At 43.2% G+C, this 144,179-nt stretch overlaps 1 protein-coding gene across 1 annotated transcript; it reads left to right on the forward strand.

The window, feature by feature from the left end:
* The first annotated feature begins 134,831 nt into the window (after positions 1-134,831).
* Positions 134,832-135,660, forward strand: LOC139389526 (sericin-1-like). The gene is made up of 2 exons (XM_071136346.1): positions 134,832-135,155; positions 135,634-135,660. The coding sequence occupies exons 1-2, from the start codon at positions 134,832-134,834 to the stop codon at positions 135,658-135,660; spliced, it is 351 nt and encodes a 116-aa protein (XP_070992447.1).
* Positions 135,661-144,179: the final 8,519 nt, after the last annotated feature.

Here is a 144,179-nt window from a genome sequence, read left to right on the forward strand (position 1 = left end):
TTTACAAAAACACATTTACTTAAAGAAAAGTGCAGATGCAAAGCCTGGAAACAGAACGATGGAAACAGAACGATGGAAACAGAACGATGGAAACAGAATGATGGCACAAACAGAAGAAAAAAAAGATTATCTTTCCAAACTTTGCATTTGCACTGTTCTTTAAGTAAATGTGTTTTTGTAAAAATGTTCAGTTCCGATTGTTAGTCCTTGTATTCTTTTGACTTTGCAATCATTGGTTTTTGTTGAGTGTTGTAAAATGTTCAGTTGAAAATGTTAAAAGTAACCCTTGTGCATAGAGTTGTGTGCTTTGTTTAACTTTGCAAACATTGTTCACTCAAACTAAAACCAATCTGAGTCTCAGCATCACTGTATAACTGTGGAAATGCCTCCATGCTAAATCACACTCCTATACCCCACACCATCCCATTAAATGAACTACTACTGTTAGCAGGCACTGACACGAGAGGCAACATTCCACACAATACACTTTATGGAACTGTACAGTACATATCAAATCTCTCTGGGATATTCCATCAAACACAATCACATGGCCCATGATCCTCTCCTCCTGCTGCTGATCAGTGGAGATGAAATGTGATGAAATATGAGCTCATACACACACTAGGGGGGGGGGGAGCTTCTGGCTAATACATATACTGTAGATCAGGGCTGTAGGTTTAAACTCCAACCCTGTTCCTGGAGAGATCCATTCTGCAGGTTTAAACTCCGACCCTGTTCCTAGAGATCTACAGTACTGTCCGGTAGGTTTAAACTCCAACCCTGTTCCTGGAAAGCTACAGTACTGTCCAGTAGGTTTAAACTCCAACACTGTTCCTGGAGAGCTACAGTACTGTCCGGTAGGTTTAAACTCCAACCCTGTTCCGGGAGAGCTACAGTAATGTCCTGTCGCTTTAAATTCCAACCCTGTTCCTGGAGAGCTACTGTCCTATAGGTTTAATCTCCAACCCTGTTCCTGGAGAGAGCCATCCTGTAGGTTTAATCTCCAACCCTAATCTAGCGCTCCAGCCCTAATCTGATTATAATAATTAGCTGGTTGATAAGCTGAATCAGGTTAGTTACAACTGGGTTTGTAGTGAAAACCTAAAGTAGTTCTCCAGGAAGAGGGTTGGAGAGCTGTGCTATAGATAAAGTAGTGGGGTTTTCAAAACAGACACAACTACATCCTATTGTATATTGGGAGTTAACAAACACAACATATATTTTTTATTTAACCTTTATTTAACCAGGAAAAGCCCATTGAGACTCAGTCTCTTTTTCAGGTGAGACCTGGCCAAGGCAGCAGCAACAATCAATACAATGCATAATTAAAACATACAACAACAATACAATTGGGGCAGCAGGTAGCCTAGAGGCTAGAGCTTTGGACTTGTAACTGAAAGGTTGCAAAATCGAATCCATGAGTTGACAAGGTAAAAATCAGTTGTTCAGCCCCTGAACAAGGCAGTTATCCCACTGTTCCTTGGCCGTCATTGAAAATAAGAATTTGTTCTTAACTGACTTGCCTAGTTAAATAAAGACTTTAAAAAATACAACAACATCATCCAGCCTAAAAAAAGCATTTACACTCCTCTGTAACAGAGTCTCCCTTCAATATTTGAAATGCATTCAGTGGCACTAACATATCTAGATATAGCATGGATTGTAGATTATTCCATGCCTCTGGTGCACAATAAGAGAAGGCAGTCTTGCCTGATACTGTGAATGACCTGGGGACTTTAAGTGTCAAGCACCTAGCAGACCGGGTATGCTGGTGGTGAAGGAGACCAGACTACAGAGGTAAAGAGGGATTTTACCCAAAAGGGCTTTGTAGATGAACACATACAAATGTATCTTTCTGTGCATATAAAGTGAGGTCCAACCTATCATTTGGTACAATGTGCAATCGTGGGTGAGTGACTTGGCATTTGTAATAAAGTGCAAGGATGCATGATAAACAGAGTCCAGTCTCTATAAGATGGAGGAGGATGCATGATAAACAGAGTCCAGTCTCTATAAGATGGAGGAGGATGCAGGATAAACAGAGTCCAGTCTCTATAAGATGGAGGAGGCTGCATGCATATACACCAATAATAATCAATTACAGAGCGGGAAGCAAGCCTTATTACGAAAATAAAAACCCAATTTCAATTTGAGCTTTGTCACAAGATTATCCAGATTAACTTTTTAAAGGACAACTTGTCATCCAACCAAATACCTAGGTATTTGTAGGATAACACTTTTTCAATAGATAAGCGACCAAATGTGACAATATCTAGGTATATCTGCATTCAAAGAATGAATTATCATGAGGAAGCAACATTTAGCATCATACTGCAAACAGATGTCTTCTATTGAACTACGCTCACGCAAAATTTGGCTAAACCCTTGCACTGTTTTTGTTCTCGCAAAAGACCACTGTATATCAGCGCATCATCACAAAAAAACTGCCACCAACGCACACACTGACAACAACAACAGATGACTCAGAATTTGAAACACATAACGCTGAATCACTTTACTGCAATTACGAGCAGCACTCAACTGGCACAGATCCTGCTTCTCTCTCTCAGTGACTAACTCCCAGAAGGTCTACCACACACAGTAGAGATGGCATAATGGTATTTTATTTGAATCCCCATTAGCTGTTGCAAAAGCAGCAGCTACCCTTCCTGGGGTCCACACAAAACATGAAACATGACATAATACAGAACATTAATAAGCAAGAACAGCTCAAGTACAGAACTACATCTATTTTTTAAAGGCACACACAGCCTACATATGAATACATACAAACTATCTGTCACATTCTGACCTTAGTTCTTTTATTATGTCTTCGTTTTAGTATGGTCAGGGTGTGAGTTGGGTGGCTTGTCTATGTTCCTTTTTCTATGTTTTGGGATTTCTGTGTTTGGCCTGGTATGGTGCTCAATCAGAGGCAGCTGTTTATTGTTGTCCCTGATTGAGAACCATATTTAGGTAGCCTGGTTTCACTTTTGGGTTGTGGGTGATTATTTTCCGTGTTAGTGTTTGTTACCACACGGGGACCGTTTAGTTTGTTTCACTTTGTTATTTAGTATTTTTGTAGTGTTCAGTTTGTCTTAGTAAAATAGACACTTACCACGCTGCAAATTGGTCCGACCTCTCTTACTCCTCATCAGAGGAAGACGACGAACGTTACACTATCTAGGTCAAATAGGGGAGAAACCAGGATTGCTGTTTATTTGTGCAATACGAGGTGGAACGGAGTTCCATGCAATAAAGGCTCTATATTATACTGTGCACTTTCTTGAATTTGTTCTGGGTTTGGGTACTGTGAAAAGACCCCTGGTGGCATGTCTGGTGTGGTAGGTATGTGCGTCAGAGCTGTGTGTAAGTTGATTATTCAAACAATTTGGGATTTTCAACACTTTGTTTCTTATAAAAATAAGTGATACAGTCACTCTCTCCTCAACTCTTAGCCAATAGAGACTGGCATGCATAGTATTTATATCAGCCCTCTGATTACAATGAAGAGCAAGACATGCCACACTGTTCTAGGCCATTTGGAGCTTTACTAGGTCTTTCCTTACAGCACTTTATTGCAGGCAGACCTCTCCCCATCTTTACAACCATTGAATCTATATGTTTTGACCATGACAGTTTACAATCTAAGATAACAACAAGTAATTTAGTCTCCTTTATTTTAATTGTATTGAACCTTTATTTAACTAGGCAAGTCAGATAAGAACAAATTATATTTACAATGACTGCCTACCCCAGCCAAACCCTATCCTGCATAATGCTGGACCAATTGTGTACTGCACTATGGGACTCCCAATCACGGACGGTTGTGACACAACCCGGGATTGAACCAGGGTCTGTAGTGATGCCTCCAGCAGTGCCTTAGACCTCTGTGCCACTCGGGATCAACTTGTTCAACAGCCTCAACATTCATTACCAGATTCAGCCGAGGTCTAGAATTTAGGGAATGATTTGTACCACATACAATGCTCTTAGTTTTAGAGATGCTGATGACCAGTTTATTACTGGCCACCCATTGCATAGACTGCAACTCTTTAAGGTTTTCAGTGACTTCATTAGCTTTGGTTGCTAATAACTATATGGTTGTATCATCAGCGTACATGGACACATATGCTTTGTTTAATGCCAGTGGCAGGTCAAAGGTAGAAATAGAAAAGAGTAGAGGGCCTAGAGAGCTGTCCTGCGGTACACCACACTTGACATGTTTGGCATTAGAGAATCTTCCATAAAATAAACTCTGACTTCTGTTAGATAGATAGCTCTGAATCCTCAATATGGCAGAGGTTGAAAAGCCATAGATGGTGTGATGCAACACTTGGCTGATGGAAGTTAGACGTAGCTAGCCTTGGACATTACAGTGCTTAGTGAAAGTCTAGACACCCATTGCACAGTCTTCCCATTTTCTTTATTTTTACTAATTTCTACATTGTAATCAAAACTATGAAATAACACATATGGAATCATTTAGTAACCCAAAAAGTGTTACAAATCAAAATAAATTTGAAATTCTCAAAGTAGCCAGCCACCCTTTGCTTGATGACCGCTTTTCACACTCTTGGCATTCTCTCAAACAGCTTCATGGAGGTAGTTACCTGGAATGCATTTCAATTAACAGGTGTGGCTTGTTAAAAGTTAATTTATGGAATGTTTTAATGCGTTTGAGCCAATCAGTTGTGTTGTGACAAGGTAGGGTTGGGTATACAGAAGATAGCCCAATTTGGTAAAGTCCATATTATGGCAAGAAAAAACTAAAATAATCAAAGAGAAATGACAGTCCATTACAATAAAGACATGAAGGTCAGTCAATACGGAACATTTCAAGAACTTTGAACGTTTCTTCAAGTGCAGTTGCAAAAACCATCAAGCACTATGATGAAACTGGCTCTCATGAGGACTGCCACAGGAAAGGAAGACCAAGAGTTACCTCTGCTGTAGAGGATTAGTTCATTAGCTTGTTTTACACTTTTTTGGTTACTTCATGATACCATATGTTTTGTTTCATAGTTTTGATGTCTGCAATGGAGAAAATAGTAAAATTATAGAAAAACCCTTGAATCAGTAGGTGTCCAAACGTTTGACTGGTACTGTATATAAATGTCCCTTTTTCAGGACCCTGTTTTTCAAAGATAATTTGTAAAAATCCAAATAACTTCACAAATCATCATTGTAAAAGGTTTAAACACTGTTCCCCATTCCTGTTCAATGAACCAGAAACAATTAATGAACATGCACATGTGGAACGGTCTTTAAGACAGCAATTAGGCAATTAAGGTCTCAGTTATGAAAACTTAGGACACTGAAGAGGCCTTTCTACTGACACTGAAAAACACCAAAAGAAAGATGCCCAGGGTCCCTGCTCATCTGTGTGAATGTGCCTTAGGCATGCTGCAAGGAGGCATGAGGACTGCAGATGTGGTCAGGGCAATAAATTGCAATGTCCGTACTGTGAGACACCTAAGACAGAGCTACAGGGAGACAGGACGGACAGCTGATCGTCCTCGCAGCGGCAAACCACGTGTAACAACACAAGCTTTTCGCTACACTCGCATTAACATCTGCTAACCATGTGTATGTGACCAATACAATTTGATTTGATTTGATTTGAACATCTGCACAGGATCGGTACATACGAACATCACACCTGCAGGACAGGTACAGGATAGCAACAACAACTACCCGAGTTACACCAGGAATGCACAATCCCTCTGTCAGTGCTCAGACTGTCCACAATAGACACAATAGACAATAGACACAATAGACACAATAGAGAGTGGCTGGACTGAGGGCTTGTAGGCCTGTTGAAAGGGACAATGTTGTCGCTGGACCAGACCGATTGGCAAAAGGTGCTCTTCACTGATGAGTCGCGGTTTTGCCTCACCAGGGGTGATGGTCGGATTCACGTTTATCTTCAAAGAAATTAGCGTTACACCGAGGCCTGTACTCTGGAGCGGGATCAATTTGGAGGTGGAGGGTCCATCATGGTCTGGTGCGGTGTGTCACAGCATCATTGGACTGAGCTTGTTGTCATTGCAGGCAATCTCAACGCTGTGCGTTACAGGGAAGACATCTTCCTCCCTCATGTGGTACCCTTCCTGTAGGCTCATCCTCCAGCATGACTATGCCACCAGCCATACTGCTCATTCTGTGCATAATTTCCTACAAGACTGGAATGTCAGTGTTCTGCCATAGCCAGCGAAGATCCCAGATCTCAATCCCATTGCCATTCCCCCCAGAAATGTCCGGGAACTTGCAGGTGCCATGGTGGAAGAGTGGGGTAACATCTCACAGCAAGAACTAGCTAATCTGGCGCAGTCCATGCAGCTGGTGGCCACATCAGATACTGACTGTTACTTTTGATTTTGACCCCCCTTTGTTCAGGGACACATTATTACTATTTATTTATTTTTTATTTATTTTTGAATTTTACCCATTTTTCTCCCCAATTTCGTGGTATCCAATTATTGTAGTAGCTACTATCTTGTCTCATCGCTACAACTCCCGTACGGGCTCGGGAGAGACGAAGGTTGAAAGTCATGCGTCCTCCGATACACAACCCAGCCAGCCGTACTGCTTCTTAACACAGCGCGCATTCAACCCGGAAGCCAGCCGCACCAATGTGTCAGAGGCTACACCGTGCACCTGGCAACCTTGGTTAGCGCGCACTGCGCCCGGCCCGCCACAGGAGTCGCTGGTGCGCGATGAGACAAGGACATCCCTAACGACCAAGCCCTCCCTAACCCGAACGACGCTAGGCCAATTGTGCGTCGCCCCACGGACCTCCCGGTCGCGGCCGGTTACGACAGAGCCTGGGCGCAAACCCAGGGACTCTGATGGCACAGCTGGCGCTGCAGTACAGCGCCCTTAACCACTGCGCCACCCGGGAGGCCAGGGACACATTATTACACATGATCGCTGCAGCTGTACATGGTCTATCGGTAAATAGCCCACCCAATTTACCTACCTCATCCCCATACTGTTTATATTTATTTACTTTTCTGCTCTTTTGCACACCAATATCTCTACCTGTACATGACCATCTGATCATTTATCACTCCAGTGTTAATCTGCTAAATTGTAATTATTCACCTACCTCCTCATGCCTTATGCACACAATGTATATAGACTCTCTTTTTTTTCTTTTTTTTCTACTGTGTTATTGACTTGTTTATTGTTTACTCCATGTGTAACTCTGTGTTGTCTGTTCACACTGCTATGCTTTATATTGGCCAGGACGCAGTTGTAAATGAGAACTTGTTCTCAACTAGCCTACCTGGTTAAATAAAGGAGAAATAAATAAATAAAAAATAAAAATTCCATTTATGTTAGTCACATGTCTTTGGAACTTGTTCAGTTTATGTCTCAGTTGTTGAATCTTGTTATGTTCATACAAATATTCACACATGTTAAGTTTGCTGAAAATAAACGTAGTTGACAGTGAGAGGACGTTTCTTTTTTGGCTGAGTTTATATATATACATATATATATATTTTGTTTTAACAAAGATGTCTTCATTGAGTATGTCTTCACACCCCATAATTAATAATTGGTGGACGTTCCTTTGGCAACCATTGCAGCTGGGAATAATTTTTAATGAGATTCTACCAGCTTTGCTCATCTCTTAGGGCAACACGCATCTATTATTTTTGTCAAAAATGCTCAAGCTCAGTCAATTTGGTTGGGAATCATTGATGGACAGTAATAGTCAACCTTTTCTCTGATTTTCAAGCATATGTAAGTCAGGACTGAGAAAGGAACATTTAGGAACACTCAACACCTATTGAAAAGCCATTCTGTTGTGTCTTTGGCATTAACATTTAAGTAACTGTCTCGCTGGGTGAAAAAACTATATCTGAGGGTTAGATATTCAGAAGACTGAGGCAGGGTTTCCTCTAACCTTTTACCTGGGCTTTGAGCATTTCATATTTATTTGGATCCTGACAGACTCCTATGCCCCTGTCGGTGACAAGCATACCCACAACATGATGCTCCCACCACAAAGTTAACCTCTTGGATCTCTAGGGGCGCTATTTCATTTTTGGATAAAAAACGTTCCCGTTTTAAGCGCAATATTTTGTCACGAAAAGATGCTCGACTATGCATATTATTGACCGTTTTGGAAAGAAAACACTCTGAAGTTTCAGAATCTGCAAAGATATTGTCTGTAAGTGCCCCAGAACTCATTCTACAGGCGAAACCAAGATGATACGTCAACCAGGAAATGAGCAGAATCTCTGAAGCTCTGTTTTCCATTGTCTCCTTATATGGCTGTGATTGCGCAAGGAATGAGCCTACACTTTCTGTCGTTTCCCCAAGGTGTTTGCAGCATTGTGACGTATTTGTAGGCATATCATTGGAAGATTGACCATAAGAGACTACATTTTCCAAGTGTCCGCCTGGTGTCCCTGCGTCGAAATTGGAGCGCAAAGCCAGGTGCAATTATTTTTCCATTTGAGAGCAAGGAGAAACCAGGCTTCCACGAAGGATATATCATCGAAGAGATATGTGGAAAAACACCTTGAGGATTGATTCTAAACCACGTTTGCCATGTTTCGGTCGATATTATGGAGTTAATTTTGAAAAAAGTTAGTGTTTTGAGGGCTGAATTTTCGTTTTTTTTTTTGTGATGTGATGTACAAAACGGAGCTATTTCTAATACACAAAGAATCATTTTGGAAAAACTGAGCATCTGTTATCTAACTGAGAGTCTCCTCATTGAAAACAACAGAAGTTCTTCAAAGGTAAGTTATTTTATTTGAAGGCTTTACTTGTTTTTGTGATAGTTGCCTGCTAAATGCTAACGCTAATGCTAACGCTAAATGCTACGCTAGCTAGCAACTGTTACACAAATGATTGTTTTCCTATGGTTGAAAAGCATATTTTGAAAATCTGAGATGACAGTGTTGTTATCAAAAGGCTAAGCTTGAGAGATAGCATATTTATTTCATTTCATTTGCGATTTTCATGAATAGTTAACGTTGCGTTATGGTAATGAGCTTAGGTCTATAAATAGGATCCCGGATCCGGGTTTGGTCGTCGCAACAGGTTAAGGAAATACAGAGGATCAACAACATTGTAAACCACATTACTGGCCTGTATGACAAAGTGAAAAGAAGGAATCCTGTGATAAAAATCCACTCCAAATCATCCATTCTGTTTAAATCAAGGTCGTTAAGTAATACTGCAAGACAACGCCACAAAATAATTATACAGGGGAGAAGTGATCACAGAGAGAGAGCTTAGTGTAGCCACAGACATGGTGTATTCTAACCCAAGAAATTCATGTACTTTAAAAGCTAGGCAGGAATGATTCTTTACAAGGCCAGTTTTCAGTGTTTATATGAAAGGAAATGGACACATATAGATCTTAATTTGACCAGCCTGTTGTTACAGGACATTTCCTGTGCAGCAGTAAATGCAAACTTGTAGTGTATTCAATGTTTTGGTTGTTGATCATTGTTAAACAACCATTTTCAGGTCTTGCCATAGATTGTCAAGTAGATTTAAGATTATTCCTGCTGAATGGTGAATTGATCTCTGGTGTCTGGTAGAAAGCAAACGGAACCACGTTTTCCTCAAGGATTTTGCCTTTGCTTAGCTCCATTCAGTAGATTTGTTTTCCTGAAAAACTCCCCAGTCCTTAACGATTACAAGCATATCCACAACATGCTGCATCCATGACTATGCTTGAAAATATGGAGAGTGGTACTCAGTAATGTGCTTTATTGGATTTTCCCTATTTCCTCACAGCTACCTCATAGCTTGCAGCTAGCTAGCTCACAGCTTGCACGCACCGTGGCACCAAGTACCGAAGCTATCCCTGAGGCCCACCTCCCGACCTACTCAGCTGTTCACCCGAACCCCACTCATACACGGCTAGAGACCAATACTCCACCGGATCCTTGCTGTGAACTCTGGACCTTGGCACCGGATCACCGCTGCTACCGATTGGCTATAGTGGCGAACGCCACTGCCACGAGGCTTGCACCAGTTAGCCGTGAGCCAGGCACATCTACCGGCTAGCAAACTAAATTCTACAATACCTCTTTTGCCATCTGGCTTGGATTCTCTGTCGACACGGCGCCCCGTCGCACCACCACGACTGGTCTGCTGACGAATACTCCATCCGCTGTGCCTTCAACCGGCCTCCGTCGGAGCAGACGCTCCTACTAGCCCCGGGCTACTAACTTTAAACGCTGTGTCGCTAGCGTAGTGGCGGCTTCCCTGTTCCATCTACTGCTGCCCCCTGGACTCTATGATCACTTGGCTACATAGCTGATGCCTGCTGGACTGTCCATTAATCACGATACTCAATTCTGTTTTTTTATTTTTTTATCTGTCGGCCCCAGCCACGAACTCAGGCTCTGTGTGTAGTTAATCCGACCCTCTCTGCCTAGTCATCACCATCTTACCTGCTGTTGTTGTGTTAGCTGATTAGCTGTTGTTGTCTCACCTGTTGTTTTAGCTAGCTCTCCCAATCAACACCTGCGATTACTTTATGCCTCGCTGCATGTCTCTCTCAAATGTCAATATTCCTTGTATACTGTTGTTCAGGTTAGTTATCATTGTTTTAGTTTACAATGGAGCCCCTAGTTCCACTCTTCATACCTCTGAGACCTCCTTTGTCCCACCTCCCACACATGCGGTGACCTCACCCATTACAACCAGCATGTCCAGAGTTACAACATCTCTTATCATCACCCAGTGCCTGGGCTTACCTCCGCTGTACCCGCACCCCACCATACTCCTGTCTGCGCATTATGCCCTGAATATACTCTACCACGCCCAGAAATCTGCTCCTTTTATTCTTTGTCCCCAACGCTCTAGGCGACCAGTTTTGATAGCCTTTAGCCGCACCCTCATCATACTCCTCCTCTGTTCCGCGGGTAAGAGGTAAACCCAGGCCCTGCATGTCCCCAGGCACCCTTATTTGTTGACTTCTGTTATCGAAAAAGCCTTGGTCTCATGCATGTCAACATCAGAAGCCTCCTCCCTAAGTTTGTTTTACTCACTGCTTTAGCACACTCTGCCAACCCTGATGTCCTTGACGTGTCTGAATCCTGGCTTAGGAAGGCCACCAACAATTCTGAGATTTCCATACCGAACTATAACATTTTCCGTCAAGAGAGAACTGCCAAAGGGGGAGGAGTTGCAGTCTACTGCAGAGATAGCCTGCAAAGTAATGTCATACTTTCCAGGTCCATACCCAAACAGTTCGAACTTCTAATTTTAAAAATCTCTCCAGAAATAAGTCTCTCACTGGTAGCGGACTGCTACCGACCCCCCTCAGCTCCCAGCTGTGCCCTGGACACCATTTGTGAATTGATCGCCCCCCATCTAGCTTCAGAGTTTGTTCTGTTAGGTGACCTAAACTGGGTATTGCTTAACACCCCGGCAGTCCTACAATCTAATCTAGATGCCCTCAATCTCACACAAATCATCAAGGAACCCACCAGGTACAACCCTAAATCTGTAAACAAGGGCACCCTCATAAATGTTATCCTGACCAACTGGCCCTCCAAATACACCTCCGCTGTCTTCAATCAGGATCTCAGCGATCACTGCCTCATTGCCTGTATCCGCTACGGGTCCGCAGTCAAACGACCACCCCTAATCACTGTCAAACGCTCCCTAAAACACTTCTGCGAGCAGACCTTTCTCATCGACCTGGCCCGGATATCCTGGAAGGATATTGACGTCATCCCGTCAGTTGAAGATGGCTGGTCACTCTTTAAAAGTAACTTCCTCACCATCTTAGATAAGCATGCTCCGTTCAAAAAATGCAGAACTAAGAACAGATAAAGCCCTTTGTTCACTCCAGTCCTGACTGACCTCGACCAGCACAAAAATATCCTGTGGCGGCAATAGCATCGAATAGTCTCCGCGATATGCAACTGCTCAGGGAAGTCAGGAACCAATACACGCAGTCAGTCAGGAAAGCAAAGGCCTGCTTTTTCAAGCAGAAATTTGCATCCTGTTGCTCTAACTCCAAAATGTTCTGGGACACTGTAAAGTCCATGGAGAACAAGAGCACCTCCTCCCAGCTGCCCACTGCACTGAGGCTAGGTAACACGGTCACCACCGATAAATCCACGATAATCGAAAACTTCAACAAGCATTTCTCAACGGCTGGCCATGCCTTCCTCCCGGCTACTCCAACCTCGGCCAACAGCTCCACCCCCCCCCCCCCCCCCCCCCCCCCGCAGCTACTCGCCCAAGCCTCCCCAGCTTCTCCTTTACCCAAATCCAGATAGCAGATGTTCTGAAAGAGCTGCAAAACCTGGACCCGTACAAATCAGCTGGGCTGGGCTTTACATAGATTTTTCAATTGTGTTATTGGCTGTACCTTTGTTTATGTGTAACTCTGTGTTGTTGTTTTTGTCGCACTGCTTTGCTCTATCTTGAACAGGTTTCAGTTGTAAATGAGAACTTGTTCTCAACTTGGCAACCTGGTTAAATAAAGGTGAAATAAAAAATGTAAATAAATAAAATGGCTTTCCTCTGAAGAGAATAGTTTCTGAAAGCACTGTACATGCAGGTGTGTTTTCTAGGTATGAAACCATATACATTTTACAAGAAAGCTAAGATGTCTATCCCCATTAAGGATACGGATGGAAACATTGACCATGGCATCCTTCTATAGATACACACTAAAGAGCCTGAATGTGCTACCGTAGCCATAACACATTGTGTTTATCAGACTTTTCCAGGGTGTTGTTTGTTTGTTGTTAGATAGGGGCCTATGGGGCCTTTCTCCTAATGTAGACTAATATCCACTAATAACTGTGTGTGTGTGTGTGTTGTAAAACAAGGGTCCTATGAGATCTTCCATAGACTAATAAAGGCAGTGCTTGGCCCCTTGATGCCAGTTTTCCTGGAAGTGTATGTGAAAGGCCTGCTTTGTCTAGCTCCAGGGCCTGAGCAGGGTTATGGGGATACGTCAGTTCCCCCTGAAGTCCCATAGAGGGTTAATATGGAGGTTCACTATAAGCCAACAGTATAGTGAGGTGTAGTAGTAACTTTGTCCATGGGAGGGTTATGGGGGAGTACCAGAGCAGTGAAGCGGTTAATAGTGAACCCATAGATATCATAATAAGGGTTAATATGGAAACAGTAGTGTACTGCACAAGTAACTGGGCAAGGTTATGGGGCTATATCAGCAGTGACGGAGTTAACTCTGTACTCAAGGACACAATATCAACAACAAGCAGATTGTTATTTGAACAAAGCAACACTTTGCTGTTTGAACAAAGCAACAGCAGCAAGGTCCCTCTATCTGTGCTGCCCAGTAGGATATACGTTGTTTATTTCTGGGCAGAGTTTCTATATAAAACCAACTATTTCAAATCAACATTGTACAGTTTAATCGAGCTGTGGATGAGGACTACAATGACTCAGCACTGAGTGAAAAACTAGAAAAAGAGAGAGACCGAGACAAAGATAGAAATAAAGAGAGAGAGAGAGAAGTAGAAAGAGAGAGAGACAGCGAAAGAGAGAGTGGGAGACAGACAGAGAGAGTGAATTTGCCTCAAAACTAAATGTGTTCCACCACTACACCCTGGACTTGAACAGACTTTACGTCCAGGTCCACCTATACAACAGTGCCCATCTTCGCTCTCACCCTAAAGGATATTGCTCTCAAACTCAGCCACACCACTTCACACAGGAGCAACAGATCAATATACACCCTGCTCAGACCAGCGAGGCACTCTCCCAGACCAGAGGGACCCCCCAGCCTGGACCAATACATATAGGAGTCACGTCAAGAGGACCTACATCCAGACCACAACACCACCAGCCACATCCACACCCCAACCAATCAACCCCCCCCCCCCCGCAAGTCAACCATGCCCACACCCCATTTAGGCACCCTCAGATCAGACGTATGCCCCTCCTGCCCACCCCATGCCCCCCACACCTGCACAGAGGGCCTCAACATGGAAAGTCACATATATGCCCACGGCGTGAGCGGGCAAACAGGCCCAACCCCAACTCTTACACTAACCCAAGTCAATGGCATGTGCCAGATTCTCAGCAGGCTCTTCTCACACTTATTGTCCTGAGGCCAAACCACAAGACCAACAACATTGGACACTTTATGGAACACAAAGCCCTGATGATCTCGTCCTGCAATGTCCAAGGCCTGAGGTCATCTGCCTTTGGCCTAAAGAGCAGGAACCTGGACTTCAAAGAAATCAAAATACAGACATTGTCATCCTACAAGAAACATGGTATAGAGGAGATGGACCCACTGGTTGTCCTCTAGGTTAGAGAGCTGGTAGTCCCATCCACCCCACTACCAGGTGTGAAACAGGGAAGGGACTCAGGGGGTATGCTAATTTGGTAAAGAGCAGACCTAACTCACTCGTAAATTATTGAAAACAGGAACATTTTACATTTGGCTAGAAATTCAAAAGGATATGATCTTAACAGACAAAAATGTAATCCTCTGTGCTACCTTTATCCCCCAACTAGAATCCCAATACTTTAATGAAGACAGCTTCTCCATCCTGGAGGGGGAAATCAATCATTTCCAGGCCCAGGGACATGTACTAGTCTGTGGCGACCCCTTGCCAGAACCTGACAAGAACCTGACACCCTCAGCACACAGGGTGTAACGGCCATTGGTGGAAGAAGGTGAGGACCAAGGTGCTGCGGGGTACATGTTCATGTTATTTATTGACACTGAACACTAAATAACAAAGGGAATAACCGAACCAGTCCTGCAAGGTGAACAAACACTAAACCGAAATCAACTACCCACAAAACCCATGTGGGAAAAAGCTACCTAAGTATGGTTCTCAATCAGAGACAACGATAGACAGTTGTCTATTCCCTCCCATATACCCCCTAGGCACAACTATGACAACATAACAAACAAAAATGGGTCACAACTCCTGCAGCTCTATTGCACCCTGGGTATGTACATAGTCAATGGTAGGCTTTGAGGGGACTCCTATGGTAGGTACACCTATAGCTCATCTCTTGGCAGTAATACTGTAGACTATTTTATCACTGACCTCAACCTAGAGTCTCTCAGAGTGTTCAGTCAGCCCACTGACACCCTTGTCAGATCACAGCAAAATCACAGTCTACTTGAACAGAGCAATACTCAATCATGAGGCATCAAAGCCATAGGAAATTAGTAATATTAAGAAATGCTATAGATGAAAGGAATGTAGTGTGGAAATTAGGCAACAACAAATTAAATATATTTCAAACAACTTCCTGGACAAAACGTCCCAATGTAATAGTGAAGGTGTAAACTTGGCAGTAGAAAATCTTAACAGTATATTTGACCTCTTAGCTTCCCTATCAAATCAAAAAATCTCAAATGGAAAACGAAAAACAATGACAAATGATTTGTCCAGCCAAAAACATAGATACCCAGAAAACCTGAGTCTATACCTTCACTATGGTGAATAACTAAAACAATACAGAAATATACTATGCAAAAAGAAGGAACAGCACATCAGAAATCAGCTCCATGTAATTGAAGAATCCATAGACTCTAACCACTTCTGGAAAAACTGGACAACACTAAACAAACAACAACACAAATAATTATCTATCCAAAATGTAGATGAATGGATAAACCACTTCTCCAATCTTGTTGGCTCTATAACAAAGAACAAACAGCAAAAACATGATCAAATACAAATCTTAGAATCAACAATTAAAAACTGCCAGAACACAGTGGATTATCCAATTACCTTGAATGAACTGCAGGACAAAGTAAAAACACTACAACCCAAAAAGGCCTGTGGTGTTGATGGTATCCTCAATGAAATTATAAAATATACAGACAACAAATTCCAATTGGCTATTCTTAAACTCTTTATTAACATCATCCTTAGCTCTTGCATCTTCCCCAATATTTGGAACCAAGCCCTGATCACCCCAATCCGCAAAATGACCACACTACTGTGGGATATTTGTCAACAGAAACCATGGGAAAATCCTCTGCATTATCATTAACAGCAAACTCGTGCATTTCCTCAGTGAAAACAATGTACTGAGCAAATGTCAAATTGGCTTTTTACCAAATTATCGTACAACAGACCATGTATTCACCCTGCACACCCCAATTGACAAACAAACAAACCAAAACAATGGCAAAGTCTTCTCATGCTTTGTTGATTTCAAAAATGCCTTTGACTCAATTTGGCATGATGGTCTGCTATAGAAATAGATGGAAAGTGGTATTGGTGGAAAAACATACTACATTATAAAATCCATCTATACAAACAACAAGTTTGCTGTTAAAAGTGGCAAAAAAATACAACATTTTCTTTCCACAGGGCTGTGGGTGAGACAGGGATGTAGTTGTAGCACCACCCTCTTCAACATAAATGAATTGGCGAGGGTACTTCACTCGGCCTCGCCCTACTAGAATCTGAAGTCAAATGTTTACTGTTTGCTGATGAGCTGGTGCTTCTGTCACCAACCAAGGAGGCCATACAGCAGCACCTAGATCTTCTGTACAGATTCTTCCAGACCTGGGCCCTAACAGTAAATCTCAGTAAAACCAAAATAATGGTGTTCCAAAAAAGGTCCAGTCGCCAGTACAACAAATACAAATTCCATCTAGACACCTTAACCCTAGAGCACACAAAAAAACTATACATACCTTGGCCTTAACATGAGCACCACAGGTAACTTCCACAAAGCTGTTAACGATCTGAGAGACAAGGCAAGAACAGCCTTCTATGCCATCAAAAGGAACATAAAATTTGACATACCAATTAGGATCTGGCTAAAAATACTTGATTCAGTTATAGAACCCATTGCCCTTTATGTCTGTGAGGTTTGGGGTCTGCTCAACAACCAAGAATTCACAAAATGGAACAAACACAAAATTGAGACTCTGCATGCAGAATTCTGCAAAAATATCCCCTGTGTACAACGTAAAACACCAATGTCACGCCCTGACCTTAGAGAGCTTTTTATGTCTCTATTTTGGTTTGGTCAGGGTGTGATTTGGGTGGGAATTCTACCAAATAATGCATGCAGAACAGAACTAGGCCGATACCTGCTAATTAACAATATCCAGAAAAAAGCTGTTAAATTCTACAACCACCTAAAAGGAACCGATTCCCAAACTTTCCATAAAAAAGCCATCACCTACAGTGAGACGAACCTGGAGAAAAGTTCCCTAAGCAAGACGGTCCTGGGGCTCTGTTCACAAACATAAACAGACCCCACAGAGCCCCAGGACAGCAGCACAATTAGAACCAACCAAATCAAGAGAGAACAAAAAGATAATTACTTGACACATTGGAAAGAATTAACAAAAAAACAGAGCAAACTAGAATGCTATTTGGCCCTAAACAGAGAGTACACAGAGACAGAATACCTGGCCACTGTGACTGACCCAAACGTAAGTAAAGCTTTGACAATGTACAGACTCAGTGAGCATTGCCTTGCTATTGAGAAATGCCGCCGTAGGCAGACTTGGCTCTCAAGAGTAGATAGGCTATTTGTGCACTGCCCACAAAATGAAGTGGAAACTGAGCTGCACTTCCTAACCTCCTGCCAAATGTATGACCATATTAGAGACACATATTTCCCTCAGATTACACAGACCCACAAAGAATTTGAAAACAAATAGAATCTTGATAAACTCTGATATCTATTAGGTGAAACACCACCAGTGTCACGCCCTGACAACCAGCAGAAGAAGCACGGCAGAAACCTAAAAATGTCATCCAACCTGGAGCTAGGTGAGTAACATTCAATCTCAAGCAATGTTTAAAGCCAATAAGTAAATGCCATTACAATAACCTAGATATTATACTTCCAAGCTTGCTAGTACTATCTTCAATTAGCACTGAAGTGTGAAGTGAGAGGTGTGAAAGCCCTTGAACCAACAATGTCAACAGAGAATCACAACCTCAGAGGCCCTCTGCCCTATGGCGTCCTTACCTTCCAGTGCAGAGCCTATCATAGTACAGAACAGACTACAAACAGATGTTCTTCAGGGACAATCCAGAGACACTATTTGCAGACTGTTAAAAGACTGGGAAAATGAGCAACTTAATTTTCCACATGCACAATCCCCTGGGATGGAACAGTGCTATAAGAGCACACTACCCCTCTGTCAAGAGACAGGGTATTGGCCCAGGGTGGAAACTCCGAATACTGGAACACGAGAACACAGACTGAGACAGCCTCAATTTGTTCAAGGTTGGAACAGTGGTCGTGCAGGAAAACTTCAAACACGTCCAAAAATACTTTTACAGAATCAAAAAGATCGCACAGCAGGAGAAGCTCTTCACCCACGCCAAGTGAGTCGGTTCACACCCCCACAGATGAACAACCCCAAGAGGAGAGTCCCCCCCAGCATAGAGCACTACTAACTTATTGAAATGAGGGATGAATTCACCCAGCTGGAGGTAAGGCAGGTGGAACTCAAACAGTATTTTTTAAATTTAACTAGGCAGGTCAGTTAAGAACAAATTCTTATTTACAATGACGGACTACCCTGGCCAAACCCGGACGTCACTGGGCCAATTGTGTGCCGCCCTATTGGACTCCAAATCCCAGCCAGATGTGATACAGCCTGGATTCGAACCAGGGACGTTAGTGACGCATCTTGCACTGAGATGCAGTGCCTCAGACAGCTGCAGTAAGTCAACACACTCCAGTCAGCACAGACACAGACAACAGTCCAGCATAACTACACCCCCTCAACTAGACCCAGAGACCAGGAGGGGGAGAGAGATGTGGACTTTGGTGAGACAAATTCAACAGGACAAAAAGGAAGAAAGGAAGGAGGAAGAGTCAGTGGCAGGAGACGATAAAAAACCCTAGAGGAGGAGAGAAGGTGAGAAAGATGAAGTACGACAGAGAACAGCCCATGAAAGAGCTGGCCACTCCCCCAGAGAAGCCAGCAGAACATCCCACCCCAGACCCTGACCACAGCCTCGACACCCTAGCAGAACAGCCCAGACCCTGACCACAGCCTCGACACCCCAGCGGAACAGCCCAGACCCTGACCACAGCCTCGACACCCCAGCGGAACAGCCCAGACCCTGACCACAGCCTCGACAACCCAGCAGAACAGCCCAGACCCTGACCATAGCCTCGACACACCAGCAGAACAGCCCAGACCTTGACCACAGCCTCGACACCCCTGCAGAACAGCCCAGACCCTGACCATAGCCTCGACACCACAACAGAACAGCCCAGACCCTGACCGCGAAGAGAAGAGTCCTTTCATTTCTCAGAAAGGCTATGACAAAAACACTAAGAAATGTATAGTGTATAGTATGTATAGTCTCACAGGCAATATACATCTCTCTCTATCTGACACACACACACACACACACACACACACACACACACACACACACACACACACACACACACACACACAAACACACACACACAAACACACACACACACACACACACACACACACACATCCGTATCTCAATGCAGTATCAATCTGTCGGGCATATAATTGAGGGCTTACAGTACAGTCCCCTTCTGCTAAGCCCTGCTATCTGCAGGCCACACACGTTCTCTCTTTCTGTCTCTCAAACACACACACACGGCTCTAACATACCGCTCTCGTTGGGGCACATCTGATTAAGTCAGCTCTGTAAATTAGTCTTCACATATGAGGGAGATATTAAAGGAGGAGAGGAGATGAGGAGGGAAGCAACAGGTTACAGCAAGATAATAGGGGGGGGTAGAGGAGTTTGAGATTATCAACAGTGTAGGTAAAGCAGGCCTCGGGCAATCCAAGCCGTCTGTCAAACTAATTACTATCTCTCTATTAAATCAAAGGACCAGTGATCTACAGAGCTGGAGAGCAACCCTGTACTCAAGTTAACACACATTTTCTATTCCATATGATGTCTTGTGTACAAATAGTAGTTGTAATAATGTATTGCATCAACAAAATAACACTGACCTCTTAGACATGCAGAGCATGTGCATGTGCTGCCGACCACCTAGCATGTGCCTGAGCACACATACAAACACACACGCACGCACACTCACACAGGCCATACACACAAAGCATGTTCCAGTTCCCGCAAATATCCAGCAACTTCGCACAGCCATTAAAGAGGAGTGGGACAACATTCCACAGGCCACAATCAACAACCTGATTATCTCTATGCGAAGGAGATGTGTTGTGCTGCATGAGGCACATGATGGCCACACCAGATACTGACCTTTAAGGTATCTGTGACCAACAGATGCATATCTGTATTACCAGTCATATAAAATCCATAGATTAGGGCCTAATTTATTTATTTCAATTGACTGATTTCCATGTATGAACTGTAACTCAGTAAACATTTTTTAAATTAATGCGTTTATATTTTGTTTCGTATATTTCATATCTATATTTTTCACCATCTTCAATATTTAAAGTGCAATTCTAATATAAACATGATAAACATGTTGAGAGGGGGAAAAGAGCGAGGGAGAAACACAACACAAGTAAATTAATGCCAGCCAGCAAATCATTACTACTATAAACCCACCATTACCATGACACTACATTATTTTGTACTTGTAATTTCTGCCCTGCATGTGGACAGGAGAACAGTTCTCATGTGTTCTTGTCATGATTCTATGTAATAGCTTCTAGAACCTCCATGGTGTTCAGAGAGAGAGCAAGATCCACTGCTGGGTGTCCTATTGCACTGTACAGTGCAGTGTACGCACGCACACAAACACAGAGTGTAAGTTCAGTAGGCTGATCTCATTCTATCTGTACAATTGATCAGCTGAAGTATATAATAGGCCTGCACTGTGTTCTACTGTCTGATACTGTATTCTACTGTCTGACACTGTGTTCTACTGTCTGATGCTGTGTTTTACTGTCTGATACTGTGTTCTACTGTGTTCTACTGTCTGATACTGTGTTCTGCTGTCTGACACTGATCTACTGTCTGATACTGTGTTCTACTGTCTGATACTGTGTTCTGCTCTCTGATACTTTGTTCTGCTGTCTGACACTGTGTTCTACTGTCTGACACTGTGCTCTACTGTCTGACAATGTGCTCTACTGTCTGATGCTGTGTTCTACTGTCTGATACTGTGTTCTACTATTTGACACTGTTCTACTGTCTGATACTGTGCTTTACTGTCTGATACTGTGTTCTACTGTCTGACACTGTGTTCTACTGTCTGATACTGTGTTCTACTGTCTGACACTGTGTTCTACTGTCTGATACTGTGTTCTACTGTCTGATACTGTGTTCTACTGTCTGACACTATGTTCTACTGTCTGATACTGTGTTCTACTGTCTGATACTGTGTTCTACTGTCTGACATTGTGTTCTACTGTCTGACACTGTGTTCTACTGTCTGACACTGTGTTCTACTGTCTGATACTGTGTTCTACTGTCTGATACTGTCTGATACTGTGTTCTGCAATTCAGATTTCAAGAGACAGCAAGAGAAAGAAAGAGGAAAAAGAAAGAAAGGGAATGGGGAGGTGAAGAGAGGTGTGTAAATCCATTAGAGAGGTTATTGTTAACTCAGTGTGTTTAGCTCTAAGCTATAGCAGACACTTACAACTGCTCAGGTCCTGCTCAATATCAGTTGTCCTATAGAAGGGATTGGAGTTGTGTCTCATCCCGCACCACATGAAATATCTGTGCAATCTCCTCGCTATCCCAGATTCCTCTGGTCTAACACACACAGACAAACACACGACTCTGTACTCTGTACACACACTGAGTGTGTGTTTATGTGTGTGTCTCAGTTAAATGATCTTGTTTTCTAGGCTCTGTTCAACATTTTATTTTCATTTCTCCCTCCAGGACAAAACACAGCACTTTATGAATGTTTCTCTGTGATATTGCTCTATCATTTTTCCAGGGTCAGGGAAGATGGCTTCTGCGGGTCACGGCTGTTGGCCATGGGCTGAGGGAAGAAAGGTTGTTTTATGGTTAATGTCTTTCAACTCCGAAATCTGAGCAGCTAATACCATCATCAGGCCTCATTGTATTGGTCAAACTAGGCATCAAGCAGTCAACAGCACTCTATAGAACTCCCCAAGGTAAATGAGAGACAGGCTCCAAACACACAAACAGCAAATTATTTAAAAAAAAGGAATTGTCCATATTCATCACCATGGGTGTAATAAGAGTACGCTGGGGCCTCTTCTCTAAATGTGAACCTCATAGCTAGCAATAAAGCAGACCCACACACATTATTGTGTCTTGAGGGTACACTTATTAGAGAGAGAGAGAGACAGAGAGAGAGACCTATATGAGTTCCCACAAATAAGACCTGGGGTATTATTAAAAGTGACGGCCTCAATCTCCAGAACAATCCTCTGCTATCCTCCAAGGGGAGATTTAAGCCAGAAATAGCAGAGGCTTAAGCATCTTTTTCAAAGTTAGGCAAAGTGTGTAATGAAATATTGTCTGAGTAAGTGTGTTGGTGTCTAAGTGTGTGATTTTCTCCTTTCGAAATCAAACAGTGCCTGTAACACAGAGCTCAACACTAGAGAGAGAAGAGGACAATCTATGAAATTCAATTTCATGCACCAAATCTTCAAATACCACCTAATGCATGAAAATGCTTCATTCTATAGCTACACTAGATATCTCCAGGAGTGATGAGTATAATATTTGTCTTTATCTGTTGTTGTCTTTTTGCTAGCTAGGGCCATCTGCTTTAAGTGCTGCCTGTTTTCCCAGTAGCCTACTTGTGTGAACTGCTGACTGCTATTAACCTGCAGATGATTGTTGACACACAAACCAGGATTAAGGGGCAAGTCAACTTGTGACTGTTGTTGTTTTGGTAATCAGTGTCTGTATTGAGGGGGAGTGGTTTCTCCTCTCCTAGGCAATCAGCAATTAGTACCGGGAGCTGTGCTCTTCACCTTTGCAAAGCAACTAGTATTAGTAATTCAGTCTCCTCTGTTTTCTCAGTGGCAGCTGTAAGCCAGTTGTATCCGCAGCGGTCTTGTCGCAAAACTAAGACTGTCATCGAAACAAAGACGGTTCTGCCAAGTTATTCAAGGAAAGAGAGGAAGGCTCCACACCACTCTCTCACTTGAGTATCCTACCTAGTTATTCTCAGATCTTATTTAGCTCTTTTGTAGCTTTGGCAACTACATGTGTGTTTCTATCCCAGTTCACTCCTCTCCTTGTAGGCTTTACAGACGATTCCCACCACTTGGCTGTAAACCTTCTAATTTAGTGTACCCTGCGCGCACAATCCATGTGGAATTCCTGGTCTCTGGCAGCATTTGGAACTGCCGATCTGTGGTCAAGAATGCAGAGTTCATCTCAGCCTATGCTGCCCTTCTGTCCCTTAACATTTTTGGCCCTGACTGAGACATGGATCACCCCAGAGAACACTGCTACTCCAGTGTAGCAGTAACTACATGTTCTCTCATAGTCCAAGAGTATCTGGTCGTCACGGTGGTGGCACAGGGCTACTCATTTCTCCTAAGTAGAGATTTTCTCTTTTTTCCCTCTCTCACCTGTCCATCTCTTCATTTGAATTCTACTTTCACTGTCACTTGTCCACTCAAGCTTAACATTGTTTTCATATATTGCCCACCAGGTGACCTTAGAAAGTTCCTCAATGAGCTTGACACCTTGATACGCTCATTTCCTGACAATTGCTCACTACTCTTCGTACTTGGCAACGTCAACCTCCACAATGTTTGCCTTCAATTAATTTCTTTCCAACCCTCTCTTTCCCCTCCTTGCCTCTTGACCTCATCCTTTCCCAGAACCCTCCCACTCACAAGGCATGCAATACACTTGACCTCATCTTCACTAGAGGCTGTTCGCCAACGAATCTCACTGCATCCCCCCTCCAGGTCTCTGATCACTACTTTGTTTCCTTTTCTCTCCCTCTCCTCCAACCGTAAGCACTCAGCCCCTACCCAGATGGTCATGCAATGTCGCAATCTTAGCTCTCTTTCTCTCTCCCACTTCTCTTCTATCCTATCATCTCTCCCTTTTGCTAAATTATTCTCCCTCATGTCTCTGCCTCTTCAACCCTTACTCTCCTCCCTTTCAGAATCCTATGACTGTCGCCTTTCCTCCCTCCCAGCTCGGCCTTCCCCTCCTGCTCCGTGGCTGAGTGACTCATTGCATGCTTACAGAACAGGGCTGCGGGCAGCTGAGCGAAGAAAAACTAAACTTCAGGAGGACCCTTCATCCTTCCACTCTCTCCTCTCTACCTCACCTCTCTACCTTGTCTAATTCTATATCCACTACTAAAGCCGCTTTCTATCGCTCAAAATGTCAGGCATCTGCCTCTAACACTAGGAAACTCTTTTCCACCTTCTCCTTCCTCCTTAACTTTTTATGGCTGCAGTGGCAGTATTGAGTAGCTTGGATGAAAAGGTGCCCATTGTAAACAGCCAGCTCCTCAGTCTCAGTTGCTAATATATGCATAGTATTATTAGTATTGGATAGAAAACACTCTAAAGTTTTCAAAACTGTCAAAATATTGTCTGTGAGTATAACAGAACTGATATTGCAGGCAAAACCCTGAGGAAAATCAAAACAGGAAGTGGCTTCTATTTTGAAAACTCCATGTTCCATAGCCTCGCTTTGCTGGATTTAAAGGGATACTAACCAGATTCCTTTTCCTATCGCTTCCTCAAGGTGTCAACAGTCTTCAGACATAGTTTCAGGCTTTTATTTGGAAAAATGAGCCAGAACGATAACATCGCGTCAAGTGGTCACCTGAGTTTTGCTCGCGCAACAGAGTTTGGATAGGTATTGCTTTTCCCTCTCCTACAGTGAAAGACATTTGCAGTTGATATGTTATTGATTATATATTTTAAAAACAACCTGAGGATTGATTATAAAGAATGTTTGACATGTTTCTGTGGACATTATGGAAACTATTTGGAATTTTCGTCTGCGTTGTCGTGACCACTCTTTCTTGTGGATTTCTGAACATAACGCGACAAACAAACGGAGGTATTTTGGATATAAAAATCATCTTTATGGAACAAAAGGAACATTTGTTGTGTAACTGGGAGTCTCGTGAGTGAAAACATCCAAAGATCATCAAAAGTAAACTATTAATTTGATTGCTTTTCTGATTTTCGTGACCAAGCTACCTGATGCTAAGTGTACTTAATGTTTTGTTGTGCGATCGATAAACTTACACAAACGCTTGGATTGCTTTTGCCTTAAAGCATAATTTCAAAATCTGACACGACAGGTGGATTAACAAAAGTCTAAGCTTTGTTTTCCTATATTGCACTTGTGATTTCATGAATGTAAATATTTGTAGTAAAATGTATTGAATGTAGCGCTATGCTATTCAGCGGTTGTTGATGACACTTATCCCGATAGGGGGATTGCAGCCATAACAAGTTAACCTCTCTTGGGTAGGTAGCAGTATTTTCACGTCCGGATGAAAAGCGTGCCCAAAGTAAACTGCCTTTTACCCAGGCCCAGAAGCTAGGATATGCATATAATTGGATTTGGATAGAAAACACTCTAAAGTGTGTCAACCAGATTCCTTTCCCTATGGCTTCCACATGGTGTGAACAGTCTTTAGACATAGCTTCAGCCTTTTATTCTGAAAAATTAGCGAGAACGATCACATCGCGTCAGTGGATGGCTGGGTGCCAGCAGAGTTTTGCATGTGCCATCAGTTTGGAGCAGACATTTTCTCTCTCTCTCCTATTGAAAAAGCTACGGTCCGGGTGAAATATTATTTATTATTTATTGTAAAAACAACCTGAGGATTGATTATAAAAAACGTTTGACATGTTTCTACGACCTTTACGGATACTATTTGGAATTTTCGTCTGCACATCGTGACTGCTCGAGCCTGTGGATTACTGATCATAACGCGCCAACCAAATTGAGGTATTTTGGATATAAAAATAATCTTTATGGAACAAAAGGAACATTTATTTTGTAAGTGAGAGTCTCGTGAGTGCAAACATCCGAAGATCATCAAAGGTAAGCGATTCATTTTATTGCTTTTCTGGCTTTCGTGACCAATCTACTTGCTGCTAGCTGTTTGTAATGTTTTGTCTGCTGAGAGAGATGTCCTTACATAAACACTTGGTTTGCTTTTGCCATAAAGCTTTTTTTAAATCTGACACGCCAGGTGGATTAACAACAAGCTAAACTGTGTTTTGCTATATTGCACTTGTGATTTCATGAAAATTTTATATTTTTAGTAATTTAATTTGAATTTGGCGCTCTGCAATTCAGCGGATGTTGACGAAAATTATCCCGCTAACGGGATGGGTGCGCCAAGAAGTTAACAAGAAGTTAATCTTTATTTTGATGTATTACACTTGTGATTTTATGAAAGTTAAATATTTATAATTCTGTAGTTTGAATTTTGCGCTCTGCAATTTCACCGGATGTTGGCCAGGTGGGACGCTACCGTCCCACCTGCCCATAAGAAGCTAATCTTCCACTCCCTCCCTACTCCCTCTCTGTGATTGACTTTTCAACCACTTTGACGACACTTGCATCTCATTCCCTCAGCCTATTGAGTCCACTGGTCCCGTTCACACCAGATCTACACTATGCCTTGACCGTTTTCTCCCCTCTCTCTCCAAATGAAACCCTGCTAATAGGTCAACCCAGTTGCAACACTCACTACCAAGTTCCAAACGGCCTCTGGAAGCAACTTCAGCTCAATAACTATTAAATCGGAAGCTTCATTAAGCGGCAGGGCAGACGCACACAAGCCTAAGATCACCAGGTGGTGTTAAGCTCGCCGCCATTGGACTCTGGAGCAGTGGAAACTCTTTCTCTGGAGTGATGCATCACGCTTCACCATCTGGCAGTCCAATGGATGAATCTCGGGTTGATGCCAGTAGAACACAACCTGGAGGAATAACACAACCAGGAGGAATAATGGTCTGGGGCCGTTTAGTTCCAGCTACGTGAAATCTCAATGTTACAGCATACAATGACATTCTAGATGATTCTGTGCTTCCAACTTTGTGACAACAGTTTGGGGAAGGCCCTTTCCTATTTCAGCATGACAATGCCCCAGTGCAAAAAGCAAGGTCAACCCAATCAAACACCTTTGGGATGAATTGGAATGCCAACCTCGAGCCAGGCCTTATCTCCCAACATCAGTTGCCGACCTCTTGTGGCTGAATGGCAGTAAGTCCCTGCAGCAATGTTCCAACATCTAGTGGAAAGCCTTTCCAGAAGAGTGGAGGCTGTTATAGCAGCAAAGGGGGAACCAACTCCATGTTAATGCCCATGATTTTGGAAAAATATTTTCGATGAGCAGGTTTACACCTACTTTTGGCCTTGTAGGGAATCTTAATATGAATGCACTAACTGTAACGCCTCACTTCTAGTCCTAAGCCGTGTTTTTTTTAAATGTATTATTTCCGTCATTGTTAGTCCAGAAAATCTTAAGAGACATTACATACAGCCGGGAAGAACTATTGGATATCAGAGCGACGTCAACTTACCAACATTACGACCAGGAATACGACTTTCCCGCAGTGGATCTTTGTTCGCACCACCACCCAGGGCATTTGATCTGATCCCACAGAAGAGGTAGACAGAGCGGCCTCCTGGTCAGATTTCAGAGACGTGCACACCACCCACCACTTCCGAGTATATTGCTTGCCAAAGTCCAGTCTCTAGATAACAAGGTATAAGAAATTAGAGCAAGGGTTGCTTTCCAGAGAGACGTAAGGGATTGTAACACACTCTGTTTCACGGGAACATGGTTTTCTCTGGATATGTTGTCGGAGTTGATACAGCCACCGGGATTCTTGATGGGAAGAAGTGTGAGGGTGTATGTTTCATGGTAATGACTCATGGTGTAATTGTAACAACATACAGGAACTCAAGTCCTTTTGTTCCCCTGACCTAGAATTCCTTACAATCATATGTCGACCATATTATCTCCCAAAATAATTATCTTGCCGTTACCATGACGGCCCTCAAGGAACTTTATTAGACTATGCAAACTGGAAACCATATAGCTGGGGATTTGAACAAAGCAAATTTGAGAACAAGGCTTCTTAAATTCTATCAGCATATTGATTGTAGCACTCGTGCGGGCAATACACTGGATCACTGCTACTCTAACTTCCGCGATGCATGCAAAGCCCTCCACTGACCACGACTCCATTTCGCTCCTCCCGTCCCATAGGCAGAATCTCAAACAGGATGTAACCATGACAATAACTATTCAACGCTGGTCTGACCTATCGAAATCCACGCTTCAAGATTGCTTTGATCAAGCAGACTGGGAAATGTTCAGGGCAGCCTAAAAAAAAAAAAATATTGATTTATAGGTTGATTCGGTGACTGAGTTTATAAGAAAGTACATTGGAGATGTTGTACTCACTGTGACTATTAAAACCTACCCTAACCAGAAACCGTGGATAGATGGCGGCATTCGCGCAAAACTGAATGCGCAAACCACCAAATTTAAACATGGAAAGATGACTGGGAATACTGCTGAATACAAACAGTGTAGTTATTCCCTCCGCAAGGCAATGAAACAAGGGGATTGTCGGTATAAGGACAAAGTGAAGTCACAATTCAACGGCTCAGACACGAGACGTATGTGGCAGGGTCTACAGTCAATCACAGACTCCAAAAAGAAAACCAGCCATGTCACGGACACCAAAGTCTTGCTTCCAGACAAACTAAAAACCTTCTTTGCTCGCTTTGAGGATAATACAATGCCACGAGGCCTGCAACCAAGGACTGCGGGGCCTTGTTCTCCGTGGCAGACGTGAGTAAGACATTTAAACGTGTTAACCCTCGCAAGGCTTCCGGCCCAGATGGCATCCCCAGCCGCGTCCTCAGAGCATGCACGGACCAGCTGGCTGGTGTGTTTACGGACACATTCAATCAATCCCTATCCCAGTCTGCAGTCCCCACATGCTTCAAGATGGCCACCATTATTCCTGTACCCAAGAAGGCAAAGGTAACTGAACGACCACTTCTGTCATCATGAAGTGCTATGAGAGACTATCACCTCATATCATATCACCTCCACCTTACCTGCCACCCTAAACCCACTTCAATTTGGTTACTGCCCCAATAGGTCCATAGACGATGCAATCGCCATCACACTGCCCTATTCCATCTGGACAAGAAGAATACCTATGTAAGAATGCTATTCATTGAATACAGCTCAGCATTCAACACCATAGTACCCTCCAAGCTCATCATTAAGCTTGAGGCCCTGGGTCTTAACCCCGCCCTGTGCAATTGGGTCCTGGACTTCCTGACGGGCCACCCCCAAGTGGTGAAGGTAGGAAACATAATCTCCAATTCGCTGATCCTCAACACTGGGATCACTGGGATCACTGGGATGCACAAGGGTGCATGCTCAGCCCTCCCTGTTCACACATGACTGCACTCCTTCAACTCAATCATCATGTTTACAGATGACACAACAGCCGTCCCCCTCTCTCCACTGGGATTCTATTACAGGGGCCGAGTTACTGGCTTACTGGTGCTCTTCCATGCCATCCCTAGGAGGGGTGCGCTACTTGAGTGGGTTGAGTCACTGACGTGATCTTCCTGTCTGGGTTGGCGCCCCGCCTTGAGTTGTGCTGTGATGGAAATCTTTGTGAGCTATATTCGGCCTTGTCTCCGGATGGTAAGTTGGTGGTTGAAGATATCCCTCTAGTGGTGTGGGGGCTGTGCTTTGGCAAAGTGGGTGGGGTTATATCCTTGCTGTTTGGCCCTGTCCGGGGGTATCGTCAGACGGGGCCACAGTGTCTCCCGACACCTCCTGTCTCAGCCTCCAGTATTTATGCTGCAGTAGTTTGTGTCGGGGGGGCTAGAGTCAGTCTGTTATATCTGGATTATTTCTCCTGTCTTATCCAGTGTCCTGTGTGAATTTAAGTATGCTCTCTCTAATTATTTCTTTCTCTCTCTCGGAGAACCTAAGCTTTAGGACCATGCCTCAGGACTACCTGGCATGATGACTCCTTGCTGTCCCCAGTCCCCCTGGCCATGCTGCTGCTCCAGTTCTGCTCCAATGTTCTGCCTGCGGCGATGGTACCCTGACCTGTTCACCGGACGTGCTACCTGTCCCAGACCTTCTGTTTTCAACTCTCTAGAGACAGCAGGAGCGGTAGAGATACTCTGAATGATCGGCTATGAAAATCCAACTGACATTCACTCCTGAGGTGCTGACCTGAGGCACCCTCGACAACCACTGTTATTATTCATATTTGACCCTGCTGGTCATCTATGAACATTTGAACATCTTTGCCATGTCCTGTTATAATCTCCACCCGGCACAGCCAGAAGAGGACTGGCCACCCCTCATAGCCTGGTTCCTCTCTAGGTTTCTTCCTAGGTTTTGGCCTTTCTAGGGAGTTTTTCCTAGCCACCATGCTTCTACACCTACATTGCTTGCTGTTTGGGGTTTTAGGCTGGGTTTCTGTACAGAACTTTGAGATATCAGCTGATGTAAGAAGGGCTTTAGAAATACATTTGATTTGATTTGGTGGTCTTGATTACCAACATCGACGAGACAGCCTACAGGGAGGAGGTGAGGGCCCTCGGAGTATGGTGTCAGGAAAATAACCTCTCACTCAACATCAACAAAACAAAGGAGATGATTGTGAACTTCAGGAAACAGCGGAGTGAGCATCCCCCTATCCACAGACAGGACGGCAGTGGAGAAGGTGGAAAGTTTTATGTTCCTTGGCATACACATCACAGACAACCTGAAATTGTCCTACCACACAGGCAGTGTGTTGAAGAAGGCACAACAGCACCTTTTCAATCTCAGGCGGCTGAGAACATTTGGCTTGTCACCTAAAACCCTCACAAACTTTTACAGATGCACATTTGAGAGCATCCTGTTGGGCAGTACCACCGCCTGGTACGGCAACTGCACCGCAAGGCTCTCCAGGGGGTAATGCAGTCTGCACAACTCATCACCGGGGGCAAACTATCTGCACTCCAGGACACCTACATCGCTCATCCATATATTTACATGTATATATTATTTCATCCCTTTACTTAGATTTGTGTGTATTAGTTGTTGGTGTGGAATTCTTAGATTACTGTTAGATAAAACATATTTTTTGATTTAATACCTCTTGAGACTAGGGGGCAGTATTTTGATGTTTGGATGAAAAACGTTCCCAAATGAAACTGCCTATTTCTCAGGCCCAGAAGCTGGAATATGCATATAATTAGCATATTGGGATAGAAAACACAGTTTCCCAAACTCTCAAAATATTGTGTGTGAGTATAAATTAACTGATATTGCAGGCGAAAACCTGAGGAAAATCCAACCAGGAAATGCTGTTATTTTGAAACCTCTCTGTTCCATTACAAGCCTGTCCTCCATTTAAAGGGATATCGACCAGATTTCTTCCCTATAGCTTTCACAAGGTGTGAACAGTCTCTAGACATAGTTTCAGGCTTTTATTCTGAAAAATGAGCGAGAATGATCACATCTCGTCAGTGGATAGCTGTGTGTCCCCAGAGTTTTGCATGCACGAGCAGCTTGGAGCAGACCTTTTCTCTCTCTCTCCTCTTGAAAAGGCTACTGCCCGGGTTGAAATATTATCGATTATTTATTGTAAAAACAACCTGAGGATTGATTATAAAAAAACATTTGACATTTTGAAGAGGTTTTAAGGACGCTCTCATCCAAGGTTTTAAAATCCTAGTTGATTCTGTGGGATGCCCTTGTAGTTGGTAATGCTCAAATCAATTGTTGCAAAAGAAGAGGAAAAAAATATAGAAAAACTATTTCTGTAAGAGAACTGTCAGAAACATAAAAACCCTATGAACTGTGCTCGGACTGTGTGTGTGTGTGTGTGTGTGTGTTTGAGGAGGATGCGGCAAGGATATGTGTGTGTCTGTGTTGTACAGTATGTGTGTGTCTGTGTTGTACAGTTTCTATAGCTACATACAAATTCCGGCCTTGTATTATAATCTTAGTGTGCATTTCCATTTGAGACATTTAGCAGTCGCTCTTATCCGGAGCGACTTAATAATTAACGACATAGCCATGCTTTTCACCACCAATAGGTTTATTTTGCCCAAAACAAAGGTAGTTGTATTTTACTTTAAGAAACAAAGTCTTCTAACACCCTGGGATGTGTTTTTGTTTGGAGCCTGTCTCCCACGCTGAGGTCTGTTCAACGCTGGTCCGCCCAATCTGATTCCACGCTTCAAGACTGCTTCCATCACGTTGACTGGGATATGTTTCGTATTGCGTCAGACAACAACATTGACGAATACGCTGATTGTTGTTGAAGATGTCGTTCCCATAGCAATGATTCAAACATTCCCAAACCAGAAACCGTGGATTGATGGCAGCATTCGCGTGAAACTGAAAGCGCGAACCACTGCTTCTAATCAGGGCAAGGTGGCCGGAAACATGACCGAATACAAACAGCGTAGCTATTCCCTCCGCAAGGCAATCAAACAAGCTAAGCGTCAGTATAGAGACAAAGTAGAATCGCAATTCAACGGCTCAGACACAAGAGGTATGTGGCAGGGTCTACAGTCAATCAAAGATTACAAAAAGAAAACCAGCCCAGTCACGGACCAGGATGCCTTGCTCCCAGGCAGACTAAATAATTTTTTTGCCCGCTTTGAGGACAATACAGTGCCACTGACACGGCTCACAACCAAAACATGAGGACTCTCCTTCACTGCAGCCGAGGTGAGTAAAACATTTAAACGTGTTAACCCTCGCAAGGCTGCAGGCCCAGACGGCATCCCCAGCCGCGCCCTCAGAGCATGCGCAGACCAGAGGCCTGGTGTGTTTACGGACATATTCAATCGATCCCTATCCCAGTCTGCTGTTCCCACATGCTTCAAGAGGGCCACCATTGTTCTTGTTCCCAAGAAAGCTAAGGTAACTGAGCTAAACAACTACCGCCCTGTAGCACTCACTTCCGTCATCATGAAGTGCTTTGAGAGACTAGTCAAGGACCATATCACCTCCACCCTACCTGACACCTTAGACCCACTCAAATTTGCTTACCGCCCAAATAGGTCCACAGACGATGCAATCTCAACCACACTGCACACTGCCCTAACCCATCTGGACAAGAGGAATACCTACGTGAGAATGCTGTTCATCGACTACAGCTCAGCATTTAACACCATAGTACCCTCCAAACTCATCATCAAGCTCGAGACCATGGGTCTCGACCCCGCCCTGTGCAACTGGGTACTGGACTTCCTGACGGGCCGCCCCCAGGTGGTGAGGGTAGGTAACAACATCTCCACCCCGCTGATCCTCAACACTGAGGCCCCACAAGGGTGCTTTCTGAGCCCTCTTCTGTACTCCCTGTTCACCCACGACTGCGTGGCCACGCACGCCTCCAACTCAATCATCAAGTTTGCGGACGACACGAACAGTGGTAGGCTTGATTACCAACAACGACGAGACGGCCTACAGGGTGGAGGTGAGTGTGGTGTCAGGAGTGTGGTGTCAGGAAAATAACCTCACACTCAACGTCAACAAAACTAAGGAGATGATTCTGGACTTCAGGAAGCAGCAGAGGGAACATCCCCCTATCCACATCGATGGAACAGTAGTGGAGAGGGTAGTAAGTTTTAAGTTCCTCGGCGTACACATCACAGACAAACTGAATTGGTCCAGCCACACAGACAGCATCGTGAAGAAGGCGCAGCAGCGCCTCTTCAACCTCAGGAGGCTGAAGAAATGCGGCTTGTCACCAAAAGCACTCACAAACTTCTACAGCATCATCGCCTGGTACGGCAACTGCTCCGCCCACAACCGTAAGGCTCTCCAGAGGGTAGTGAGGTCTGCACAACGCATCACCGGGGGCAAACTACCTGCCCTCCAGGACACCTACACCACCCGATGTCACAGGAAGGCCATAAAGATCATCAAGGACAACAACCACCCGAGCCACTGCCTGTTCACCCCGCTATCATCCAGAAGGCGAGATCAGTACAGGTGCATCAAAGCTGGGACCGAGAGACTGAAAAACAGCTTCTATCTCAAGGCCATCAGTCTGTTAAACAGCCACCACTAACATTGAGTGGCTGCTGAAAACACACTGACTCAACTCCAGCCACTTTAATAATGGGAATTGATGGGAATTGATGTAAAATATATCACTAGCCACTTTAAACACTGCTACTTAATATAATGTTTACATACCCTACATTACTCATCTCATACGTATATGTATATACTGTACTCTATATCATCTACTGCATCTTTATGTAATACATGTATCACTAGCCACTTTAAACTATGCCACTTTGTTTACATACTCATCTCATATGTATATACTGTACTCTATACCATCTACTGCATCTTGCCTATGCCGCTCTGTACCATCACTCATTCATATATCTTTATGTACATATTCATTATCCCTTTACACTTGTGTGTATAAGGTAGTAGTTTTGGAATTGTTAGCTAGATTACTCGTTGGTTATTACTGCATTGTCGGAACTAGAAGCACAAGCATTTCCCTACACTCGCATTAACATCTGCTAACCATGTGTATGTGACAAATACAACTTGATTTGATTTGATTTACCTTGGGGAGTTCTATAGAGTGCTGTCGACTGCTTGATATCTAGGGTGACAAATACAATGAGACCTGATGATGGTATTAGCAGCTCAGAATCCTGAGTTGAAAGACTTTAACCACAAAACAGCCTTTCTTCCCTCAGCCCACGGCCAATAGCCATGACCCGCAAAACCCATCTTCCCTGACCCTGGAAAAATGATAGAGCAATATCACAGAGAAACATTCATAAAGTGCTGTGTTTTGTCCTGGAGGGAGAAATGAAAATAAAATGTTGAACAGAGCCTAGAAAAAAAGATAATTTAACTGAGACACAAACATAAACACACACTCAGCTGAGTACAGAGTCGTAAAGTGTGTTATTATCTCTCCAAATCAATGGTATATTAATGCCAGGGGGAGAAAACCCTGCAATAAGAGACACACTATAGAGAAATAGCTCTTTATTATGACCACATTGGGTAGGATAGGGAAGGTGTGAGGGGGGTTTCTGTGGATATGGGGAAGAGACAAGCGTGTGTGTGTGTGTGTGTGTGTGTGTGTGTGTGTGTGTGTGTGTGTGTGTGTGTACCATTACCAAGAAGCCTGAAAGAGAGCGGGGAAGCCAAGGCAGAAACACTGAGTCTCCTGAACTGGACTAGACTGGACTAACAGAGCCTAAAATACACCTTTTAAGGTTTGTTAAGAGATGATGGGGTTGAGGAGAGAACACACACTTAAGTTAGATAAAACTGTTGGTATGCATTGGGTTTTGGATCTGGGCAATAACAATATTAGATATGTTCAATAACTTTCAATCATCATGCCAATGTAGGCATTTTAAAAGGTTTCTCCAACTGACAGAAAATATACAGTAGTAGTGGAGTTGAGCATGAGGGGTGATGATGGAAAGGTGTGGAAGGACTGAACCTTCATACACACACACACACACACACACACACACACACACACACACACACACACACACACACACACACACACACAGAGAGAGACAGATTTCACCAGGAGAGCAGCGGCCCACACTATTCCTGTGAGCATACCAGACGGGAGTGGCAGAGAAACAACATCTCTCAACATCTAGGATGCTTAAAGTCTACCCTTCAGACGAAAGAGGGAACAGAGAAAGGGGTGGAGTGGGCGAAAGAGAGAGAGGGATAAGGATGGTATGGAGAGGAGCGGGTGGTAAGGGGAAGCAGGAGGAGAATTCAAACAACGTGAGATAATGATTGAATGAAAGAGAAAGGAGGGAGAAAAAGAGACTGAGAAAGCAAGAGAGGTGCGTTTATGGTATGCATACAGATGAACACACACACACGAGTGAGAGAAGGGCTTCCTGTTTTGATGCACCACAGAGGGCAGTCCTTATCAGCGCCCTCTAAAGAGGACAGATAACATCCATTAGTCCACATCACCACAACAAGATAATGCCAGCCACACACAGAGCAAATCACACAAGCACACACACAGACAGACGCACGTACAGACACACGCATAGACGCTCTCACGCTCTCTTCTCACACTTCCAGATGCACATGATCAGGGAGAAATTACTGAGTAGCCTAGTGGTTAAGAGTGTTGGGCCAGTAATCGAAAGTTTGCTGGTTCGATTCCCAGAGCCGACTAGGTGAAAAATCTGTTGATGTGCCCTTGAGCAATGATCTTAACCTGTTAGTCGCTTTGGATAAGAGCGTCTGCTAAATAACTAAAATGTAAATGGCAGAGAAAGAGGGATACCTAGTCAGTTGTACAACTGAATGCATTCAACTGAAATGTCTTCCTCATTTAACACAACCCCTCTGAATCAGGGAGGTGCGGGGGGCTGCTGTCATTGGCTGTTGGAGGTTAACTGCCTTGCTTAGGTGTAGAATGACAGCTTGTCAGCTTGGGGATTCGATCCAGCAACCTTTCGGTTAATGGCTCACCGCTCCTACCCCCCAGGATACCTGCCAAGGATGTTTACCATAAGTTAGTATAGAGAGAGAGGTCTCAAGGTCTTCTTGCTGGGAAAAAGCAGACAGCAGCATATTATTCCAGAGCAGGTAGAAGAGGGCTGTAGGGTTAAAGTTCAGTTCAGACAAACACTCAAGGGGGTACTGATCTCTCTTGCTAGGGCAGCGGTCACCAGCCCTGGGTTTGGGCTTGCTCTTAATGATAGACTGTGTAATGTTTAAAAGTACTGTGGCAAGAAAAAGTATGTGAACCCTTTGGAATTGTCTGGATTTCTGCATAAATTGGTCATAAAATTAGATCTGATCTTCATCTAAGTCACACCAATAGACAAACACAGTCTGCTTAAATTAATAACACACAAATTATTTTATTTTTCTTGTATATATTAAATACATAATTTAAACATTCACAGTGTAGGTTGGAAAAAGTATGTGAACCCCTAGGTTAATGACTTAAAAAGCTATCAGGAGTCAGCTAACCTGGAGTCCAATCATTAAGACGAGATTGGAGATGTTTGTTAGAGCTGCCCTGCCCTATAAAAAAACACTCTCAAAATGTGAGTTTGCTATTCACAAGAAGCATTGCCTGATGTGAACCTTGCCTCGAACAAAAGAGAACTAAGAAGAACCAAGATTAAGAATTGTTGACTTGCATAAAGGTGGAAAGGGTTACAAAAGTATCTCTAAAAGCCTTGATGTTAATCAGTCCACGGTAAGACAAATTGTCTATAAATGAAGATAGTTCAGCACCGATGCTTCTCTCCCTAGGAGTGGCCATCCTGCAAAGATGACTTCAAGAGCACTGCACAGAATGCTCAATGCGGTTAAGAAGAATCCTAGAGTCTAAGCTAAAGACTTACAGAAATATCTGGAACATGCAAACATCTCTGTTCCACAACGCTATTGGCAAATAATTCTGTGGACAGATGAAACTAAAGTTGAGTTGTTTTGGAATGAACTCACAACACTATGTGTGGATAAAAAAAGGCACAGCACACCAACATCAAAACCCCCTCCCAACTGTAACGTATGGTGAAGGGAGCATCATGGTTTGGAGCTGCTTTGCTGCCTCAGTGCCTGGTCAGCTTGCTATCATCGATGGAAAAATGAATTCCCAAGTTTATCAAGACATTTTGCAACAGAATGATAGCTATCTGTCCACCGATTGAAACTCAACAGAATAATAATAGTGATAATGATAATGATAATGACCAAAAACACAGAAGTAAATCAACTATAGAATGTCTTCAACAGAAGAAAATACGCCTTCTGGAGTGGCCCAGTCAGAGTCCTGACCTCAACCTAATTGAGCTGCTGTGGCATGACCTCAAGAGATCAGTTCATACCAGACACCCTAAGAATATTGCTGAACTGAAACAGTTTTGTAAAGAGCAATGGTCCAAAATTTCTCCGGACCGTTGTGCAGGTCTGATCCGCAAGTACAGCACATGTTTGGTTGAGGTTATTGCTGCCAAAGGAGGGTCAACCAGTTATTAAATCCAAGGGATCACATACTTTTTCAACCCTGCACTGTGACTGTTTACAAGGTGTGTTCAATAAAGACATGACAACGTATAATTATTTGTGTGTTATTAGTTTAAGCAGACTGTTTTTGTGTTGCTGTGACCTAGATGAAGATCAGATAACATTGACACACGGGATTGGGATGGGCAGTGAGAGAGAGCAAGAGAGAGGTCTTACAAGCATTCTCATCAGTGTCATGTTTCCTCAGACCAATGAAGAAACATCACACACACACCATGCATGCATTCACCTACACACACAATACCATTATGGGCTTTTGAGTGAGACATCTGATGGCAAATTTGAGCTGGATATTGATGTGACATGATAGTGGTCAGGTCAGGCATTGAGCTGCAGGTCATAAGTGCAGAGGGTCACTCAGAGAGATGATGAGAGATCCATCCACAGCATGTCACTGGTTCTAAACATCAGTTCCAGAGGACAAGCATGTATCCAGCACTCAATCAACTATGACAGATCAACACAGAGCATGTACCTAGCACTCAATCAACTATGACAGATCAACACAGAGCATGTACCTAGCACTCAATCAACTATGACAGTTCAACACAGAGCATGTACCCAGGACTCAACTATCTTTTTCAGATCAAAACAGAGCATCTACCCAGGACTCAATAAACTATGCCAGTTCAACACAGAACATTTACATAGCACTCAATCAACTATGACAGTTTAACACAGAGCATTTACATAGCACTCAATAAACTATGTCAGTTCAACACAGAGCATTTACCCAGCACTCAATAAACTATGACAGTTCAACACAGAGCATTTACATAGCACTCAATAAACTATGTCAGTTCAACACAGAGCATTTACATAGCACTCAATCAACTATGCCAGTTTAACACAGAGCATTTACCCAGCACTCAATATGCTTTGTCAGTTCAACACAGAGCATGTGCTCTGTATTCAATAAATAACATCAGAACAACACAGAGCATTTACCCAGCAGTCAATTAACTATGTCAGTTCAACACAGAGCTTGTACCCAGCACTCATTAAACTATGACAGTTCAACATAGAACATTTACCCAGTACTCAATAAATTATGGCAGTTCCACACAGAACATTTATCCAGTACTCAATAAACTATGTCAGTTCATCACAGAGCATGTACCCAGGACTCAATAAACTATCTCAGTTTAACACAGAACATTTACCCAGCAGTCAATTAACTATGTCAGTTCAACACAGAGCTTGTACCCAGCACTCATTAAACTATCTCAGTTTAACACAGAGCATTTACCCAGTACTCAATAAACTATGTCAGTTCATCACAGAGCATGTACCCAGGACTCAATAAACTATCTCAGTTTAACACAGAGCATTTACCTAGCACTCAATAAATTATGGCAGTTCCACACAGAACATGTATCCAGTACTCAATAAACTATGTCAGTTCATCACAGAGCATGTACCCAGGACTCAATAAACTATCTCAGTTTAACACAGAACATTTACCCAGCAGTCAATTAACTATGTCAGTTCAACACAGAGCTTGTACCCAGCACTCATTAAACTATCTCAGTTTAACACAGAGCATTTACCCAGTACTCAATAAACTATGTCAGTTCATCACAGAGCATGTACCCAGGACTCAATAAACTATCTCAGTTTAACACAGAGCATTTACCTAGCACTCAATAAAGTATGTCAGTTCCACCCGGAACATTTACCCAGCACTCAATAAAGTATGTCAGTTCATCACAGAGCATTTACCCAGCACTCAATAAACTATGTCAGTTCATCACAGAGCATGTACCCAGCACTCAATAAACTATGTCAGTTCATCACCGAGCATTTACCCAGCACTCAATAAACTATGTCAGTTCATCACAGAGCATGTACCCAGCACTCAATAAAGTATGGCAGTTCCACACAGAACATTTACCCAGCACTCAATATGCTTTGTCAGTTCAACACAGAATATGTACCCAGTCCTCAGTAAACTATGTCAGTTCCACACAGAGCATTTACCCAGCACTAAAGAAACTGTCAGTTCACACAGAGCAGCCACTTTAATAATGGGAATTGATGGAAATTGATGTAAAATATATCACCAGCCACTTTAAACAATGCTACTTAATATAATGTTTACATACCCTACATTACTCATCTCATATGTATATGTATATACTGTACTCTATATCATCTACTGCATCTTTATGTAATACATGTATCACTAGCCACTTTAAACTATGCCACTTTGTTTACATACCCTACATTACTCATCTCATATGTATATACTGTACCCGATACCATCTACTGCATCTTGCCTATGCCGTTCTGTACCATCACTCATTCAAATATCTTTATGTACCTATTCTTTATCCCTTTACACTTGTGTGTATAAGGTAGTAATTTTGGAATTGTTAGGTTAGATTACTCGTTGGTTATTACTGCATTGTCGGAACTAGAAGCACAAGCATTTCGCTACACTCGCATTAACATCTGCTAACCATGTGTATGTGACAAATAAATTAGATTTGATTTGAAATAAACATACGTTTTCTGTTTTTTATTGTTGCTGCATCATCTTTCAAATGACCAAGAACAGCCAAACATACAGATATGATGCTGGGGATGGTTTGAATGAAGACCATTAGATGGCAACAATAGCTGAGCAAAGTTTTAGACAGATATCTTCAAAAATGAGCGAGCTACATGACATTGAGCATGAAGTCACCCAGGTGTCCCACACAAATGTACCCAAGTGGCCGAATTGGTACAGTGATACATTTTGAAGGAAATAACTATATACAAAATACATAAATGCTATTCTAACACACCCCCAAAAATTTATATGAAAAAAAATCATTTAAAAAATAAATAATAATAAAACAAACAAATAACAAGGGTAACTATTTACACATTTTCTATTTACAATATTGTGAAGACCCTCAGTCCTCTACACAATATTGTGCTGCTGGTGCCATGGCCCATAGCAGTCTCTTTCTGCTGTAAAGCAGAGGCTTACTGAACAGGTGGTGCAGGTGATGGGGCATTTCCTGTGACAAAGGGCACAACGACGTCTCCCTACTGTGCTCGTTATGCCCTGTGGCACATTCATGCCTGTAGAGATGAATCTGGGCAGGTGAACACCACTGGTTGGAGCAGAAGGTGCTGCAGTGGACTTGATGTAGCTAGCAAGCTCCTGGATGAGGAGGTCCCTGAAGGCTAGCTGTGAGATGGGGGACTGTCCACAGCTCTTGGCCTTTTCCTTCTGGAGGATGAAGGAATTCACCACAGCAATGTCAATGAAATTATAAAAAAACGTTTTGTACCATTTCATGGTCTTGTGAAGAACATTGTAGTATCCTATCAGTGCATCTGACAGGTCCACACCTCCCATGCTCTTGTTGTAGTCCTTCACAGCAGCTGGAATGGGGACATTGTTTGTGGTCCATGCCCCGGCACCATCCTTCACACGCCTGACGACGTGATCTCCACTGAAGGACTTGTGGATACTGGAGCAAATGACCACCTCTCTGGTATCCATCCACTTCACAAACAGCAGGCCATCTTCACGGATCCATCGCATGGTACCCCGCTCAGCCCGCTTAGGCATGTCGTTCACCTTGGTCTTTGGAAATCCCACTCTGTTGGTACGAATGGTGCCACAAGCCGACACCTCCCGCTTCCTCAGCTCTGTAAACAGGGTAGGGCTTGTGTAGAAGTTGTCCACAAACAGTTTGTAGCCCTTCCCTAGCAGTTGAAAATCCAATAACTCCGTAACGGAATCATTCAGCTCTGTGTTGAATCATCAGTCCTTTACCGGTAGAAAAACTGTTCTTCTCCTCATAAACAAAAAAATTGCAAGTGTAGGCACACACAGAATCAGCCAAAACAAACAGCTTGTAACCCCATTTGGTTGGTTTGTTACGCATGTATTGTTTGAGGCTGATTCTGGCCTTTGAGGCTACCATCCTCTCATCAATGGACTGGGTGGGCTGAAAATAAGTCTTGCAGGCATCAACGATGCTGGGGTAGAGAGGTTTTATTTTACAGAGCCTATCAAACCTTGGTGTGCCTCTCTTCTTGTCATTCTCCCCGTCAACTTCTGGGTCATTGATGTGAAGTGCCTGTGAGATAGCCAGAAACCTTTTACAAGACATAACAGTCATGCGGAAAGGAAGTTGATAGAGACCTGACGTTTTCCAGTAGTCCCTTAGAGTTTTCAACTTCACCAGCCCCATGTAAATGACCATTGAAAAGTAGCAGAAACTGTCTGACATGGAAATGGTCTTCCATGCCTCTTTCTTTCCTGCCTGCTTCTTAGCCCCGTACTTATTGGTGTTCGCCACCAGGGAATCAACAATTGAGCAGGTGAAAAACAGTTGAAAAAATTGAAGGGGGCTGTGCTTTGCAGTCATGTCAAGTTGAGGTCCTGGCTGCCTTTTGGGTCTAAAAACTGTTGGATTTGATTCCACATCTTATTCTAACACAGAGTGCCAACGACCCTCTGGCCCTCTGTCTGCAGGTTTCTCTCTTCCCCACCTCCGCTTCTTTGTCACTGACTTCACATCTCTAGATGGCCGGGTAGGTGTGGAGCCGGAAACAGCGGGGGTCCGGCTGGATGAACCAGCTTCAGAGGGAGATGGACACCTAGACATTGGCGGCTCATAATCAGAATCACTGCCACTGTGAAAGATTTTAAAAATCAGTAACAATACTTTCACGTATGAGCCCTGTATCAACACGTAAAATAAACAGATACAGTGCCTTGCGAAAGTATTCGGCCCCCTTGAACTTTGCGACCTTTTGCCACATTTCAGGCTTCAAACATAAAGATATAAAACTGTATTTTTTTGTGAAGAATCAACAACAAGTGGGACACAATCATGAAGTGGAACGACATTTATTGGATATTTCAAACTTTTTTAACAAATCAAAAACTGAAAAATTGGGCGTGCAAAATTATTCAGCCCCCTTAAGTTAATACTTTGTAGCGACACCTTTTGCTGCGATTACAGCTGTAAGTCGCTTGGGGTATGTCTCTATCAGTTTTGCACATCGAGAGACTGAAATTTTTTCCCATTCCTCCTTGCAAAACAGCTCGAGCTCAGTGAGGTTGGATGGAGAGCATTTGTGAACAGCAGTTTTCAGTTCTTTCCACAGATTCTCGATTGGATTCAGGTCTGGACTTTGACTTGGCCATTCTAACACCTGGATATGTTTATTTTTGAACCATTCCATTGTAGATTTTGCTTTATGTTTTGGATCACTGTCTTGTTGGAAGACAAATCTCCGTCCCAGTCTCAGGTCTTTTGCAGACTCCATCAGGTTTTCTTCCAGAATGGTCCTGTATTTGGCTCCATCCATCGTCCCATCAATTTTAACCATCTTCCCTGTCCCTGCTGAAGAAAAGCAGGCCCAAACCATGATGCTGCCACCACCATGTTTGACAGTGGGGATGGTGTGTTCAGGGTGATGAGCTGTGTTGCTTTTACGCCAAACATAACGTTTTGCATTGTTGCCAAAAAGTTCAATTTTGGTTTCATCTGACCAGAGCACCTTCTTCCACATGTTTGGTGTGTCTCCCAGGTGGCTTGTGGCAAACTTTAAACAACACTTTTTATGGATATCTTTAAGAAATGGCTTTCTTCTTGCCACTCTTCCATAAAGGCCAGATTTGTGCAATATACGACTGATTGTTGTCCTATGGACAGAGTCTCAACCTCAGCTGTAGATCTCTGCAGTTCATCCTGAGTGATCATGGGCCTCTTGGCTGCATCTCTGATCAGTCTTCTCCTTGTATGAGCTGAAAGTGTAGAGGGACGGCCAGGTCTTGGTAGATTTGCAGTGGTCTGATACTCCTTCCATTTCAATATTATCGCTTGCACAGTGCTCCTTGGGATGTTTAAAGCTTGGGAAATCTTTTTGTATCCAAATCCGGCTTTAAACTTCTTCACAACAGTATCTCGGACCTGCCTGGTGTGTTCCTTGTTCTTCATGATGCTCTCTGCGCTTTTAACGGACCTCTGAGACTATCACAGTGCAGGTGCATTTATACAGAGACTTGATTACACACAGGTGGATTGTATTTATCATCATTAGTCATTTAGGTCAACATTGGATCATTCAGAGATCCTCACTGAACTTCTGGAGAGAGTTTGCTGCACTGAAAGTAAAGGGGCTGAATAATTTTGCACGCCCAATTTTTCAGGTTTTGATTTGTTAAAAAAGTTTGAAATATCCAATAAATGTCGTTCCACTTCATGATTGTGTCCCACTTGTTGTTGATTCTTCACAAAAAAATACAGTTTTATATCTTTATGTTTGAAGCCTGAAATGTGGCAAAAGGTCGCAAAGTTCAAGGGGGCCGAATACTTTCGCAAGGCACTGTATACAGTATATAGAGTACAGGGAACATAATCACTGTGTTGAAGTGCTGTTCCATTCCAAGTTTATGTAAAATGAATTAAAAAAAGATATCACACACACACACACAGTATTGCCAATGTGTACTTTACACATTTCATTACAGATTATATTTTTATATAATGCAAATAAAATATATTTTTTATTTTTTTATAATAATAACATTTAATATTAATTTCAAACAATGACATCATTAGAACTTACCGATCCAGCATTTCATCCTCGCCGTGCAGAAACATTACTTCCGCCTGAGAGTCAAAACTAGCAAAACTAGCTTCGCTGAAACATTCATCCTGAAGAAACTCTGTCTCGCTGTCTCGATCAATTTCCTCTATAATTTGGGTTAAATCTGTATACCTAGACTTTGTTTTAGCTTTCCCTGTTTATTCGCCATATTTTAAATATATAAACTTGTTGAAAATGCTGTTGAATATGTACTGCTATGCGTAACACTCGTGGCTCCGTCAAGTAGGATTTGCAATAGTGAATGAACCTCTTTTACGCCAGAGTTTACGACAAGGCTGGTCTTCGAACATATAACCATTACATATTTTGCTGTTTACCTCAGCTCATGTCTATCTTCCAAGCTAGACTTCAATATGATCAGTGGTCACTGGGCCAAAATACAGTCAATCAACGATAGACCGGTCCTACCATTGGTGTGCAATGAGGTCATTGATTGGTGTCTTCAAATCGGTTTGTTTCGGTCAATACGTCCCAGGAAAAGAACCATCATGTATGGTTGTGTTAGTAACAACCAGAGGATTGCAATGAAACCAACCATGACTGGATAAACCTTTGTTTAGTGTGTGTAATTACCACGAACGCTTCGTCCAAAGTTGAATGAGATGGAAATCACGACGCAACCGGTTTACAAATGTTTCTTGTTAGGCTATAAAAATGGATTTTATCAAACAAAACGAACATTCACTGTGTATTTAGGACACTTGGCATTGCCACCAGAGGAAGATCTTCAATGGTAAGCGATTTATTTTATTGTTATTTCTGATGTTCGTGACGCTAATGCTTGGTTGGAAAATGTTAGTAATACTTGTGTGTGTGGGGCGCCGTCCTCTGAAAATCGCATGTTTGCTTTTGCAGTAAACCTTTTTGAAATCTGACACAGCGGCTGGATTAATAAGACGTTCATCTTTTAAATTATGTAAGATACATGTATTTACAAGAATGTTTAATACAATGAATGGTGTATTTAAAATGTTAGCTCTCTGCAGTTTCACCGGATGTTGGCCTGGTGGGACGTGAGCGTCTCCCCTACCCTAGAGAGGTTAATAACCAATGCGCATGCCTTCTGTAAATACAAATAAAATTGTTACATTTACAAGCCTTGTTGGTTAAGCAACAGAAAAAGCAACCTTCCCACTAGCCATGATTGGCTGAGATAATGAGTGGGCTGGACATCCCGAGAGAGGAGTTTTGATTGGTCTGCCATAGAAGCTCGTCAGTCTGTGTTGGTAATCCTGTCGAAAGCGGCTTTTATGTTATGTATTTTGTAGTGGAGCTGCATAAGGGTTCCTCTCCACTTTCTGGAGGATCAAGTATTGAAATCAGTTGAAATAGAGTTTGATAGCTAAAGAAATGGAGAAAACACCTGTCTCCGGATGACATCTTCAATCTAAGGGCAACCGTGGCATGGCATTCTTGACAGGGAGATGCATCCATGCACGATAATGTGTACAGGTAAGATAGTCTAGCGTTAGCTAGCTACATTTTCAGATATTACACATTTTCTAATTTTGACAGAAAGTGGTTTCATTTCAAGCTAAAGTGAGTTGTTAGGTAGCTAGCTAACATTAGTTGGCTGGCTCCCTAGCTGACATTATTAGTTTCCCAGAGCCTTTTGCTGTTCTAGTTAGAACCTAATGTTAGATAGCTAACATTGAACATGGTTGGTTAGCTCTCAGCACTGTGGCATTGTTGCCACTGTTCACTGTTGTTGAACTAGCTAACGCTGGCTGGCTCGTTAGCTAATGTTACATGACGTGTGTACAACACCCGTTAAATAATGCCGGTGTCAGTAAACGTCTGCATAAATGCATAATGAAATTGTTGCCAGCAGAACTGGTTAGGCTGTTTTCAGGTTATCCAGAGGTAAACAAATCATTGTACAGAGCGTCAAGTGTGCGCTGGGAGAGTGAAACGAGATGGGTGGGGCTAAAGCTTAAGATGGTGTGAACGATGCTGAAAGAGCTCTTCACTAGATAGCAAAACATTCAATGGCGATTTTCTCAAAATTGAGTTTACAAGTTGATCGACTTTCAAAGCAGAATAACTTTCCCATTGTTTCCTCAGATGCCGTGTATGATATACCATTTCTAGCTCTGAGTCTCTACTTTTATCTTAAGTAAAAATCACAATTTCAAATTTTGCTACGTAAGACCGAATCCAGGTAGTGCATTAGATTTTTATGGAATGGAACATTTCTGGGATCTGTTATTTCGGCCCATGAAACATGGGATGAACACTTTACATTTTGCGTTTAATGTATATATTTTTTGTTCAGTATACATGTTTAATGTGTAACTAAATCTCCATTACTAAAGCTATTTCTTCCCTTGTTATTGTCTCCCTTTCCACCCCCCCTTCCCATCTTTCTAATAAAAACTAAACACACAGGAAGCGAATGACCAGGGGACATGGAACAATTGATCACAAGCGGCTCGTAGACATCTCAAATGTTCTCCTGGCAGCCATTAATATAGAATCATTATTGTTGGAGATGGGCGGAACAGACTGGCCCAGCATGGCAGATGGAAAGCCTCACGTCTAGGATTCCATGTATCAATGGCTGGAGCAGGAATCATTCTATTAGATCTGGGAGAGAGGAGGGAGGGCATCTCTATCCTGCCACAACAGGAAGGCCTGACAACACACACACACAAAGACATGCATACATACACGCAGACCCCTGAGACCTGAGGTAGTCACTGATGGTCTGAATGGTCATTAATAAACAGAGAAGATCCGGGATCACTAATTCATCTTGTTCAGAGAGAGAGAATGAGAAAAAGAGAGAGAGAGAGAGAGAGAGAACAAGAGAGCGAGAGGTGGTCATTTATCAAGTTGTCGGTGCACGGTTCAGGTCCAGTATGAACACACAGAAACACTCAAGGGGAGTGGTCCAGTGATTGCAGTCACAATGGGTTGGCTAGAGGGGAGTGGTCCAGTGATTACAGTCACAATGGGTTGGCTAGAGGGGAGCGGTTCAGTGATTACAGTCACAATGGTTTGGCTAGAGAGGAAACACATGGCAGTGAAACCCCTGAACGATTTAACACATGAAGACACAGAATTCCCCTGACCACCACAGACTAGGCTGAGATACCATAGGTTCTTACACTGGGGAGAAAAATACTAGACCAACAAATTAGTGAGTAATGTGAGTAACGTCCATGCTACCAAGGGCTTAACATGCAAACACAATTCATGAAACCATTACTGTATTGGGTTGATCGAGAGGAGAGAGAGCTCACTAGGTTCAGATCTGATTATGTGTGTGGATTATAGATGAGGTATTTAAATAATATCAGTAAACTTGAAAGGGGTGTACAGGATCTGAGTCCGGAGTTAGAGAGACACAGTCAGTACTATAGGTTAAACATGACAGCTCCAGGCTCATATCTGTTTACATATATTCACTGTATGCTTCTCCTAACACTTACACTGATCAACAATGAACTTTATCTGCTCTCATTTAAAAAAATATATATTTCACCTTTATTTAACCAGGTAGGCCAGTTGAGAACAAGTGCGACCTGGCAAGGATAAAGCAAAGCAGTGTGACAAAAACAACAACACAGAGTTACACATGGGATAAATAAACGTAGTCAATAACACAATAAACAGTAAACAGTGTGTGCAAATGTAGTAAGGAGGTAAGGCAATAAATAAGTAAGTAATTACAATTTAGCAATTAACACTGGAGTGATAGATGTGCAGATGATGATGTGCAAGTAGAAATACTGGTGTGCAAAATAGCAGAAAAATAAAAACAAATATGGGATGAGGTAGGTAGTTGGTTGGATGGGCTGTTTACAGATGGGCTGTGTACAGCTGCAGCGATCAGTAAGCTGCTCTTCAGCTGTTGCTTAACTTCACTAGGGTAGGGGGCACTATTTTCACCTCCAGATGAAAAGCGTGCCCAAAGTAAACTTCCTGCTACTCAGGCCCAGAAGTGAGGATATGCATATAATTGGTAGATTTGGATAGAAAACACTGTAAAGTTTCCAAAGCTGTTAAAATGGTGTATGTGAGTATAACAGAACTGATTTGGCAGGCAGACGAAAACCTGAGAAAAATCAATCCAGGAATGGGATTTTTTTATGTTTGTAGTTTTCTATTGAATGCCATTACATCCTATGGCTTCCACTATATGTTACCAGTCTTTAGAAATAGTTTCAGGCTTGTTTTCTGAAAAATGAGAGAGTAAGACCACTCTGAATGAGTGGACCCTACAGTGTCCCAGAGAATTTTCATGCGCACACACGAGAGCGGGCCTTTTTTGATTACCTTTTATATGGACGACGTTATTGTCCGGTTGAAATATTATCTATTATTTAGGCTAGGATTGAATATAAACATTGTTTGACATGTTTCTACGAACTTTACGGATACCTGTTGTGACTGCCTGTTGTGACTGCGTTTGAGCCTGTGGATTACGGAACAAAACGCACGAGCAAAACTGAGGTTTTTGGATATAGAGAGGGACTTTATCGAACAAAACAAACATTTATTGAGTAAATGGGAGTCTTGTCAGTGCAACCATATGAAGATCACCAAAGGTAAGTGATTAATTTTATTGCTATTTCTGACTTGGGTAACTCCTCTACTTGGCTGGTAACTGTTTGTAATGATTTGTCTGCGGGGCGCTGTTCTCAGATAATCGCATGGTATGCTTTCGCCATAAAGCCTTTTTGAAATCTGACAACGTGGTTGGATAAAAATGAAGTTAATCTTTAAACCGATGTATATCACTTGTATGTTTAATGAATTTTTATAATGAATATTTCTGTTTTTAAATTTGTCGCTCTGCAATTTCACTGGATGTTGGCCAGGTGGGACACTACCGTCCCACATCCCCTAGTGACGTTCAAACCTGTTACCGCTAGGCGTGCCGCTAGCGGCACACCTCGGAAACATCCGGTGAAATTGCAGGGCACGAAATTCATATTACTACAGAATTAAACATATTTAACTTTCATAAAATCACAAGTTCAGTACATCAAAATAAAGCTTAATTTCTTGTTAATCCAGCCAATGTGTCAGATTTCAAAAAGGCTTTACGGCGAAAGCAAACCATGCGATTATCTGATGACAAATAATTTTCAACCAGGCAGTTGAGTCAGAAATAGCAATATAATATTTGCCTTGTCTTTGAAAATCTTCTTCTGTTGGCACTCCAGAAGGGCCCAGTTACATTACAAATGGTCCTTTTGTTCGATAAAGTCCTTCTTTATATCCATAAAAATTCAGTTTAGCTGGTGCGCTTCAGTCCATAATACACCGTTTTCCCTCCTTCAAAATGCATACAAAATGAATCCCAAACGTTACCAATAAACTTATCCAAACAAGTCAAACAACATTTATAATCAAACCTTAGGTACCCTAATACGCAAATAAACGATAAAATGTAAGAATCGTTATTGTCTTTACCGGAGATAAACAAAAAGAACGCGCTCTCTTGTCCATGCACATGGAAACACTACAGCCAAAATTGGAGCCTCTTAGAAAAACTACAACTTCTCCCTAATTTTTCCAAAAACCAGCCTGAAACTCTTTCTAAAGACTGTTGACATGTAGTGGAAGCGCTATGAACTGCAATTTGGGAGGATTTAGCCTTATAATAAAAGTGCCAGCCATTGAAATCAGTGGTAGGCTGAATTTTCTTTTGGGGGGGGATGGTTTGTCCTCGGTTTTTTGCCTGCCATTTCAGTTATGTTATACTCACAGACATTATTTTAACAGTTGTAGAAACGTTAGAGTGTTTTCTATCCAAATCTACCAATTACATGCATATCCTAGCTTGTGGGCCTGAGTAACAGGCAGTTTACTTTGGGCACGCTTTTCATCCGGAGGTGAAAATACTGCCCCCTAGCCCAAAGAGGTTTTAAAGTTAGTGAGGGAGATATAAGTCTCCAACTTCAATGATTTTTGCAATTCGTTCCAGTCATTGGCAGCATGGAAGGTGGTCAAAGGAGGTGTTGGCACCAATTGTGCTTTTTTTGTGGGGTTTTTTACGTTATTTGTAACTTATTTTGTATCTAATGTTTCTGCAGCTGTGTCTTACGGCAATAAAAGAGCGTTTGGATATCAGGACAGCGATCACTCACCTCGGATTAGACAAAGAGTTTCTGGATATCAGGACAGCGATCACTCACCTCGGATAAGACAAAGATCTTTTTCAACAAGCAGGACTCACAGGACATTCTCCGAACACCCGACAAGGCCAACATCCCAGTAATTTGCAAGAGGAAGAGACGCAGGTACAGAGGACACAGAGCGGGATGCCTCGTGAGGCTCCGCTGAAGGCGAGTGGGAAAGCTACCATTACCGTCAATATTACACGCCAACGTGCAAACATTGGACAATATATTAGACGAGGTTCGATCACGAATATCCAACCAACGGGACATAAAAAACTATAATATCCTAAGTTTCACGGAATCGTGGCTGAATGATGATATGGATATTCAGCTAGAGGGATATACGCTGCACCGGCAAGATAGAACAGCACACTCCGATAAGATGAGGGGGGGGGGGTCTGTGCATATTTGTAAACAACAGCTGGTGCACGAAATCTAAGGAAGTCTCTAGATTTGTCTTGCCTGAAGTAGAGAATATTGTGATAAATTGCAGGTCAAAGTACCTGCCTAGAGAGTTTTCAGCTATACTTTTAGTGACTGTTTATTTACCACCACGGATGTTGGCACTAAGACTGCACTCAGTCAGCTGTATAAGGAACTAAGCAAACAGGAAACCACTCACACAGAGGCGGCGTTCCTAGTGGCCGGAGAATTTAATTCAGGGAAACTTAAATCAGTTCTACCTAATTTCTTTCAAGATGTTAAATGTGCAACCAGAGGGAAGCAAAATTCTAGATTACCTGTACTTTACACACAGAGACGCGTTCAAACCTCTCCCTCGCCCTCCATTTGGTTAATCCGACCACAACTCTATCCTCCTGATTCCTGCTTACAAGCTAAAATTAAAGTAGGAAGCACCAGTGACTCGGTCTACAAAAAAGTGGTGAGATGAAGCAGATGCTAAACTACAGCACTGTTTTGCTATCACAGACTGGAACGTGCTCCGGGATTCTTCCCATGGCACTTCCCCTATCCACATCGATGGAACAGTAGTGGAGAGGGTAGCAAGTTTTAAGTTCCTCGGCATACACATCACAGACAAACTGAATTGGTCCACTCACACAGACAGCATCGTGAAGAAGGCGCAGCAGCGCCTCTTCAACCTCAGGAGGCTGAAGAAATTCGGCTTGTCACCAAAAGCACTCACAAACTTCTACAGATGCACAATCGAGAGCATCCTGGCGGGCTGTATCACCGCCTGGTATGGCAACTGCACCGCCCTCAACCGTAAGGCTCTCCAGAGGGTAGTGAGGTCTGCACAACGCATCACCGGGGGCAAACTACCTGCCCTCCAGGACACCTACACCACCCGATGTCACAGGAAGGCCATAAAGATCATCAAGGACATCAACCACCCGAGCCACTGCCTGTTCACCCCGCTATCATCCAGAAGGCGAGGTCAGTACAGGTGCATCAAAGCTGGGACCGAGAGACTGAAAAACAGCTTCTATCTCAAGGCCATCAGACTGTTAAACAGCCACCACTAACACTGAGTGGCTGCTGCCAACACACTGACACTGACTCAACTCCAGCCACTTTAATAATGGGAATTGATGGGAAATGATGTAAATATATCACTAGCCACTTTAAACAATGCTACCTTATATAAATGTTACTTACCCTACATTATTCATCTCATATGCATACGTATATACTGTACTCTATATCATCGATGGTATCCTTATGTAATACATGTATCACTAGCCACTTTATACTATACTATGCCACTTTGTTTACATACTCATCTCATTTGTACATACTGTACCCGATACCATCTACTGTATCTTGCCTATGCTGCTCTGTACCATCACTCATTCATATATCCTTATGTACATATTCTTTATCCCCTTACACTGTGTACAAGACAGTAGTTTTGGAATTGTTAGTTAGATTACTTGTTATTACTGCATTGTCGGAACTAGAAGCACAAGCATTTCGCTACACTCGCATTAACATCTGCTAACCATGTGTATGTGACAAATAAAATTTGATTTGATTTGATTTGATTTGATTTGAGGAGAACAGCACATCAGTCACTGGCTTTAAACAATAAGTAAATAGAGGACGTCGTCCCCACAGTGACTGTAAGTACAAACCCCAACCAGAAGCCATGGATTACAGGCAACAATCGCACTCAGCTAAACGGTACAGCTGCAGCTTTCAAGGTGCGGAACTCTAACCCGGAAGCTTACTAGAAATCCTGTTTTGCTCTGCGACGAACCATCAAACAGTTAAAGCGTCAATACAGGGCTAAGATTGCATCATACTACACCTGCTCTGATGCTAGTCGGGCGGGTGCGGGCAGTGATTGGTTGATTCATATAAGCACACAGACCAGAGCCTATGCCAACGCAGTGGAGAGTGTATGTGTGACTTAACACTTTAAAGGTGTTCATTGGTGGAATATATGCATTCAGTTCAGTCTCTCTCCCTCAAGACCCGTGTGTGTGTGTGTGTGTGTGTGTGTGTGTGTGTGTGTGTGTGTGTGTGTGTGTGTGTGTGTGTGTGTGTGTGTGTGTGTGTGTGTGTGTGTGTGTGTGTGTGTTTATGTTTGTTGGTACGTGTGTATGCATGCTTGCGTGCGTAGACACTCGACAGGAGGCTGGAGGAAAATCAGAAAAGCTCTTTCAGATGATTCCCTGTAAATGGTCATAATGAGGCGAGGGTTAGCATCAACATTGTTCCAATCAATGTGTTTGACCTATTAACCTTCAGCAAAACCCTCTGATCTTTTTGTCAGGATGATGCTGCATATTTAATATATGAGTTTAGAGTGAAATAGTATGACGTTCCACTGTCTTCTATTTTGCCCTACAAAGGCAAAACGCAGTAACTACAAATTTGGTCAAACATGTGTTTGATCTGTTGTAATGACCAGCTTTATTATCTGATTCATGTGGTATTTAGTTTCCTGACACAAGAACAAGGCAGTTGAGTGCATTATGGAGTATCAGAAATTACTGTCAGTCTAGACCAAAAAAAACTTTGAAGTCAGATTTTGCAGTAAAATATATGACGTTGTTGCTGCATTTTGACTTTGTAGGGCAGGATTTCTGAATGTTGGGCCTTTCAGGTTCTGGGCCTGTATTCATAAAGCATCTCAGAGTCATCTCAGAGTCTTAGAGTACTGATCTAGGATCAGGTCCCTACTGTTCATGTCATCTTATTAATTTGGATCTAAAACACAGAACTGATCTTAGATCCACACAAACTGCCTCATGTCACCGATTCTCTCTGGAGAATTAGGATCACGAGCAGAAAACTATTCCATTGTCCACATTGGTTCCGTCTCAAATGACCAGAGCAAATGTAGTACACAAGGGGAACTCAAATACTATTTGAGAAGGTCCGGTCACACAAATGTCCTAGGTCCGGATGGATATTGTCATTTATCGGCGTAGTAGCAAACTCCCACCTCGCAACCCATGCGACCACAAACTGTTCAAACTCTTCACGCTCATCTTCTTGGCCGAGGCAAAAATGATCAGTTTTTAAGCTAATTTTCTGCAATTCTACACATTAGGCCAAGGTTGGAAAAAAGTTTGTCTTGAATTGTCACGGTTGCCGTAAGAACGGGACCAAGGCGCAGCAGATGTTGAGTTCCACATATTTATTTCAAAAGCAAAAATAATAAATCAATAAATGAACATCAAAACGTAACTATGTGGTGCACAGGCACAAACACAAAATAATATCCCACAAACATAGGTGGGAAAAATAGCTACTTGAATATGATCCCCAATTAGAGACAACGACTACCAGCTGCCTCTAATTGGGAATCATACAAAACACCAACATAGAAAAATGTAACTAGAACACCCCCCACTACACCATAGAGAAACAAGGCCTCTCTATGGTCAGGGAGTGACAGTACCCCCCCCCCCCCAAAGGTGCGGACTCCAGCCGTAAAACCTGAAACCAAATGGGGAGGGTAGGGGGTGATTAGTGTCAGTGGCGGCTCCGGTGTAGGTCGTAGCCCCGGCCCAGACCCCGAATCCTGATATCGCAGTGGGCTGAACGCCATGCCTGGACTGGGCATCGGCACAAAGGAGGACTCCGGCCATGGAGCTGGGTTGGACGCCATGCCTGGACTGGGCACCGGTGCAAAGAAGGACTCCGGCCATGGAGCTGGGTTGGATGCCGTACCTGGACTGGGCACCGGCGCAGAGGAAGGCTCCGGTTTTCGATCTGGAATGGACGCCATGCCTGGACTGAGCATCGGCGCAGAAGAAGGCTCCGGCCAAGGAGCAGAACTGGACACCGTGCCTGATCTGGGTACCGGTGCAGAGGAAGGCCCTGATCTTGGAGCAGGACTGGACACCGTGCCTAGACTGGGCACCGGCACAGAGGGAGGCTCCTGCCAGGGACTGGGACTAGACACCGTGCCTGGACCGGGCCCTGGCGTAGAGGAAGGTTCCTGCCCTGGACGCCGTGCCTGGACTCTCCGAACCGTAGACCCTCACTGGAGGTTCCGGACCGTTGACCGTCGCTGGAGGTTTGGCACTGTGGATCGTCGCAGGAGGTTCCGGACTGTGGACCGTCGCAGGAGGTTCCGGACTGTGGACAGTCGCAGGAGGTTCCGGACTGTGGACATTCGTAGGAGGTTCCGGACTGGGGACGGAAGCTCTGGACTCTGGACCATCTCCGGAAACTCTGGACTGTGAACCGTCTCCGAAAGCTTTGGACTGTGAACTGTCACCGGAAGCTCTGGACTGTGAATGCGCACTGGAGGTCTAGTGCATGGAGCCGGTACAGGTGGCACCGGACTGGTGACACGCACTTCAGGGTGAGTGCAGGAAGCAGGCACAGGACGTACCGGGCTGGGGACACACACTTCAGGGAGAGTGCGAGTGCGAGGAGGAGACACAGGACGTACTGTACTGGGGAGGCGCACTGGAAGCCAGATGCGTGGAGCCAGCCCAGGTTTCACCGGACTGATGACACGCTCCTCCAAACGCCTGCGTTTCCGCATACTCCTAGCCAACTCCATTCTCCGGTATCCCTCCTCACACTGTTCCATCGACTCCCAGGCGGGCTCTGGAACTCTCCTTGGGTCGACCGACCACCTCTCTATCTCCTCCCAGATGTTCTCTGGCTCTTCCCTCTGCTCAGCCGCCAGCTCCATGTCCCTCCCCCCAAAAAATCTTGGGGTTTCTGTGGCCGCGGTCCCCGGCGTCGTGGCCGTCCTTCTTGCGTCCTCTGCGACTCCTACCAAGGAAGGGTCTCCTGTCCTTCCAGGTCCAACTTATTTTTCCCATCGTTGCAAGCTGCTTGGTCCTTGGTTGGTGGGATATTCTGTCACGGTTGTCATAAGAACGGGACCAAGGCACAGCGGATGTTGAGTTCCACATATTTATTTCAAAAGTGAAACTTAAAGCAAAAACAATAAATCAATAAAAGAACAACGAAACGTGACTACATGGTGCACAGGCACAAACAGAAAATAATATACCACAAACACAGGTTGGAAAAATAGCTACTTAAATATGATCCCCAATTAGAGACAACGAATACCAGTTGCCTCTAATTGGAAATCTGTCACGCACTGACCTTAATTCTCTATTTGGTTAGGTCAGTGTGTGACTAGGTTGGGCAATCTATGTTTTCTAATTCTCTTTTGGCCTGGTATGGTTCCCAATCAGAGGCAGCTGTCTATCGTTGTCTCTGATTGGGGATCATATTTAGGCAGCCTTTTTTCCATCTGTTATTTGTGGGATCTTGTTTTTGTGTAGCTGTCTGTGAGCATCCCTGGACATCATGTTTCGTTTTCTTCTGTATTGTTTTTGGTGAGTTGCATATTTATTAAACATGTTGAACTCTAAGTACGCTGCGCCTTGGTCCATTCATTCAGACAATCGTGACAGAACCATACAAAACACCAACATAGAAAAATTAAACTAGAACACCCCCTAATCAAGCCCTGACCTACTACACCATAGAGAAACAAGGGCTCTCTATGTTCAGGGCGTGACATGAATGCCAGTTCGGATTTAAAAAATTCTGCATATACATTTAGCCATTCTTAAGCTAATTTCTTGAAATTCTAAAATAATTCAATGTCTTTAGTCTGTTCATATGATACCAGGAGTTGAATCCCAAGCGAATCCCCTTCCCAAAATGTTTTATAATAATTGTTTATATTATTTGTCAGCAACCGCGGACCGTATTGACCCCGTTCTGGATCCTGATCCGGCCTGTGTTCCGCCTATTGAGTAGGGCTGTAGTACCCTATACAGAGAATAGGGTGCCATTTTGGATGCAGACGTTGTCTTCTGCCCCACACAACATAGAGAAAACCTGAGCGCGTCACTACACCACTACACTGGGAGATAATACAACACATTTTCATCTGAACTGAGACAAATCCCATCCTTTTCGTCTCCATGTGAGATTCTACACTTTTCATTTGATACGATACACTTGCTCTCACATATCAAAAACCGCATGGATAAATATTCTCATATGCTACACCTAGTTTTGTGACACATTGCAATGAAACACTCAAAGGTAAAAGAAAACATGAAAGTCTGTGACAGTAGCATCAAGAATGGGTACAGGGTATATTCTCATATTCCCTTATTAAGGGAATCTGACCCCCAACATGTGTTGGTCCCATTAGCTTTAGTTCACTGGATTGAATCCAAATAGATAACATTATATATTATATATTACATTGTGCCCCCCCCCCTCCCGCTCTCTTTCCATTTCCACTGCAAACGATCTTCCAAATGGAGGGAAAACCTTCCTTGAAATTGACTGTCGTTTAATGTGTCTCAGTGGCGCCCATGAAAAGGCTATTGAGGACCATTGCTAGACCATCAGATAACAATATCCTGCTCTCCACAAAACTAATGCTGTTTCCATCTCTTTCCAAACCCCTCTCCACCACAGATGAGGTGACCTGATACGCAGTCCAGACCGTGAACCATGTACTCTAAAAGTCAGGCGGTCATTGTAAATAGGCCGTTACAGGTTCATTCTAAACTGTAAATGTTTGTCTCTCTACAAGTTGAACTGCAAGCAAGCTCCACTAATTTGGTTTGTCTGCGAAAAGTGGCGCCGTTCTGGTCAAAATGGGGAACTTGAGACACAACACTCTAGCTGTGGTCGTCATAGCAGAGAAAAAGACAAATACCTACTCAGATCTCATCAAACATGAGTAGTAGAACCTGAGACACCAGTCCAATGGGTCAAACTGGGCAGCTGAGGCAGAACCAGTAAGTCCCATGGACCATCCCTGGAGCATCTTAGTGCTACAGCATTAGGGATCATACAGGCTGACAAATGAGCACATTGAGCAGAGATAGAGGTGTAACGGATGGAGGGAGGAGTGTAATGGTTCCTTTGAGAGCTTGTTACTGTGTTCCCAAGTGTCTGGGGTATGGGTGGAGGTAGAGAGGTAGAGAGGTAGAGAGAGTGAGAGATTTTTCATGAAAGTCAATGAACTAAGTAGACCAGACCCAGGTGCTATGGTATTTGTGTCTATGGGAGAGCCTGAGCGAACTCTCTTCATTTATCCACCATCTATAAAGGACATCATGGTGCGTGTCACATTAAAGAATTCCCCCTGATTGAGAGGCAACGATGCACACTGCCTCCCCTTGGTTCCCACATGCCCACACCCCGCTGACATTAATTAGTGATCCACTCTCTTTCAATCATGTAGAGAAGCCATGATAAAAGGCCCTGGCGAAGGGATACAGAGAGATGTTAAAACCTCTTAAAGATATTGGTTCCCAATTGGGACTCAACCCTCCCACGTTCAGCTGAAACGGTGGCGCATGGAACGCAAAAATATTCTTAGAAATATTTAACCTCCACACATTAACAAGTCCAATAGCTCAAATGAAAGATAAACACCTTGTTCATCTAGCCAGCAAGTCAGATTTCTAAAACGTTTTACGGCGAAAACATAGTACATATTTATGTCAAACCACCACCAGACACAGCTCATTTGAATAGCCAAAACATGCTATCAACAAAACGCAGGATTAAAAAATAAATCATTCACTAACCTTTTGAAAATCTTCATCAGATGACAGTAATAGGACATGTTACACAGTACATTTTTTTTTTCAATAATATGCAATTTATATCCATAAATGTCCATTTACATTGAGTTCATGGTCAGAAATTACTCAAAAATGTCCGCAGGAAATCTAGGTAGCGCGGCAAGATAACGTAAATAGACATCATAAACTTTGACTAAATATACATGTTCTACATATAGTTAGAAAGATACACTGCTTCTTTATGCAACCGCTTTGTTACATTTATTTTTAACGTTACAGAAATCGCACACTATTCAATATGCTGAGACGGCGCTCAGATACAAGCTACGTTTCTCCGTAATGTTGGAGTCAACAGAAACACATATTTAAGCATAAATATTCCCTTACCTTCGATGGTCTTCGTTCAGAATGTTGTGGAAGGCTTCATACTTACCCAATACATCGTTTGGTTTCAAGTCTTGCGTCTTTGTATTAGCTACTGCTAATAACATCAGCTGAAATGCACCCAAAATGTCCTCTGGTCCGGAAAAGTTGCGCATCAAAACTTCAAAATTACATATTATATGTCGACTAAACAGGTCAAACTAAGTGCAGAAGCAAGCTTTATGATGTTTTTAACACACAAAACAAATTTCAATTCAATCAGTCATCGTCTGTCCTTCTCTTGAGTGCTGGAACAAAGGAATGGCTGGGACCAATTCGCGCCACAACGCACAACATATTTTCTCATGGCACGCACTAATTTCACTCCAATAGGGCCAATTCTCGCGGGATTTGAACGATTAAGCTCTACTGAATGAGGACATCTAGTGGAAGACATAGAAAGTCTCCCCAGAATCATAACTGGTTGGGAAGGGTGGGGGCTATGACATCAAAGTTGCTCCAACTTTCATGACCACAAAAACTAGTTTGGAAGAATGCCTGCCCTGTGAGTTCTGCTATACTTACAGACATAATTCCAACGGTTTTAGAAGCTTTAGAGTGTTTTCTATCCAATAATAATTATTATATGCATATATTAGCAATTTTTGACAGATTTTTTTTTCAGTTTACTAGGGGTACCCAATCCCTCCAAAGGGGGCATATGTCTGCCATATCTTCACACTCACATGGAGCAGGGGCTTAGTGTGCACAACACCTCTGTTATATGAATGCTATTAATGCTAGTAGTCCTGGTGCTATGAGTAGAGCCCTGTGTTTGGCACAAACATGTCACATGACCTCGATTTTAACCTTTATTTCAAGCTTTTTCAAAAAACTGTCCCCTTTTATTTTTATGTTGGATGGTCCAGCACCATCCTCAGACAATTGTCTACATTTTTTGTGTAATTCTCATTTCTGAAAAAGGCTTAAAATAAAGGTTCAAATCTAGGTCATGTGACGTGATAACTCAAAACACAAGTCCCTCGCTAGAAGCAATGCAGCTGGTGGGGTAAGGTCAATGTAGGCATTACTATGGTTTCACTTAAGACTTGACTTAGAAGTTCAACGTTAAAGTGTGTAGGAATATGTTTCTGAACTGTTATAAGTAGTTGAGTCTTCTCTGCATGTTTCTTCTGTACTGTTGTTCTTGCATCCTGTTTGAGCAGTGATATTTTATTTCCAGTAAGGTCAAATGAAAAGTCTTCATAGGTGTTACTATATCAGGGAACATAGCATGGCTTTGAATGCTCTCTGCCAAGTATTGTCCAGAACCCTGTGTTCGACTACCTGTTAGAACGCTACCCAATACTGCCTCAACCCCCAATAGCCAACAAGGGGACATCAAAGGAGTTACCATGACAACAAAAATACTCCACAGTTGAGTGATTTGTGTGAGTGGCATCGAAAAAAGAGGAGGAAGAGAGAAAAAAGGAAAGAGGGAGACCGAGATACAGAGAAAAGGAAAGAGAGAGAGAGATATCTACACTGCAAAGTACATTAACTAAGTAGTGGAAACAACATAATACACACCAAAAAAAACAAAATGAAACAGAGAGGAATGTGGCTCTGTGTGTAAGAGAAGGAGAGCGAGAAGGAGAGAGAGAAGGAGAGCGAGAAGGAGAGCGAGAAGGAAAGAGAGAAGGAGAGCGAGAAGGAGAGCGAGAAGGAGAGCGAGAAGGAGAGCGAGAAGGAGAGAGAGAAGGAGAGCGAGAAGGAGAGAGAGAAGGAGAGCGAGAAGGAGAGAGAGAAGGAGAGCGAGAAGGAGAGCGAGAAGGAGAGCGAGAAGAAGAGAGAGAAGGAGAGAGAGAAGGAGAGAGAGAAGGAGAGCGAGAAGGAGAGAGAGAAGGAGAGCGAGAAGGAGAGCGAGAAGGAGAGCGAGAAGGTGAGAGAGAAGGAGAGCGAGAAGGAGAGCGAGAAGGAGAGCGAGAAGGAGAGCGAGAAGAAGAGAGAGAAGGAGAGAGAGAAGGAGAGAGAGAAGGAGAGCGAGAAGGAGAGAGAGAAGGAGAGCGAGAAGGAGAGCGAGAAGGAGAGCGAGAAGGAGAGCGAGAAGGAGAGAGAGAAGGAGAGCGAGAAGGAGAGCGAGAAGGAGAGCGAGAAGGAGAGCGAGAAGGAGAGAGAGAAGGAGAGCGAGAAGTAGAGCGAGAAGGAGAGCGAGAAGGAGAGTGAGAAGAAGAGAGAGAAGGAGAGAGAGAAGGAGAGAGAGCGAGGGAGGGGCATGGTAATGTCTCACCCAGGGGTCAGAGTGTATTTTGACTCCCTGTCACCACACTGTCACACTGAGCCAGGTAAGCAATAATAAACCTGTCTCTGCTCACACAGAGAATTAAATAAGCACCATGCAGCACAGACAACACACACACACAGCCACCTGCTGTCGATGGCCATGTGGGGTGAACACTGACCGTCTATAGGATAATAGAATGACTGGTGATGACCTGGGGTCACAGAGAGGGCTCAGGACTTAGGTCAAAAGTGAGGGAGAGTCTTAGAATTATTCCAGGTTCTGTTCAGTTACTGACCAACTGAATGTGATAACATGCATTGAAATGCTTTTCTCTCTTTTCAGAACAGAAGATTACAACAAAAGCGTCTTTCTATCATAACTAGCCCAATGCTCCATATTGAAATTGTCAGTAGCATTCCAATAGAATATGTATCAGAAGGAAAGCAGTCCCAAGAGATCATGAATATGCAAGCTGTATCTAGTCATACATCCAAAACCTTGCTGTCTACAACGTGATGAAAGCATTCGATACACCAGTGATAAGTATAGTTTTAATTCAATTTCACAGGGCATGCTTTTATCCGAGGTGATTGTTCCACCTTTGTACAATATGTCACTGTCTATTCGCCCTACAGACGAATCCCTGCCATTCAGTACAAAGGCTTTCTGAGCCCTTTTCAAAATGGATGCAGAGCAGCTCCAAACAGGCGCTTTGTCAACCCTGGCCAGTGTTTGAAATCACAAAGACAGCAAGCGGAGACGATCACTCGGACTTGGACTGCCTTCAATTTCTAGAGAAAAAAGTGCTTTGTTGGGTGTGTGTGTGTAGAAAGTGCTTTTATCTGTGTAGCAGTACCTGTACCCCCAGAGGAGTTGAGTGTGCTACTCAAAGCCATGTCTGTGCTGTTACACTGCTACCTGATCACAGCTCAGCATTACTACTTTGATTCCTGCTTAGAGAAGAAGACCAATATGCTCTGTTAGATATAAACTCAACTTTAGCTAAAAGGCACCTCGGGGGTTTGTGGTATATGGCCAATATACCATGGCTAAGGGCTGTTTCCAGGCATTCTGCGTTGCATCGCGCGTAAGAACAGCCCTTAGCTGTGGTATATTGGCCATATACCACACTCCCTCGAGCCTTATTGCTTACATAAATTAGCCATACTTAGAAATAGAAATATTTAGTACGTTACTTTGTTTCAGACCCTTGTTCAACATGAACTTTACAGTATTAATCTACAGCACATGAATACAGTGGCTGTACAGATTCCGAGTGGCGCAGCAGTCTAAGGCACTGCATCTCAGTGCAAGAGGCATCAGTACAGACCCTGGTTTGATTCCAGCCTATATCACAACCGGCTGTGATTGGGAATCCTATAGGGCAGCTCACAATTGGCCCAGCATCGTTAGGGTTTGACACGGGTAGGCCATCATTGTAAATAAGAATTTGTTCTTAACTGGCTTGCCTAGTTAAATAAAAGTAAAAAAAATACAATAATTTAAAATAAATAAATAACAAAAAGATTCATTGACATACAAGTCTGTGGCCCATGTGGTTTTAGCCAGTATGCATTAAGCACCATTTTGTATATAGTCGGCCCCACATATGATTCTTATTGATGTAATAGCTTGTAGACGTCCGTCATAAAAAGGAGTCCCCAGTACAACGCTGTCTGTGGAACTACATCAGTGGAACGTGGGGGCCTTCCAAACACACAGGCCTAAGCCCCTAATGGAAACACGTCTACTCAGGACTTTTACTGGGCCTAGACACAGCCTCAACTCTACAACAAGGATTAGCACAGGAGACAGGCAGGGGGAAGCAGGGAAGGAGGGAAAGAGAGTGTGTACGTGCCAAAGAAGTGGAGCTAATCTACTCCTTCACAGTGTGACCAGATAATCCAGACAGGCAGGCTGAGAAATAAAAACAACAATAGTTGTGAGGACAAGCGCTCCCTATTATCACAAAGCCTGCAGACAGACAGTCAGGCAACAGCCATGTGTAGCGCTTCTCTTTAGCAGCAAGCAACAATGGAGGAGGAAGAAAGGAGCGAACCAGTAGAATGGCTCGATGTACTGTACTGTAGACCAACACACACACACACGCAGCAGCGTTTCATCCCCTCTCACACAAAGGTAGCAGGAAAATAGAAATAATGATTTTTGAGGTAGAGAGAATAAAAGAGTTAAGCATGAAATGTATAAAGAAAAGTGGTTCAAGGTCTGGAAAAGGGTGAACTCATAAAAGAAGACTGTGGAGAGACGTTGCTGGTCTGTAGCTGTCTTCAGGCTTAATGAAATGGAAGGGGCGGAGCGCGCTAGGAAAGGAGGAGAGGAGAGGAAAGGAGGAGAGGAGAGGAAGTCAGGATTTTATACTTCTGAGGGAACTGCTTTCTCAGAATTTTTATTGCAGTACATTTTGTTTACATTTACCTTTAAATCCATACCTCTGTCTCAGACTTCTTGCAACATTGAGATGTTAAGACTTTCTTTTCCTTGGACTAATAGAACTGAATGTAAATTATCCAACATACCCCAGGGAGTCTTTCAATTTGTAACCAGTCCTCAACATCGAAGGGAAATCATCTGGAGATGGAATAACACAGGCCAAATGGATGGCCAGTGAAAGGGTAGTGATGCAGTCATTGTTACAGGAAATGCCTGTTCAGAACCATCACAATAACTATAACTATGTTCTCTCTTTAACTTAAGACTGAGAAACAAAGCCAAGACTGAGATGTACTAAAATACTGTTTTCAGCAACAGGTTTGTAGGATTATTGTTTGGCCTTTGGTCTTAGAATGTTGTTCCCTGGAAAAACTACAACATTACAAAGATTTATAAATCTGTTGATATAAATTCTTATTGAAAAGGAGCAGAGTGTTGCCCTTTAAGTGCTTATTAGCAACAATGTAGACTTTTTCGAGGTCAACTATGATTCAAATACACTTTAATAAATCTCTAGTGACTACCCATCCCGCATACGTGAGCGTAATCATCGCCTGACACTAATTAGCATAACACAACGGACATAAATATTCCTAGAAAATATTCCTATTCATGAAAATCACAAATGAAATATATTGAGACACAGCTTAGCCTTTTGTTAATCTTTTTCAAATATGCTTTACAGCCAAAGCTAGACAAGCATTTGTGTAAGTTTATCGATAGCCTAGCATAGCATTTTGTCCAGCTAGCAGCAGGTAATTGGTCACGGAAATCAGAAAAGCAATCAAATTAAATTGTTTACCTTTGATGAGCTTTGGATGTTTTCACTCACGAGACTCCCAGTTAGATAGCAAATGTTCCTTTTTTCCAAAAATATTATTTTTGTAGGCGAAATAGCTACGTTTGTTCTTCACGTTTGGCTGAGAAATCGCCCGGAAATTGCAGTCACGAAAACGCCTAAAAATATTCCAAATTAGCTCCATAATATCGACAGAAACATGGCAAACGTTGTTTATAATCAATCCTCAAGGTGTTTTTCAAATATCTATTCGATAATATATCCGTCGGGACAATTCGTTTTTCAGTAGGACCGATTGGAATAATGGCTACCTCTGTATTTTACGCAAGAGTCACTATGGGAGCCATCAGGTGACCACTTGCGCAATGTAGCCGCTTACGGTTATTCTTCAACATAAATGCTTAAACTACGTCAAAATGCTGTAGACACCTTCGGGAATACAGAGAAAAAGTAATCTGGTTGATAGCCCATTCATTGTTCAATAGGGACGCATTGGAACGCAGCGCTTTCAAAACATGAGGCACTTCCAGATTGGATTTTTCTCAGGCTTTCGCCTGCAACATCATTTCAGTTGTACTCACAGACAATATTTTGACAGTTTTGGAAACTTTAGAGTGTTTTCTATCCTAAGCTGTCAATTAAATGCATATTCTAGCATCTTGTCTTGACAAAATATCCCGTTTATTACGGGAACGTTATTTTTCCAAAAATGAAAATACTGCCCCATAGTCACAAAAGGATTTATTAATAAAGGAACATTTTTGCTTCTACATTTCTTTGTCAATACCCCACACAAACAGTTCCTGTATTGTATATACGCTGTCAGACAGGTAGAATTCACCATCAATACATCCAAACTTTTATTTAACTGTATTTCTGTCCATATATTAAATTAGTCTGTGGATTTTATGGCAGGCTCATACAGAGAGAGAGGGTCTGCTGGAGCATTTAGGACCTGGCTGGAGGCCTTCCATTCCCAGCATGCCTAGCTCCAGCTCTCCCTCTAGCTCCAGTGCTCATCGTTAAAATGAGATTCACATTTCTTTTGTGTTGAGCGGGGTTGTTTATCATGTTGGAATATGGCCGTGGTGATTCCAGACCCTTATCATCCGGCCTGCTCAAAGCTGAGCCCATGGACTCATAACGGAACACATGAATGCCCACCATCGTCTCTGCTTCCAGCAGGCTTTGTGCAATGGGCCCTGGTCAAAAGTAATGAACTACATAAGGGATAGGATGCCATTTAGGATGCATCCTTTGTGTGGGAGACAACTGGCTGGGGTGATGGTAAAGACACACAGTTAGCCAACAGAGCAGAAGAGAGGGGTGAGATCATTTATCATAAATAGCACCTCAAAACCTGTCAGGGGCCTTAAATGTTTGGCTCAGTTTGGACTTTTCATTCATTCATGCATTCATTAATTCATTAACTTTTTTGACCACTGAATTTTCCCTAAACAGAGAACCAATCACACTTCACCAACAAAAAACAATCTGGGTTTCACTATGAAAAATCACATGAACAGAGTGGCCCACTCCAGCATCTCCTGTCTCTTCTTCTCAAAAGTTTACTATTGCAACTCCCCCACCCACCACAACTGTAAACACATACTGTGCTTCTGTGAAGCAACATCATCCACCCACACCCCCTCACATCTCTCTCGCCCATGTCTTAGTGTCTCAAGAAGGGTCGGGCAGTGCCCTGTGGGCAGACACAGATAAGACCTGACAGAATGGTGTGTGTGTTCAGATGTAAGAAGGACAGTGCGATGTTGGTCCATGATAAACAGGCTGTGAAGGGAAGCTACAGAGGTCTTAGTTTCTGTTTCCTTGTTTTTATCTTCTTTAGGACTGGGGAGATGTCATTCGTTCAGTGTAGAAAGGACAAAAAATGTTACCAGCACTTGTACAACATCTGAAAAGACGACAAGTTTCATATTGTCATTAATGGACTGTTTACCTACATAAACTAGAGCTTGGATGGATGGAGAAAGAGATAGGGATGGATGGATAAGGAGAGGGGGATTGATGGAGAAGGAGAGAGGGATGGATGGAGAAGGAGAGAGGGATGGATGGAGAAGGGGAGAGGGATGGATGGAGAAGGGGAGAGGGATGGATGGAGAAGGGGAGAGGGATGGATGGAGAAGGAGAGGGGGATTGATGGAGAAGGGGAGAGGGATGGATGGAGAAGGGGAGCGGGATGGATGGAGAAGGGGAGATGGATGGATGGAGAAGGGGAGAGGGATGGATGCAAAAGGGGAGAGGGATGGATGGAGAAGGGGAAAGGGATGGATGGAGAAGGGGAGAGGGATGGATGGAGAAGGAGAGGGGGATGGATGGAGAAGGGGAGAGGGATGGATGGAGAAGGAGAGGGGGATTGATGGAGAAGGAGAGAGGGATGGATGGAGAAGGAGAGGGGGATTGATGGAGAAGGAGAGAGGGATGGATGGAGAAGGGGAGAGGGATGGATGTAGAAGGGGAGAGGGATGGATGCAGAAGGGGAGAGGGATGGATGGAGAAGGGGAGAGGGATGGATGGAGAAGGGGAGAGGGATGGATGGAGAAGGGAAGAGGGATGGATGGAGAAGGGGAGAGGAATGGATGGAGAAGGGGAGAGGGATGGATGGAAAAGGAGAGGGGGATTGATGGAGAAGGAGAGAGGGATGGATGGAGAAGGAGAGTGGGATTGATGGAGAAGGAGAGAGGGATGGATTGAGAAGGGGAGAGGGATGGATGCAAAAGGGGAGAGGGATGGATGCAGAAGGGGAGAGGGATGGATGGAGAAGGGGAGAGGGATGGATGGAGAAGGGGAGAGGGATGGATGGAGAAGGAGAGGGGGATGGATGGAGAAGGAGAGGGGGATGATGCAGAAGGAGAGAGGGATGGATGGAGAAGGAGAGAGGGATGGATGCAGAAGGAGAGAGGGATGGATGCAGAAGGAGAGAGGGATGGATGGAGAAGGAGAGAGGGATTTGATTTGATTTATTAAGATTCTCATTAGTCGACACCAATGGAGACAGCTAGTCATACTGGCGTCCGACAAATAACAGAAAATACATTACAGAAGAAAATACTTTACAATTTACAGACATTTAAAAACATTAACATGTAGTGTTTGTACCTATCAGTTACATAAGTTTTCAAATCCCTTGACTTTTTCTACATTTTGTTAAGTCACAGCTTTATTCTAAAATGGATTAAATAAAATATTTTCCTCATCAATCTACACAAAATACCCCATAATGATGAATGAAAACAGGTTTTTAGAAATGTTTGCAAATTTAAAAAATGTGCACAAAAGAAAAACTTAAATACCTTATTTAAATAACTATTCAGAGCCTTTGCTAAGAGACTCCAAATTGAACTCAGGTGCGTCCTATTTTTAATTATCATCCTTGAGATGTTTCTACAATTTGATTGGAGTGGACCTGTAGTAAATTCAATTGATTGGACATGGAAAAGTACACACCAGTATATATAAAGTCCCACAGTTGACAGTGCATGTCAGAGCAAAAACCAAGGGATGAGGTTTAAGGAATTGTCCGTAGAGCTCCGAGATAGGATTTTGTCAAGGCACAGATCTGGGGAAGGGTACCAAAACATTTCTGCAGCATTGAATGTCACCAAGAACATAGTGGCCTCCATCATTCTTAAAGAGAGGAAGTTTGGAACCACCAAGATTCTTCCTCGGGGGAATGTCACTCTGACATAATGCCAGAGTTCCTCTGTGAAGATGGGAAAATCTTCCAGAAGGACAACCATCACTGAGGAACTCCACCAATCAGGCCTTTATAGTAGAGTGGCGAGACGGAAGCAACTCCTCGATAAAAGGCACTTGACAGACGGCTTGGAGATTGTAATTTGGCCCCTAAAGGACTCTCAGGCCAAGAGAAACAGACTCTCTGGTCTGATGAAACCAAGATTGAACTTTTTGGCCCTGAATGCCAAGCGTCACATCTGGAGGAAACATGGCACCATCCCTACGGTGAAGCGTGGTGGTGGCGGCATCATGTTGTGAGGATGTTTTTCATTGGCAGGGACTGGGAGTCTAGTCAGATTTGAGGGAAGGATGAACGGAGCTAAGTACAGAGTGATCCTTGATGAAAACCTGCTCCAGAGCGCTCTGGACCTCAGACTGGGGCGAAGGTTTACCTTCCAACAGGAAAACGACCCTAAGCACACAGCCAAGACAATGCACGAGTAGCTTCAAATCTGTGAATGTCCTTGAGGGACCCAGCCAGAGCACGGACTTGAATTCCATCTAACATCTCCAGAGAGACTTCAAAATAGATGTGCAGTGACGATCCCCATCCAACCGGACAGAGCTTGAGAGGATCTGCAGAGAAGAATGGGATAAACTCCCCAAATACAGGTGTGCCAAGCTTGTAGTGTAGTCCTCAACTCTCAGCCAAGAGAGACTGGTATCCATAGTATTAATATTAGCCCTCTGATTACAATGAAGACCAAGACGTGCCACTCTGTTCTGGGCCAGCTGCAGCTTAACTAGGTCTTTCTTTGCAGCACTTGACCATACATTATGACTAGTCAATAATCAAGATAAGACAGAACTAGAGCCTGCGGGACTTGCTTTGTGGAGTGTGGTGTAAAAAAAGCAGAGCATGTCTATATAATGGACAGACCTCTCCCCATCTTTACAACCATTGAATCTATATGTTTTGACCATGACAGTTTACAATCTAAGGAAACGCGAAGTCATTTAGTCTCCTCAACTTATTCAATAGTCACATCATTCATTACCAGATTCAGCTGAGGTATAAAACTTAGGGAATGATTTGCACCAAATACAATGCTCTTAGTTTTAGTGATGTTCAGGACCAGTTTATTACTGGCCACCCATTCCAAAACTGACTGCAACTCTTAAGGGTTTCAGTGACTTCATTAGCTGTGGTTGCTGATGCATATATGATTGAATCATCAGCATACATAGACCCACATTCTTTGTTGCCAGTGGCAGGTCATTGGTAAAAATAGAAAAGTGTAGAGGGCCTAGAGATGGCAAACGAGAGAGGGATGGAGAAGGAGTGTGGATGGGGAAAAAAATACTACAAATTCTAGGGGACGGAGAAACAAGTCATATTCTAGTGTGTAATTTTCTCACTACTATGACGGAGTGCAGATACTTCAATTACACTGTGTGGCTGTAATTACAGGAAGTATGTCTCCGATGTGTGATCACAATCAGAACGAACGTTCCTTCTCCAGGGCGCTGTGTGCTGCGGCTCTGTGAGATGGATACTGGTTCATTAACATCAGTGTTTCTCTATGCAGCGGATGACAACTGGGCTGTAAGAAGTTGATCTATGGGCTGCAGAGTTGGAACTAAGCAGTAAGACTCTAGACCACACATGGCTTCATAATAAGTAACTGCTTTAATACTGCAACAATAGATTACATATTTCCTTACTCTCTTCCTGGAGGTCATCATTGATCCGGTATTGGTGAAAGCAATGCAGTGGATATCACACATTAAAATATAAAATTATATGTATATAACGTACCATCTAAATTCAATAAAGTTAAAGCCATGAAAGTGCATGGATATTGCCACATAAGAAGAGTTCTGTAGGGCTCAGAAAGAAAGGGAGCTGACTCCTGATGTTCCATTAAGTAGAGAGAGAGCGACAGGCACACAATCTGGATGGAGAATAGGAAGGGGTATTGTGGTCTGGCTATACACTTTTGGCTACTCTTATATGGCTGGTCCATAAACTTCTCTCTTTCTGTAGTTCCTTAGCCAGAGAGAGGCGTGGGTTCATGAAACGAGAAGGGTGAGAAAGCAATAGATGAGGAAGTGGGAGCAATGGGGAGAGAGAGTATGGAGATATGGAGAGGGGGGTTAAGAGAGAGAGAGAGACCACCTAAGTAGAAGAACACTCTGTCTCATCGTTTTAAGATGCATTTAGTTTTCTATGAAATCGTACAAGCCAGGCATCACAAACACCACATAGACTCTCTGTCATGTTCCAAAACAGAACATCCAGGAAAAAAAGAGCTCCAAAATAGAGGGGAAAAAAGGACTCATTACGTGATTGAGAGTGAATGAGTGAGCAGTGGATGGGGTGAATTGCATCAACAAAAGTTTAGATGCTTAATAAGTAAAGCTCTATGCCAGGGGTGTCAAACTCATTTTCACCACAGGCCGCATTTGGCTTTCACAGAAGTCCGGAGGGCCGCAATCAGAAATGAACATTTACGTTCATTCCGATGACTGTTAGCAAACCGGACAGAGTGAAGAGACTATAATGACTGATAGCACACTGGACAGAGTGAAGAGACTATAGATGACTGTTAGCACGCTGGACAGAGTGAAGAGACTATAGATGACTGTTAGCACGCTGGACAGAGTGAAGAGACTATAGATGACTGTTAGCACGCTGGACAGAGTGAAGAGACTAGGCGACTGTTAGCACCCTGAACAGAGTTAAGAGACTAGGCGATTGTTAGCACCCTGAACAGAGTGAAGAGACTAGGCGACTGTTAGCACCCTGAACAGAGTGAAGAGACTAGGCGACTGTTAGCACCCTGAACAGAGTGAAGAGACTAGGCGACTGTTAGCACCCTGAAAAGAGTGAAGAGACTAGGCGACTGTTAGCACGCTGGACAGAGTGAAGAGACTAGGCGACTGTTAGCACCCTGAACAGAGTTAAGAGACTAGGCGACTGTTAGCACCCTGAACAGAGTGAAGAGACTAGGCGACTGTTAGCACCCTGAACAGAGTGAAGAGACTAGGTGACTGTTAGCACCCTGAACAGAGTGAAGAGACTAGGCGACTGTTAGCACCCTGAACAGAGTGAAGAGACTAGGCGACTGTTAGCACCCTGAACAGAGTGAAGAGACTAGATGACTGATAGCACACTGGACAGAGTGAATCAAATCAAATCAAATCAAATGTATTTATATAGCCCTTCGTACATCAGCTGATATCTCAAAGTGCTGTACAGAAACCCAGCCTAAAACCCCAAACAGCAAGCAATGCAGGTGTAGAAGCACGGTGGCTAGGAAAAACTCCCTAGAAAGGCCAAAACCTAGGAAGAAACCTAGAGAGGAACCAGGCTATGTGGGGTGGCCAGTCCTCTTCTGGCTGTGCCGGGTGGAGATTATAACAGAACATGGCCAAGATGTTGAATTGTTCATAAATGACCAGCATGGTTGAATAATAATAAGGCAGAACAGTTGAAACTGGAGCAGCAGCACGGTCAGGTGGACTGGGGACAGCAAGGAGTCATCATGTCAGGTAGTCCTGGGGCATGGTCCTAGGGCTCAGGTCCTCCGAGAGAGAGAAAGAAAGAGAGAATTAGAGAGAGCATATGTGGGGTGGCCAGTCCTCTTCTGGCTGTGCCGGGTGGAGATTGTAACAGAACATGGCCAAGATGTTCAAATGTTCATAAATGATCAGCATGGTCGAATAATAATAAGGCAGAACAGTTGAAACTGGAGTGAAGAGACTAGATGACTGTTAGCAAGCTGGACAGAGTGAAGAGACTCGATGACTGTTAGCAAGCTGGACAGAGTGAAGGGACTACAGATGACTGTTAGCAAGCTGGACAGAGTGAAGAGACTCTATATGACTGTTAGCACGCTGGACAGAGTGAAGAGACTAGGCGACTGTTAGCACCCTGAACAGAGTGAAGAGACTAGGTGACTGTTAGCACACTGAACCGAGTGAATAGACCAGAAATGTAGCTCTATTATCAATTACACACCGTTTCAATTTGGTTTTAGTCAAGTCAGTGTCAAAATAAAATAAATACTTTTTACTCAAACAACCCGCTGGCCAGATTGAATGGGCTTGAGTTTGACATGTTCCTATGCAATTGCTAAACATCTTTGAAGCTTTAGAAATCAAAAGTTTTCAGTGGTAAGTTTATCAGTTTTGAATTTTACATGACCTTCACTACTGAGGTCATTCTTTCATGATCTCACTAATGACCCTTCATGACCTCATATTGTCCTCATAATGACCCTTTCTTGTTCAGGATCGTCTGGGGCACTGTCCCCATGGTAATCGGAGAAGCAGAGGTGCAGTTAGTTGATTCTAACAAACCACTCTTCTCATAGACGGGTTAGCTGACGTCACTAAAAGGATGTGCGCTTCAAAAGGTCACAAGGCCGTGTGTCGCTATGGTTCAGGTTGGCCAGATAGCTAGCAACAATGACAAGAACCTGCCATGTGGTAAATGTCTCGGTTCAGCTCATTTGATCTTGTTCTTGATACCATGTCTTGTTTTGATGTGTGTTGACTTATGTCACATGTGCTAATATGGCAAACAATTTGTTAGCTAGCTAGCTAACCAATAATTGTAACAATGTATTTGAGAGACAAGTGCTCATTTTGCAACTTTATTCATGTTTTCAATAAACATTAGAGCCAACCCAGTCTGTTTTGCCCCATACTTGCGCATGCGTCAGTTTTGTTGCTAAACAACCAACCCATCTACAGCTTTACTATAATACAGAATTTCATTTCTGACCTGGTTATATACCATTCAAACTGCTGACATAAGAAAAACAAAACAAACACAGGCGTTACATATAAAACACTCCTCAAAAGAGAATGAGTAAACCACACTAACTAATATCGCAGCAAATATCCCAGTTGTTAATCAAATGTTTCCCCTGTGGGTAGAGAGGAAGAGGTAAAACACTGTAATGGGAACCTTGTGGCTAAATAATAATATGATAGGGAGAGAGAGAGCGAGAAAGAGAGAGCACGAAAGAGCGAGCGAGACAGAGAGAGAAAGATTGACTCTGGTGACACACAGCCATTAGGTATTCACTAAAACAGATGTCAACCAGCTTGAGTGCTTCTCCACAGCCAATGGCCAGAATCCCAAATGAATGTCCCAAGGAACGCCGTTTGATCCCGTGCCAAGAAAGAGCAATGATATTTTATCCCGCAGGAGAGGGGAAAGGAGGATGGAAGGAGGAGAGGAAGGGAGGGGAGGGAGAGAGAGCATGGTTTATCCCATTTCAACGTGCACAGTCTTCTCTCCCCCTTTCCCCTCTTTTTCCCAGTCTTGAAGATGCCATTTTTAGGGGAGCAGATGAAAACAGAATATCATTAGCTTGATGGCCAAGTTAATTTGTTAAAGGAGACTGGAATCGGCACTCCAATTGCTTATCATTGGTTAAGCAGACATGGCTTAGTTTCAGAAGGGGAGAGGGAGAGGTGGGGAAAGAGAAAGAGAGGGGGGGACTATCCTTAATCCCCCCAAAATAACTTCTCAGTTTTTTTAATTTGTGGCACTGAAGGTAATGTCATTAACTTGGTGTATGCACTGTGTCTACAGACTTAGGATCTTAATTTGATCACCCTGTTGCAGGAAAATGTTCCCGCAACGCAGGACATTTAAACCTTGTAGTGTATTTGAGGTTTAAAAAGGTTTCTGAAGTTTGTAATTTCCACTTTAAAATGTCAGACTTGATTTTCGCATTATAAACCGCTACAAAAATGTAAATTCATTATAATCCACATAATAATTCACAATTCCTGTTTCTGCAGAATTAATATTCAGAATGTAGGAAACTGGATTGAATTAAGATCCTACATCTGTATGCGTGTCTGTGTGTCAGTGAGATTAGGGGACAGCATTAGTTAGAGTACCAGTCCTGTTACTTTAGTTGTGTTTCCATTATATCTCTTGTTGTAATACACTAATTATCCTTTCATCATCCTCCTCCTCCCATCACATCCTCTTTCATTTACAGAACTGGACAACAGGCTGGTTGGATAGAGAGAAAGATGGAAGAGAGGGAGGAGAATGACAGAAAAAAATGGATAGGGAAATGAGAGGGAGGAAGAGAGGAGAGAGGAAAAGAGAGTCATGAGAAAAAGAGAAAGAAGAAAAAAGACAGGATTTAATAGACAGTGTTTGGCGATGGTGTCATAATAGCCTTTCATACAGTCCAACCATACGTCATAGATGCTAGATAACGACTGTACTCTCTCTCTTTCTCGTTCCCTTTCTATTTCTCCATGTCTCACTGGTCTACAGCAGATCCCCACATACTTCCTTTTATTATGCTGTTCTCTTCTATAGGACGTCTTCCCCCTCTTCACTCTCTCCTTCCTCCCTCTTTCCTCCCTCTTCACCCTCTCTTTCCTCTCTCTCTTCCCCCTCTATTTGCTCTCCCCCCTCTCTTCATCTTCATCAGACAGTTATCCGCATCCTAGATCTAGGATTCTAACTTTCTACTTGTTGCTCATTCTCAACCTCTCTCCCTCTTGTTTTCCATTTCTCATCCTCTGATGTGGTCCCTCCTCCATCTCCCCATCTCTTTCTCTCAACACTACCTATTTATGTTCTTCCGGCCATCATTTTATGTCTGATTCTCTCTATATACTTCTCTCCCTCCATCCATATCTTTCTGTCTGTTCCACACCCTGTCCCTGACTCTTTGTGTACAGAATGTTCCAGAGAAGACGTGCTGTCCCTGACTCTGCCAAGCACTAATGACAAAAACAATGACCAGCGACAAGAAACAAGCCAAAACGATTCTCTCTACCCAAGACAGTGTTACCACGACAGACACACTACTTAGACAGCCAGATGTGTCATTGCTTCAACCTTACCACAAAAAGACGTTCAGCATTATCTCTCTATTTCACATGATATCCTCATTAATCTTAGTCAAACCGCATTCATTACACACTCAATATGAGCTAGGGCGGAGGTGTGTGTGTGTGTGTGTGTGTGTGTGTGTGTGTGTGTGTGTGTGTGTGTGTGTGTGTGTGTGTGTGTGTGTGTGTGTGTGTGTGTGTGTGTGTGTGTGTGTGTGTGTGTGTGTGTCTGTGTGTGTGTGGAGAAAACCATAACTAATGCTAAGTCTAACCATCAATAAGTAGAAAACCATAACTAATGCTAATTCTAACATCAATATGGAGAAAACCATAACTAATGCTAATTCGAACATCAATATGGAGAAAACCATAACTAATGCTAATTCTAACATCAATACGGAGAAAACCATAACCACGTATAATTCTAACACTCATAAACAACACTGATGAGCATTGGAGGCACGTGTGTGTGTTTGTATGTATGCACATGCGTTTGTGTATGAAGAGCTGCCTTTTATTCCAGTATGTAATATAGTTTATAACAGCAGTATGTATGTTAATGTCATTCCAACAAGCCGAAATGTTCTAACTGATAATGTTCTCCTATAATGGTCTCCATATTTCTCGTCTCTCAATACAATAGAGCGCTCCAGTCCAGACATGTTTCAGCACCTCTCTGTATCAAGCTTACATTCAAGGACACTGAGCATGGTTCCTGCCAAATCTGAAGGGTTGGATTCTGATCTGAACTACATAAGCTCTCAAAGCTGGTCACACAGATGCACACACACACACACACATGCACACACACACACACACACACACACACACACACACACACACACACACACACACACACACACACACACACACACACACACACACACACACACACACACACACACACACACACACACACACACACACGCATTAACTGTAGGGAATTGGAGTCTGTTGGCTCTCAATCTGCCATCTTGGTTTGATGTCTCTACAATCCACTCAGCATGGAACCCTACACCACCTGTGTGTGTGTGTGTGTGTGTGTGTGTGTGTGTGTGTGTGTGTGTGTGTGTGTGTGTGTGTGTGTGTGTGTGTGTGTTCATGCCACATGAGTCAAGGGGAGCATTTTTGGAATGTGGTCCCTGGTGCGCAATCCATTATATGTGTGTGTCCAGTTCTGAAATCTGTATTTCCTACTACTTAGAGTATTTAAACTGCACACTGTGTACTAATCACACTACATAAATTATACCACTTACTGTTTAGTAAAAATGAGTGCTGTAAGCAACAAATATCAGCATACTAGGCTCATCCTATTTCCCTGATACTGTATGGTGGGAATAGGGGTATCACAGATAGTGACTTCACCCACCATGTCAGCCACAGGGTGGGTTTGCATCCTAAATCAAGCCCAATGCCTCCAGCACTCTATCATGAGATACCTCAGTGAAAGTCTGGACCTGCTGAACTCAGAGAGACACACACACACACACACACACACACACACACACACACACACACACACACACACACACACACACACACACACACACACACACACACACACACACACACACGCATACACACACACACACGTTTATCAGGCCTGGTTGAGTCAGGAAAAGTAATTCCACCACTGCCTGGCTATGACATCTCTGGGGACTATTCAGTATGTTACGTTTCAATAGGACCAGGGAAAATTCTCAAACAAACAGAGACTGAAACATACACACACAGGCAGACAAATACACTCCAATTGTGAAAAATGACTTCTCTAGCAGTAAGTAGGTACCCATTGTAGCTGTAGGAGGTATTGACTGAGGATCTGTTGCTAGAACAGTAGGTAACTCCTCAGTCACTTTTCACATTACACTTGCTCAGAATAGACAGACAGCACTACATCACACAGATGATGTCACTGTGGAAACCAGGAAGTACAGATAGGTGCCAACTGGTCCATTTCTACTGAGTTCCATTCACAGTTAGTCTCTTCCATTTGGCTCCCAGAGACCATAGACTTTCCAAATAATCGTATCTGGACATGTACACCATGACTTCACTGTCTGTCTAATCCTTTCCTCAATAGCATTCCGATTTGGGATGGAAGATGACTGCTCATTATGGAAACCTCATTCAGTGTCCATTCTCCACACACACAGAGTAGGCTAGCATTCAACCCACTGACCGAAAGAATGACCAGACCACTAAATGAGGAGGGGGGAGAGGGGTACAAATAGGGCTGGTATTGTATGGTATGGTATGGAATAGTATTTTATTGTACTGTGTGCGAGTCCTCTTCTGGCTCTCTGCTGGAGTCTATAAAATGTATTTAGTGCTAATCAAAGTCCCAGGCTTGCTAAGCATAAGGAGGGCTTTGCACATCAAGACTAACTGAACAAACACACACATACGCTTACTCTTCCAACTCACACACACACACACACACACACACACACACACACACACACACACACACACACACACACACACACACACACACACGTTGGTTGCCCTAGGAACCATTCGTCCCCCCAGCATTGAGACTGGGACTAATTGTTCTCTGGCTCTCTATTTTATTTTCATCACCGTCTTCATCCATAATCCTCAGTTGCACGTTTATATGGTAATTGTGCCAGCCTTAAATTGGAGGTTAGACATGACAATATGAGGAACTCATTAAATGACGTCTTTAGTAAGTCATCCTGCTGTGTAAAAGACATGGTATTATCTTGTAATATGGGCATACTGCTATTTCATTCAATGTAATACAATGGCACTGTCTAAAGGTCAGGCGGAAAGCTGGCCAATAGAGACAGGGATGTTGGAGCTAGTGTGCTTGGCAGAAGCACCCACACACATGCATGCGCACATATAGACAAAACGTCTGTCTGTCTCTCTCTCTCTCTCTCCGTGTTGGGACATCATACACATCTTTCAGTAGCTCAGTGTGTTAGTGTTGCCCAAAGGCAGGAAACACATGACTAAGTATCTCTGTATGGATGGCTTGTCACCTTCAACCACCCCAATGTGTCTCTCAAAACATGGGTAAGTGCCTCTGTATGTGAGGCTTGACACCTTCAACCACCCCAATGTATCTCCCAAAACATGGGTAAGTACTTCTGCTTGTGAGGCCTGTCGCTCGACTAACTATGGCATTTGTCGCTGAATTAACCTCAACCACACACAAGTCGTTGGAACCCCAAAGATTACGGACGGCCTCTCTCTCTCTCTTCCGATCCCTCTCCCTATCCTGTATGAGCAATGATGCTCATACAGACCGACACACACACACACACACACACACACATACTGTTGGCTTTCAAAACAAGGGTATTAATCATAATTACGCACAAACACATACACACTAACGCAAAGACCCAGACACACACACACACACACACACACACACAAACACACACACACACACACACACACACACACACACACACACACACACACACACACACACACACACACACACACACACACACACCATCCCCGTACCTGTTCACTATTCTAACGGCTTCATTGGTGAACATACAAACACACACATTTTAGGCCTTGATATTCAAAGTATTATAACATTATAAAATATGTGAGAATAACGTGGACATTGCCTGACTAAATAGAGATGTTTCTGTAGCCTGTGTCGGTGACGCAGGCACACATAATAAAGCCATGCATTTATCTCATCATCGTTGTTTTTATGGAAAGCCAAGTTGAAGCCAACATTAGATGTTGTTGTCCTCATAATAACCTCACGTGGTTTTACTGCAACAGAGTAGCACAACACCATTCAAATGAAGCAACGGGAAACAAACGAAAGTGGCCATCTCTCACAAAAACTGATACCAAATTAAATCAAGGAAAAATATAAGGGAACAGGAGAACATGTAAATAGACTACAATAATTACAATAACTTTTCCAGCACCAAATTGAGGAAATGTCTGATTTTCCAGGTAGGCCAATTCTAGTACATTCTGAGCTCCAAATTCAAGTTCAAGTAGGCTACATCAAGCCCCTTGTATGGTTAAAAATTGCAGGTGTAACATGGTAACAGGGTATATTTGTCATATTTTTTCATTACCTGATTATATTGTGAAAAAACCCATTAGGCCATGTAATAATGTCATTTGTTGTCATTTGTTGTCATTATATCCAGAATAATTCATTGGAAGAGCACTGGGTGTTGCGCAATAGTCTATCCTACACAATTGCACACAGTAGACTTGGTGTCCAATCTGAGGCACAAAACCATCTGAAAACATGAACTCAGTAGCTTGATGCTTTCTATGTTACAGTTTTTTTCGATTGCTAAACGACAGTGGGCACAACTGGAGTCACATGTGCAAAACTCTAACTACAGTCTGCACTACCAACAGTCACCTGAGCTAAACAGTTCACATCACCTGCAAAACTCATTCCAAGCAACACAACTCTTAACACATGGCTCAAAACACGCTCAGTGCAGCCAAACACTATGCACAACCCTCACTGAGATAACACACACTGTCACTCAGAACACACTGAGAGTAAAAACACTAGCATCAAACACCAATACAGAAAATACAAACTTTTCATCTTTACAGTTTGAACAATTTCAGTGACTTCATACAAAGTAATATTTTCTTCAAAGAAAAGTGACATTCTTTCACATGATTTATTAAAATTTTTAGAACATAATAATTCTTTAAGGTAAATGAAAATTAGCAGTTTGCTTCAATAGTCTGTAGTAATTTACGAAATTACAGTAATGAGAAAAAAAAGGTAGAAACTAAAAGTACATACTGTAATTCAAACAAATAATTGAGGGGCTAATCCTGCCTCTCTCTAGCATCAGGCCACAGGTTTTCTTCAACATCACATCTAATGTTTTCTCTTGCCATGCACCTGAGGAAGAACCTTCTGGAGTGCCTCATCCATCCCTGGCAGTCCTCTGGACTCGTGTCCTCACATCCGGCACGCATGGCTTCCAAAAGAGAAATTTGGTCATGTGGGTGGTGACCAAACACTTTCCACCTCCAGGCAGAGAAAAACTCCTCTATTGGGTTGAGGAAGGGTGAATATGCAGGCAGGTACAAAACCATAAATCTGTGATGTGCTGCAAACCAATCTGTGACAGCTGCAGAGTGGTGAAAAGCAACATTATCGCAAACTATGACAAAAACTTGGGGGTTTCTTACTGGCTCCCCCTGTTCTGCTGGCACTAGCTGAGCATAGAGCTGTTCTAGGAAAGCTATAAGCCTTTCTGTGTTGTATGGGCCAATGAGTGGTGTGTTGAGAAGCAAGCCATCATTGGCCATTGCAGCACACATGGTGATATTTCCCCCCCTTTGGCCTGGAATCTCCACAGTGGCCCTTTGACCTATAACATTCCTTCCTCTGCGCCGTGTTTTGGCAAGGTTAAATCCAGCTTCATCGATAAATACAAATGAATGTGGTCTTTCCAGTGCTTCCACCTCCATTACTCTCTGAAAAACAGTAAGTGCACAGTTTTACTGTAGAAATGCTAGTGTTTTTTTTTACTGTAAATATTTTGTATAGCTGTGTACGTAACCTCAGACGTCTTACCTGGACATATTGGTATCTTTGCTCTTTTACCCGTTCACTGTTTCTCTCGAACGGTACAGTGTATAACTGTTTCATTGTAACTTGGTGTTTCTTTAGGACTCGAGCAATAGTTGTTGTGCTGACAGAATTAACATTTTCAAATATATCATTATCAGCCAGCACTCTATCTTGAATATCCCGCAGTTTTATTGCATTGTTGACAACAACCATGTCAACAATAGCATTTTCCTGCGCATCTGAAAATATTTTTCCTTTGCAGATTGGGTTGCACCCTCAACCCTGCCTCTCTCAATGAGAGACCATGGTTCACGACATGGTCTATAAGTGTAGCCCTTATTTCATCTGAAATAACAGCTCTTTGTCTTCTTTGTCTTCCTCCACGCATCCGCCCTCTCCCTGCCACCCTTCTCCCTCCACGAACCCATCTTCCTTGTTCTTTTTCCAAAATGAGTCTTTCTGAGCTCTACCTATATATACTGTAATATGTGTGTGTGTTCACTAACAAGTCTAAAACAAGACACCTGCTTAGCCTTTCAGCTGAAATTGCAATAAGCAGTGTTTGAAAGGCACAAGGCTGAAATCTATTCCGTTTTGCATGTGTGGTTCACAGTTTTGACAGCAGTGTGTTAGCATTTGAACAAAGTGCTGTAAATCCACAGTGTTGTGCAGGTTGTGGTTAAAGTCATGGGATACGTGTGTAGAGTTTTGAAAACTGTGTTCAAGCAATGAAAAACGAACTAGAGTTTGGTCCACATGAACTGCTGCTGTGCAGACTGTAGTTAGAGTTTTGCACATGTGACTCCAGTTGTGTCCACTGTCGTTTAGCAATCGAAAAAAATTGTAAATCTAACTAGACTCTGCTGTAAATCAAGCAGACAACAACAGAGGGTCAACATCCATTGGCTAGGGATAATAGATCCAACGTGGATCCAGGCACAACTGTCTTCCCCGGCATAGTGAAAGTATTCTGGACATTCCTTTTTTCCAGCACTTGCATTACCTGCTATCACAACAGCTGTTCGTCACTTGGCTGTCATCCTGAAAATTCCTTCTTGGATCAGATGATCCATAATTAAACAGCTCAACACCAAATGCTCATCCAACAAGTAGTATGCATACTTATTGAAGAGCCACATTAATGACAGTATTGATTTAGGTTTTAAGTATCAATGTAAGGTGACTCTATTGGTTAGAAACATTCGATTTTTCAAAAGCAATTATTGTTTATAAGGAGACACAAAATGCTACGTAGTTACACTGCATTTCTGAGATATCTATACACAAAACTGTCCAACAGCTAGATCCAAGATGCTTACAGGGTTCAAGTTCAATGTCTAATTTAACTGATTAATTCAGCAATAAGGCCTGAGGGGGTGTGGTATATTGACCATATACCACAAAGCCCCGAGGTGCCTTATTGCTATTATAAACTGGTTACCAACGTAATAAGAGCAATAAAAATGTATGTTTGTCATATCCTTGGTAAACAGTCTGATATACCACGGCTTTCAGCCAATCAGCATTTACGGCTTGAATCCACCAGTTTGTAATACTTAATATATGATCCTACTTTATATCGTAATGTAATGACATGAAAAAAAATGATCAGTGACTTATCAACAGCTGTAACAAGTTGATCAGTGTAAGAAATCCTCACTGGTACCCTAGTTTATAAAGACCCATATACACAAACACAGAATCTGTCCAAGCCTACAGCAAAATAGGTAAGTGTTCATTTACCCCCTGTAAAAGACCAATGATTTAGGGAGAACACCCACACTTTCCCACACACACACACCCAACCACAGCACAGAGATAAATATTTGTTTATTCTCAGCCTGATTTGTTTTCTTTGGAAAACAAATGTGTGAGACGGCAACAAACACCCCACTACACCTCAATTCCCTCTGATAAAACTCAGTTCCTGCCTCGAAGGGTCCCCTTGGTGTCATCCAACTTATCATCCCCAAATGTGTACAATGTGTCTTTTCTTAAAAAGCCATTTCCCCCTGAAAATGGGTTTTTAAGTCTATTTTGTGCCGCCTTTAAGATTCTAATAAACTAATTCCAGAGTGATGCAGGATAGAGGCTTTTTCAATTTCACCAGGCTTTGTTCAAATTTGTTTTACATTATGAATGCGGCGGGGAGGAAAAGTACGATGTAGCGAGAACAGAGTGAGAGATAGAATTGATGGAGAGAGGAGAGAGAGAGAGAGAGAGAGAGAGATAGAGAGAGAGAGAGAGAGAGAGAGAGAGAGAGAGAGAGAGAGAGAGAGAGGGAGAGAGGGAACAAAATGAGATCAAGGAGTGCTGTGGTTGGCCTGTTGCGTTTCAATGTCTTCTGCCAACAAACAAACAAACAAGCAAACAAACAACCACACACACACACACACACACACACACACACACACACACACACACACACACACACACACACACACACCACATTCAAAAAGGCAAAGCCGCTACCTGTAGCGTAACAGATATGCATTATCTAAAGAGCAGAAAACAACCTGCCTGTAAGACTCTTTATCCACACAACCCACTGTTTACCCAGCACAGTATGGTGCAGTAAATCTAGATAACAACCCACTGTTTACCCTGCACAGTATGGTGCAGTAAATCTAGATAACAACCCACTGTTTACCCAGCACAGTATGGTGCAGTAAATCTAGATAACAACCCACTGTTTACCCAGCACAGTATGGTGCAGTAAATCTAGATAACAACCCACTGTTTACCCAGCACAGTATGGTGCAGTAAATCTAGATAACAACCCACTGCTTACCCAGCACAGTATGGTGCAGTAAATCTAGATAACAACCCACTGTTTACCCAGCACAGTATGGTGCAGTAAATCTAGATAACAACCCACTGTTTACCCAGCACAGTATGGTGCAGTAAATCTAGATAACAACCCACTGTTTACCCAGCACAGTATGGTGCAGTAAATCTAGATGACAACCCACTGTTTACCCAGCACAGTATGGTGCAGCAAATCTAGATAACAACCCACTGTTTACCCAGCACAGTGTGGTGTATTAAATCTAGATAACAACCCACTGTTTACCCAGCACAGTATGGTGTATTAAATCTAGATCACAAACCACTGTTTACCCTGCACATTATGGTGAATTAAATATATTTCACAAACCACTGTTTACCCTGCACATTATGGTGGATTAAATATATATCACAATCCACTGTTTACCCTGCACATTATGGTGTATTAAATCTAGATAACAACCCACTGTTAACCCTGCACAGTATGGTGTATTAAATCTAGATCACAACACCACTGTTTACCCTGCACAGTGTGGTGTATTAAATCTAGATAACAACCCACTGTTTACACTGCACAGTATGGTGTATTAAATCTAGATCACAACACCACTGTTTACCCTGAATATTATGGTGTAGTAAATATATATATAATATTCCCCTGTTTACCCTGCACATTATGGTGAATTAAATATATAATAACCCACTGTTTACCCTGCACAGTATGGTTTATTAAATCAAGATCACAACCCACTGTTTACCTTGCACATTATGGTGTATTAAATCTAGATCAACCTACTGCACACCTTGCACAGTATGGTGTATTAAATCTTGATCATAACCCACTGTTTACCCTGCACATTATGGTGAATTGAATATATGTCACAACCCACTGTTTACCCTGCACATTATAGTGAAGTAAATCTATATCGCATCCCACTGTTTACCCTGCACATTATGGTGAAGTAAATTTATATCACAACCCTCTTTTTACCCTGGGTGTGATGGTGGCGATGGTTTTTGTGATGGTGCTGGTGGTGGTGGTGGAGTACTGGTGACGGTAGTGGTGGGGATGGTGATGGTGGATGGTATTGGTGATGGTGTGTGTAGCTGAACAGTGTCAAACAGAGTCATAACAGTAACAGTCATTACAGACAATAATGCTGATAATAATAACACCTGAATGCTGGCCGGATACTGTATGGACTTGTTCTGTTGATTGCAATCATAGTTAACCTCTTAGTGATAACTTCACCCCCATTCCCGCTCGAATCCCGGTAACGGGATTGATTTGACAACATCCAGTGAAATTCCAGTGCGACAAATTCAAAAACAGAAATACTCATAATAGAAATTCACAAAACATACATGTGTAATACATCAAAATAAAGCTTAACTTCTTGTTAATCCAGCCGCAATGTCAGATGTTAAAAAAGGCTTTATGGCGAAAGCAGACCATGCAATTATCTGAGGACAACGCCCCGCATACCAACACATGAAAATCATATTTCAACCTGGCAGGTGCTACACAAAAGTCAGAAATAACGATATAATTCATGCCTTACCTTTGAAGATGTTCTTCTGTTGGCGCTACAAAATGTCCCAGAAACATCACAAATGGTTCTTTTGTTCGATAAATTCCTTCTTTATATCCCCAAAATGTCCATTTATTTGGCGTGTTGATTCATAAACACACCGGTTCCAACTCGCCCAACCTGCCTACAAAGTATCAAATAAGTTACCTGTAAACTTGGTCCAAACATTTCAAACAACTTTCCTAATCCAACCTAAGGTACCCTAAAACGTAAAGAATCGATAAAATTTAAGGGATAAACTGTGTTCAATACCAGATAAAAACAATGTGAAGCACTCTCCAGGTTGCGCGCACCAAACCAGTAGAGTCCACCTGGAGTGACACATGGAAACAACAAGACTACTTCTTAATTTCTCAACAAAAAAAAACATCAACCTTTTTCTAAAGACTGTTGACATCTAGCGGAAGCCATAGGAACTGCAACCAGGTTCCTCATAAATATAGTTTCCCATGGAAATAGAATGGAAAACACATTGACTTAAAAAATAAATTCCCTGGATGGATTGTGCTCGCGGTTTCGTCCTGCCAAATCAGTTCTGTTATACTCACAGACATCATTCAAACAGTTTTAGAAACTTCAGAGTGTTTTCTATCCACATCCACTAATAATATGCATATCCTAGCTTCTGGGCCTGAGTAGCAGGCAGTTTACTTTGGGCATGCTTTTCATCCGGACGTCAGAATATTGCCCTCTGGCCTTAAAATGAATGAATGTGTTTGACACACACACAGTCAGTAAATCTGATATCAGTGGAGGGCATTGAGGACTATAAAAGCATGGTTTCCTGGAAGCAAGAGAATAAAGTAAGAAGAGTGGTACAGAGTAATATCCATAAAACGTCAACTCTCCAGGACCCCTGGATGGCGGCTTTAAAAAAACCCAGCACAGCTACAGTCTAGCTGCTAGACAGTGATGTATGGTCCATGGAGGCAGAGAGAGAGGTATAGAGAAATGTGGGCCAACAATAAATGAGTCCAAAGACTTTGGAATAAAAATACAACATTATGGCTATTTAGAAAACCCTTTTATAAGAAGTGATACACGGTGCTTTCGGAAAGTATTCAGACCCCTTGACTTCTTACACATTTTGTTACGTTACAGATATATTCTAAAACTGTTTTAATTATTTTTCTCCATTATCAATCTAGACACAGTACACCATAATGACAAAGCGAAAACAGTTTTTAGAAATGTATGCAAATATATTACAAATTAAAAGTATTCAGACCCTTTGCTATGAGACTTGAAATTGAGCTCAGGTGCATCCTGTTTCCATTGATCATCCTTGAGATGTTTCTACAACTAGATTGGAGTCTAACTGTGGTAAATTCAATTGATTGGACATGAAAGGCACACACCTGTCTATACAAGGTCCCACAGTTGACAGTGCATGTCAGAGCAAAAATCAAGCCATGGGGTCAAAGGAATTATCCGCAGAGCTTCGAGACAGGATTGTGTCAAGGCACACATCTGGGGAAGGGAGCCAAAACATTTCTGCAGCATTGAAGGTCCCCAAGAACACAGTGACCTCCGTCATTATTGCCTTATCTTAGGATGCTTTTTAGATTGATGACACGTAGGTACATTTTAGTATTTAATTGAAACTTAGAATAACATTATCGGAATGCACCTGCCGCAAGCTACCTGAGGCTTTCTCAAGCTCGATATATATTGCAAACATTAAAACGGCTACGAATGGCTGAAAACGAACACCGAATTGAGTCAATACTGCCATCCATTGGTAAGCATATTACTTTACATAAATATACCAGGTTACTACAATTCTTAAATGTAAGAAGTTTGGAACCACCAAGACTTCCTAGAGCTGGCTGCTTGGCCAAACTGAGAAATGGGGGGAGAAAGGCCAAGAACCCGATGAGTTCCTCTGTGAAGATGGAAGAATCCTTCAGAAGGACAACCATCTCTGCAGCACTCCACCAATCAGGCCTATATGATAGTGGCCAGATGGAAGCCACTTCTCAGAACTAGGCGCATGACAGCCCACTTGGAGTTGATTATCTGGTCTGATGAAATCAATATTGAATTCTTTGGCCTGAATATCAATCGTCACATCTGGAGGAAACCTGGCACCATCCTTACGGTGAAGCATGGTGGTGGCAGCATCATGCTGTGGGGATGTGTTTCAGCGGCAGGAACTGGGAGACTAGTCAGGATCGGGGCAAAGATGAATGGAACAATGTACAGTGAGATCCTTGATGAAAATCTGCTCCAGAGCGCTCAGGACCTCACTTGGGCAAAAGATCACCTTCCACAGGACAACGGCCCTGAGCACACAGCCAAGACAATGGCTTCAGGGTAATATGCATTGTCTGAATGTCCTTGAGTGGCCCAGCCAGAGCCTGGACTTGAACCCGATCGAACATCTCTGGAGAGACCTGAAAATAATGTTGCAGCGACACTCCCCCTCCAACCTGACAGAGCTTGAGAGGATCTATAGAGAAGAATGGGAGCACATCCCCAAATACAAGTGTGTCAAGCTTGTAGAGTCATACCCAAGAAGACTCGAGGCTGTAATCGTTTTTGCTTTGTCATTATGGGGTATATATATTTTTAAAATCCATTTTAGAAAAAGGCTGTAATGTAACAAAAAGTGGAAAAAGTCAAGGGGTCTGAATACTTTCCGAATGCACTGTATACAGTACCAGTCAAAAGTTTGGACACCTGCAACATCAGGTGTTGCAGGAAGGCCAAGATGATCATCAGGGACAACAGCTACACTCAGCCACGGCCTGTTCTCCCCGCATCCATCTCTCAGACGTGGGCAGTACAGGGGCAACATGGATGAAACTAACAGACTGGCCAATAGCTTTTACGCCAGACCATCCATACCCCTATGGACACTAATATTTATCATTGTCATTGTTGTAAACACATACAGTACCAATCACCTACTATTTAAAGGGTTTTTCTTTATGTTTACTATTTCTACATTCTAAAACTATGAAATAGCACATATGGAATCATGTAGTAACCAAAACAGTGTTAAACAAATCAAAATATATTTTATATTTGAGATTCTTCAAAGTAGCCACCCTTTGCCTTGATGATAGCTTTGTACACTCTTGGCATTCAATTAACAGGTGTGCCTTGTTAAAAGTTAATTTCTCAAATGTCTTTCCTTCTTATTGCGTTGGAGCCAATCAGTTGTGTTGTGACAAGGTAGGGATGCTATACAGAAAATAGACATACAGTATTTGATAAAAGACCAAGTCCATATTATGGAAAGAACAGCTCAAATAAGCAAAGCAAAATGACAGTCCATCATTACTTTATTAAGACATGAAGGTCAGACAATACGGAAAATGTCAAGAACTTTAAAAGTTTCTTCAAGTGCAGTCGCAAAAACCATCAAGCACTATGATGAAACTGGCTCTCAAGAGGACCACCGCAGGAAACGTAGACCCAGAGTTACCTCTGCTGCAGAGGATAAGTTCATTAACCAGCCTCAGAAATTGCAGCCCAAATAAATGCTTCACAGAATTCAAGTAACAGACACATCTCAACATCAACTGTTCAGAGGAGACTGTGTGAATCAGGCCTTTGTGGTCAAATTTCTGCAAAGAAACCATTACCAAAGGACACCAATAATTAAGAAGAGACTTGCTTGGGCCAAGAAACACGAGCAATGGACATTAGACTGGTGGAAATTTGGCCTTCGGTCTGGAGTCCAAATTTGAGATTTTTGGTTCTAACCGCCATGTCTTTGTGAGACGCATAGTAAGTGAACAGATGATCTCCACACTTGTTGGTTCCCACTGTGAAGCATGGAGGAGGAGGTGTGATGGTGTGGGGGTGCTTTGCTGGTGACACTGTCTGTGATTTATTTAGAATTTAACCAGCATGGCTAGCACAGCATTCTGCAGTGATATGCCATCCCATCTGGTTTGCGCTTAGTGGGACGATCATTTGTTTTTCTCATGGACAATGACCAAAAACATACCTCCATGCTGTGTAAGGGCTATTTGACCAAGAAGGAGAGTGATGGAGGGCTGCATCAGATGACTTGGCCTCCACAATCACCCGACCTCAACCCAATTGAGATTGTTTGGGATGTGTTGGAAAGCAGAAGGAAGGAAAAGCAGCCAACAAGTGCTCAGCATATGTTGGAACTCCTTCAAGACTGTCTGAAAACCATTCCTTATGAAGCTGGTGGAGAGAATGCCAAGAGTGTGCAAAGTGTGTGTCATCAAGGCAAAGTGTGGCTACTTTGAAGAATCTAAAATTAATTTTCAATTGTTTAACACTTTTTTGGTTACTACATGATTCCATATGTGTTATTTCATAGTTTTGATATCTTCACTATTATTCTACAATGTAGAAAATAGTAAAAATAAAGACAAACCTTTGAATGAGTAGGTGTGTTTAAACTTTTGACTTGCACTGTATATTATTCATTATCATTACAACATATCGGTAACTACTGCTAACAGGTGAAGAAAGTACAGGACAGAAGAACAAAGCTCTAGAGACTAGGCTATATTTCACTATGTCAAATGCTCCTTTCAAGTCTGTTTAGCAGTACTATTACAAAGGCTTTGACAAGCATTTTACACAAGTCCTGTGTGTGTGTGTGTGCGTGCGTGCGTGTGTGCGTGTGTGTGTGTGTGTGTGTGTGTCCTCTACCAACTACAATGTATTTTTATGTGTTTTACATTACTCCTACTATATCACTTTTCTGGTGTGTTCCAACTCTTTCCCCAAAGTCAAGCCTTTTAATACCATCTATGTTAAAGTTGACTTCTCATTCTCTTGAAGCTGTTATACAACAGGGCCATAATGTTCAAGACAAGGTACTTTCAGGCCTAGCAACAGTAATTAGGCCTAGCAACAGTAACTAGGCCAAGCAACAGTAACTAGGCCCAGATTCTTTACCATACAGATTGTCTTACTGGACTTTACAACAGGGAAGGTCCTGCATGCTGCTAGGCAACTACAAAAACATAGCTGTCCACTCCTACCATAACCATAGAGGAAGAGGCAAAGCGAGAGGGTTATCTCTTGCCTAAATCTGTCCACAGTAAGCCCAATGCTTTTCTATCGGCTTAATATGCAGGCCTGCCTTCCTGCCTTTGGGAGAGCGACTCCCATTGTTAGGGTGGAGACATGAGCATCTCGTCATTAACTACAGATCTCTGCCTTAACTATACTGAGCAAAAATATACATGCAATAATTTCAAAGGTTTTACTGAGTTAAAGTTCATATAAGGAAATCCGTCAATTGAAATAAATGCACAGTGCCCCAATATATGGGTTTCACATGACTGGGAATACAGATATGCATCTGTTGGTCACAGATACCTTAAAAAAAATGGGTCTCACAATGGGCCTCAGGATCTCTTCACGGTATCTCTGTGCATTCAAATGTCCATTGATAAAATGCAATTGTGCTCGTTGTCTGTAGCTTATGCCTGCCCATACCATAACCCAACCTCCACCATGGGGCACTCAGCAAACCGCTTGGCCACATGACGCAATTTATTTATTTGATTTATTTAACCTTTATTTAACTAGGCAAGTCAGTTTAAGAACACATTCTTATTAAGCTTTATGGAGTTTAATGCCCATACATTTATTTATTTTTGTTAAATGTCGGGGGATGCTATTCACAAGGACATACTGTTCTTGTCTCGCGATTCCCGAGCATGAAATGGCACAGGTGATGTTCAGTGTTCTGTATGGCTAAAGGATTGACGAAAAACAGATTCGAGAGATCAACCGGGGGCAAAAGAGCTTAGCCCAGAACTCTGAGATACAGCAGGTAACTTCCATTGTAAACTACATCGCAAAACTATGTGGAGATATGGGATCACAGCATGACAATGCTCTATTTCACACCGAGGCCTGGTGGTTATCGAGGGGGAGTGTTGAAAATATTTTCTAATTGAGAGAGGAATAGTTGTCATTCACAATGGATGTAAAATACAGACTTGGATGATTTCGGTGGAATGAAAAGAAAGTGTGTCTCCTTGCCTATGTAACAGGCATATTTGGGAAACTGAACGAACTGAAGAAAAATAAGTATAATTATACAGATGAGTGACTGAATCAGAGAAATCCGTTTGACTGTGATCCTGGCTCAGTTGACATGCCAGCAAGTGAAATCAAACAGCTGATCGAGCTGTCATGTGACCGAATGCTGCTGACAACACATTCACGGGTCACTAAGGAGGACTTTTGGTTCCTGATTCAAAATAAATACTGTGCCGTCTCCCTCCTATCGTTAAAACTCATAGTAATCTAATTCTGTGCTCTCGTCTGCATTAAAAACAAATATCGATCAGGTTGGATGTGACAGCAGAGATGAGGTGCGCACTTTTGACCATGCCCATTGGCTTTAAGAAGCTCTGATGGTGAGTGGTGGTGAGAGAATATAAATTATGTCAGACTAATTTTCAATTGTCTCTCATAGCCTCACATTAAACAAGTTAACATTGACTGTTCATTACATACATTTTTTTCACATGATTGATGTTGCGAGAGTTTTCAGATATCAAAATGGGGTTGTAGGCCAAAAACGTTTGGGAACCCCTGCTCTGCACAGTAACGTACCCGGTGGGTGGGAAAGAGGTGGTGGTCTTCGCAGTCTCTCTGCCTCGTTGGTTTTCAGTCAGAAAAACAGAGGGAATTGTGGGCGAGTAAAGGGCAGGTGTAACTGATTAGTCAAAGTGCGAGCTCTCCATGCGGCCGACGCTAATGTTTGACACAGCTGACGGATAAATACAGACAATCGCACCCAATCACAGAACAGTGAGGGAGCAGAGGCGTACGGGACAGTAGAACACATTCAGAGGATGGAGAGGGGTTTTTTCAATTTAAAAGGTGTTTTATCTAGTAAGTATGGAGAAAATTATGTCCCCTGGTTTTCTATCTATCCATCCATCCGTCCGTCCATCTGTCTGTCTGTCCATCTACGATGACAAAGAGGATGAGATTGAAATGGAGGAGCCAGAGGAAGTTGTAGCCACCAGGTGATGCTGCTGCCTCTCAGCCAAGCTTTATAACTGGAAGGTAATTGTCAATGATTATTGTTAGGTACTATTAGACCTATACAGAGCATTCAGAAAGCATTCAGACACCTTCACTTTTTCCACATTTTGTTACGTTACAGCCTTATTCTAAAATTGATTAAATCATTTTTTCCCCTCATCAATATACACACATTATCCCATAATGACAAAGCGAAAACATGTTTTTTGAAATTTCTACTCAGTACTTTGTTGAAGCCCTTTTGGCAGCGATTATAGCCTCGAGTCTTCTTGGGTATGACGCTACAAGCCCGGCAAACCTGTATTTGGGGAGTTTCTCTCATTCTTCTTTTCAGATCCTCTCATTCACTGTCAGGTTGAATGGGGAGCGTCGCTGCACAGCTATTTTCAGGTCTCTCCAGAGATGTTCGATCTAGTTTTTTTATACCACAGTTAGACTCCAATCAAGTTGTAGAAACATCTCAAGGATGTTCAATGGAAACAGGATGCACTTGAGCTCAATTTCGAGTCTCATAGCAAAGAGTCTGAATGCTTATGTAAATAAAGTATTTCTGGGTTTTATTTATTAGCAAAAATGTCTAAAAGCCTGTTTTCACTTTGTCATTATGGTGTATTGTGTGTAGATTGATGAGGAAAACAAATAATTTAATCCATTTTAGAATAAGGCTGTATAGTAACAAAAGGTGGAAAAAGTCAAAGGGTCAGAATACAGAATACTCTGAATGCATAGTATAGACATAATATACTATCTGGTAAAAGGTGTTACTATTCTGATTTCAGATGAACAATCCATACAAAATAAATAAGACTCAATAAGCTCTAAGTTATTAGGAAAATGTGTAAATGGCAGTTGTTTTCTTGACTGATTACCATTTGATTGATGTGGTGCTACACCATGTCATATAATCTGAAAGGGCTGTTCCCCGGCTTTGAAAATATGTATCATGTTTTCATACAGTGGGGCAAAAAAGTATTTAGTCAGCCACCAATTGTGCAAGTTCTCCCACTTAAAAAGATGAGAGAGGCCTGTAATTTTCATCATAGGTACACTTCAACTATGACAGACAAAATTAGAAAAAAAATCCAGAAAATCACATTGTAGGATTTTTTATGAATTTATTTGCACATTATGGTGGGAAATAAGTATTTGGTCACCTACAAACAAGCAAGATTTCTGGCTCTCACAGACCTTTAACTTCTTCTTTAAGAGGCTCCTCTGTCCTCCACTCGTTACCTGTATTAATGACACCTGTCCACAACCTCAAACAGTCACACTCCAAACTCCACTATGGCCAAGACCAAAGAGCTGCCAAAGGACACCAGAAACAAAATTGTAGACATACACCAGGCTGGGAAGACTGAATCTGCAATAGGTAAGCAGCTTGGTTTGAAGAAATCAACTGTGGGAGCAATTATTAGGAAATGGAAGACATACAAGACCATTGATAATCTCCCTCGATCTGGGGCTCCACGCAAGACCTCACCCCGTGGGGTCAAAATGACCACAAGAACGGTGAGCAAAAATCCCAGAACCACACCTAGTGAATGACCTGCAGAGAGCTGGGACCAAAGTAACAAAGCCTACCATCAGTAACACACTACGCCGCCAGGGACTCAAATCCTGCAGTGCCAGACGTGTCCCCCTGCTTAAGCCAGTACATGTCCAGGCCTGTCTGAAGTTTGCTAGAGAGCATTTGGATGATCCAGAAGAAGTTGGGAGAATGTCATATGGTCAGATGAAACCAAAATATAACTTTTTGGTAAAAACTCAACTCGTCGTGTTTGGAGGACAAAGAATGCTGAGTTGCATCCAAAGAACACCATACCTACTGTGAAGCATGGGGGTGGAAACATCATGCTTTGGGGCTGTTTTTCTGCAAAGGGACCAGGACGACTGATCCGTGTAAAGGAAAGAATGAATGGGGCCATGTATCCTGAGATTTTGAGTGAAAACCTCCTTCCATCAGCAAGGGCATTGAATATGAAACGTGGCTGGGTCTTTCAGAATTGACAATGATTCCAAACACACCGCCCGGGCAACGAAGGAGTGGCTTCGTAAGAAGCATTTCAAGGTCCTGGAGTGGCCTAGCCAGTCTCCAGATCTCAACCCCATAGAAAATCTTTGGATGGAGTTGCAAGTCCGTGTCGCCCAGCAACAGCCCCAAAACATCACTGCTCTAGAGGAGATCTGCATAGAGGAATGGGCCAAAATACCAGCAACAGTCTGTGAAAATCTTGTGAAGACTTACACAAAATGTTTAACCTCTGTCATTGCCAACAAAGGGTATATAACAAAGTATTGAGATAAACTTTTGTTATCGACCAAATGCTTATTTTCCACCATAATTTACAAATAAATTCATAAAAAATCCTACAATGTGATTTTCTGGATTTTCTTTTTCTCATTTTGTCTGTCATAGTTGAAGTGTACCTATGATGAAAATTACAGGCCTCTCTCATCTTTTTAAGTGGGAGAACTTGCACAATTGGTGGCTGACTAAATAATTTTCTGCCCCACTGTATATGGTTTTACACCAGCAAAGTATGTTCAGAAATGTACACATAGGTCATGGTCTCAGTAAATTCAGGAATTTCAAAACTCTTCTACCGAAGATGCAACAATGCCATTATGGTGATTTACTGTTAGAGTTAATTGGTGTTAAGTAATAGAAGGACCTTGTGCATTTCAGGTAAAATAAAAAAAAACAATGTTTATATCCCAGGACAAATTAGCTAGCAACTCTAAGCTAGCTGGCTAAATGGCCATTAATGTTTCATGTGTTTCGACCTGCCCATGAATTAATATATTTGGTTCAGAGTTCATTTTGATATTTCAACCTGCGTGTCCTGATCACATCTGGTGCAGATAGATTAAAAAAATCAACATGCGCATAATTGTGGATGCAGGCACGTGCCTGGTCTAGTCAGCATGTTTTTTATTTTATTTAACCTTTATTTAATCAGGTAGGCTAGTTGAGAACACCTTTATTTAACCAGGTAGGCTAGTTGAGAACACCTTTATTTAACCAGGTAGGCTAGTTGAGAACACCTTTATTTAACCAGGTAGGCTAGTTGAGAACACCTTTATTTAACCAGGTAGGCTAGTTGAGAACAAGTTCTCATTTACAACTGCGACCTGGCCAAGATAAAGCAAAGCAGTGTGACACAAACAACAACACAGAGTTACACATGGAATAAACAAGCCTACAGTCAATAACACAATAGAAAAAAGAGAGAGTCTATATACAGTGTGTTCAAATGGCGTGAGGAGGTAAGGCAATAAATAGGTCATAGTAGCGAAGTAATTACACTTTATTAAATAAACACTGGAGTCATAGATGTTCAGATGATGATGTGCAAGTAGAAATACTGGTGTGCAAAAGAGCAGAAACATAAATAAAAACAATATGGGGATGAGGTAGGTAGAGTGGATGGGCTATTTACAAATGAGCTATGTATAGCTGCAGCGACCGGTTAGCTGCTCAGATAGCTGATGTTTAAAGTTAGTGAGGGAAATATAATATATATAATATAATATATATAATAATATAATATATAATATAATATATATAATATATCTCCAGCTTCAGCGATTTTTGCGATTTGTTCCATTCATTAGCAGCAGACAACTGGAAGGAGAGGCGGCCAGAGTAGGTGTTGACTTTCGGGATGGCCAGTGAGATATACCTGGTGGACCGCGTGCTAAGGGTAGGTGTTGTTATGGTGACCAGTGAGCTGAGATGAGACAGACCTTTACATAGCAAAGACTTATAGATGACCTGGTCCCAGTGGGTCTGGCGACGAATATGTAGCGAGGGCCAGCCGACGAGAGCATACAGGTCACAGTGGTGGGTGGTATATGGGGCTTTGGTGACAAAATGGATGGCACTGTGATAGACTGCATGCAGTTTGCTGAGTAGAGTGTTGGAGGCTATTTTGTAAATGACATTGCCGAAGTCGAGGATCGGTAGGACAGTCAGTTTTACGAGGGTATGTTTGGCGGCGTGAGTGAAGGAGGCTTTGTTGCGAAATAGGAAGCCGATTCTAGAGTTAATTTTGGATTGGAGATGTTTAATATGAGTCTGGAAGGAGAGTTTACAGTCTAGCCAGACACCTAGTTATTTGTAGTTGTCCACGTATTCTAAGTCAGAACCATCCAGAGTAGTGATGCTAGTCGGTCGAGCGGTTGCTGGCAGCGAACGTTTGAAAAGCATGCATTTAGTTTTACTAGCTTTTTAGAGCAATTGGAGACCACGAAAGGAGTGTTGTATGGCATTGAAGCTCGTTTGGAGGTCCAAAGAAGGGCCAGATGTATACAGAATGGTGTCAGAATGGTGTCGTCTGCGTAGAGCTGGATCAGGGAAACACCCGCAGCAAGAGTGACATTGTTGATATATACAGAGAAAAGAGTCGGCCCGAGAATTGAACCCTGTGGTAGAGACTGCCAGACGTTCGGACAACAGGCCCTCCGATTTGACACACCGAACTCTGTCTGAGAAGTAGTTGGTGAGCCAGGCGAGGCAGTAATTTGAGGAACCAAGGCTGTTGAGTCTGCCGATAAGAATGCGTTGATGGACAGAGTCAAAAGCCTTGGCCAGGTCGATGAAGACGGCTGCACAATATTGTCTTTTATCGATGGCGGTTATGATATCGTTTAGGACCTTGAGCGTGGCTGAGGTGCACCCGTGGTGGGATTCGAAATGGTCAGTGATCTGTTTATTAACTTGGCTTTCAAAGACTTTAGAAAGGCAGGGTAGGATGGATATAGGTCTGTAACAGCTTAGGTCTAGAGTGTCACCCCCTTGAAGAGGGGGATGACCATGGTAGATTTCCAATCTTTAGGAATCTTGGACGATACAAAAGAGAGATTGAACAGACTAGTAATAGGGTTGCAACAATGGCGGCGGATCATTTTAGAAAGCCAGGGTCCAGATTGTCTAGTCCAGCTGATTTGTAGGGGTCCAGGTTTTGCAGCTCTTTCAGAACATATGCTATCTGTATTTGGGTGAAGGAGGAGCTGGGGAGGCTTGGACAAGTAGCTGCGGGGGGTGCAGAGCTGTGGGCCGGGGTTGGGGTAGCCAGGAAGAAAGCATGACCAGCCGTAGAGAAATGCTTTTTGAAATTCTTGATTATCGTGGATTTATCGGCGTAACAGATATATGAGTTTGTTGATGTTTGATTGGTTTTCAAATTCTTTGTGGGTCTGTGTGATCTGTGGAAAATATGAGTCTCTAATGTTATCATACATTTAGCAGGAGGTTAGGAAGTGCAGCTCAGTTACACCTCATTTTGTGGACAGTGGGCACATATCCTGTCTTCTCTTGATAGCCAGGTCTGCCTATGGCAACCTAGACCCTTCCACTAGATTTTGGAACATTGCTGCGGGGACTTGCTTCCGCTACAAGAGCATTAGTGAGGTCAGGCACTGATGTTGGGCCATTAGACCTGGCTCGCAGTCGGCGTTCCAATTCATCCCAAAGGTGTTCACTGGGGTTGAGTTCAGGGCTCTGTGCAGGCCAGTCAAGTTCGATCTTGACAAACAATTTCTGCATGGATCTCGCTTTGTCCACAGGGGCATTGTAATGTTGAAACAGGAAAGGGCCTTCCCCAAACTGTTGCCACAAAGTTGGAAGCACAAAATCGTCTAGAATGTCATTGAACACTGTAGCGCTAAGATTTCCCTTCACCCAAACCAAGGGGCCTATCCAGAACCATGAAAAACAGCCCCAGATCATTATTCCTCCTACACCAAACTTTACAGATGGCACTATGCATTCGGGCAGATGTCGTTCTCCTGAGATACACAAAACCCAGAGAACGTGTTTCCACTGCTCCAGAGTCCAATGGCAAGCTTTACACCACTCTAGCCAAAGCTTGGCATTGCACATGGTGATCTAAGGCTTGTGTGCGGCTGCTCGGCCATGGGAACCCATTTCATGAAGCTCTTGATGAACAGTTATTGTGCTGACGTAGCTTCCAGTGACAGTTTGGAAGTCGGTAATGACTATTGCAGCCGAGGACATACGATTTTTACATGCTTCAGCACTTGGCAGTTCTGTTCTGTGAGCTTGTGTGGCCTACCACTTGTCTGGCCTGCTCCTAGACATTTCCACTTCACAATAACAGAACTCACAGTAGACCGGGGACAGCTCTAGCAGGGCAGACATTTTACGAATTGACTTGTTGGAAAGGTGGCATCCTATGATGTTGCCACGTTGAAAGTCACAGCTCTTCAGTAAGGCCATTCTAGATTGCATGGCTGTGTGCTCGATTTTATACCCCTTTCAGCAACGGGTGTGGCTAAGATAGCCCAATCCATTAATTGGAGGGGTCCACATACCTTTGTATATATAGTGTACATGGCAGACGACTAGAGCCAGATGCAATCTGAGGTGAGCTTTTCTGATCAATAGGGACTGTAACTGCCAGTGCTGTTTTGAGCTGATGCTGATTACTTATCTGATGGAGATGGTGTGTGTGTGTGTGTGTGTGTGCTCTTTGGGGGTATTTAAATCACACACACATTTCATCTTGTCTGTCAAACAGACAGAAATAAGCCTAGGTGAAACTACTTTACTACTACAACAACAACTCAGATTGCTGGTCCAGATATCATATTGATGGTGGAGAGTAGTGTAGTGTAAAAGGCTGGGGATGGATGGATGTGGGGTGTTGTGAAGAAGACAGTGTAAAGCCAGAGCAGACACAGACAGACAGAAAGACAGACAGACAGGGAGCAGAGGACAGAGCTGAATCAAAGGGAATCGAGGAAGATGTTGGTCGGGGTCCTCAACCCCATCATAAACCAATCACACACTCACGCTGGGGCGCTGCTCCCTACCACTCTCTATTTGCTTACCAAGACAAACCAACAGCAAGACCAGATATCGGGTGTGTAGAACTGTGTGTGTAGGATGTGTGACTGTGTGTGTGTGACTGTGTGTGTGCATATGCTCAGGAGTGTGCATGTGTGCGACTGTGTGTGTGTATGTCACGTCTCCTCTCCACCTCCATTCGTCTTCTGCCTGCACATGTTCTCAACCGGAGTTCCTCCCTAGGGAACAGTGATGGGGTATGGAAATATGCTCATCTATGCTGAGCAAGCAAACATACCTGACTTTTTCTTCAATATATATGCACTGGGGAACAAAGGAAAAAGGGGGGAGGGGGGTAATTGTTATCACTCACATGGAAAAAGAAGACATACATTTACACAAACCTAACCAAACCAAGTAAAATCCTGCAAAGAGGAAGACAGACATTTACACAAACCTAACCAAATCAAGTAAAATCCTGCAAAGAGAAAGACAGACATTTACACAAACCTAACCAAATCAAGTAAAGTACTGCAGAGAGGAGGTCAATAATACCAAATTGACAACGTCTATCTATCCACTAACACTATAGATAATTTAGATTCCAACCCATCTTTTTAGTTTGGCCTTAGACCTCACCTGAACTCAAATGTATGTCTAGCTCTAAGGTCAGGGATGCTAGAAACAGATTAACAGTGAGCCTCTCCACTCTGCACTGCGAAAGAGAAGGCTTGGTTTAGTTGTTGCTCTCGACAAAAACAAAATAAAAAAATAAGTTTGTGTGAGACAAGATAATTGCAGGTGTTACAAAGCAGAGTTAAACTCTAGTGAAGAGTTGGGATGAGACGTTAAGTTCCACATTAACACTTGGACAGTGTAGAAGTGCACTAACATTGCCCGAGGATAAAATATCCTCCAACCAACAGACAAGAACTCAGCGATATGAGATGAAACAGGTAAGTAAAGGCTAAAGGGCCACAAGTGTAATGGCTGGCCCTCTCATGGCCTTCCTGTTAGTTCTTCAAGGTTAAAAGGCCCTGAGACTGAAGTTCAAACTGCCTGTATTTCAAAAGCCCCCTCACTCACTCACTCAGTTATTCAGTCAGACAGCCAGACAGTCAATGTAATGTATTGATTTAAACTCTTTAAGAGAAAAGCCCATTGGCTATCTCTAAGGCCTATCTCATACATGAATGGCTGAGCTCTCTTCTGCTTCAGCCAAGGATGAATCTGATTGGCCAGTGCCATCTGGATTTTGACCATTCATCTCATCTCCACATCAGAGACATTTTATCTCCAAGGGTTTTAAAATATGGGGGGGTGAGGGGTTGAGGATGCAGTGAGAGATGGGGGGGATATGGCTGGGTAGTTAAAGGTATGTATTGATTTGAAGGAGATCACATTATCATCTTGCCTATGGAGAGAGAAGAGGGGGCGGTCAGAGAGAGGGGGAGGTCAGAGAGAGGAGAGTGGAAGAAAGCGAGAGGGAACGAGAAAGGAGAGAAAGAATGAGTGATATGTACAAAGAAAGGGCAGAGAGATAGGAAAAGTGGGGAAATGAATAATACAGATCTAAAATCAAATTGATCATAAAAGCATCTGATATTTACTGGTTTATATTGTTGAGCGATTAACCGAAATGGCAGTTATTTTTTGGTTTTTAAACAACTAATTGACCTATGTCAGTTCAATTATTCGAATTCCATTTCATTTTTTTTTCTTCTGTCAGCTCAATGCCCACATTTTGCTGTAGTTTCTCTGAAGATAAATATGATCATGACCAAACTAGGCGATGTAGTAGGGAGTTGTAGTTTCCAACAGGTCAATGCTCTACATAGTTTAGCGCATAAAACTACAATGACCATAATCCATTGCATGGCCAGTTGTTTGATATGTGTTTCTTTTACCCCTGCTACATAAGAGGCAGAAACAAATTGAGATCAAGAGGGGATACATAGAGAGCAGTTCCTTTGTGAGGTATCTCTACCTGAAAGTACTGTACCTGAAAACAAATGATCTAGTTCAGTGTTCCCCAACCGGTCGATCACAAAACATTTTTGTAGAAAGCCAACGATAAAAGCATAAAGGCATGCGCTCCTTTTTTTTGTATTGCGCTGTTGCGGTAGGTGCACTTCATTCAGAAGCCCTGCGCACCGGGTAGGCAAATTGTTCCCATTTTGAACCATTTAATTTGTCTTTAAAGACAAACTCCACCTAACCGGTGGGCCAGGAGATCTGTGACTATATCAGTGTCTACTTCGCTGGCCAAACGGATGGCTCAAATCACCGTGCCTTTCGGCAGCTTCTACCACCACGGCCACAGCAAAATTTGATACTAGCCTGCGTCACTTTTCAAAACTATTTAAAAATAATATGTCAAAGAATACAGCAAAGAGCTGCTGTTTTCATGACTGAGTTCATGTCTATGTTTTATTCAGCACTGTCAATACTGTTTTTATTCAACACTATTGCAAAACATAAAATGTGCTTCTCCCAACTTGCACTGCAGCTGCAATGATTGAGTATCCACGTGTATCGATAGCCCTGTGTTTTTATCATTATTAGCAGCTCGTCGTGTATATTTTAACATCGAGGAGTATTTCACTTTCTCTGGACATAGGAACAACATAAATTTGTGCCTGAGGCAGATGCAACTCAAGTTTCGCCATCAGGTGTAAGATTGTCCCCTCTCTCTGGTCATTCTCACTGGAGGAAAGAAAGGAGAGAGCAGGGACCGTGAAAGGCAGACCCTTTGCTGCTCTCCCTCCGCTGAGACTAAGGTCGTGTTCAAAATCACTGGGAACTCTGAAATCTCCAACTTCAGTGCGTTCAAGACAACTGGGAACTCGGGAAAAAACGAGATCTGACTAGATAAAATTGGTTTGGTCATCCATATCGAAATCTCGAGCTATAGCTCCGACTTTTCAACCTGAAGTTCACTGAGGTCATAATTTGACCTTGTTTTTTTCTGAGTTCCCAGTTGTCTTGAAAGCACCATGGCCATCAGATGCAGGTACCTAACATCAGTCCAGTAAAATAAAAAAGCAAATTATCTGTCATGTGCCTTTTACTGAGGAGTGGCTTCCGTCTGGCCACTCTACCATAATGGCCTGATTGGTGGAGTGCTGCAGAGATGGTTCTCCCAGTTCTGTCAGAGTTCTTGGTCACGTCCTTGACGAAGACCCTTCTCCCCCGATTGCTCAGTTTGGCCGGGCGGCCAGCTCTAGGAAGAGTCTTTGTGGTTCCAAACTTCTTCCATTTAAGAATGATGGAGGTCACTGTGTTCTTGGGGACCTTCAATGCTGTACAAATGTTTTGGTACTCTTCCCCAGACCTGTGCCTCGACACCATCCTGTCTCGGAGCTCTACGAACAATTCCTTCGACCTCATGGCTTGGTTTTTGCACTGTCAACTGTGGGACCTTATATAGACAGGTGTGTGCCTTTCCAAATCATGTCTAATCAATTAAGTTTACCACAGGTGGCCTTCAATCAAGTTGTAGAAGCAACTCAATGATGATTAATGGAAACAGGATGCACCTGATTATGTCATGCTTATGTAAATAAAGTATTTCTGGGTTTTATTTTTATTAATTAGAAAAAAATTCTAAAAACCTGTTTTCACTTTGTCATTATGGGGCATTGTGTGTAAAATCTTGATTATTTAAACAGAAATTACCTTAAAAAGCACTGATGGCTCAACACTACTGATTAAATTGAATTCCCAGCAACTTGAAACTTTAATAAGACAAGTGGGAGAGAGAGCTGGGAGGACACACACACAAACAACACTGAAACTCCCATCTTTCAATGCTAATACATTTTTAACTAGTTTTAATAATCCATTATTTAGAAAGCAGAGCTGCCAGTAACCAAGATCACAGGCCCCATCCCTTACAGGCCCCATCCCTTATAGGTCCCATCCCTTACAGGCCCCATCCCTTACAGGTCCCATCCCGTACAGGCCCCATCCCTTACAGGTCCCATCCCTTACAGGTCCCATCCCTTACAGGTCCCATCCCTTACAGGCCCCATCCCTTACAGGGGACATCCCTTACAGGCCCCATCCCTTACAGGCCCCATCCCTTACAGGCCCCATCCCTTACAGGCCCCAACCCTTACAGGTCCCAACCCTTACAGGTCCCAACCCTTTCTGGCACCAACCCTTACAGGCCCCATCCCTTACAGGCCCCATCCCTTACAGGCCCAATCCCTTACAGGTCCCATCCCTTACAGCCAATGCATGAACACTAGAGGAGAGAGACTGGTAGTACAGTCAGATTGATCAAAGAGATGGTGAAGAGGAACAACATAATCATCCTGGTTCAAGTGATTGTGTACTGGGTGAATGTATTGTGTATGTTCTTGCTCTACTTACTGAGTTATAATAATGCCAGTCAAAAACAGTCCCAAGGAGGATAGGATAGCTTCACATTAGGAATGACTCATGGCAAATACAGATATCTGTACAAGATATAAACAGAGCTGTACAATAAACGCCTTACAAGTAGTGTCGACACGGAGCGGGATAGAGAGAGAGAGAGGTGAAAGAGAGAGGGGGGGGGGGGGTTAAGGCAAACATATCTTTACATGATGTATACAAAGTTATACAATACGCTTCTTACTTCTTGCTGTGAGTGGAGAGAGACAGAGATAGAGACAGGGAGAGATAAGGTATTTTCTGTGTGACAGTTCCTTACAAGACAGCAGATTGATGATCTCTCCGTTAGGAGACATTTAGGATAGCAGGGTTTAGTGAAAATTTAAGAGGCAGAAGTGTGTGTGTGTCTGTGTGTCTGTGTCTGTGTCTGTGTGTGTTTACTAGGCTTATCGCATTAAAACATGCCGCTCACTCATGATTGGTAGAATTCACCCACTGTGCGCTTTCATCCACCATTGGATCTGAAAGGCACAAAGCCTGAGTTTGCCTGTGTGTTCGCAAACCAGTGTGTGTGTGTGTGCGCGCGTTGGACATAGGCTGTTATATGTGTCTGATATTGGAGTGATGAAGATCAGTCTAACTGACAGACAACAATCAGGCAGCCATCAGACACAACCCTATTCTATCACACTGACACCCCAGAGAGAGTTTGAGATTGACAGAAAGAAAGTCAGAGAAATAGAGACAGAGACAGACAGAGAGAGAAACACAGAGACAGAGAGAGATCCTCCTCCTCTCTAATGAGTATTTGCTCATCACTTTCCAACTATAACAAAGTGACTCAGCATAAGAAGGTTTCAAGTAGTTTCAAGTAATGCTTATAAGACTCTATAATGCTAGCTTCTATATGCTGGTCCCTTGCGAGGTGCCAGTGTGTGTGTGTGTGTGTGCGTGTGTGTGTGTGCGATTGGACTTTCTGAGGTCAACAGGTTTCTCATGCTGGTTAGAGCAGCAATGGTAGGCTTATGTCCTTAGCCAACCACAGCTATGCATAACAGGGGAGCTTTATGTATGGGACAGCCTTGTCTGGTGGCAGTAGATGTCTCCATTTTAGGATTCATTTTGTTCCTTTATAATCAACTGGATAGTTAGAAAGATATCCCTGGACAAATCTCTCTCTCTCTCTCTCTCTCTCTCTCTCTCTCTCTCTCTCTCTCACACACACACACACACACACACACACACACACACACACACACACACGCGCACACGCACACGCACACACACACACACACCTGCTGAAGTGTCTCCTGCTCGCCTGGCTGGGCCAAGGGAAACAGATGTCCTGCAATTAATAGTAAGATTCTGATATATTAAAACCTGCACAGATCTAGCTTGATGTGTGCGTGAGTGCGTGTCAGTCTGGCTTGACGTGGTTATCTAATGATGGGGCAGCGCAGGACAACAAGCTGAGCAACGATCTCTTTTGCTCCCTGTGAATCACTCCGGTGTTAAGTTGACCATTTGAACAGACTTTTAGGCCAAGACAACCAGAGAGAAGAGAGCAAAACCACTGCAGTACTATAAAGCTCTGCTCACAAACTGTAGTGTGTTAGTATTGAAGTTGAGACTTTTCTCCTCACACGTTGGTGTGTTGTTTGATGTAGCTGTGCCTCAACATTGAGCTGGTTAGACAGACCAGAGGTATTGAAGCTTCTGAATGTTCGGAGGCATCAGGTCTATGAACACAGTGGCACACCTCTCCATCAGATCTGACTAGAGAGGTGGAGTGGAAAAAACAGCTCTTGCTACAAACTGATGTCAACAACAAAGGTATAGGAAGGAAGGAAATACACACACCTATTTCATTATTGATTCAGTGGAGCAGAGAGAACACACACACAGCTGAGAGATCAAAGAAACAGCTAGGACACAACAGGGGGTCCTCCTCTCTCTGCTCTCCATTACAACTACAACCTGACCTGTGACAGTACACACTCACACACACACAGCCTGGTTGAGGATGGAAGAGGCTATTTGAGTTGATGGAGAGTATACATTGTAAAAAAAAGTAAAATGTCCACATTTCTACAGTACAGTAATATATTTCAGTCACACATGGCTGGTGTCAGTGGAACAGAATGTTGATACTGTTCCCCAAGGCTCTCCTCCTTTAAATCCCAATCATTACCCTCACAGGGAGCCCTGTACTGACACTGCTAATCTGGGCCTACAGCACACACACACACACACACACACACACACACACACACACACACACACACACACACACACACACACACACACACACACACACACACACACACACACAGGAGGAGAGAGTGACATACAGAAAGACACTCTCCTATAAACTAGCCTTACACCTCCCCCCCTTCTCTCCATCCCTCCCTCCCTCAGACAGGGATAGATCTTTCTGTGTTTGATGTTCCTCTGAACAAATCCCCCTTTTCCTTTCCCTAATCGCATTACCACCTGTGGCCCAATGCACCCTGGGTATCGGGACAGGACTGATGCCAATGTGCCACTCCACCATGCCTGCTGTGTCTGTCATGTACGGGCTGGCACCACCAACACACACACACACACACACACACACACACACACACACACACACACACACACACACACACACACACACCACACACACACACACACACACACACACACACACACACACACACACACACACACACACGGTATGGAACAGCCTGGCACAAAGACTCACACACCCAGTGACCTGGTGTTTGCCAGGTTGGTGGATTGGCAGGAGTGTGTCTGCCAAGTTGGTCTCAGAACCTGCAGAGCTGGGTACTGGTATTGTATGAACTGACCACAGCATACGATTCCCCACAAAGAACTTGGCTACACACTTTTTCAACATGCATTTAGTAGAACAAAGAATATGTGTTTTTAATGGACTTATATGTGTGTTCAGAGGAGTTCATCCTTGTGTAGCATGCGGTTGGCAGTGGCTCACTGCACCACCAGGATGAACCACGTGTAGAGAGTACAACGACAGAGAGAAGATCTAGTGAAGAGGAGTTAGTGGCATCCAGATGTTATTTAAATGTTTCTTATGTGGTGCCAACAAACAGAAGTGCAGTATTAACGTTTTAAATATGAGCCATGTCTTAAAGAGGCCAGAGAGAGAGAGAGAGAGAGAGAGAGATTTCAAATCAAAGATTTTTTTGTCACATGCTCCGAACACAACCGTGAAATGCTTACATACCACCCCTTAGCCAACAATGCAGTTCAAGAAAGAGTTAAGAAAATATTGACTAAATAAACTAAAGTAAAAAGAGTCAAGTAAAAGTAACAAAATAAAAATAACAATAACAATACCGAGTCAATGTGCTGGGGGGACACGTTAGTTGAGTTATTTTGTACATGTAGGTAGGGGTAAAGTGACTATGCATAGATAATAAACAGCGAGTAGCAGCAGTGTAAAAAACAAAGGGGGGAGGGGGGGCATAATTATTCAGCAGTCTTATGGCTTGAGGGTAGAAGCTGTTAAGGAGCCTTTTGGTCCTAGACTTGGTGCTCTGGTACCGCTTCCCTTGTGGTAGCAGAAAGAACAGTCTATGACTTTGTTGACAGGAGTCTTGGACAATTTTTTGGTCCTTCCTCTGACATCGCATAGTATATTGGTCCTGGATGGTAGGAAGCTTGGCCCCAGTGATGTACTGGGCTGTACGCACTACTGTCACGTTCTGACCTTAGTTCTTTTGTTATGTCTTTGTTTTAGTATGGTCAAGGCGTGAGTTGGGTGGGTTGTCTATGTTCCTTTTTCTATGATTTGGGATTTCTGTGTTTGGCCTGGTATGGTTCTCAATCAGAGGCAGCTGTCAATCGTTGTTCCTGATTGAGAACCATACTTAGGTAGCCTGGTTTCACTTTTGAGTTGTGGGTGATTGTTTCCTGTGTCTGTGTTCCACACGGAACTGTTTCGGTTTGTTACTTCACTTTATTATTTTTGTATTTTGTCGTGTTTAGTTTGTTCTATTAAATATGGACACTTACCACGCTGAAAATTGGTCCGATATCTCTTACTCCTCGTCAGAAGAAGAGGACGAGCGTTACAGAATTACCCACCACCAAAGGACCAAGCAGCGTGGTAACGGGCAGCAGCAGCAATCTCAGGACTCCTGGACATGGGAGGAGATTTTGGACGGCAAGGGACCCTGGGCACAGGCTGGAGAGTATGGCCGCCCCAAGGCAGAGCTGGAGGCAGCGAAAGCCGAGAGGCGGTGGTATGAGGAGACCCGAGAGTCAGCCCCAAAAATGTATGGTGGGAGGCACACAGGGAATGTGGCTAAGTCAGGTAGGAGACCTGAGCCAACTCGCCGTGCTTACCGTGGTGAGAGAGGGATCGAGCAAGCACCGTGTTATACCGTGAGGCGCACGGTGCTCCCGGTGCGCAGGCATAGCCCGGTGCGGTACATAGCAGCACCTCGTATCGGCCGGGCTAGAGTGGGCATCGAGCCAGGTGCCATGAAGCCGGCTCAGCGCATCTGGTCTCCAGTGCGTCTCCTCGGGATGGGGTACATGGCACCAGCCATATGCATGGTGTCCCCGGTTCGCCAGCACAGCCCAGTGATTGTTTCCTGTGTCTGTGTGTTCCACACAGAACTGTTTCGGTTTGTTATTTCACTTTGTTATTTTTGTATTTTGTCGTGTTCAGTTTGTTCTATTAAATATGGACACTTACCACGCTGCTCATTGGTCCTCCTCTTTTCCTTCATACGACGACCGTTACAACTACCCTCTGTACCACTCTAAGGTCAGATGCAGAGCAGTTGCCATACCAGGGGGTGATGCAACCGGTCAGGATACTCTCGATGGTCCAGCTATACAACATTTTGAAGATCTGGGGACCCATACCAGATCTTTTCAGTTTCCTGAGAAACTGAAAAAGTTGTGCCCTCTTCACAACTGTCTTGGCCTGCCTTTTCCTGTAGTCCACGATCAGCTCCTTTGTCTTCCTCACATTGAGGGAACGGTTTTTGTCCTGGCACCACACTGCCAGGTCTCTGACCTCCTACCTATAGGCTGTCTCATTGTTGTCAGTGATCAGGCCTACTGTTGTGTCATCAGAAAACTTAATGATGGTGTTGGAGTCATATTTGGCCACGCAGTCATAGGTGAACAGGGAGTACAGGAGGGGACTAAGTACACACCCCTGAGGGGCTCCAGTGTTGTGGATTAGTGTGGCAGATATGTTGTTGCCTACCCTTACCACCTAAGACCAGGATCCAGTTGCAGAGGAAGGTGTTTAGTCCCATGGTCCTTAGCTTAGTGATGAGCTTTGTGGTCACTATGGTGTTGAATGCTGAGCTGTAGTCAATGAACAGCATTCTCACATAGGTGTTCCTTTTGTCCCGGTGGGAAAGGGCAGTGTGGAGTGTGATTGAGATTGTGTCATCTGTGGATATGTTGGAGCGGTATGCAAATTGGAGTGGGTCTAGGGTTTCTGGGATGATGATGTTGATGTGAGCCATGACCAGAATTTCAAAGCATTTCATGGCTACCGACGTGAGTGCTAGGGGGCGGTAATAATTTAGGCGGGTTACTTTCGCTTCCTTGAGCACAGGGACTATGGTGGCCTGCTTGAAACATGTAGGTATTACAGACTCGGTCAGGGAGAGATTGAAAATATCAGTGAAGACACTTGCCAGTTGCTCCGTGCATGCTTTGAGTACACGTCTTGGTAATCCATCTGGCCCCGCGGCATTGTGAATGTTGACCGAGAGCATTCTTGATTCTACTTGAGACGCATATGTTACAAGTAGGCACCTGGAATTGCAAATGCGCTACGCTAAATGCTAAATGTACTCGTTTAAACTCAAACCTTGATCAAAATTCACAAGCAGGGTATTGAATTAAAGCTACACTCGTTGTGAACCTAGCCAACAAGTCAGATTTTTAAAATGCTTTTCGGCGAAAGCATGAGAAGCTATTATCTGATAGCATGCACCACCTGAAAATGCATGAATGCGACGTAAACAAAGACTCTGCTTATCCGACGCAGCACAAAACGCAGAAATAAAATATAAAACATTCATTACCTTTGACAAGCTTCTTTCTTGGCACTCCTATATGCCCCATAAACATCACTATTGGGTCTTTTTTTCGTTTAAATCGGTCCATATATACCCAAAATAGCTTTGTATGGAAGCTGTGTCATTCAGAAAAAAACATTGTTTTTAAACGCTGCGTAATTTTTTTAAATTAAAAAAGTCGACGATAAACTTTCACAAAACACTTCGAAATCCTTTTGTAATCCAACTTTAGGTATTAGTAAACGTTTTTAATCTATCAAAATGATTACAGGGCGTTTGCAAATCAATGGCTGCCCATGTCCACATTAACAACATCCGGGTGAAGACTGGAAGAAACGGATGCCAGATAGATGGATTTTCCAACAATTAATTCAATTGAAAATGACGACAGTGGCGACATCGTGTGGAATTTGTATGAATTGCATGCAGGTCGATATTAAATTCTGTCCTCTTTTAACAGTTCATGGAAGTGACTTATGGAAATTATTTTTAGCTTTCAGAGAGCAGTTTTTCTTGCGTTTTTCAATGAAACACACAATCTGTTATAGTCACAGCCGTGATTTAACCAGTTTTAGAAACTTCAGAGTGTTTTCTATCCACACATACTAATCATATGCATATACTATATTCCTGGCATGAGTAGCAGGACGCTGAAAAGTTGCGTGATTTTTAACAGAATTTTCGAAAAAGGAGGGGGTAGAAGTAAGAGGTTCACTGTGGTCCGGAATGGCTGGTGCTCTCATGCATGCTTCAGTGTTGCTAGCCACGAAGCGAGCATAAAAGGCATGTAGCTCATCTGGTAGGCTCATGTCACTGGACAGCTCGCGGACGGGATTCCCATTGTAGTCTGTAATAACTTTCAAGCCCTGCCACATCCGACATGTATCAGAGCCGGTGTAGTAGGTTTAAATCTTATTCCTGTATTGACGCTTTGCCTGTTTGATGGTTCGTCTGAGTGCATACGGGATTTCTTATAAGCCTCCGGATTATTGTCCCGCTCCTAAAGCAGTAGCTCTAGCCTTTAGCTCGGTGCGGATATTCCCTGTAATCCATGGCTTCTGGTTGGGATATGTACGTACGGTCACCGTGGGAACGACATCATCGATGCATTTATTGACGAAGCCAATGACTGAGGTGGTACACTGCTCAATGCCATTGGATGAATCCCAGAACATATTCTGTGCTAGCAAAACTGTCCTGTAGCGTAGCTTCCGCATCTTCAAACCACTTCTGTATTGAGCGAGTCACTGGTATACCCTGCTTTAGTTTTTGCTTGTAAGCAGGAATCATTTAGGAAAGAATTATGGTCAAATTTGCCGAATGGAGGGCATGTGAGAACTTTTTATGTGTCTCTGTGTGTGGAGTAAAGGTGGTCTAGAGTGTTTTACCCTCTGGTTGCACATGTGACATGCTTTTAGAAATTTGGTAAAACAGATTTATCGGGATGAAATTCGACAACATACGGTGATCGCTACATAAATAGTCATATTAAACATTCATGAAAATACAAGTGTCTCACATGTTTCGAAAGCCTAGAATCTTGCTAATCCAACTGCGTTGTCAGATTTAAGATGTGATTATCTGAGGATAGAGCCCCATAAAAACAACTATTTCAACCAGCACAGGCGTAACAAAATCACAAATTGCAATAAAATAAATTGTTTACCTTTGACGATCTTCCTCTGTTTGCAATCCCAATGCTCATGTTACACAATGAATGGTCTTTTGTTTGATAAAATCAATTTTTATAGCCTAACACGAAACACTTTGTGAACCGCTTGTGTCGTGAATTCTGTCTCATTCCATTTTCGACGACACATTCAAGGTAAATACACACACAAAACCTGACTTTTCCAGTCATGTTTGGTTTCATTGCAATCAACTGGTTTGTTTATAACACAACCAAACCTGATGGGTCATTTCGCGGGACGTATTGACTGAAAGAAACCGATTTGAAGACAACAAGTAATGACATCATTGTGCAGCAATGATATGACCGCTGTTTCGTTGATTGACTGTATTTTAACCCAATGACCACTGATCGTCTTCAAATCTAGCTGGTTAGATAGCCAATGAGCTGAGGTAAACTACAATATGTAATGTTTATGAGTTGGAAGACCAACCCATGGAGTAAACTCCGGCGTAAAGAGGTTCATTCACCATTGACGATTCATACCGGAAGGAGGCGCATGTTGGGCACAGCAGTGTTTTGGTAAAGCGCATATTCAGCTGTTTATATATCAATCAGTATAGAACTAAGTCAGGGAAAGCTAAATCTAAGTCTAGATATACAGATGTACACACAATTTTAGAAGAAATTGATCGAGGATGATTCATTTAGCGATTCCTAAATGGAGGAATATTTTTTGAATGGAGAGGACATCGTTTTGGACTGGTAAGTTCTTCTCATGCTAATGCCGTTGTTTGAAATTAATAATATAAAATATTATTTGTGAAATGAAATAGTCTATTTGAGGCTGTTGAGGGGAGGGCAGGCCCACAACAATGGTCAAAGTGAAATGGAGACAGTAGATACAGCTGGTCTGTTGTAGTATAATAAAGACAGTAGATCAAGCTGGTCTGTCATAATATAATAGAGACAGTAGATCTAGCTGAAATGTCATAATATAAATGAGACAGTAGATCTAGCAGGTCTATAATAATATATTCAACCTTATGTTCCCTGTACTCTATATATATCTGTTTATTACACCTGTTGATACAGGGCTCATATGTGAAACTATTCTAACTGAACATTTTTTTCACAGTGACACTGACTCCGAATGGCAGCCCCCCCCCCCACTGAAGCTGGTTCATCCAGCTCCTGCCACAAGTGGTGTTCATCTGCCCAAATGTATTTCTGCAGGCATGGATGTGCCTCAGAGCCAAAAGGGCACAGCATGGAGGCGTCGCTGTGTTCTTTGCAAAATGAAGTCACCTGCACCACATGCTTGGTGACCCTCTGCTTTACAGCAGAAAGAGACTGCTATGGCACCTGGCATGAGCAGCACAATATTGTGTAGACGACTGAGGGTCTTCCAAATATTGAAAGTTTTACTTTGTAAATGTGTATTTTTTTTTCATGTTTTTTCTCTATTTTTTTTAGGGGGGGGGGGTGTAAGAATACCCTTTTGGCATTTTGTATATAGTTATTCCATTCAAAATGTATAACTTCACCAATTTGGCCACTTGGGTACATTTGGGTTACTTGTGTGGGACACCTGGGTGACTTCATGATAAATGTCATGTAGCACACTCATTTTGGAAGTTATCATTCTGAAACTTTGCACAAGTACTGTTGCCCTCTTATGTTTTTCACTGAAATTGTCCCCATCATCCTATCTGAATGTTTGGATGTTCTTGTTCAGTTGAAAGATGATGCAGCAACAATAAAAACAGAAAACGCATGTTTATTTCCTTGTATTTTCTTCTACCAGATCTATGGTGTTATATTCTCCTACATTCAGAGTGTTTCCTTGGTTCTGGGCCTGAGCTACAGGCAGTTTGATTTGGGAATGTCTTCAGGCGGAAATTGAAAAAAGTAGGGGGGTAGCTCTAAGAGGTAATGTTTGCCTGCATTAAAGTCCCCGGCCTCTAGTTTCTCTAGGGTAGGGGGCACTATTTTCACCTCCGGATGAAAAGCGTGCCCAAAGTAAACTGACGTGCTACTCAGGCCCAGAAGCCAGGATGTCCATATAATTGGTAGATTTTGATTTTTTTTTATTTTTATTTTATTTCACCTTTATTTAACCAGGTAGGCTAGTTGAGAACAAGTTCTCATTTGCAACTGAGACCTGGCCAAGATAAGGCATAGCAGTGTGAACAGACAACACAGAGTTACACATGGAGTAAACAATTAACAAGTCAATAACACAGTAGAAAAAAGGGGAGTCTATATACATTGTGTGCAAAAGGCATGAGAAGGTAGGCGAATAATTCCAATTATGCAGATTAACACTGGAGTGATAAATGATCAGATGGTTATGTACAGGTAGAGATATTGGTGTGCAAAAGAGCAGAAAAATAAATAAAAACAGTATGGGGATGAGGTAGGTGAAAATGGGTGGGCTATTTACCAATAGACTATGTACAGCTGCAGCGATCGGTTAGCTGCTCAGATAGCAGAAAACACTCTAACACTCAAAACTGTTAAAATAATGTCTGTGAGTATAACAGAACTGATTTGGCAGGCGAAAACCTGAGAAAATACAACCAGGATGTAGGATTTATTTTCTATTTTTGTAGTTTTCTATTCAATGCCATTACAGTATCCATTGACTTAGGACTCACATTGCGGTTCCTATGCCTTCCACTAGATGTCAACAGTCTTTAAGAATTGTTTCAGGCTTGTATTCTGAAAAATGAGGGAGTAAGACCAGTATGAATGAGTGGACCCTACAGTGTCAGTTCATGCGCAATCCCGAGAGCGCGCCTTTTTTTATTTTACCTTTATTTAACTAGGCAAGTTTTCAATGATGGCCTAGGAACAGTGGGTTAACTGCCTGTTCAGGGGCAGAATGACAGATGTGTATCTTGTCAGCTTGTGGCCAATAGTACGAATTCTCAGAAGGCAGCCTGACCTCCGCCCCCATTTTCTCTGTCTTTTCTTCACCCACATGACAGGGTATGAGCCTGGTTTCGAGAAAGCAGTATATCCTTCACGTCAAACTCGTTAAAGAAAACATCTTAGTCCAGTGCGAGGTGAGTAATCGCTGTTCTGATGTCCAGAAGCTATTTTCGGTCATAGGAGACGGTAGCAGCAACATTATGTACAAAATAAGTAAAAAAAATGTATACAAACAATGCGAAAAAACAAAATAGCACAGTTGGTTAGGAGCCCGTAAAACGTCAGCCATCCCCTCCGGCGCCGTTATTATTATCATTATGAGAGAGAGAGAGAGAGAGAGAGAGAGAGAGAGAGAGAGAGAGAGGCCAAGTTTCCTCCATTCACACCAATGGGCCCCAGTTTAGCAGTGAGAATATGCAAGGAGTTTGGATTGTGAAAGCACAATCCTACCCAACATAGTGTCATGGGATATGTTACGGTTTTCTTTAGGTGAAGGTTAGTCGGACCAAAACGCAGCGTGGTATTCTTGAAACATGTTTAATGACGAAGAAAAAACGAACAATACAAAAACAACAAACACACCGTGAAAACCTATACAGCCTATCTGGTGCAAACAAACACAGGGACAGGAACAATCACCCACGAAACACTCAAATAATATGGCTGCCTAAATATGGTTCCCAATCAGAGACAACGATAAACACCTGCCTCTGATTGAGAACCACTCCAGACAGCCATAGACTTACCTAGAAAACCCCACTAAGCCACAATCCCAATACGTACGAAAAACCCCAAGACAAAACACACCACATACAAAACCCATGTCACACCCTGGCCTGACCAAATAAAGAAAGAAAACACAAAATACTAAGACCAGGGCGTGACAGGATATAATAAAAATAAACAGTATTTGTTTTTTAGTGGTGGGCCAGGACTTTTTTCCAGCGGAGTTCAGATACCTAATAATGTTGCTTTTTAGACATGTCTGAAGGTTCCTTCCTTTGTTGCTACTGAATTGAAACCTTTCTTAAACCAAGCTTTGGAAATTTTCAGACAGACTGCCAAGGGACAAATATATCTCTCATTGAGAAAATTCGAAATGTTAGACTTTATTTTTCTAGTCTCTGATCTTTAAGCTGAAATGGACTGAGAGATGCTATTAGAGGCCAAACCGATCAATCCTGAGCTAAAAGGAGAAATATGGCGGTTGGCTGCTCACCAATCACAGCAGGACTAATTAGCATTCAATTCGACATCCTCCAAAAGGTCGTTAAGGTCATTTCTGATGAAGAGATGGTGATAATGTGATGATTGGGCGGAGTGCTGTTAGTATTGTTCCCATTTACTTGAAGGCTGTTCCTTGGGGAAACATAAGACTTCCACATCTTTATGTAAATTATAACAGCAAATTAAACTATGTACGAGTATGGCCACATTAGATCCGCTGGGCCTCGAGTGTCCACCCTTCAAGCTAACGAGCAGTCATTCTGACTGCAACATTCTAAGGGTGTAATTAATACATTTCATAAATGCTACTGCCTAAAATAATAATTTGGTTGTGTTCATGAAGGTGTTAGGTAACATTAGAATATACTTTTTTCTTCCATTTAAAATAAAATAGCATTTTCAATAATTTATGTTACTGTAGGATATATGTAAAAATACACAAACATTTTACTTGGGGAGTGTCTTTGTTATAACTATGAAACAGAAACCATATGCTTTATACTGATTAAAAAAATAAATAAAAAAATACCCCAACTACAAAGATGCATGGTCAGCAAAATGTGCAGTCAAATGATGAAAACAGTAGCCAAAACATAAGTGCTACGTGTGAAAGTCTTCACAAAAGCAATAATGGCATTATAATGAATATAAGTCAAAATTAGTCAATTATTGTCATCTCGTGCTTACATGGCGTGCTTCACACAATGGCATCAGTGGAATTTCATTTGCCGGTTATCCCTTGTCCTGACAGTCGACAAAAATCTTTGCCACTTTCACTTGCCTGACACACTTCCCACAAACATGTTGCTTGCAGGTAACACAGGTGTCTTGGGTTCTGTTCTTTGTGCATCTGGCCACCTGGCATTCTCTCCTCTCTGGGAAATGTGTGTAATTTGTCTCGAGCAAAGGCTCACATGGAATATCCGCTGCTGCCTTGACCCTCATATGTCTGTCCCATAGCCGTATGCCAGACTCATGATGAAGTCTCTCCTGGGAATGGTGTTGTTCAAACACTGCTTGTACAACATGTGTGCGTTGCAGCCAAGTAAAGCATGTTGTGGAACACAGCAGCAGATCAGTGGCGGGAGGGTGCCTCCTTTCACAGAGTATAGCCGTGCCATCTGATCCAAAACATCCACACCAACCTATGGAACAGAACCTAGTAGAAACAACAACACATCTAATTCAGAAGAGCATAATGCAATGCATAAGTTGATCTATATAGCGATGTATGTAATATTGACATACAATTGAAGTCGGTAGTTTACATACACTTCGGTTGGAGTCATTAAAACTCGTTTTTCAACCACTCCACAAATTTCTTGATGACAAATTATAGTTTTGGCAAGTCAGTTAGGAAATCTACTTTGTGCATGACACAAGTCATTTTTCCAACAATTGTTTACAGACAGATAATTTCACTTACAATTCACTGTATCACAATTCCAGTGGGTCACAAGGTTACATACACTAAGTTGATTGTGCCTTTAACTTCTTATAGCTTGGGGCAGTATTGAGTAGCTTGGATGAATAAGGTGCCCAGAGGTGCCCAGAGTAAACTGCCTGCTACTCAGTCCCAATTGCTAATATATGCATATTAATATATTTGGATAGAAAACACTCTGAAGTTTCTAAAACTGTTTGAATGATATCTGTGAGTATAACAGAACTCATACGGCAGGCAAAAACCTGATAAAAAATCCACCAGGAAGTGGGAAATCTGAGGTTGGTCGTTTTTCAACTCATTGCCTATTGAAGATACAGTGGGATATTGGTCATATTGCACTTCCTAATGCTTCCACTAGATGTCAGCAGTCTTTAGAACCTTGTTTGGTGCTTCTACTGTGAGGTGGGGGCGAATGAGAGGGGAATGAGTCAGAGGTCTGCCAGAATGCCTGGTTCTCGTGATGCTCGTTCACGTGAGAGCGAGCTCTGTTCCATCGCAATTATACAGACAAAGGAATTCTCCGGTTGGAACATTATTGAAGATTTATGTTAAAAACATCCTAAAGATTGATTCTATACTTCGTTTCACATGTTTCTACGGACTGTAACGGAACTTTTGGACTTTTCGTCTGCTCGCGCGTCATGAAGTTGGATTACTGGGCTGAACGCGCTAACAACAAGGAGGAATTTGGACATAAATGATGGACATTATCAAACAAAACAAACAAAACAAACATAGGAGTGTAATCTGATGAAGATCATCAAAGGTAAGTGAATATTTGTAATGTTATTTCTGACTTCTGTTGACTGCACAATATGGCTTGTTTGGGCTCAGAGCGCCGTACTCAGATTATTGCATGGTTTGCTTTTTCCGTAAAGCTTTTGTGAAATCTGACACAGCTGTTGCAACCTCTTGGGGATAGTGAGACGCTAGCGACTCAAGTGGCCAATAGCCTCGGGAAATGCAGAGCGCCAAATTCAAATAAAACGCTATAAAACTCAAACTTTCATTAAATCACACATGCAGGGTACTCAATTAAAGCTACACTCGTTGTGAATCCAGCCAACATGTCCGATTTTAAAAATGCTTTTCGGCGAAAGCATGAGAAGCTATTATCTGATAGCATGCACCCACCTGAACCACCTGAACCAGTTGTAAACAAAATAACTAGCGTAGCAGGCGCTACACAAAACGCTGAAATAAAATATAAAACATGCATTACCTTTGACGAGCTTCTTTGTTGGCACTCCAATATGTCCCATAAACATCACAATTGGTCCTTTTTTTCAATTAATTTCGTCCATGTATACCCAAAATGTCCATTTATAAAGCAGGTTTGATCCGGAAAAAAACAGCTTTCCAAAACACAACGTCACTACAAAACATTTCAAAAGTTGCCTCTAAACTTTGCCAAAATATTTCAAACTACTTTTGTAATACAACTTTAGGTATTTTTAAACGTTAATAATCGATCAAATTGTAGACGGGGCAATCTGTATTCAATAGAGCAAGTAAACAAAACATGCACCATTTTCCCTCTTGCGTAACTATAAAAGTGTAACGTTGTTCCAGGATGTGCCTCTTCTTCGTTTCACCAATGATTAACTTCAACCCAATTCCAAAGACTGGTGACATCCTGTGGAAGTCGTAGGAACTGTAAAATGGTCGCTATCAAATTTCCCTTGGCAAAGACAACTGAGGGTACGATCAGAGGAAAAAATTAATAATAATTCTGAACAGTTTTTCCTCAGGGTTTTGCTTGCTACATAAGTTCTGTTATAGTCATAGACATCATTGAACAAGTTTTAGAAACTTCAGAGTGTTTTCTATCCACACCTACTAATCATATGCATATAATATATTCCTGGCATGAGTAGCAGGAAGTTGAAATTGTGCACGCTATTTATCCAAAAGTGGAAATGCTGCCCCCTATCCCTAAGAAGATTTATTAAGTAGAAGTGTATCTAAAGTTCCATGTATAACACTTGTATTTTCATCAACATTTATAATGAGCTCTGCAAAAATCACCGGATGTTTTTGGAACAACTGAATATAACGCGCCAATGTATACTGAGATGTTCTTATATAAATATGAACTTTATCGAACAAAACATACAGTGTTTGTGTTTGATACACTGCCGATTTTGCAGGTTTTCCTACTTACAAAGCATGTAGAGGTCTGTCATTTTTATCATAGGTACACTTCAACTGCGAGAGACAGAATCTTTTAAAAAATGCAGAAAATTACATTGTATGATTTTTAAGTAATTCATTTGCATTTTATTGCATGACATAAGTATTTGATCACCTACCAACCAGTAAGAATTCCGGCTTTCACAGACGTGTTGGTTTTTCTTTGAGAAGTCCTCCTGTTCTCCACTCATTACCTGTATTAACTGCACCTGTTTGAACTCGTTACCTGTATAAAAGACACCTGTCCACACACTCAATCAAACAGACTCCAACCTCTCCACAATGGCCAAGACTAGAGAGCTGTGTAAGGACATCAGGGATCCAATTGTTGACCTGCACAAGGCTGGGATGGGCTACAGGACAATGGGCAAGCAGCTTGGTGAGAAGGCAACAACTGTTGGCGCAATTATTAGAAAATGGAAGAAGTGCAAGATGAAGGTCAATCACCCTCGGTCTGGGGCTCCATGCAAGATCTCACCTCGTGGGGCATCAATGATCATGAGGAAGGTGAGGGATCAGCCCAGAACTACACTGCAGGACCTGGTCAATGATCTGAAGAGAGCTGGGACCATAGTCTCAAAGAAAACCATTAGTAACACACTACGCCATCATGGATTAAAATCCTGCAGCGCATGCAAGGTCCCCCTGCTCAAGGCAGCGCATGAAGTTTGCCAATGACCATCTGGATGATCCAGAGGAGGAATGGGAGAAGTTCATGTGGTCTGATGAGACAAAAATTGAGCTTTTTGGTCTAAACTCCACTCGCCGTGTTTTGACGAAGAAGAAGGATGAGTACAACCCCAAGAACACCATCCCAACCTTGAAGCATGCAGGTGGAAACATCATTCTTTGGGGATACTTTTCTGCAAAGGGGACAGGACGACTGCACCGTATTGAGGGGAGGATGGATGGGGCCATGTATTGCGAGATCTTGGCCAACAACCTCCTTCCCTTAGTAAGAGCATTGAAGATGGGTTGTGGCTGGGTCTTCCAGCATGACAACGACCTGAAACACACAGCCAGGGCAACTAAGGAGTTGCTCCGTAAGAAGCATCTCAAGGTCCTGGAGTGGCCTAGAACTACAGGACACGTAGAACTACAGGACACGTATGACCTCTGTACTTGCAAACAAAGGTTTCTGTACCAAATATTAAGTTCTGCTTTTCTGATGTATCAAATACTGATGTCATGCAATAAAATGCAAATGAATTACTTAAAAATCATACAATGTGATTTTTAGGATTTTTGTTTTAGATTCCGTCTCTCACAGTTGTAAAATCGGCAGTGAATCAAATACTTGTTCTCCCCACTGTACATGTATTGTGTAACATGAAGTCCTATGAGTGTCATCTGATGAAGATCATCAAAGGTTAGTGATTAATTCTATCTCCATTTCTGATTTTTGTGACTCTTCACTTCGGCTGGAAAAATGGCTGTGTTTTTCTGTGACTTGGCTCTGACCTCACATAATCGTTTGTGGTGCTTTCGCCGTAAAGCCTATTTGAAATCGGACACTGTGGTGGGATTAACAAGAAGTGTATATTTAAAATGATGTGAAATACTTGTATGTTTGAGGAATTTTAATTATGGGATTTCTGTCATTTTGAAATAACCTGAAAGGCCGATCAGTAAGCAAGAAGCCACTGCTCCAAAACCACCATAAAATAGCCAGACTACAGTTTACAACTGCACATGGGGACAAAGATTGTACTTTTCTGAGAAATGTCCTCTGGTCTGATAAAAAAATATATATAACTGTTTGGCCACAATGACCATTGTCTTGTTTGGAGGGAAAAGGGGGAGGCTTGCAAGCTGAAGAACACCATCCCAACCATGAAGCACAGGGGTGGCAGCATCATGTTGTGGTGGTGCTTTGCTGCAGGAGAGACTGGTGCACTTCACAAAATAGAGGGCATCATGAGGCAGGAAAATTATGTGGATATATTAAAGCAACATCTCAGGACATCAGTCAGGAAGTTAAAGCTTGGTCGCAAATGGGTCTTCCAAATGGACAATGACCCCAAGCACACTTCCAAAGTTGTGGCAAAAAGGGCTAAAGGACAACAAGGTCAAGACATTGGAGTGGACATCACAAAGCCCTGACCTCAATCCTATAGAAGATTTGTGGGAAGAACTGAAAAAGTGTGTGCGAGCAAGGAGGCCTACAATTCTGATTCAGTTACACCAGCTCTGTCAAGAGGAATGGGCCAAAACGTATTTTGGGAAGCTTGTGAAAGGCTCTCTGAAACGTTTGACCCAAGTTAAATAATTTAAAGGCAATGCTACCAAATACTAATTGAGTGTATGTAAATTAAATGTGATGTGATTAAATAAATAAAAGCTGAAATCAATCATTCTCTCTACTCTTATTCTGACCTTTCACATTCTTAAAATAAAGTGTTGATCCTAACTGACCTAAAACTGGGAATTTTAAATGTCAGGAATTGTGAAAAACTGAGTTTAATTTCACTAGGGTAGTATCCACCATTCAAAAACTTAGGACCCAGTTCGCGGTCTCTATGGATTCCTCTACATGTGGCCAGTCTTTAGGCATTGTTTCAGGCTTTTACTGTCCTGTTTTTTTTATTGTGTCCCCATCGATGGCAACTGTCAGCATGACATAAACGTTGTTTTTTTACTTGCATTTTTAGTGCAGATGCCTTATTTTGCACAGAGGGAGGGCGCTCCCGACCCGCTTTGTTCATGGTGCCAGCCAGACCTTTTTTAATTTGCAAGATACTTGTCCGCCAATGACAGTTAAGTTAAGAAATTGTCCATAGTGACATATCTCCCCTTACCAAAGCAAGGTTCCACAAGCCTCATCACCATATTCTCCGACACTGGCTCAGCCACAACCAGCTTTTGTTGGAAACAATGTTCATCAACAGTGATGTTCTTTCCTTGCTTGTAACACGCAATGCTGTTTTGTTCAAACATCTTCCAAACGTCGGACACCATGGTGAATTTGTCTGTTTCCAAGCATCAGATACCATGGTGAATTTGTCTGTTTCCAGGTGTAGGACACCATGATGAATTTGTCTGTTTACCAAGCATCAGATACCATGGTGAATTTGTCTGTTTCCAGGTGTAGGACACCACGATGAATTTGTCTGTATACCAAGCATCAGATACCATGGTGAATTTTTCTGTTTCCAGGTGTAGGACACCATGATGAATTTGTCTGTTTCCTAGCATCAGATACCATGGTGAATTTTTCTGTTTCCAGGTGTAGGACACCATGATGAATTTGTCTGTTTCCTAGCATCAGATACCATGGTGAATTTGTCTGTTTCCAGTCGTTGCATTCTCTTTTCTTTGTCATCAAAACGGAGGTAACGCATGATCTTTATGAAGCCATCCTGTGACATGGTTTCCCCCAAGAACAATATCCTATACATGTCTAACCATTATCTCTCCATATACATGCTCTTTCCAGGGAATGCTATACGGGCATGCAGGATTAAAATGAACTCTTCCATCTCATCAACAGACCGATCCCAGGCAGTGTCTCCTGAATTCCTGTGAGTCTCATCCCCAGTACAGTCCCTGATGTCCATGTCACATAAATCACGAAAGCTGGTGAGTGCGTTGCTGATGTTATTTTTGGCTTGAGATGTAGAGCCTGCTCTCTCAGTGATGACATTTGGTGCTGATAATCAGCCCATAGCATTGTCACCAGCTTGCTCAGTGAGCACCATTCTTGTCTTCTTTTGCACTTCGGCCTCGGAGGAATAGGTTCAGGCTGAGGCTCAGAATATGAAGAATCCGAGATTTCATGATTAATTTCTTTCCCGCCATCTAAGTCGTTTTCATTCAGATCTTGTAGCTGTGCTAACACACCATGTACGTCTATTTGTGTTAGTTTTCTTCCCATTGTAAATTACACACGCTCTCACTGTGTACTTCCAGTAGGCCAGAGTAGACTGATAAAACTGTTTGGATTTGGTGGACTGATATAGGGTTCATACCATTTTGAGATTATAATTAGAATAGATCCATACAATAGAATGGCCCGCCCTGTTCTTCATTCACAATCGGTGATTACACAGTTGTGCATCTTTCGGGAGAAAGAATGAGCGGAGAATGAGCGGAGCAGGCCCTACTGTCAGGAGAATGAGCGGAGCAGGCCCTACTGTCAGGAGAATGAGCGGAGCAGGCCCTACTGTCAGGAGAATGAGCGGAGCAGGCCCTACTGTCAGGAGAATGAGAGGAGCAGGCCCTACTGTGGGGAGAAGGAGCGGAGCAGGCCCTACTGTCAGGAGAATGAGAGGAGCAGGCCCTACTGTGGGGAGAAGGAGCGGAGCAGGCCCTACTGTCGGGAGAAGGAGGGGCAACAGGGGAAATTACATTCAAATGACATGCCCTCCTAAAACTGGTTACAACTCCAGTTCTTTTTGTGATATTAAGATTCTAACAAAGGCAGTGTGTTACATATACTTTTTTAGGAAAAGTCATGAACGGACTTAAAAAAATAAATACATTCATGAGTAGTCAAAATGACTGCTTTATCAGTTATAGTGTTAACCCACAAGCCTATATCATATCACCACTCGTATCCTCTCTGCCAAACAGTGAAAGAGCACACCAGCAGCTCACAAACGCACGCACACGCACAGCACTATCATCACACACAGCCATTTTAACAAGACATATAAACAGATCTTGTCTCTCCAGGTCAGCAAAACAGTAACCTGATAAGAACACAGTCCAATTTAGGGGAGTTTACACTAACATTGGAGTCATCTAAGCCCCTCAATCACAGTTGTGGTCACCTCTCTCTCTGAGCATTCTGTTAGGCTCTCAGGGTGTCTCTTAGGGTGTTCAAAGAGAGAACATCCCCATCACGTATCCATCATTTACAATATGATGACTTGAGGGAAAACAGAGTCTTTGTTGAACCATTTATCACACTGAAACCTTGCTCTTTTTCTTCAAACTGGAGCAGCTACTTTTGACAGAAGTTTGCCTGGTTCCCCAAAACAAGAACTTTAGTTGGGAGTCCTTCCATTTGTCAAAGGTCCCATGCAGCATATCTCCAATGTTGTGATTGAAGCCTCAGTTTGTGGGGGATGGAGGAGGAAGGTGGATCAGTCAAATAAAGTTTGGGTCTTAATAACTGAGTCAGAGGGAGAGAGAGGGGGACAGAGAGATAGAGAGAATTAGATAGGAAAGAGAATTCATGATTAATGTTGAGCTCAGATAACTGTAATGAAAAAAATATATATTAATGGACAACCTGTGTGTGTGTGTTTGCGTGTTCCCTGGGGGTCTTCACTGTTGGTTAATTGTAAATATGATCTTGGAAATCTCCTCTGATTTAAAAAGACTATCAAACCAGTAGGTTTTCTTAGTTGGCTTTGTGCGATATAGGGTGTGTTTCTAAGAGAGGGAATAACTTATATATACACACACACACACACACACACACACATCAAAGTAGAAAAGTGCTGAAGTCAACATTGAGTAGCTGTAATTTATGCAGCATCATTCACATAGACACAAACACACGCACACACAAACCACAAAAACAAAAACATAGACAGGAATTGATGAAGGTGGGTGTAGGATCATTTTGGAGAGCTCTCCTGATCCACCGATGAAAATTCAACAACTGTGTGTTTCATGACTGTTTTACAGGACATTTTAAACTTGTTTTCCCAGAACTGACAGACAGAAGACAGACCTTTCACCCAGGAGTTTATAACTAACACCAAAAACCCAATTAGACAAATTTTTCCACATCAATCCACAAAACATGTGCTTCTGCTTTGAGACAGGACAGTTTTTAACTGAAAGGTGAAGAAAAACAGCCAATTAAAGGAGGTTTAAAGCCAAACACTAATTGTTGTTATTTAAATCAAAGTTGTTACTACAGACATCTGGTTGTATCTGGAACACAACACAGAGACATCTCAAGGCGAGCGGAAGAAACAAAGTCAATCCACACAGGCAGACCCCCCCCCACACACACACACACACTCGCATGTGCACCCAGTCACACACACATGCCATAGGGACAAGGCATCAGGTTTCAGAACGGTAAACAGCCATCACTACCATGACAGTTAGTCAGCAAGGAGGGTACGAGGCATGGAAGGCAATGATGCTCATACAGACCAACGCACACACACACACACACACACACACACACTCTGTTGGCTTTCAAAACAAGGGTATTAATCATAATTACGCACAAACACACACACACACACACACACACACACACATACACACTAACACAGAGACCCAGACACACACACACACACACACACACTAGCTGGTTGCGCCTAGGAGACAAATACACTGACACCTCAGCGTACCCTGACACCTCACTGACACACAAACACATACACACACTGACACCTCACTGACACACAAACACACACACACACTGACACCTCACTGACACACAAACACACACACACACACACACACTGACACCTCAGCGTAGCCCTAACGGCAAACATAGCAACCAAGGTCAACTGGCATAGCAGCCTGTGCAGATAGTCTTATAGAAGTATCTCCAGAGACACACAGCGTTGGTATAATGACATATTGTTTATCAGGCGTTATACCATAGAGAGTAGGAAATGCTAGCATCAACCACGAGTAAGGACTACAGGTAGGTACCCTTGTGTATGTGTGCGTGTGTGTGTGTTCGGTGTAGAGTTTAACTTGAAGACTGTAACTCTGACTTTCAACATGTAGCATATTACTATTAGGTCTCTAAACACACAAAGCCTCTAAACACACAGGCTCTCTGTCAAGGCCTCTAAACATACAGTCTCTCTGTCAAAGCCTTTAAACACACAGTCTCTCTGTCAAGGCCTCTAAACACACAGTCTCTCTGTCAAAGCCTCTAAACACACAGGCTCTCTGTCAAGGCCTCTAAACATACAGTCTCTCTGTCAAAGCCTTTAAACACACAGTCTCTCTGTCAAGGCCTCTAAACACACAGGCTCTCTGTCAAGGCCTCTAAACATACAGTCTCTCTGTCAATGCCTCTAAACACACAGACTCTCTATCAAAGCCTCTAAACACACAGACTCTCTATCAAAGCCTTTAAACACACAGTCTCTCTGTCAAGGCCTCTAAACACACGGGCTCTCTGTCAAAGCATCTAAACACACAGTCTCTCTGTCAAAGCCCCTAAACACACAGTCTCTGTGTCAAAGCATCTAAACACACATACTCTCTGTTAAAGTCTGCAAACACACAGTCTCTCTGTCAAAGCCTCTAAACCCACAGCCTCTCTGCCAAGGCCTCTAAACACACAGTCTCTCTGTAAAAGCCTTTAAACACACATTCTCTAAGGCAAGGCCTCGAAACACACAGGCTCTCTGTCAAGGCCTCTAAACATACAGTATCTCTGTCAAAGCCTCTAAACACACAGACTTTCTATCAAAGCCTCTAAACACACAGTCTCTCTGTCAAAGCATCTAAACACACAGTCTCTCTGTGAAGGCCTCTAAACACACAGTCTCTCTGGCAAGGCCTCTAAAAACACACAATCTCTCTATGAGAGCTTCTAAACATACAGTCTCTCTGTCAAAGCCTCTAAACACAAAGTCTCTCTGTCAAGGCCTCTAATCACACAGGCTCTCTGTCAAAGCCTCTAAATACACAGGCTCTCTGTCAAAGCCTCTAAACACACAGTCTCACTGTTAAAGCCTCCAAACACACAGTCTCTCTCTCTTTTTGGTAAAAACTCAACTCGTCGTGTTTGGAGGACAAAGACTGCTGAGTTGCATCCAAAGAACACCATACCTACTGTGAAGCATGGTGGTGGAAACATCATGCTTTGGGGCTGTTTTTCTGCAAAGGGACCAGGAAGACTGATCCGTGTAAAGGAAAGAATGAATGGGGCCATGTATCGTGAGATTTTGAGTGAAAACCTCCTTCCATCAGCAAGGGCATTGACGATGAAACGTGGCTGGGTCTTTCAGCATGACAATGATCCCAAACAAACCGCCCGGGCAACGAAGGAGTGGCTTCGTAAGTAGCATTTCAAGGTCCTGGAGTGGCCTAGCCAGTCTCTAGATCTCAACCCCATACAACATCTTTGGAGGGAGTTGAAAGTCCGTGTTGCCCAGCAACAGCCCCAAAACATCACTGCTCTAGAGGAGATCTGCATGGAGGAATGGGCCAAAATACCAGCAACAATGTGTGAAAACCTTGTGAAGACAGAAAACGTTTGACCTCTGTCATTGCCAACAAAGGGTATATAACAAAGTATTGAGATAAACTTTTGTTATTGACCAAATACTTATTTTCCACCATCATTTGCAAATCAATTCATTAAAAATCCTACAATGTGATTTTCTGGATTTTGTCTACTCATTTTGTCTGTCATAGTTGAAGTGTACCTATGATGACAATTACAGGTCTCTCTCATCTTTTTAAGTGGGAGAACTTGCACAATTGGTGGCTGACTAAATACTTTTTTGCCCCACTGTAAATGATTTAATTTGATTGCTTTTCTTATTTTCGTGAAAATGTTGCCTGATGCTAGCAGAGCTTAGCCACAGCATTATGCCATGATAAACTTACACAAATGCTTGTCTAGCGTTGGCTGTAAAATATATTTAAAAAATCTGAGATGACAGTGTCATTAACAAAAGGCTAAGCTGTGTCTCAATATATTTCATTTGTGATTTTCATGAATAGGAACATTTTCTAGGAAGATTTATGTCCACTGCATTATGCTAATTCGTTTGAGGCTATGATTACGCTCCTGCATGCGGGATGGGTAGTATCAAGAAGTTTTAAAGCCTCTAAACACACAGTCTCTCTGTCAAAGTCTCTAAACACACAGTCCCTCTGTCAAAGCCCTTAAACACACAGTCTCTCTGTCAAAGCCTCTAAACAAACAGACTTTCTATCAAAGCCTCTAAACACACAGTCTCTCTGTCAAAGGCTCTAAACACACATACTTTCTATCAAGACCTCCAAACACACAGTCCCTTTGTCAAAGCCTCCAAACACACAGGCTCTCTGTTAAAGCCTCTAAACGCACAGACTCTCTGTCAAAACCTCCAAACACAAAGGCTCTCTGTCAAAGCCTCCAAACACACAGCCTCTCTTTCAAAGACTCTAAACACACAGCCTCTCTGTCAAAGCCTCCAAAAACACAGTCTCTCTGTTAAAGCCTCTAAACACACAGACTCTCTGTCAAAGCCTTTTAAACACACAGGTTCTCTGTCAAGGCCTCTAAACACACCCAGACTCACAGTTAAAAACTCTAAACACACAGGCTCTCTGTTAAATCTTTTTAAACACACAGTTTCTCTGTCAAGGACTCTACACACACACAGTCTCTCTGTTAAAGCCTCTAAACACACATTCTCTCTGTCAAGGTCTCTAAACACACAGCTCTCTGTCCAGTCATCTAAACAGACACTCTCTGTCAAGGTCTCTAAGCACACACCGTCTCTCTGTCAAATCCTCTAAACACACAGCCTCTCTGTCAAAGCCTCTAAACTCAAATAGCCTCTCTTTCAAAGACTCTAATCACACAGTCTCTCTGCCAAAGCCTCTAAACACACAGTCTCTCGATCAAAGTATTCTAACCACAAAGTCTCTCTGTCAAGGCCTCTAAACACACAGTCTCTCTGTCAAACCCTCTAAACACAAAGCCTCTCTGTCAAGGCCTCTAATCACAGAGTCTCTCTGTCAAAGCCTCTAAACAAACAGACTTTCTATCAAAGCCTCTAAACACACAGTTTCTCTGTTAACGCCTCTAAACACACATTCTCTCTGTCAAAGCCTCTAAACACAGTTTCTCTTTTAAAGCCTCCAAACACACAGACTCTCTTTTAAAGCCTCCAAACACAGACTCTCTGTTAAAGCCTCTAAACACACCGTCTCTCTGTTAAAGCCTTCAAACACAAAGTCTCTCTGTTAAAGAATCCAACCACACAGTCTCTCTGTTAAAGGCTCCAAACACACAGTCTCTCTGTTACAGCCTCGAAACACACAGTCTCTCTGTTAAAGCCTCTAAACACACATTCTCTCTGTTAAAGGCTCCAAACACACAGTCTCTCTGTTACAGCCTCGAAACACACAGTCTCTCTGTTAAAGCCTCTAAACACACATTCTCTCTGTCAAGGTCTCCAAACACACAGAATCTCTGTCATGGTCTCCAAACACAGTCTCTCTGTCAAGGCCTCCAAACACACAGTCCCTCTGTCAAAGCCTCCAAACACACAGTCTCTCTGTCAAAGCCTCTGAACACACAGCCCCTCTGGCAAAGTCTCCAAATACACAGTCGCTCTGTTAAAGCCTCAAAACACACAGTCTCTCTGTCAAAGCCTCCAAACACACAGTCCCTCTGTCAAAGTCTCCAAATACACAGTGTCTCTGTTAAAGCCTCCAAAGACGCAGTCTCTCTGTCAAACCCTCTATGATCATCTGACACAGCTCCAAGGCAACAGACACAGCTCCAAGACCACCGACACATTCCATACGGACACAGCTCCAAGGCCACAGATACATTCCATACTGACACAACTCCAAGGCCACAGATTCATTCCATACTGACACAGCTCCAAGGCCACAGACACATTGCATACTGACACAGCTCCAAGGCCACAGATACATTCCATACTGACACAACGCCAAGGCCACAGATACATCCTATACTGGCACAACTCCAAGGCCACAGATACATTCCATACTGACACAACTCCAAGGCCACAGATACATTCCATACTGACACAGCTCCAAGGCCACAGATACATTCCATACTGACACAACTCCACGGCCACAGATACATTCCATACTGACACAACTCCACGGCCACAGATACATTCCATACTGGCACAACTCCAAGGCCACAGATTAATTCCATACTGACACAACTCCAAGGCCACAGATTAATTCCATACTGACACAGCTCCAAGGCCACAACTCCAAGGCCACAGATACATCCTGTACTGGCACAGCTCCAAGGCCACAGATACATTCCATACTGACACAGCTCCAAGGCCACAGATACATTCCATACTGACACAACTCCACGGCCACAGATACATTCCATACTGACACAACTCCACGGCCACAGATACATTCCATACTGACACAACTTGAAGGCCGCAGATACATTCCGTACTGACACAACTTCAAGGCCACAGATACATTCCATACTGAGACACAACTCCAAGGCCACAGATACATTCCGTACTGACACAACTCCAATGCCACAGATACATTCCGTACTGACACAACTCCAATGCCACAGATACATTCCGTACTGACACAACTTCAAGGCCACAGATACATTCCATACTGACACAACTTGAAGGCCGCAGATACATTCCGTACTGACACAACTCCAATGCCACAGATACATTCCATACAGACACAACTCCAAGGCCACAGATATATTCCATACTGACACAACTCCAAGGCCACAGATACATTCCATACTGACACAACTCCAAGGCCACAGACACAGTCCATTCTGCGACTATGGAATCCTGACCTGTTCACCGGACACGCTACCTGTCCCAGACCTGCTGTTTTCAACTCTTTAGAGACAGCAGGAGTGGTAGAGATACTCTTAATGGTCGGCTATGAAAAGCCAACTGACATTTACTCCTGAGGTGCTGACTTGCTGCACCCTCGACAACTATGGTGATTATTATTATTTGACCACGCTGGTGATTTATGAACATTTGAACATCTTGGCCATGTTCTGTTATAATCTCCACCCGGCACCGCCAGAAGAGGACTGGCCACACCTCATAGCCTGGTTCCTCTCTAGGTTTATTCCTAGGTTTTGGTCTTTCTAGGGAGTTTTTCCTAGCCACCGTGCTTCTACACCTGCATTGCTTGCTGTTTAGGGTTTTAGGCTGGGTTTCTGTACAGCACTTTGAGATATCAGCTGTTGTAAGAAGGGCTTTATGAATACATTTGATTTGATACTGACACAGATCCAAGGCCACAACTCTAAGGCCACTGACATATTCCATACTGACACAGCTCAAAGGCCACAGATACATTCCATACTGACACAACTCCAAGGCCACAGACACATCAAACAACTTATCCTATACCCACAAAACACATTCAATATGAAAAGGTCCAAATCCACACACAAAAACACCGTATTCAAATCCAGACACAATCTATCGCTGGGGGCAGACTCAGAGTTCCTACCCTGTAGACTGTCTTTGATCCCATTTGACAGATGGGGGGTCCTTTTGTAGTCTTCGGAAAATGTGCCCTTGACTCAAACACACACAGTCTCACAGGCCTCATATAATGAGCATGGACAAGAACAAAGACAAATATCCCCCAAAACATGGAAAAGAGGGAGACATGCTGCCAGATATGCACACACACACACACACACACACACACACACACACACACACACAGAGACACACACACACACACACACAGAGACACACACACACACACACACACACACACAGAGACACACACACACACACACACACACACACACAAAAAGACAGACTCACACACCCTGTTAATTAGCTAGGACCGTGGCCCTGTAGCAGGCCTCCAAGGTTGCATTTTGCTCCCCAAACACACACACACACACACACATACACTTTCAACCAAACTCTGAAGCATTTATTTGTAGGTGAAAAGCATTCCAGGGGAAGCTGGTTGAGAGAATGCCAAGAGTGTGCATAGCTGTCATGAACACATTGGGTGGCTACTTTGAAGAATCTCAAATATAAAGTATATTTTGATTTGTTTAAAACTTTTTTGGTTTCTTACATATGTGTTCTTTTATAGTTTTGATGTCTTAACTATTATTCTACAATGTAGAAAATAGTAAAAATAAAGAAATTAGTATGTGGTTCCAAACTTTTGACTGGTACTGTACATATATATACAGTATAAAATCATATTTAAAACACATTTCGACTATCCAGATATCCAAGGGAAAATCGTGATATTATTTGAATAGTGAAATAATTTCATACCTAATACACACACGCACGATACACACAGGATACACACACACATAGAGACACACACACATTCACACACACAAGACACACAAACACAAACAGGACTCACACAAACACACAAGATCAAGCGACGCTGAGAACAGCTGGGGCATGTGATTGGTCTGACGGATCCCCCTGTGAGGTTGTCACGGGATATAGTTACTCTTCGGCCAATGAGATCACTGACCGCACAGAGATCACCTGACCTTAGAGAGTGACATATGCCAACTCACACCAGCATCAGAGGGGTAGCTGGCAACAAACACGTCAAAGTCAGAGGACCAGAAGCCGCACACACACATTGGCGTCAGAGGAGAAAGAGCCAGCACACTACTGGACTTACCACTGGGTACACAACATGCGGTGATGGACACACACACGCACACGCACACGCACACACACACACACACACACACACACACACACACACACACACACACACACACACACACACACACACACACACACACAACACACACACACACACACAAACAGAGTAACAGCATGGGCTGAATATGATATCAACAGTTCAGCCTTTAGTGAAGAACTACCACACACACACCTCTCATATTAGCTTATATTGTGTGAGGTCTCCTGAGACACATTTCATTCCCACACTGCAGATGGACAGAAGAACACTGTCTGGTCTACACATTACAGAGGTCAAAATGGATGATGCTGGCTAGCCATGGGACTGCAACAGGCTGCCAGTACAAACATTGCATATAGCTGGAATTATATACACACACTGCCTATAGATATAACTAGATACACAGTGTCTACAGATGGAACTAGATACACACACTGTCTATAGATGGAATTAGATACACACCGTCTATAGACGGAATTAAATACACAATGTGTATAGACGGAATTAGATACACACAATGTATATAGATGGAATTAGATACACACACTGTCTATAGACAGAATTAGATACACACTGTCTATAGATGGAATTAGATACACACTGTCTATAGATGGAATTAGATACACAAAATGTCTTTAGATGGAATTAGATACACACAATGTCTATAGACGGAGTTAGATACACACAATGTCTATAGACAAAATTAGATACAGACGGAATTAGATACACACAATGTCTAAATATGGAATGAGATACACACTGTCTTTATATGGAAATAGATACACACAATGTCTATAGATGGAATTAGATACTCACACTGTCTATAGACAGAATTAGATACACGATGTCTATATATGGAATTAGATACACACAATGTCTATAGATGGAAATAGATACACACAATGTCTATAGAGGGAATTAGATACACACAATGTCTATAGAGGGAATTAGATACACACATTGCCTATTGACGGAATTAGATACACACTATTTATCGATGGATTTAGATACACACAATGTCTATAGATGGAAATAGATACACACTGTTTATTGATGAAATTAGATAGACACAATGTCTTTAGACAGAATTAGACACACACAATGTCTATAGACAGAATTTGATATACACTCTCAATAGATGGAATTAGATTAGATACACACACTGTCTATAGATGGAATTCGATACACACTGTCTATAACTGTCTATATTATGCCAGCAGCATACCACCCTGCATACCACTGCTGGTTTGCTTCTGAAGTTAAGCAGGGTTGGTCCTGGTCAGTTACTGGATGGGAGACCTGATGCTGCTGGAAGTGGTGTTGGAAGGCCAGTAGGATGCACTATTTCCTCTGGTCTAAAAAAAATATCCCAATGCCCCAGGGCAGTGATTGTTGACACTACCCTGTGTAGGGTGCCGTCTTTCGGATGGGATGTTAAACGGGTGTCTCAACTCTCTGAAGTCATTAAAGATCCCATGGCACTTATTGTTAGAGTAGGGGTGTTAATCCCGGTGTCCTGGCTAAATTCCCAATCTGGCTCTCAAACCATCACGATCACCTAATAATCCCCAGTTTACAATTGGCTCATTAATCCCGCTCCTCTACCCCTTAACTATTCCCCAGGTCGTTGCTGCAAATGAGAACGTGTTCTCAGTCAATTTACCTGGTAAAATAACGGATAAATAAATATAGATGGAATTAGATACACACAATGTCTATTGACGAAATTAGATACACACACTGTCTGTAGATGTTAGTAGATACACACAATGTCTATAAATGGAATTAGATTAGATACACACACTGTCTATAGATGGAATTAGATACACACTGTCTATAGACGGAATTAGATACACACAATGTCTATAGCTGGAATTAGATACACACACTGCCTATAGTTGTATTTAAATGCACACTGTCTATAGATGGAATTCGATACCCACTGTCTATAGATTAATTAGATTGTAACGGCATTCCTCCCCCTCTTCTGAGGAGGAGTAGCGAGAAGGATCGGAGGACCAATGCGCAGCGTGGCAAGTGTCCATAACATTTATTATAAGATATAAACTGAACACTATGAAATATAAAACAATAAACATGAACATGAACGAAAACCGAAACAGTACCGTGTGGCAACAAACACACAGAAAACAAACACCCAAAACTCAAAAGTGAAACCCAGGCTACCTAAGTATGATTCTCAATCAGAGACCACTAACAACACCTGCCTCTGATTGAGAACCATACTAGGCTGAACTCAAAACCCCAACATAGAAAAACACACATAGACTGCCCACCCCAAATCACGCCCTGACCATAGTAAATAAAGACAAAACAACGGAAATAAAGGTCAGAACGTGACAGTACCCCCCCCCCCCCCCCCAAGGTGCAGACTCCGGCCGCAAAACCTGAACCTATAGGGGAGGGTCTGGGTGGGCGTCTGTCCGCGGTGGCGGCTCTGGCGTGGGACGTGGACCCCACTTCACCACAGTTTTTCTCCGCCTCATTGTTCGCCTCCATGGCCTCTTATGAGCGACAACCCTCGCCGCCGACCTCGGACTGGTGACCCTAGAAATGGGTCCCGAATGGACGGGAGATTCCGGCAGCGCCGGACAGGTGGGCGACTCCGGCAGCGGCGGACAGGAGGGAGACTCCGGCAGCTCCGGAGTGAAGGGCGATTCTGGCATCGCCTGGCTGACTGACGGCTGTGGCGGCTTCTGGCTGGCTGACGGCTCTGGGGGCTCCTGGCTGGCTGACGGCTCTGGCGGCTCCTGGCTGGCTGACGGCTCTGGCGGCTCCTGGCTGGCTGACGGCTCTGATAGCTCTTGGCTGACTGACGGCTCTGGCGGCTCCTGGCAGATTGACGGCTCTGGCGGCTCCTGGCTGGCTGACGGCTCTGTTGGCTCAGGACAGACTGGTGGCTCTGGTGGCTCAGGACAGACTGCCGGCTCTGGCGGCTCAGGACAGACTGGCGGCTCTGGCGGCTCAGGACAGATGGGAGACTCTGGCGGCTCAGGACAGACGGGAGACTCTGGCGGCTCAGGACAGACGGGAGACTCTGGCGGCTCAGGACAGACGGGAGACTCTGGCGGCTCAGGACAGACGGGAGACTCTGGCGGCGCTGGAGAGGAGGAAGGCTCTAGCAGCGCTGGACAGGCGGGAACACCTGTAGGCAGAAGACGGAGAGAAAGCCTGGTGCGGGGGGCTGCCACCGGAGGGCTGGTGTGTGGAGGTGGCACTGAGCCTGCCCAACCTTACCTGGTTGAATGCTCCCCGTAGCCAGGCCTGTGCGGCGAGGTGGAATAGCCCGCACTGGGCTGTGCTGGCGAACCGGGGACACCATGCGTAAGGCTGGTGCCATGTACGCCGGCCCGAGGAGACGCACTGGAGACCAGATACGTAGAGCCGGCTTTTTTGGCACCTGGCTCGATGCCTACTCTAGCCCGACCGATACGAGGAGCTGGAATGTACCGCACTGGGCTATGCACACGCACTGGGGAAACTGTGCGGTCCACCGCATAACACGGTGCCTGCCCGGTCCCTCTCTCTCTCCGGTAAGCACGGGAAGTTGGCGCAGGTCTCCTACCTGGCTTCGCCATACTCTTCGTGTACCTCCCCCCAAGAACATTTTGGGGTTGCCTCTCGGGCTTCCAGCCGTGCTGCCGTGCTGCCTCCTCATACCGGCGCCTCTCTGCTTTCGCTGCCTCCAGCTCTGCTTTCGGGCAGAGGGGAACATCGCCGTCCAAAATCTCCTCCCAAGTCCAGTTCTCCAGGTATCGCTGCCTCTCGTGCTGCTGCTGCCTGCTGCCACACTGCTTGGTCCTTTGTTGTTGGGTGTTTCTGTAACGGCATTCCTCCTCCTCTTCTGAGGAGGAGTAGCGAGAAGGATCGGAAGACCAATGCGCAACGTGGTAAGTGTCCATGACATTTATTATAAGATATAAACTGAACACTATGAAATATAAAACAATAAACGTGAACATGAACGAAAACCGAAACAGTACCGTGTGGCAACAAACACACAAACGGAAAACAAACACCCACAACTTAAAAGTGAAACCCAGGATACCTAAGTATGATTCTCAATCAGAGACAACTAACGACACCTGCCTCTGATTGAGAACCATACTAGGCTGAACTCAAAACCCCAACATAGAAAAACACACAGACTGCCCATCCCAACTCATGCCCTGACCATACTAAATAAAGACAAAACAAAGGAAATAAAGGTCAGAACGTGACATAGATACACACAATGTCTATAGATGAAATTAGATACACACACTCTCTATAGACAGAATTAGATACACACACTGTCAATAGATGGAATTAGATACACACACTGTCTATAGATGGAATTAGATACACACAATGTCTTTAGATGGATTTAGATACACACTGTCTATAGCTGGAGGGAGTCGGAGGGAGGAGGGGCATGGAGGGAGGGAGAAGGAGGGAGGGAGGGAGATGGTGGGAGGAAGGGAGACGGTGGGAGGGAGACGGAGAGAGGTAGACGGAAGGAGGGAGGGAGGGAGGGGGAAGGGAGACTGTGAGAAGGAGGGAGATGGTGAGAGGGAGGGATACAGAGAGAGGTAGCAGAGGGAGGTAGCAGAGGGAGGGAGATGGAGGGAGGGAGGGAGATGGAGGGAGGGAGGGAGATGGTGAGAAGGAGGGAGATGGTGAGAGGGAGGGAGATGGAGAGAGGGCGACGGTGAGAAGGAGGGAGATGGTGAGAGGGAGGGAGATAGTGAGAAGGAGGGAGATGGAGGGAGGGAGACAGTGAGAAGGGGGGAGATGGTGAGAGGGAGGGAGACAGAGAGAGGTAGACGGAGTGAGGGAGGGAGATGGAGGGAGGGAGATGGTGAGAGGGATGGAGACAGAGAGAGGTAGACGGAGTGAGGGAGGGAGATGGTGAGAGGGAGGGAGATGGTGAGAGGTAGGGAGACATATTATCTACCTCACTTGCTTTGGCAATGTTAACATATGTTTCCCATGCCAATAAAGACCCTTGAATTTAATTGAGAGGTAGACGGACTGGGGGAGGGAGACAAAGAGAGGATAAACCTGGTCGAAACGCGTGGATGGTGATGAACAGATCTAATTGAACATTTGATTTATTTGAGCCATTGTCTTATTCTATCATTCTCTCATTCCTCTTGCCCCATCTCATCTCTCTCCTATCTCTCTCTCATTCCACTTCCCCCATCTCCATCTCTCTCTTTCTATCTCTCTCTCTCTCTCATTCCACTTCCCCATCTCCATCTGTCTCCTTCTATCTCTCTCTCTCTCTCTCATTCCTCTTCCCCAATCTCAATCTCTCTCCTTCTATCTCTCTCTTTGCAGTATTAACTGCAGATGGCTATGTTGACCTTTTCACTCTGATCCTATCTCTATTGGTTCTATTATGCCAAGAAGACATGATGTCAAAACACCAGCTCAAACATACCTCACACACATCAACTGCAGTTTCTCAAAATGTGTTCTCCATAATGAACTGGATTGGACACAGCTCACATACAAAAACATTACAAAAAACATCTGATTAAAACATTGGATTAGGGCAATGTGTCCAGCATGCAGATTATCTGGACGTAAAATGCTAAAATGCTGGGGTTGGGACTGAGGCTGGGGTTGGGGCTGAGTCTGAGATTGGGACTGAGGCTGGGGTTGGGACTGAGGCTGAGGCTGGGGTTGGGGCTGAGGCTGGGGTTGGGGCTGAGTCTGAGGTTGGGACTGAGGCTGGGGTTGGGACTGAGGCTGAGGCTGGGGTTGGGACTGAGGCTGGGGTTGGGACTGAGGCTGGGGTTGGGACTGAGGCTGAGGCTGGGGTTGAGGCTGAGGCTGGGGTTGGGACTGAGGCTGGGGTTGGGACTGAGGCTGGGGTTGGGACTGAGGCTGAGTCTGGGGTTGGGACTGAGGCTGGGACTGAGGCTGGGGTTGGGACTGAGTCTGGGGTTGGGACTGAGGCTGGGGTTGGGACTGAGGCTGAGGTTGGGACTGAGGCTGGGGTTGGGGCTGAGGCTGGGGTTGAGGCTGAGGCTGGGGTTGAGGCTGAGGCTGGGGTTGGGGCTGAGTCTGGGGTTGAGGCTGAGGCTGGGGTTGGGACTGAGTCTGGGGTTGGGGCTGAGCCTGGGGTTGGGGCTGAGTCTGGGGTTGGGACTGAGTCTGGGGTTGGGGCTGAGTCTGGGGTTGGGGCTGAGGCTGGGGTTGGGGCTGAGTCTGGGGTTGGGGCTGAGTCTGGGGTTGGGGCTGAGTCTGGGGTTGGGACTGAGTCTGGGGTTGGGATTGAGCATGGGGTTGGGACTGAGTCTGGGGTTGGGACTGAGTCTGGAGTTGGGACTGAGTCTGGGGTTGGGGCTGAGGCTGGGGTTGAGGCTGAGGCTGGGGTTGGGGCTGAGTCTGGGGTTGGGGCTGATTCTGGGGTTGGGGCTGAGTCTGGGGTTGAGGCTGAGGAACAGCAATGCATTTGCAGTGACTTATCCAATGTGTATCCAAAGACACACACACATGCACACATACAGACACGTACACACAGAGAGAGAGATAAGCCATCCACTTACATTAGCAAACATCCATCCAGTGATCAGTTAATGCTGTCCACAGGCTATTATTCCAGATGGCAGTTGCTCTCCTCCCTCTCTTGTCCTGCTCTCTTCCCTCTCTAGTCCATCTCTAGTCCCTCTGTCCCCCTCTCTAGTCCCTCTCTCCTTCCTCTGTCCTCCCTCTCTAGTCCCTCTCTAGTCCCTCTCTCGTCCCTCTCTAGTCTCTCTCCCCTTCCTCTGTCCTCCCTTTCTAGTCCCTCTCTAGTCCCCCTCTCCTTCCTCTGTCCTCACTTTCTAGTCCCTCTCTCCTTCCTCTGTCCTCCCTTTCTAGTCCCTCTTTAGTCCCTCTCTCCCTTCTCTGTCCCCCTCTCTAGTCCCTCTCTCCTTCCTCTGTCCTCCCTTTCTAGTCCCTCTCTAGTCCCTCTTTCGTCTCTCTCTCCTCCCTCTCTAGTCCCTCTCTAGTCCCCCTCTCCTTCCTCTGTCCTCACTTTCTAGTCCCTCTCTAGTCCTTATCTCCCCCCTCTCTAGTCCAGTTCTCCTCCTTCTGTCCTCCCTCTCTAGTCCCTCTGTCCTCCCTCTAGTCCCTCTGTCCCCCCTCACTAGTCCCTCTCTCCTCCCTCTCTACTCCCTCTGTCCCCCTTCTGTCCTCCCTCTCTAGTCCCCCCCTCCTTCCTCTGTACTCCCTCTCTAGTCCCTGTCTCCTCCCTCTCTAGTCCCATGGCCCCCCCTCTCTTGTCCCTCCCTTCTTCCTCTGTCCTCCCTCTCTAGTCCCTCTCTCCTTTCTCAGTCCTCCCTCTCTAGTCCCTGTCTCCTCCCTCTCTACTCCCTCTGTCCTCCCTTCTCTTCCCTCTCTTGTCCTTCTCTCCCCCCTTTCTAGTCCCTCTCTAGTCCCTCTGTCCTCCCTCTCTAGTCCCTGTCTCCTCCCTCTCTACTCCCTCTGTCCTCCCTTCTCTTCCCTCTCTTGTCCTTCTCTCCCCCCTTTCTAGTCCCTCTCTAGTCCCTCTCTCCTCCCTCTCTAGTCCCTCTCTCCTCCATCTGTCCTCCCTCTCTAGTCCCTGTCTCCTCCCTCTGTTATCCCTTCTCTTCCCTCTCTTGTCCTTCTCTCTGCCCTCTCTAGTCCCTCTCTCCTCCATCTGTCCTCCCTCTCTAGTCCCTGTCTCTCTGTACTCCCTTCTCTTCCCTCTCTTGTCCTTCTCACCTCTCTCTCTAGTCCCTCTCTCCTCCTTCTCTCTTCCATCTGTCCTCCCTCTCCTCTCCCTCTCTAGTCCTACTGTCACTCTTTCTTTCTGTTAATTTTCCAACAGCCAAAAATAATGAATAACTGGTATCATTCCAATAAATCCATTAGCAACCCCTCTCTCTCTCCTTCTATTTCTCTCTCTCTTTCTCTCTCTCTCTTTCTCTCTCTCTCTCTGCATCTCTCTCCCTCTCTTTCTCTCTCTCTTTCTCTCTCACTCACTCTCTGATTGAAAGGCTCTAAAGCAGTGTTAATGCAGGATGGTTTTCAGACAGACAGACCGACCAACAGACAGTGCAGGCTCTCCAAATAGACTGGCTATTAGCAGAGATGTGAGTAAACAGAACAGGTCAAGGTTAGGAAAAACACCATTATCAAACACAGGTCACACAAACACAAACCACAGACCCCTTTGTGTTCTCCATTTAATCTATATCTATATCTATATATCTCTCTCTGTCTCTCGGTTTTTATGTTTATTATTGAAAGTATTGATTGTGCAGACTTAAATGACCCTGAACAAAGCAACCAATATGTGGCGGCTGAGGAATGATCCATACATAGTTCATCAATTATTAAGATATGTTTCATTTCCAGTCTGGGGCCCTGAGGTCTACTAACAGTCTGGAGCGTGTGCTTTCCTCTCTATGATCCTGGGGTATTTTTCTTTATCATCTGGAGACCCTCTCTGGGACCCTGGGATAACTTGCCTTATCATCTGGAGACCCTCTCTGGGACCCTGGGATAACTTGCCTTATCATCTGGAGACCCTCTCTGGGACCCTGGGATAACTTGCCTTATCATCTGGAGACCCTCTCTGGGACCCTGGGATAACTTGCCTTATCATCTGGAGACCCTCTCTGGGACCCTGGGATAACTTGCCTTATCATCTGGAGACCCTCTCTGGGACCCTGGGATAACTTGCCTTATCATCTGGAGACCCTCTCTGGGACCCTGGGATAACTTGCCTTATCATCTGGAGACCCTCTCTGGGACCCTGGGATAACTTGCCTTATCATCTGGAGACCCTCGTCTCCCCATCCCTCTTCAATGAAGACAGAATGGACAGAACTCCAATAGGCAAGGCCATATTATCAGCTTCCCCTTTCATACAGACTGGGTGTGTGAGTATACTCAGTAGAGAAAGAAACACTGGAATTCACAAATCTTATCATTAATTTATAGCTGTTAACACACACAAAGTTATCCTCTTATGAACACACTTTGAACATGTCGGCGAGGGGAGAAGACAAGACCAGACAAAAATAAGGAGTTGGGGTATATGATAGTGGAGAGTGTCTCCGATTCCCATCCATCCCCGCACTCTGGACCCATCAGTGTGAAATAGTTTCTGGGGACGCACTGCAGGGTTCAACACCGGAATATCTTCATAACAGCAGATCACTACACCCATAACCACACCCCTCGCTCCCCTCTCCTATTCACGGTCATAGATAACAAAGAAATAGCAGAAAACCTAGGTGCTACAGGATCATATAAAAACCTGCATTTCTGTATGCCAATCAGGTGCTGCGTGAAGTACATGACTTCTCTAACGCTATCCTCTCTCCCTCACTCAGCGGTTGTTTTAAAAATGTGTCTGTATCGTAATGTGCCAATGCCGTAGCTTTCAGGGGTAAATTGATGTCAGCAGTGCGGCGAGAAGTTTGCATAAAACCATGAGAAGATGAGCCAAGGGAAAGTTTCTTTGGGCGTTGAAAGCAAATTGTCAGCTGCCTGACTTACTAAAGCTTTCAGATGCTTTAACCCTACTGAATGTCACTTAGTACTACACCATCATATCTATCACACTGTAATGTGAACGACTGTAATACAGCTCCTGTTAAAATAATGCTAGTAATTCATGCAGGTTAAACATCAAACAGTGAAGATGGTTGATGCGCTGGTTGCATTACATACTCTTTTTGATGCACTGCATGTACAAAGAAAGAAAGAAAGAGAGGACAAAGGGAGAGAGAGAGAAAGAGAGAGAGGGAGAGGGGGAGGGAGAGAGAGAAAGAGAGGACAAAGGGAGAGAGAGAGAAAGAGAGAGAGGGAGAGGACAAAGGGAGAGAGAGAGAAAGAGAGAGAGGGAGAGGGGGAGGGAGAGAGAGAAAGAGAGGGAGAGAGAAAAAAGACAGTATTGATGCATGACCTTCATTTAATCATGTAGGCCAGGTATTCCCAAACTGGGGTATGCGCAATGCTGTCGGGGTTACGCCATTTTTTACAAAATAAAACAAAATCTTCACATTTTCAAACAGTACATTTATATTTATATATTATTTATATTTATATATTTATACATTTGGGTGAGTTTTTTTTCTCGCCTGAGAAGCCTTGTTTCACTGCCCCCCCAAAAATGTAACCATCCAGTTTTCAGGGAAATAATACAATGTCAAACACAGGTAGCCTAGTCATATAATTAACATCCAATCACATTCACTGTTACTCTCTCACGGTAAACCTTCACACATTTAGAAAGGAAACATGACAATTTCAAAAATAAGCCACTGGAGTTTTTTGAACGAGAATAAAAATGAATTTGAGAAGTAACACATTTATAAAAGCAACAGATACCGTTAATAAGAAGGGGCTAGAAGCGTCTTATATGGTGAGCTACCAAGCGGCTAGGACAGGCAAACCCCATACTATTGTAGAGGACTTAATTCTTCCTGCTGCCGCGCATATGGCTGGGACAATGCTGGGGGAAAAGGCCAAAAAAACTATACAGAGAATGCCTTAACATTAAAAAAAAAATGTTTAACGACACATCAGTGACATGACAGGAGATGTTTTGAAACAACTACTGCTTCGCATCTAAGCCAGTGAATTCTATGTGTTACAGCTGAATGAGTCAACAGACTTGGTGGGCCTGGCACAGCTCCTGGTATATGTCTGTTACGTTTATGGCGGATCAATTAACCTCTTTGGGATAGGGGGCAGCATTTTCACTTTTGGATAAATAGCGTGCCCAATTTCCACTTCCTGCTACTCATGCCAAGAATTTAAGATATGCATATTATTAGTAGATTTGGATAGAAAACACTCTGAAGTTTCTAAAACTATTTGAATCATGTCTGTGAGTATAACAGAACTTATGTAGCAGGCAAATCCCCGAGGACTAACCATTCAGAATTTTGTTTTAGGTCTCTGTCTGTTCAGTGAGTCCTCGTTGGCAAACGATATTTCTTAGGAACTGGTTTTCAGTTCCTACCACTTCCACTGGATGTCACCAGTCTTTGGAATTTGGTTGAGGTTCTTCATTTGTGCAATTAAGAAGTACTGCCATCTAGGAACTGGGTAACACTGTTGAGAGTGCACAAGATGTGAAAAATAGCATGATTTGTTGTCTTCCTGTATTGAACAATGATAGACCCGTCTACAATTTGATCGATTATTCACGTTTAAAAATACCTAAAGTTGTATTACAAAAGTAGTTTGAAATATTTTGGCAAAGTTTATAGGCAACGTTTGAAATATTTTATAGTGACGTTACGCATTTTGGTAGCTGTTTTTTTCTGGATCAAACGCACTTTATAAATTGACATTTGGATATATATGAACGGAATAAATCAAACAAAAGGACGAGGGTTGAAATATGCTACCCTCTTTGTTGAGGAAGAATTACATGACTACCCTATCTGGGTGATGTATTTTCTAGCCTGAATGATCTGAATCTAGGATTACAGGGAATCTCAGCAACTATATTCAATGTGCAGGACAGAATTGAGGCTATGATTAAGAGGATGGAGCTCTTTTCTGTCTGCATTAACAAGGACAACACGCAGGTCTTTCCATCAATGTATGATTTTTTTATGTGCAAATGAACTCAAGCTTACAGACAATGTCAAATTTGATATAGCGAAGCACCTGAGTGAGCTGGGTGTGCAATTATGCAGGTACTTTCCCGAAACAGATGACACAAGCAACTGGATTCGTTATCCCTTTCAGGCCCTGCCTCCAGTCCTCTTACCGATATCTGAACAAGAGAGCCTCATTAAAATTGCAACAACGGTTCTGTGAAAATTAAAATTAAATCGGAAGCAACTGCCAGATTTCTGGATAGGGCTGCGCTCAGAGTTTCTTGCTTTGCAAATCTCGTTGTTTAGACACTGACGTGCTTTACAACCATATACCTAT

This window comes from Oncorhynchus clarkii, chromosome 30 (genome assembly GCF_045791955.1).
Source record: "Oncorhynchus clarkii lewisi isolate Uvic-CL-2024 chromosome 30, UVic_Ocla_1.0, whole genome shotgun sequence".
NCBI lineage: Eukaryota > Metazoa > Chordata > Actinopteri > Salmoniformes > Salmonidae > Oncorhynchus > Oncorhynchus clarkii.

What these genes read in the sequence shown, in the direction of transcription:
- LOC139389526 (XM_071136346.1), top strand. Translation starts at nt 134,832, where the DNA reads ATGGGTCCCGAATGGACGGGAGATTCCGGCAGCGCCGGACAGGTGGGC. An exon ending in CCTGGCTGGCTGACGGCTCT is followed by an intron (nt 135,156 to 135,633) that starts GTTGGCTCAGGA and finishes CGCCGGCCCGAG; the next exon opens with GAGACGCACTGGAGACCAGA.